Genomic DNA, 121,769 nt, shown 5'->3' with positions numbered 1-121,769 from the left:
AAATCGGTCGCGGGGAATTGGGAATACCCATTGAACGATAACGATTTTATTTATATATATAAGCTACTTCAGTAGTATATAGAGTACAGTTGTAACTTGTAGACTTGTAGTTACCACTTAAATATCAACTAAATGATAATGCTTTAAATAGTCATGTTTGGTGTTGTTATTCACAAATTCACAATATTGCGGTACTCGGGTACTGAGTATCTTAGTANAAAATAAAATAAAAAAACACACATCATTGTAAAACCAATACATTCATCGCTCCGCTCAGAATCTAAAATTATAAAATATTTCGAATGATCGATACGTCAAATAATACAAATAGTTAATGAATGTAGCTGGTACCAAATCTTTTAAATGAACCATTAACATAATGTTGTTTCAAATCTTGATATCTTTACTATTGAATCATCAATCTCCCGCTAGTAGAATTCTCAAATATGAATAGGCTATAGAGTACTGAGCATGACTAAATAGATCTATTTAGTCATTGTACTGAGTACCTATTGAGTTTGTAGGGTAAGTGGAGTTATAGTGATCCACGTTTTCGCGTAGGTACATACGGTATATAATATGAAAACAATGGTTTCAATAAAAATATTTTTATATAAAATTTACCTTTTGATTTGTAATTAAATATTTTTGTGTTGACACCCGGCACACCACGTACCTCTATTTACGTAAGGGTGCTGAATTTTTATTAGCCCCGCGTGCGTCAAATTTCTGAAATATAGCACTGGGTAAACAGCGAATGATAATTTTATCACATTTAGCATAGACAATAATATAAAATAGTTATAAAGTTTAAATAAAAATTAAATAATTACATTTTAAAAAAAAAATTAGAAATAGAGTTGAATTTTTAAAGATTTATTTATATTTTAGGAAACAATTGAATAATATTTTTATTTTTTATTTTTTGGCGGGGGGGCTATTACAAATTGCGCTTATGCCCCCCCCCCACCAATGGGCGCCCATGTCTACCTATCTATTTTTTAATGGTTTTATTTGGAAATTTTTACATAAAATGCCTATTTCTAGCCCCTTAATAACTATTTTATTCCTGTAACGTATTTTTCCCATGTTATATTTTCCTATGAGAAACTTTCCTGTATAATATTTTCCTGTGTAATAATTTCCTGGGTCTTAAATTCTTTGTTATTATTTTTCCGAAATATTAATTCCCTGTTAAATATTATTCTTGGGTAATATTTTCCCATTAAATATATTCCTAAGTATAACATTCCTGTATAATACTTTCCTGGATAATGTTTTCCTAATTTTATTTTTCCTGTGTTAAACTTTCCCGATAGCACTTTGTCTGTGTAATATTTTCCTAATTTTTTTTTTCCTATGATATACTTTCCCGACTACACTATTCCAATTTAATATTTTCTCCAACAATGCTTTCCTGTGATAAAAATATTCCTAGTAAATATTTTCCTGAATATTATTCTTCCTCAGCAATAATTTCCCGTGTTGTGTGCGCCCCCACTGTTAATGAACCACTATAATAGAGAATATGGTGCACACGAACACATAGGTTGCATTAAAAACATAAGAAATGTTAGGAACAACAGAAAAAAATAAAATAACTGCTATGCAATTAACACATTTGTGATATTTATTGACAGAGTAATAATTTAGACAATTAATAAACACACCGGGAGCGAATACGTGCGCGCCGAATGACACAGTGATAATAACCACAGATTTCTATATAATCACCGCGGACTAAGATGTACCTTAATATTAATATAATTAATTAATACCTATCTAAATTCGTGGATAACACATAAGCACCTGTAGTTATCGTTTGCTTGTTTATTGCATTTGAATTAAAATGTAAAGACCGTTTGCAGTAAGGTTTCAACAATATAAAACCTTAGTAAATCTATTTATTATCGCAAGTATGGGTAGAGGCAGTTGTTGTTAGCAGTTAAATTACACTGGTTGCAGTGGCGTGGTGAAGTGAAATATTTTATTGGGCAATTCATTTTTTGATTATCCAGGGGAGCCACAGGGACAGGGGCCATGTCTCCCTCCCCCCTCATTGGCCGTATTTGCTATTTTCTGCAGTATTTTATATTTTTGCTATTTTTAAATTTTAAACAGAGTGTGACCCCTCCCTCCCTATAAAAAATCGGTCGCGGGGAATTGGGAATACCCATTGAACGATAACGATTTTATTTATATATATAAGCTACTTCAGTAGTATATAGAGTACAGTTGTAACTTGTAGACTTGTAGTTACCACTTAAATATCAACTAAATGATAATGCTTTAAATAGTCATGTTTGGTGTTGTTATTCACAAATTCACAATATTGCGGTACTCGGGTACTGAGTATCTTAGTATAGTTATTAATGATGTTATTAATTCTTATTCTTATTCTTATGTCATATTCAAATGTAGTTAGTTTTGTACAACAATATTTCTCACTAAATCCAGTACTCACCACCCACCCACCCAAAACTATCGGGCACCTGCCCTTCAAAATCACGGTCAACACGCCACTGACTGGTTGTGTGTGCAATTTAATTTTACTATAGATGGAAATAACAATCTTCACAAAAATAGTAAGTACACTCTGGGGCAAGTTAACAAACTAGTCAACTTGCCCCTATATCTTATTCTCTTGTCTAAAGGTTTGTATTTGAGATTATTAAAAATTGTAAAGTGTAGTAGTTCATCTAACATTTCTTGTAGGAAATTATGGTTTGAAATTATAAGAGGAAGACCAATAGAGGTTAAACAAATATGGGAAATGTATTAGATCTTTGTGTCAACGAGAAAAAGTCATGTGCAACTGTGCAAGTAATGATAAACATGAATATACCTGGCCAACTTAGCGCCGACAAATTTAAAAAAAAATACAAGATGTGAGCATGTATATTATTAATAGAAGTAATAAGTACCAATATAACTATTTTAATTATTCATCAGTTTTTAATCAATTTTATAATGAAAATAATTTGAATTATAATAGAAGATAAACAAACCTAATTTTATTCAATTTTAACTTGTTCTATCATACACACTAATATTTATATTGAAACGTTGTATGCATGAGAATAGAATAGAATATTATTATGATATATTATTATTCGTCTCACCTATCAACATTTATTTTTTATTTTGTGTAATTATTTATTTTCTATTATTACTATGTAGGATTTACCTGTTAATGGTGGTAGATTGAAAGTAGTATTTGCAAATGAACAATTAAAGCAGTTGAAAACATAGGGGATATTGAAATTCGAGCATTTGGATTGACTAAAGTACAGTATCAAAAAATTGTGTATGATTATGCAGAAAAGAGTGGCATTCCACATTGTTTTAATAATGTTACAAAAATGGCTGGAGAAGATTGGCTTTCCAAGTTTATGAGCATCAACAAATTAAGTTTTAGAACTCCCGAGGCCACTCCAGTTGGGCGACTGATGTGCTTCAACAAAACAAATGTTGAAAGAAATTCGCTCACAACATAACTATCAGGCGCATAAAATTTATAATGTTGATGAGTCTGGATTTTCTACAGTCCCAACAAAGCAATCTAAAGTAATCTCTCCTACAGGAAGAAAGCAAGTGGACAAATTAGTGACCACCATTTTTAATTTTTTCTTGTAAAAGCATGAACGTGGTTGGATGACAAATTAAAATTTTCTTCATTTTTTGAATAATTTTTTTAAGTATGCAAAACACAGTGAAAATTATTTAATACTTATTATTTTAGACAACCATGCCTCACACTGTTCTTAAGAAGCTATAACTTTTTGTAGAGAACACATTATAACTATGTTGGGGTTTCTATCCCACTTTACCCATTGACTACAACCATTAGACATATTTATGGACCAATAAAAACTTTTTATACCTATTCAAATGTGTGAAAATTGTATGATGAATCATCCTGGCCCAGTAATTTTGGAAGCTCATAATATGATATATTATACTATCACTATATGAATAAGCCTATTTTAAAGGTGCAAATTTGCAAAATGCAATTAGTGGCTTCAAATCTTGTAGAATTGAACCTTTCGATCCACTAGTTTCCAAGAACATGATTTTGCTGCGTCTGCCACTACTGATAGACCACTAGTAATTGAAAATGTTTCAAGTCTTAAACAAAGCACAGTAGATTATGCTGTCATCTGCCAACCTGGTCCTAGTACTTCAGACAGCTTTAAAGTAAATCATGTGACTTTGCCTCCTACAACAAATAATAATATACTTCCAGAACTCTCAAAAACCAATAGGAAAATTACAAGGAAACCAAAAGCTAAAATGTCAATTGTATTAACATTTACTCCTGTTAAAACGTATCTTGAACAAAAATTACTAGTAAAAAATGATCTAGTCAAAGAAAAGGAAGAAAGAAAACGCAAGAGAATGGAAAAGAAAAATGTATAAAAAAAAGAAATGGTAAATCAGTTAAAAAGAAATTATTTGTTAAAGAATCTTCCTCAACTAACAACTAAGAACCTCAGTATGTTATGACAGATAACGAAGATTCAGCAGACGAGGTATGTTTGTATTGCGATACGCCGTTTAAAAATGATGCTCAGGGGGGAACATGAGTGTATATGAGCTGCATAGAGTATAAGAGATAGGCACTTTAAATGTGTAGAGGGTTGGAAAACTTGACAGAATTTAAGTGTGAGATATGTAAATAGGTAACTTAAATATCAATGGCATAGTGCACGCATGTTGTGACATTTTCGTAATTACTCAGGAGAATGATTTTAATGTTTTACTGTTATAATAATTCAAAAATGGAACTACCTAACTATGATGAACATTTTGTGTTATATTTTCCTTAACTTATTATAAGTAATGAAGATTAAAAATAATTGTTCTACTATAATAGACTAATCTTTAAAAAAAAAGATATACTTAACACATTTGTACACATAAAAACTAATGCTTAAATACATCACATTTTGCTTCTAATTTCAATAAAGAACAACAATTACTTGAATAATGTTATAATTATTATAACTGATTTATTTTGTACACCAAATTAAATTGAACATTTTTAAAAAAATATATAAAAATCATAAAAAAAACCATCACAACTTTTTTTATTCTGTATATTTTACAATGAAATGAAACTTGTTCAAATAAAAACTATAATATAAAATAGTCATTTTTCTTTAATAATATTATTATTATTATTTAGTAAAATAATAATAGTAATAATGTAATTGAAAACAAAATAAAACTCAACATTTTTAATTTTTAAATAGGTATATTTAAAAAAATATAAAAATACCCAACTTATTTTATGATAGCGGTAATTTCTTGTTAACTTATCAAAATATAATAATATAATTTAATAATAAAATAGATAGTAGGAACTTCAGTCAGTCAGTCAGTATCCTCATTATCTGAGAAAACTTGTGGTTGACATTGTTTGGTGGTTGGTAACTCATCATAGAAATATTTATAATCATTAGGAATGATATTCTATGTCTTTTTTGCTTTGCTTATTGGTATTTTTTCTGCATATTTAGAACTTAAAATAATAGTATCCCATTGTTTTTTTCTACCCCTGCTTCTTTGTTTGAATGTGTCCAATTTTTTTAACTTTGTTGTATCTAGGTCATATTTATATTGTATATGTAAGGTTCAATCTTTTGGAATCTGATCCATTTTGTTTTCAGCCAGTTCACTTTATCATTTTCAGTGTTCATTGTTGTTTTTTTTTAGCATATCTTTAACTAACTTTTCTCAGTCATAAAATTCATCTTAATGGATATTTGTCACTTTATATGGACTTGGTTTAATTCTGGCTGTTGAGAATTTTATTATTGCCCATTCTTGTGATACATAATTTTTTTATGTTTCCTAGATCTTTCAATTGTAGCATGCATGAAGTCAGCTTTAAGGCAAGAATGCCCAGCTCCATGTACTTGACATCAATTGTTTCCTAATTTTGTAGATGATTTAATAATGTTTGCAACAATGTTTTTATTTCGGTTTTGGCTCCCACATGTGTCAGAATATGTTGTAACACGTGACACGATTCTTTTAACTGTGTTTAATATTTAATCAAACATGATCCTACTTCTGCACTACTCTTCTTTCCATTATACTCATCCCAAACATAGCAGTAGTCAGTATTTTCAAAAGAATCGAAAATTGTAAAGTTATAAATATTTAACTTCCTTCTGTAATACTATTGATTATCTCCAGCAAAAGGCAGGCTCAATATGGCTTGAAGATCAAAACTTATTGTTCTAAATGTAAGTCTCCATTGTCTAAAGCCAATTTTAAGTTATCATTAGATTTCATATCCATTGCAACTTTTCCCCTAGGCTTGTGCTGGTCCCAATTAGTTTTAATTTCAGTTTTATCAGTGGCAGTGTTGAGTCGTTGCATTAATATGAATGCAATGATTAAACGTAAATTTATATAATCACAGTTTACAGATATCAATTGTAATAACGTGTTTATTGTAGATACGGTACAAGTAAAACCATAGATAAAGGAATGGTATACGGTGCCATATGTACAGAGGGGATGTCTACCAAAAATTCCCGTTTGTATAGTTAAATTATTAAATTAACAAATTTTGTTTATTTTATTTTGTATGCGCTGTCTTGGCGCGTTGTATAGGCAATTTTGGTACATCAGCATGTGGTGGCCTTCGGACGGCATTCCGCGCCGTTATTTGTAGTTATATAATAGTGGGCATCATTAAAGATACTGTAAACAAATTATATGGCTTAATAAATAACAAGTAAACAATATACCGATGATATTAGTATATTTACGAATTCAGTCGTGAAGCTACCTATATAAAACATATTTATTATTTTCGTTTCGCTCATAAATAGCTGTCGTCAAAGCAAAAAATATTTGAAGTTTTTCGAAATATTTAAAGTTTTCTTTATACGATTGCTATGATTAGAAACGGTTTGCAACTGATCTCCTCAGAATTGAGTAGTGTGAAAACAACACTTGAAAACTTGTCATCGGTGACACATAGCACATTTTCCCGGAAAGGCAAATGCGTGCGACTGTTTGCTAGCCGTACCAACGTAAGTCATACCACGTCGGTCGACCTATATTCGGCTGGCTGGCCAACGTCTGTTCTTCGTAAACTGATTAAAATCCTCTTCCATAGCTTCTTCGTCAACTGCCGGTGGACAAAGTCAACGATTCGGGTATTAAGTTACCGGGAGCCCCCATCAAAGAACAGTGCACCAGTCTTCCGCCTGTCGCTATTAACGGTTTCGGCCGGATAGGTAAATGCGTGCTCCGGTTGGCCATTCAAAAAAACGTGAATGTAAGCGATACCATATGTCGGCGGAGGTCTTTCAACTTGTATTCGTCTAGCCGTCGAACGTTTGTTCTTCGTACATTTTTATAAATCCTAATCCCTCGTCGCCCGCAGGTGGTCGCCATCAATGAGCCGAGTGCCAACGCAGAGGCGATTGCCCACTCGTTCAAATATGACTCTATGCATGGAATGTTTCCTGGAGTCGTCAGCGTAAAGGGAGACTGTCTGAACATCAACGGTAATAACAACAATAATAATAATTATAAGGATAAGATTTGTGTATTCACTCTAGAAATCATATTGTAAGGTACGTTCGTGAAAGCCACATTTATAAAACAAAACTTTCCGGACAGAACTATAATATATGTCAGCCGTAACTGCAGTTATCTTGAATTCAGGGAAGAAATCCCAGTTTAAACTTTCTTATTTTTCGAAATTTCTAAATTACAAAAACTGTAGGTATTGCGTTCGAGATTTCTACTTTCCACGTTCTGTTCTGCGTTCATTCAAAGCTGAGTATTTTTAAATTTGAAAATGAAGTATAAAAAATAATCAACGTTGATAGTTTTTACTATATTTTTACTATAAATATATTGTGATATAATTGTATCGAGCAAAATCTTTGTATGATTTTGCTATAAATCGAAATTGAACTTAATTTGTTAAGCATAATACATTTTAACAGTAACATTGTAAAATATTGTCTCGATTATAAATCAAATGTGGATATTATGGTTTCCGATATGTTTTTTTGATAATGATGGCCGCTACAGGCAAAATCGTTCATGTATATAAGGAAGAGAACCCAGAAAACATCAAATGGAAAGAGTTGCCTGTTGATTATGTGATAGAGTCGACCGGAAGATTCACAGAAGTCAAAGCTGCCAAGGTAAGTGCTATTTCTTATACCTTCCATTAAAAAAATATTGTATTGTTTTTGTAGTTGTTGCCTGCTAAAGGGTACGTATCACAATAATATTAATAATAATAATATATGATTTATAACCGAGCTTTCTCAATAGATTATGACTTGAATGTAATGTAGTGACGATATAACTAAACTTTATTAGAAACACATGGCGACGGGTGTCAAAAAAGTTATCATCAGTGCTCCGAGCAAAGACGCCCCGATGTTTGTAAAGGGCGTGAACTTCGACAAGTATAAGAATAAAATGACTGTGGTGTCGAACGCCTCGTGCACAACCAATTGCGCTGCGCCTTTGATGCACATCATCAACAATCAATTTGGAGTGGAATACTGTCTACTGACGACGGTTCACGCAATGACCTCCTCTCAGCAGATCCTGGACGGAGTGAATCAAGTAAGAAGCCATTTTTTCAGGAGACGATAAGTTATCACTTATCATATGTATTTTTGTGGGTTTTTATAATATTCGAATGTAGTGGTGTACCTATATATTTCGTATTTAAAGCCCGTTTTGTCGTCACGCTTGAATTATACAAAACAAAAATGTATTACACACGTTTAGTAAAAATGATAAACGCCCTGCACCGCTACCGACCATGGTTTATTGGTCATGGTTATGATTTCGTTTTTCAGAGGTCAGCCCCCGGAAATATCGTACACAGCACGACAGGCGCTGCGAAAGCCGTGGGCATTGTCATTCCAGAATTAAAAGGAAAAGTAACCGGCGATTCTATAAGAGTGCCTACGCTGGACGTGTCACTGCTAAAACTCTACATAATGTAACGTATTTCTATATAAAATATATATTTTTATACAGCCAACTCGCGATTTAACGAAATTCGATATAACGAAAATCTCGATATAACGAATAAAACTACCGGTCCCTTGAAAATATCGCGGTATAAAATAAAAATAAAAATAAAAAAGAGTTAAGCATTTTCTGCATACTTATGTAACTATTGTAATTGCCATAGTGCATCGCAAATTATTGAAATAAATAAATTCTTAACGGCTTACTGAGGGTTAGGACGGTTAGGTGTAAATTTTGTTGTTTATTTAAAAAATTTTATATTAACAGTGTTAAAAATCCGGCGACACTAGAGAATATCAAGTGTGCAATTTGGAAAAATGCAGCTACAGTTGAAAATAGCGTTGTATCCTACATCGAAGATACAGAAAATCTCGTAAGCTCCGATTTCGTAGGTAGTCAATATTCAGCCATAGTTGATTTTAACCAAGTGTCGGTCATCGGTGACAAATTTGTGACAATAGGCGCATGGTATGATAACGAAATGGGATATTCGAGTAGGCTGTTAGACCTCTACACTCACATGGTAAAAATGGACAAGGTAAGTAATAGGAAAAAAAAATATGTATATATTTATTCATAATCAGTAATTAAAAGTTAGATTAAAAGATTTAAAAATCTTAAACATTTTTATTTGATGATGCCTTCAAATCATTATTTATTTATAATTAAATTAAAAGCTTAAATATTCTAAATATTTTTTTTTTTTGCTGCTGTTATAAAAATATATTAAACCTTACATTATTTTAATTTAAATTAAAAACATTAAAATTCGTAAAAATACCATTCCTAGCTGGTGAAACGTGCATATTAATATATAATTGATAACATATAGTAAATTACTCTACATGCACTTCAATTAAAATAGGTAACAAGTAAGTTCCAAGACTTTTTTAATTCTTAAAAAAATTATGAGTTGTTAATTTCCTAAAATAACGAATCAATTACTAGTTAACTAATGGCCTCAACATTTTTGTAGCGGCTTTACTGAATTATTATTATATTGTAATTAAATTACGAGCTAATTTTTTGAAGGCTTTTAGTTAGGTTAGGTTAGGTTAGGTTAGGTTTTTCTAGTTAGATTTTAAAGGTTAAAAAAAAAATGTTTTTAAAAATATGATTTGTGCACACATACCAAATTATAATTTATAATTGATATCCAGCCTGTTTATTCACTTACAAATTGTTAATGTTTAATGTGTACTGGTTAAAAACGTATAATATACATATAAATAAATAAATGCTATTGATTAAGCGTTAATATTCATACATATTGCATTTTTTTTCTTAAAATTTTTTAATATTTTAACCGTTAGCATATCATATCCCGCAGCAATGTCATCTCTACAGTTGTTTATAATTAATATAGATCAACTTTTACATAAACTTTTTTTAAGAAAAATTCATCGAAATATTGCAAATCAAATTTTTTATTTACTTTTAAATTATTGGTTATGTTTCTCGAGAATTTATCAGCCTGAATTTTATCGACGTTTATGAAATAATTATTTAATATATTTGACGCCCCTAATGGATCTGATGTGTGTAATGTACTGTCATTAACTTTTAATACTTCGATTTTATCTTCATTTTTGTAGATAGTACCTGTCATAGTTCATTGATTAATTTCCAGGTTAACTGAAAAGATTATAGGACACTGCCTAAATTTTTTTTTCATAAAATTTGATTTTGGTAAGCCTTAATAATTATTTCGTAAAATTATTCTTATACTTTTTATAGTAAGTTGCAAGTTTAGTATTATTTTGATGATTTTTTCATTTCAGAGAATTAAATTGTTGATGACGTGCAGAACATACAAGCCCTTGACACATCCATTCTTTTAACCTTATATTTTTTGAGTTAATAGTTTTAGAAGTAGAAGAAGCACTTAGGGCGCTTATAATAATATTTTGAAACAGAAATACATTTATTTACCGAACTAAATTCATATAATTTTATCCATTTTTCTTTACTCAGTAAAGACTTAATTTTAACATGATTTATAACATTGACTATATTTTCAGAATTAATTAATCGTACAAAATTGGTATGAACACAACGACTGAGCAGTGATCAGTGATATCAGTTAATAAATCACCAGCATTTAAGTATTTTATTGAAAGTATTGTAATGAAAACTCGATCTAAGCACGAGTGTTGTTGACCCATTGGTAATCTCGCCAAGACATTTATAAAAGAAGAAAACCCGTTAGCCGATAAGAAATCTTGATAGTCATTATATTATTTGTATGTGTACCAATTATGTCTGTATTCATGTATTCAGTTATAATAATTAAATATGTATCAAAATTTGAACCAGTAAAGGCTTCTTTTCATGAGTTAGTAAGACTTTTATTATCAATTGAAGGTGACCTATATATACGAATTACAATTATTGGCATATTATTGATTATAAACGAGAGTTTTACCATGTTATTTTCAAGATAGCTGGAAACATAAAAACTAGTATTGATATGTGTTGTAACATCACTCCTTCATTCTGGTTTCTCTTTATAGGGAAAAATAGATTATAGCTATATTACTGTATTATTTATGATCTTTATATGGTTTCAAAACTTTAATTATTAATTTTTTGAACATATATTTTTTGATAATTGCATGGGTACTTAATACATAGTGAAAAATTCTTAGTGCGCGTAGATGGACGAGATATTTTTTAGATCCGTTGGTTGTGAAGTCCGATCCTCATCCCCCTAAAGCCCGAGACTGGTGGACGGCGCTGGAAAACTTGAGACTGACGGACACGGCCGTGGTCTTCCTGAACACCAGAATTGAAATTTCGTCGAAGGTGGTGCGCCGTCTATGGAACGAATCCTGGTTTCGGGCGACGGTGGATGGTTGGACGAACCATTGGCACAGTTCTATTAGACAAAATTCATTTAATGACTTAAAATTCCTAGAACTTGTTACCGGTGATTTAGATTCGGCCAATCCCGCTATCGTCGAGCAGTTTGTGTCGATGGGTTCAAAAATAATTCCCACACCCAACCAGGATGAAAACGACTTCACCAAAGCTCTTATTGAGATTTAAAAATACTTAACAAAGAATTGTAAACCAATAGATACTATTATTGTCATGGTAAACATGAGCCATAGGATCGATAATGTCTTGTCAAATTTAAACACTTTGACGAAGATATATAGAGGTTAGGTTAGGTAAGACATATATGGAAGAAATTCATTGACCTGGTTACTTCAGGCTGTTACACACTGTATTCAAGTTCCTCGGTCCTTCAGGTTGCATCCAGAAAACAATAATGTAGGTATTTTTCCAATGAATTCAGCATGCAACGAATATGTACAACTACAGGACTCAAATGGAATTTAAGTGGAAAACTGATGGAAATGGGAGGACTTACTAGTAGTAGTAATACATTTAATGGAGAATCAATTGTCACAATTATCAACAGTTCTCCGCTATTTTGGACAGTGACTATAAGTCATGATTAAAGTTTCTAAACAAAGAAGAACACTGTTAGATTGATGTATTTTATTCTAAATTAAAATTCTCCCCTTCCTACTTCCTTAACCTACAGGTATATGGTAATTATTTATTATATAGACCTAAAATTGGCCAGTACACTTCATATTCGACAGTAACAGCTGGTCGCGCATCCGATGACCTGCCACGGCCTTCCTACGTCTTGAGAAGAAACTTTATTATATAGGTAAGCTGTAAAGAAGTCGTGGTCTGCTCTGGTTAACTAACTCTTACCCGCCGGCAGTTGACAATCCTATTTACTTGGCGAATGGTAAAGCTGGAAATGTGAAAGTGATAGGATAGGCCTCGCGGATCCACCAGTAATTTAAATTTGAAATTAATTATAAATCGTGAAGATTAGAAACGCGTCTTGGCTCATTATTTGATATCATTTATATATGACGTTTTTAACGTTTTTAAGTTGCTTTTCACTTAGAGTAATAAAGTGTTCAAGATTTATCCACATAATATATGTTTTTATATGAATAAAATATTATGGTTATGTACATAATATGTAATTTTGTTCCCACTTTATTCATCAAGGTTCAAGACCTGAAGCTGATTTTACACGAAGTTGAATAAGATTATTAATGCGGTATAGGTACCTACAAAATATGGTCTATGAATAATTAGAAAAAAAAATCCTTACAGAAACATCGTTAAGTCAACAATAATCAAACATAGAAACGAAATGAATGTTTATAGCGAACGATTTATCATTATTTTGGTAAGCATGTCAACGAGCTTATCGTGAGGACCGTGGAAGAACGGTTGAAAGAAAATAACGACGTAGTGGCCAAAAATAATAATACGTACATTTAATTCCTTAAATACATTTTTCCTATATTTTATTAACAAATCAAATGTTATATTACCGATGGCAATGGTTTTTAATTGACGAAAAGTACTATAAAATTGAATGTGAATTGTTTAAAGAAAGTGTTCTAGTTGTTATGGTTTTTGATATTTAAAATAAAAATTATAAGCTAAAACATGACAAAAAGATTAGATTAGGTTAGGTACTCAGGTATTTAAGTTCTACATTAAATCTACATATACGTAACCATGGTGTATTCAATATTACTTATGTAGTTATGTTTATTATAACACTTTGTACCTACCGACTTCATAATCAACGCTTACTGTTTTTCGTACAAGCACCTATTATTGTCGTCTTCACGGTTTCGCTGAAAATTCATTACAACCAATAAGTTAAAAGCATACCAGTAGGTACACGATTCTAATGTCTAACTCGACGTCGAATAGTTTTTTGATCTTCGAGAAGAAATGGCTTCAAGAAAACCAAGAGATTCTTTCCTCCGACGGTTCAGTTCGTATTGTTCTTGAGACCTATATCTACTTTGTAAAATATTATTGTTTTAGTATATGACAATTTTATTGATCTTCCCAGCGTCTATCCGTACCAAATTATAAATTTTGAATTTATAAATTTGACATGATAATCTTCTTATTTTTATCATAAGTCATGTATCATTTCGTTATTAATACTACCCACATATAAATATTGATTTCACTTGTAAATTGTAAACTGTCCATATAAAAATAATTTTATATTTTTACCGTATCACACGGATAATATAAATCCTGTATATTACTACTAGTATATCCACTATATTATTGCATTAAATTATTATTATTTCATATTTGATATTATTATATACTTACCTTAAATGAAAAATCTAAATTAATGTAAACATCTTATATCGTTTAGGTAGAAACAATTTTTCTTTGATATGACAATTTTTGTCAAACGGTAATTTATCATTAGAAATTGTTAATGCCATTTTAGATTCCAACTTATATTATAAGTAAATAACATCAAATACTTGATTTATTTTAATCTGTACTCTACTTTTGCATAATTGTTGAGCTGTATTAGTTGTACTATTATTATTATTATTATTATTAGCTAGTACTAAAAAAAAAAAAACATCAAATAGCAAATGGTTTAGTGTAGTTATATCATAATACTATATTATATTCTACATTGAATAATTTTAATTTTGATATTATCACATAGCTCAATCATATAACAATATCAAATATACCGTCATACTATGATGGACCACCACAGAAAAGGAGAAGACACTTTGAAAACTTAAAAACTCCTCAGAAAGTCCAAGGGGTATAACAATTATTATTTTATTGTTTACTATATAATTATAGAGGTGTAAGTATAGTAGGTATATTTAATTATTGAAGTTTGATATTCTTGTATAGAACAAACGCAAAATTGTATGGGACTCATTCTCCGACTATGAACCACGGCCTAAAAAGATGAAAACCGATGATCAAATAACTTCTGATTTAAAAGTTCAAGTAAAAAAATTATTTTTTTATTATTTACTTTACTATTGTAGAAGTATATTTAGTAAATATAATCTTGAGCCCTTTGGATCAATATCGGTTGCTGATGACGTACGTATGTAAGATTTTTACTATAGGCGATCCTTTGTCAAATCGAATGGACTGAATTATTATTATTGCATAATATATATAAATATATTATTGTATTACAAAGAAGTTGACAATTACGCTTTTCGAGTTTAAAATATGTATGTAACACACAATTTAGGCTTGTTATGTAGTGATGACCCATATAAGGGAGTTATGATATAAATACATGGCTGTTCTTACGTAAATCTGGCTATTAAATTTAATTAGATTAATAGAAAAAATTAAAAAACAACCTTGCCAAAGCTGATAGGAAAAAAATATGTTCCACTTTCTTTAGTGTAAAATAAATAATATAATATATATCTTTTTCAATAATCACGACTTTGTAAAAATAGGGGTTGTATACAACATAAAAATAATGTTGAAAACATATTATTAAAAAAAAATTAGTACTAATAATAATGTGGTTTTTGAGGAAATGGTAATGATAATTTATTCAAGAGAATCCATATTTTCGGAGAGTATACACATTTTTATCAGCCACTTACTCCACGAATAATGCCTATGAGGCTCTGACTAAAACACAAATATATTGCATTCTTATATTTTGGTTTGTATGTTACTCGCTGTACTTGAATAATATATTTATAATTGTGTATTTAAAAATAAACGAACCATCATTATAGTATTAGAAGTATTTCGTGTGTTAAGAATTGTGATCATAATATGAAAATGATTTTTTAAAATGAAATATCTAAATGTACCTATTCAGTAGATACAATATATTATTATTATTATGTAGTTACCTGTACCAATATGAAATATTGTATGTGTGTCACGGTTATTTAACATTTTTTGAAACTGATTGTTTTTCCATCGTAAATAGGCCGATGTACCTAAGGCACCGAAGTGTAAGAACTGTACTACTGTTCTTCGAGCAAAATACATGCAAGTGAGGGCCGGTCAACCCCGTATAGGCCAAATGCTAAAGCGTCGTAGCCAAAAAAACCAAAGTACCAAGAGTCCAAGATTCGAGCCATATGTAACATGTAAAATGTAAGTATTTTATATTATTATTTAGCAATAATTTGTATACATATTTTTGTCGACTATGGGTTAATAATATACCTACTAATAATTTGGTAATAATGTGGTTGGAATAATTCAAGTTGAATGCGAAATCAGACATTTTCATTAAATCAGGCCAAAATAAATGTAATGCATCGAAAGTATTGCATTCTAATTATTATCACTTAATGTTTTATACAAACGTTTTTAAGTAAATTAACCTATAGGTTGAATACACCTTGTATTGTCAACTGTTATTATTATTATTGGAAATAAATAAATGGTAACTATGTGCGTTTGTGGGTAAACAAGTCTAAAAACTGTGAGAAAATAATAGTTGATATTTAGGTAAGCGTGGGAAAAATGGTGTTGTAGACGGTTCAGAATTGTACTAATTTGTGGTCCAGTTCCTACTTTTTTTTAAAAATATAAATGTTTTTTTTTCAGCAGTCGTGGGCGTTAAGACCAACGTGTGATGGCAGGAAGACTTAATTATTATAGACTTAATTATTATAAATTTCTGACCTAACTATAAGTTAACATGATTTCATTATGAATATCAGAATATTGTTTGTATTAATTAACAATGAGTTATCGAACTATCCAAACCCCCATATAGTTGGTTTGTGTTGAAATTATATACGCTTTCGAAATTTGGTTTTTGAATGGAGCGATGAATATAGCAAGAAACATGAAAAACCGCTGCGACCTATTCATCGCTCCACTCTAAAACCAAATTTCATAGGCGTATAATTTCAACACAAACCAAATTTTTGGAAGTTGATAGAGTTCGATAATTCGTCCTTTAAATATAAACAATTTCCTTTATGACATCATGTTAGCTTAGTTAGGTCAAAAATGTCACATTATAATTAATTTGTTTTTTTTTCATTATAATTTACAAACATAATATTATACTACGTATACAAATAAAATCAAAATGTTTACATCATTGTTTCTGTTATTGCCACCTCCCGCCGCTGATAATATAATAATAATTGCATCAATATAACTCGTTAAAAGAGTCGTATAGGTACAAGTTGTATTTGAATAAATACATTTCAATTGTTCATTCGAAGAGTGACTTTTGCAGGAGGCTACGGGTCTGCGTTTAAGCCCGGAAAGTAAAAACCTGGACGGTATAATTCTGGAATTTATGCATTTATAGTTGGCCACAACATCGTTTAGTCGGCAACAGCGCCGCATGGTTGGCCGCAGCATTATTAGTTGAATATGGTTTCACTGCGCTGTCATCGATATCTTGTTATTTTCTCGGAATAGTTGACTGCATCGCGTTATCAACGCTATCGTCAATAATTCGCGTGGAAGTTAAAATGCACAAAACCAGGGGCGAGTCCATTTAGACATGGTTGGGGGTTGGGCCTAAGTCATAGTTTTCAGAAAACTTTCGATAATTGCATACTAGGTTTTTTTGAAATTTGTTTTGAACAGTATACAATTTTTAGAAATAGGGGTTTTGGATGGGCCTCGGCCTCTAGGGCTTCGCCTGGAGCCGCCCCTGCACGAAACAGTAAATACCAATGTAAACTTTGATGATTCGAAAAGCTCACAACTCTGCTACAGCAATATTCCTTTAGCCATCCAACTATTGCCCATTATAGGGTAAATGCTGTCGTATTAGTCATAGACCATAGTGTCGTTTCATTTTTTTTTAAACGTTGTTCGAGTTAGATTACTTTTTTTGAATATGCTCATGTTTCCGGCCCACTTAACGACTATTTCTTAACCGCGATTAAAGATATCTCTAATCGTGGTCGTAACTAAACCCAAACCATATCTACTTTATCCGACCATCGATATACTCTCATAAAATTTTCTTCTCCACAAAACTCATCTTTCTGCTACCGATTCTCCCTCTCTTATTTCACTTGTTCATTTTGAAGTGCTTTCACGTCTTAAGCTTGCCATAAAACTGCTTTTCATAATCTTTTCTTCCCAACCAATATATTGCATCCAATTGGTTCATTAATCGATTAATAAGGACACCTCGTTCCTTAATATATAAATTCCTTTAGATTAAACTTGTTATTTAAATATTGTTATATTGTATAATACTTTTTACTATATTATATTATATATTATATGTATCATATTTATTTGAGAGCAAGCCCGTTTTATATAAAATAAGTAAATATCATGTACGTTATTGAATTATATCTTATATACTTGGTGTTTTCTGTTGATACTATTATTAAATCATTTTACTATTCAAAAATAGGAATATGGTCATAGACGTAGCAGCGTCCGTAACTGAACAGATAACGTCGTATTATTCAAATAGATATTATCTAAAACGTGCAATAAAAATTTCAAACGATACACAAAACTAATCGCGATTGACCGCTGAGTGTTCATCTGAAGATTAAATGTCAACAGAAATACTGAAAATATATCATTACAAAGAAATAGTAGCCAGTGTTGGATAGCTAATTAAAAATAATTATCGACCTGTATAACAAAAAACAATATAACAAAACAAAAACAAACGATAAAAATAAAGGCGACTGAACTAAATTGCGAACAACTATAATATACACATTTTTATGTGAAGTGATAAAAATCCATCAAATTATTTTTAAGTTTTTGGAATCCTGGCATAATATTACGCTATATCGATTTATATAATGAACTATAGTTGATATGTGTAACTAAGCACCTACTACCATACTACATAACTATTTTGTGTACAAATAGATTTAATATTATATAAATATTAAAATTTATATAATATCTAATTTCTGACATATTGGCTGCAGATAGTGCATTAACTCACACAAATTCCCCTCATTGCCAAAAACAAGGCTAATACCCCAACGTGATATTATTTTTTGTATAGTTTTAGTTTGGAGAATGCTTAGGCGTATTAAAAAGTTGTCTACAGTGAAAGATACAATGTTTTCTTGAAATAATGAAATAATAATTGGTATAAATGAAAAAACAAAAAAAATAGTATAAAAATAATAATTGTTATTCTATTTTTACTTAAACAATAGTCATATTTACATGAAAAAATATATTATATTCACAAAAAAATATAATTTAACAGTTAAAAATAGTACATATTTATTTATTATGTATTCTTCATAAATAAAATTTGGACAACAACATACAATAAACAATGTGAATTATGTACAATATTATAAATTTTGGGTACTCAACATGAGTTATATAATACTTATATTTATATAATATATATATATATTATAAGTATATTATGATAATATATTATGTGTTTAACACGTTTTGTTCACATAGTTTTTACACTTATGAGTTACAACATTAATAATAAAAAAAAAATTATTCAGTCATTAATATTTCATGGTTAATCAAAATAATAGATTAATCATGAATATAATTGGCACAAAGCGTACTTGTTCAGTATAAAAGTACAAAATAATAACCTATTTATCCATTTTATTTACAGTGCTTTATAAATTATTTTTATTACCGATTTTATCTTAGATATTAATGGTGTTTTTTTTTAATATTGTTAGCAACAAAAACATAGTATAATTCATCAGTGTTTTGAAAATCGTTAATTTATAAATTATAATGTACCTACCTCTATGAAATTAAAAAAAAACTATTATTCGGCACAGGTGGGTGCTCAAGGAGGGTTCATATCTTCTCCCTTTGACTTATTTTTGTCATATAAAATATATGATAGGGCAATGAGAGTATATTTACCGCTATATAACGTGGTCTGAGAATAATCGAAAATGAATAAACCTCCCCCCATTACAAAAATCTGATCACACAACTGATTCGACACGTCTTGAAGTAGACACACATTATTTTTAAGTAGGTAGGTTTACACTGTACAATAATATAAAATAGATTTCATACGACATAATATAATAATATGAATGGTTAAAAAACGATTCTAATCCACCATTCTGCGCACTTACGTAACAACTTAAACTTACACTTCAAATTATTAAAAAAATATATAAATATACAATACTGAATAATATATTTCATGTGATATTTTTTTCTTTTCAAGTCCAATATAATTTATAATTAACAGAGTAAGGCAATAATGGATGTAACATACGACAACAGGCTATGCGTCGCGGTTTTACGCAGTCTTCGGTTGTATATAAAAAAAAAACGAGTGAACCGTTTGTATAATTTGTATACAATAGTTAGAAAATTTTTTGATTTAATAACAAAAATTATGATCATTATAATATATTAATATATTATATTATTGAAATCAAACGCAGACTGAAGATAGTGTGATGCACATTGATCGTTAGTCAATACGAAATAATAATATAGAAATAGATTTTTATCAATTATTTTAGAAATATAATATTAAGTCAATAATTGTATCGGTTACCAATATCACGTGTTAAATTAGTTACGTCCGCAAGGAAGTCGTCGAAAGTAAAAAATTGTAATGACTAGCAATAACGAGCACCAGTAGCCGATATCAGCACTGGTTTAATATTATTATCAGGACATTCGAAAATCCGAACAATCGGATGACATTAAAAAAAAAAATAATAAATCCGGAAACACGGACGATTTCCGGAGAGGGTTGAACTAACACTGAATTCTTCCGCGCATAAATGCAATGAACGCGTCACGGAATTCTGTGGCGTTGCGGTTTAAACAGTCAGCCCGCGATAGGGAAGTTGATGATCGATACAATAATAATCGTAATTATGGCGATTGGCGATGTTCGCGTCTAATAATATTATGATAATTCAACGGTGCAGCTGGTTAGAAAAACTTTTCCTGTTCCAAATCGGGGCGGTTGCGCATCGCGTGCCCGTTGACCAGGCTGTGGCTGTTCCGCTTGATGGTGGCCGTCTCGTAGTCGGCTGGCTTGTTGAACAGCCTGGGCAGCGTACCGGTGGCCGCGGTACCGTTGCCGTGGTGTTGCGCGCCGACTGTGGTCGGCTTGGTGAACGACGGCGTCCGCTTGGCCGGCGCGCGGTACTCTTTCATCGGCACCGTCACGTACGGGTTCTGCTTGGTGGTGATGTAGTGCGGACTGCTGGGCAACTTCGGCTTCCTGCGCCTCTGCCACGCGCAGAACGCGGCGCCGGCCACCAGGGCGCCCGCCAAAAAGGACAGCAGGCACACCAGCAGAGTGGAGCCACTCGAACTCACTACACCGGAACAAAGCAAAACGTGTAAACAACTATGTACGATCGCCCCGCAATATTAATTTCTATTTGTTTGGTCGGGTTGTTGAAAGGGTGGCCACGTGCGATGTGCATACACCGAGTTAAGGGTGGATATTATGGCCTATGGGTGCAAAATTGAATGTGAGAAGTGGGGGGCGAAAGTGCAGTTTTCGCATGTGGCGAGTGTGCGAGGAAATGAATATTATTCGAACGAATTCGAGCAAAAATCTTTTTTTTATTTTATCGCGAAAAGTCTTATTTTTTTATGTAATTAAACTATTAAATACCGTTTTTTATTTCAATAGTTTTCTTAATAGGTAGTTAATGAAATAATATGCTAGACAATTTGAAAATTTAAAAATTAAATTATTTATTTTTGTCAAATTGTTTTCCATTTTTTTTTCTAATCATTGTCTATTTTATAAGTCCATATAAATAAGTTGTATTGATAAGAAAACAGTTCGAGTCGTCTATTAAGTAATTAAATTTAAAGGGTCTGTTTTGTATTTACTCAGTAGATATTATTATATAGTATCTATACTAGGTATAAAAAAACCTACAGATAATAACAGCGAAATATTTAATAAACTAAAAAAATCTCAAAAAGAGTGGTTTTTTTCATTAAGTGTTCAGGTAGTTCGTTTATTTGGTTTTTAGTAGAGCTTTTTTATTATTGTCTAAGATTTTTTATTGCAACTGTAATTTAATCCTTTGTTTTTTTTGTTCAATTTATATTTTAACAACTTCCTTATCACATCTCACAAGTGACATCTTAGTGTTACACAGGTACATATTCATTTTATGCTTACCGATCTCGTTTGTCTCAAAACAAGGAATAGATTCGATGTCAGGTCCCAAACAACGGTCAGAAATACATTTTCGTGTGCGATGTTTCTGGTTGTCCTTATCGCAAACTGACCACTCGGACCAGTCTTCCCAGCCCATATCTATGTCATGACAAGGCGCGTAACACGGTTCTTGGCTTACGTAAGGGCCATCGCATCCATCAGTGGACATACCCTTCAGCAGACAATTGCGCTTGCGAGTTCTGACGCCTTCACCACAGGTCACAGAACATTCACTGAAGTCTGTCCAACAACTCCATTCTCCTAAGACAATATCAACTTGCATAATTACAATGAAAAATAATGATATTATATTATTATTATCCACTAGGAACTGGTCTAAATTTTAAAAATAATACTGCAAAGTCAGAAGTATAGTAATACAAGTAGATATAGGTGTATAGCATAAATACTACAGAATATATTTAATTACCTTTGCATGGTTGTGTATTACAAGCCCTGGTAAATGTGGTTTGCCCCTCACAATTATCCAATGGGCCTTCACAGGTTCGAGTCCTCACTTGTACACCACCACCACAATCAGCAGAACACGGTGACCAGGGTGACCATTCTGACCACGAGTCTTCTAAATCCGACGGTTGATCTAATAACAAAAAAAAAAAACACAAATTAACGTATTGGTATTATTATAAAAAAGACCATAGTTTGTAATTGAAGTTTAAACATTTTAAAACGTGGAATACACCTCATATATCAAATTAATGGATAGGCACATCGTCCATATTATAGGTAGTAATAGACAACTCACCGAGTCTGTGACACGACCCATCTTGGCACAATCTATTTTCTTCTTTGTCCTGCATAATGCTTAAAGCCGAAATGTCCGGCTGCGTTCTGCACGAGAATCTGTATCTTTTATGAGTACCATTGCCAGCCGACACCCACGGCGACCACGCCGAAATCTTTTTTATGCTATCCGTGCACGGTTTCTGGTTACACAGTTCGTACTCCTCGGAACACCCGATGCAATCCTGCCCTTCCTGTGGCGGTGGGTTGTTACAGTAACGCGACCTTTGTCGAATGCCTCCACCGCACTTGGCCGAGCATTTGCTCCACGAGCCCCAGGTGCTCCATCCCGGTTCTTTAACGACTGGTGGTGAAACTGTGATGGACGGAGAAGGAAAAAGATAAAAGTTAATAACGATAGGTAATATCGTACGACGGCACCAAACGCCCGCCGAGTGGTGCACTGCGGGTTACCCTTACCTGGGCAAGGTGGGTTCGAATGGCAAAACATTTCATCGGTGTCCCGTCCTACACACACCCGACCGCCAAATGCCGGCGCCGGATTTCCACAAGTCCTCTTTCTGACTTTCACGGCGGAACCGCAACTTTGCGTACACGCAGACCAGTCCGACCAAGCCGACCATTGTCCGTGTACGGTGCAATTAGTCACCTAAGGGAAAAAAATGAAAGTTAATTTATGTGCGTCAATGACGTTGTTAGTTAACGTGTAATCATGTTTATACGCGTATAAATATGTACCTACATATTATAATATATATTATACATAATAAATGTGAGCGTAGGATATTATAATTTCCCGGTAGTACAACTAATTTATCTATATGATCTCAAATGTAGGTATTCACGTACCACACATACATACAGGCATAACTACTCTAATAATAAACGTTCGATATAAGTTTTTTCTTATTACATGGGTGTGTAACATTTTTTACTCGAGTTTAAGGAGGAATACAAAGGACTATATAGTATCTTTATGATAACTGCACGTTGTACTAAAAAATTAGCATATAAAACCAATTTAGTGGAATATTGCTTGAGTAAAAAAAAAAACCAAAACACACAATTGTGATTCACAAATGCGTATTATTTGCGGAAAACGGAAAATGTGCGTGATGAACAAGATATATAGAAGTAAAGCGATAAAAATTATTTACGACATCTGCTGCGGTCGCGGGTAAAGCACCTCGGTAAAAAAAAAAATAAAAAAATAGTCCATTGCCATTCCCACAGTTGGTTTAATTAGTATACCTAGGTAATGTAATACAAACTGGTTGCATGTCACACCTGTATGGTGGGACCTTGGCAATCGGCCCCGTGGTACTTGGGTTCGGGGTTCGTGCACGTTCTGCTCGAGCACAAGCATTGGTCGGCGGACTCTTTGCCGTTAACGTTTTGCGTACACGCAGCCCATGTCGACCAGCTGGACCAACCACCGTCGATCGGCCTCGACCGGTCCGGACACTTGGTAACGTCTTGTCGCCAATTGTGTTCCATGATGTTACCGTTTGTCGGTGGTTGGCACTTGTCGACGTGCTCGTTCCATCCGCAATAGGGGTCCATCGCGTTCATGCACGCTTCCTTGCTCCGGTGACGACCGCAGTGCTGGGCCGGTATTTTCAACACCCGATCACGAGTGCCCACGTATATCGAGTCCTGCGAAACCATACACACGTGATAACGAAAGAGCACATAATTCCGTCATCGGCTGCATAAAAACGTTAGGTATTACGTACAGTGACTTTCAGATAATGCAACGCCATGATCTGGGAACCGGAGTCCTCGGGGAATATGTTCCATTCCTCCAGTGTGCATGTGACCGAAGACTTCGGTAGAATAGTAATCTTTTTCACTGTCCCTTGGGTCGTAGCCACGTACAAGACTTTCAAAGATCCGTGTGGTTTAGTTGGTACGACGTCGACAGCAATGTGTGTTAGAATCTCCAAGGGCTTGTAATATAGTGGATCCATCGTGGTCGGCTGTACTGCGTTGTCCATCAGTTGGTATCTATTAATGTACAAAGCATAGCACTTGAGTATACAACGCATACGGTTTACCCACTAATAATGACTGACATATTATTATTGTATCAGACAACCACCTGTCCGAAACATATTATATTACACAGGAAAATGAACGTAAATCAAAAATTGATGTGTAGTTTAAGTGAATTATACTTATAATATTTAACGCAGTCAAACCACTATTATTTCTCAGTTATGTCTATTACGAAAAAATAATACCTAGTAATAACGTTCAACTTAGTATAATATAGGTGCATCTAAAATTATAAAAAAAAACTCTTTTGGATGAATGAAATGCAATTATAGCCCTTGTATGACACCTAACTCGATCATAAATAACTCACATAATTTATTATGTATGGTTTTTAAGGTTTTTAAATCGTTATATCATGTATGTTAGCCGTTAGGTTTAGATATGAATAAGAATTTTGTAAATAGTCTGCAGCATTGTTCTTCAATAGAATTACGTTCAAAGAAAATGAATCTAAAAATTGAAAGAATAAAGGAATAATTTCAATAATTTCATATGAATTAGCAGATTTACATAAAAAAAAAAAAAAATGATTGGTAAACAACGACCGACCACCATCGGAGTTATATATTACTATATTACTACGTATTTAAACTATAGAATTATAATATGGGTATTGTATAAACTCAGAAACTTTAGTACAATAGGTACTTATATATACTATACTAATAATAACAATGATAATAAATTAAATACCTCGACGAGTCAAGTATCTGATTTGGATCCTGTCGTTGGCAATGTCCGTGGTTGAGTTGATGTGGTGGGTTATATCGTACCCATTCCGAACCGACGCTGGCTTGGTGTTTGAACGGTCCATTAAATGCTGCGTTAATAGCGGTAAGGTTAAAACTACATACTGCCGATCCAGCTATACCATTGCTGTAAAAAATAATATCACACTTTAACTTAGACTGCAGGTATACGTGCTCTAGTGTCTCAATTCATATATGCAGTAATAGAAAATAATAATAATAATGATACCTAGTCGAAAAGGTAGAAACTATTTATGATGAAAAAATTCATTTTAAAATAAAAGGCTATAGCTACCAGTCACGTAAGGTTCGCTCTAAAAGTCTAAAGGACGGGGCAAAAAAGATTTGTATGGGAATCATCAGCAGTCATGTAAGTATTCGAATGCTATTGTACATCGTACATGGCATATGAATACTTTAGGTAACAAATATTTTAACTACAAATTGATATTAATTCGTACTTGAGTACCTGTGTTTAAAATATTTTTTAAAAGTATTCTTTACTAAGCTGATGGTCACAACGATAAGATTGAAAGAAACGACAGGCAAAAAGAGATATTTAAAGCTAGACAATATGTCCGCAGAAACCAGAAAACTTAGTAACGAAATTCACAATAATATATTGGTTTAATAACATACCTTGGTGTAGTAAATGTAGCATACACCAATCCTTCATCCGGTAGATAAGTCATACCTTGAATCTCGTCAAAGTAAAACGGATAGTCACCCGGTAAAGAACAGTTTAAACGGGCCTTAATGAACGTGGTCCAATTGTCTCGTAGCATAGTTTGTCCACCAACATCGTTTTTGCACATCCTAGCAATTCTCGAGTACACCTTCTATAACATAATACATATTTTGTTTGTCAATATTGTGTGTATGATAAGATACTACTCAAATATTAAATATTATTTATTACTTCGTAATTTATTATCAAAATGAGGTAAAAAACTTATATTCATAGTAATAAAATACATTGAGGTATACAATAATATATACTTCCTAAAAAATAGTTTATTTTCCATTTATAAACGACAACCAAATACAAACCTTTCCACAGTTTATGTACTCCACTGCACTTTCTCTGAACAAAAAGTAGACATAGGCGTCGGTCTCAAACGATCCGACAAACTGTGGTTCGTTCAGCCACTTGGCATCATAGTTCTTCGTCCGCAGGTACGAAGCTCCCAGGTCCCGGACAATGGCCGAGTCTGCGCCCGAAAAGTCCATCGGACTACCGGCAAAGTACTGGCCGTTGAGCGTGATCATGGCTGTAATATTGGACAGCGGACTGTACGGACACTTGCCTACCCCACGCACTGTGTCGGTCACGCTGTTGGCATTTTCCATCTATCGAAACACAGAAATGTTGCACAATTAGTCCGCGTATAAAGATTAAAGAGACTTCTCCTCAGTCGCATTCCCCGCCCGAGAACGACGACACACTTTCGCCGTGCTCGCTGACATTGATGTATTATAATTGGCCAAATGAGCTCTAGGATGGGAATTTATAATAATAGCTAGTATAATATTATTGTAAGCTAGCTAGTCATCATAGATCCAGTCTGGACGGGTGGCCAAGGGCGGTTTTAATATTACATAAATAAGCGTTGTTAATTTTAATAACGACCGACTGATGAAAAGTATAAACTATAAATTACTGCATTTAATAAGTATGTTTTATTCTCTTCAAATTTTATTGGAATGTATGTATAAGTACATACGCGTTTATGTATGCGTTTGTTAAAAAATCAATGCAATCATCAACAAAGTAGGACGTACATTATAAATCGATAGCGACCATATACACAACATACAACACAATAGTCTATGAGTCGTAATTTGAAACTATTATTTGGATTGGCGAGATGCTTCGCGATAATTATACTTTGGATGTACGCTATAAGCAGCCAGCCTAAAGCTCGGAATACCAAAATGTTTTATTAATATCTCACCTCTCTCCACGTGCACTGTGGTGAAAAAGCTCCGGTGCCGCATGCGAACAGCCGTTTTCCAGTGGACAGTAGTACTTTGACGTAATTGTGACAGTCGTCGACACTTTGGCCTTTCACCAGACATAGCTGCACCTTTTCTTCAGCGGCTGGCCATCGTGCGGCCTCGATCTTTTTCAAATCGTCCAGGTCCAGACGGTATATGTTGTCTCTGTTGGTAAAAAAAAAAAAAATAATGTTAAAAAATTAAAATAAAGTCTTGACCTCTTTGCTGTTGATGTTTTTTTTCTAACGATTAAACGACGAGACACCGTATGGGCACGGCTGTAGTGCGTATAAGGACGCGACCCGAGCCCCGAACACATGTTCGCCAAACTTCAGCAAAACACCTCGTTTTTTGGGGTGGCGACTCCGAACCCGGTGCCCCGGGATTGGGTTCGTGGCAAAAAGGAGGACCAATCGAAAATTTCGACTCTTGATGACACGACGTACTCGAAATTGGGGAAATTCCTAGAGGCGCCAGTGCGAATTACGACCGACGCACCAGGCGCCGCGTGGGCGCATTTCAGTAAGAAAAAAAAGAAGGAAACTGGTTTACAATATTATATGCATATAGGTGTATTATCGATAAACAATTTAATTTATCATTATTACATGAAAAAAAAATCCAACTGGCGCGTTATAATTTTTCGTATAAATTTATTCCTTCTCCCCTCTTCCTTCTACAATTTAGCAATAGATTCTCCACCTTTCGACGGCTCATAATTCTCCGTCGTTATGATCCAGATGCGTACGACAGGGACGATATAAAAGCGTCGCCACCGTAGCCTCGTCGGCCATACGGTAATTGCTACGTAGGCAGGATTTTTTTTTCATCGCGTTGTTTATTAATGAATTCGAAATTGGACCTAATAACAGGCGTGGGTATCAAGCCTCACCTGTTCGGACCACGGACATTATAATGCTAATACTTACAGGAGAAAAATTATTTTGCGACGTTGTTATTGTGATGATAATAACATACGAAGTTAAAAACTATATTTTGTTTAAACGACACCGAATAATACATACGAAGTAAAAATAACGCTGATCAAAAAATTATATTTCACTTTTTGAACACATTAATAGATAGTCAAATAAGAGTTACGTAACACGAAAATACAAACAACTTCAAATCAATATTTTATAGTTAACACGTTTTTTTAAATTTAATTTAAAGTACTTGAATATTCGTATATTAAATCATATTCGTCACTTTGTTTGAATGCGAGTTTTAAATATGTACTAAAATAAGTCCCATCAAACGAACTACGGAAATATGGAAATATATTTTAGAAATTATAACATATAATATCTACGTTTAAATAGCGCAATAAAATAATAAATTCTATAATGGCGTTTCCGTAAAGACTATAAAAACGGAATACTTGCAAGACAAACACCTATAGAATTTTATGTAGGTTTTTTAACCTACACAGTTCCCTTGTATACAATATACGAGTCTGCATTTAAACGGTTTAAAAGTGAACGGAAAATATACCTATAGTTAAATTTATACGAAATATTTAAACAGTCGGCTGAGTGTTAATAATTATGACGACACGAAATGTCGTGATGATCGTTTTCGCTGAGGCTTCTGATTTATATTTTATAGACCTATGAATACGACTACTTGTAGTTCAGTATAATACACGATCTAATATAGATAGTTTTCAATGTTTCACACTTCGAATTTCACCCAGTATGACGTCTATATTAATATAATAATAATATGTGAACTATAATTTCCGTTTACAATACAAATAAATTCGTTTCACGATTCTTGTCAGCAGTTATTGGTATAAGTCTATAAAGACTGCAATATTATACAGATCATCGTCTATCACAGAGACGAATCATTGGGACCATCCATGATCAGTCCGATTAACAAGCACGAGTCATCATAATATTTTTATAATTATATTCATTACACATCATTGAATCAATGATGATTTGTTGATATATTATTGAATGTAATCGGAAGTTGTAAAAACGATATTTATTTAAATCTTGACTGATATAATATTATAGGTACATCGAAAACAATCAACGTGTTTTTAAATCGAACTGAACCTGTACAGCGTGCGTGTGAATTATTCAAACATTTCATAATAATAATAATACACCACTAAGTATTGTTATATTTAGTACCTACCTATATTATTATAACGCCGAGAGGAACAAATAACATTAAGACAATGAGAAATTAAGTTTATATTCTGCAGGAACAATAATATAACGCCCAACCAGATGTTCAATAATTAAGCACTCACTCTATAAACGTTGAGACGTGTTTTTATTTGTGTTGGACGACCAACGCTGTTTTCTTTTTCGAATTTACAACATTATAAAATCAATGGTATTACCTACCAAACGTATAAGAAATAAATAACGATTTTATTGATACGATAAATTTGATGGTCTTGCAATAATTACGGAAAACTGGTTTCGAAAACACATAAGTCACACAATAAATCGATGTTCGATGGTGTAAAATAACCGGTCTTCAAAAAATTTTAAACGGCCAAAGTGTGTCGGAAAACCGACGATAATTCAGTTTCGACCTGATCCAGGGTCCACGCCAACAGCCGCGCGGCGGATCATCCGTGTCTTTTAAATTTTTCCGCAATTACAACTTGATATATATATTATATTACATACATATAATAATACACACGTAGTATAATAATATTATAGTAATTGACATTTACGACGCCAAAGATCATATATCATCGTGTATCTATGTGCCCGTGACCGCACCGCTGTTGTGCCGACGGTATATACGAAGAATAAAATATACACACACGTACTGCCTATATATAGATACCTGCCTACTATATACCACTGCAGATGGCATCTATTATTACTGTAGTTGTTTTACGTCTGCGTCGTGCCATTGTTTCCAGCCTGTATAATATAATATAATTGTGCCTTTTTTTCTCTTTTAATTTAATTTTACATTTGGAAGGCGACATTTGTTTTGTATAATAACTTTTCTCTCTCTTTCTCTCATTCTGTTCGGCTTCAAACATAATGACATATTAATATATCAACGACTGTTTGTAAAATGTACATCACTTTATTATTATGTTGTATGTGACGATGCGTGCCGATGAGCATAGTATTTTCTTCGACTTGTAAATGTAGGAACCAACCAGTACCAAGATAGTGGCGATGACGCGATGACGCTCTGTTCTCATCGACATATTTCTGTCACCATCAGCCGAAAACTGTACACTAGACAAGTAACCAAGAAACTCGAGAAAAATGTATCTATAATGTAACACACTGCACTGCTTTCCACGAGCCCTATTAATAGTTTATATAAATTATAATACTATTAGATTTACCACGTAGGCTGGATGAAACTAAACGGTTCATACAATTATAAGTCACGAGGAGGAACTTACTTTCGGAGAAACTTATTGCCCAGTTTAATATTCTTAAGATATTTTCATCAGGTGTTGATCGATCGTTATGTATCGATATATGTTGTTGTTGTAGTAAATAATAATTAATAAATATTTAAGACTGTTATTCAAATAAACATATATTATGTAAGCTAGTGTAAGATTAAGATAGGTATAATATAGTGAATCACATATTATATTAGATAAATATTGTTTTAGTCGAAAACTTTACTTTTTTCATACGAACGACCTGTTCATAATCCAGAAAAGCATAAATCTATGATCACTCCACTAGCCGGCTGTATATAAATACGAGTAACCAAGCTCAAAGAATCGACTCAATCAGACATAGTCTAGCATTTCAATTGTAAGATTTCTGTAAGTCGTTAGCCCACGTGGTTACATCACTGATTTTATAAGCCTTTTTTATAAGCCAAGTACTTAGAAACTAGTCTCAGCCTTCAGGCGAAATAATTCACTTATTCTCTCTTTAAATTTATAACAAACTTTATTCCATATTCAAAGTGTAAATTAAATATATATGTGTGTGTTATAAAAAAAGGGTTGATTTTTATAAGGTAATATAATAAAATATTACCTTATACTTGACCTGACGTCCAATACGTGCTACGTTGTTAAATAGTTGTATGTACCTGCATGGCGTAATACAAAATATTAACAAAAGTCGTTACCCAGGATTTTAAGTAGGCACATACTATGGGCCAGGCTACATATCCTAAATCCTTGTATGACTTTTTAGCTTAATATTGCGAAACATTTTAGTATAAGCATGTAGGTACTTTGGCCTCTTCGCATTGCATAATCGAAAATCTATCCACGATAGGTATCATATGTATCAGTTGAAATACGTAAACAAACAAACAATTAAAACAATTAATTAATAATTGTTTACTCATACGTAAAATCAGTCCTTGGAAAGCACGAGTTCAAACTTCAAACCGCAACATGTTCGTATTATGTTGTTTCTTTTTATTTACATTATATAATTCTACGACACTCACAATAGTATGTTAACTATACTACAAGATTATACGAAGCCAATAATGTTCACTGTCCATACACTAAATGTTTGAAAAAAAGAGCTGCACGAGTCGACAAAAACGACGCTCTAAACTGGCGCCAACTGCATTTACGACGACGATACGTGAAATCCGATAATCCGTACAAATGACAAAATATATAATCCAAAACGTATACCATAAAGGCATAAAACTATAATAATCTCTTGTCCGGCGCAGCGTGTCGGCCTGGATGAATCGTCATTATATAAAATAAAATACGTCCGGGACCCGCCGCGACGTAATGACCTGCTCCAGTATGGGTACTTTATAACATGGTCTATACTATATGCAGTATTCACTATACATAGTATACTCTCGTAAAACGTAAACATCTGGAAATAATTGGTACGCACCAGATTGTGTACGAAATGACAATATAATGATATAATAATATTATAAAGTATATTACTCGATCGTCGATCGTTTGTGATCGGCGATTGCCCACACGAAATGCATATTATATACGTTAGCTACGTGACACGTATGTACGACAGGTCAAAAAAAAAAACAATACAATGGACATCGTTGTCGAACGCGTACCTATTATTTATACTGTATAGATATATTATTCTTGGTAGGACTTCCTACATGCACTTGCATTTATAATTTCGAATTTCGTCTTCGGGTGTACATGATGTTTAATTATAATAATAATATTCGGCTTTCGAGCGTCTCCCCGTCGGTGCATTTTAATTTTTTTCCATAGGCATATAATATTAACCACTATAGGTACCTATTATTTAATAATTTTTCAACGTGAAACATATTTTATAGGAGTACGCACCGCGGGTACAATAATAACTACTATATAATGCATATTATTATCTACAAACAATATACACTAGACGCGCATCGTAAAATAATACTATACCTACATCCATAATTCAAACAATATCGTCGAGTCGGCAGAAGACTGACGGTACCCACCATGAAAACGACCATTGGAAATAGGCCTCACGAAAAAATTGTGGAACTCTACAGCGAGGTGATGTTGTATATATTCATATAAGTATCTATTTTAAAAGTTATAAGCTATAGCCTATAATACTTTTATTTAATATAAACATATGCCCTTAGTGAGGTTGTGGCATTCAATATCCGTACTCTTCGGCAACCGATAGGAATTATCAAAAAAAAAATAAAAACAATAATAATATTACATATATTGTGCAAATAGGCGTAGGAATAGGGTATTGTTTAATCGATCGCTTTCCCCAGATGAACAATAATATTGAGTTTATGCGCACGCGGGACAATGATAAATATCGCGAGTGTCGTCTTCGCATTATATATTAGGTATGTGTTTATATCCACACAATATAATATATATGTATATATTATAATATATTTCATACATACAGGTAGGTAGTGTTATGTTATATTGAGCAAGTGGTCGATCGATCACGAGGAGTAAAATAAAAATAAAAATAATAATCGTTTTCAATGTACGGTCGGCCGCGCCGAGTGGGAGTCGTCGCCGTCGTACATTATGTATGTACCTATGTGTAGGGTTTTCGGCCCACCCGATCGCCAGCACTTGTCCGCTGAGAGACTGTGCATATAATATTATATGTTCTACAACAATAGGCATCACCGAATACGCAGCATCAGATAACCGACGAGTGAAGAAAAAAAAACATTGAAATTCCATTACAAACGCATGCGTTTATCTCTATCTATCTCTGTCTCTTCGTGCGCGTGTGTGTGTGTGTGTCTCGTCGATCTAAACAAGGATTTTGATTTTTTTAACACCTATTCGATATAGCTGCTCACACGCTGTGCCGCGATGGGACGTCGTCGGATTCGTAGTCGATCGCCGCGGTAGACTCGATAAACACCCTGTATACACGATAATATTAATAATAATAATATATTATTATTATATTCAATTGTAGCACGTACAATAAAATACTGCATGATATAATACACCGCGTATGTGTGCTCACACGCCGTGAGTTTCGAGTATAATAATAAACGTCAAGTGAAAATACGTAATTGCATGATCGATTCTGCTGCGGGAGAACATCGTATCGTAGTTAGTATATTATCATGCGTTGTAGAGCACAGATCGGAAGGAATAGAGGTTTTCAGGGTCATCGCCGCTGTGTTGTGGCTGCTTGGCTGCACATAATATTGTAAACACACCGACACCGACACTTGATGTAGTTGTATTTATAATATTATAGACATGACTCTAATAGTGTAATGTATACGGATACGGAAGTTTAGCGGTGCTATAAGACAAACACGAATTAATTAAGCACTTGATGGTACCGGACGAGCCGAATATTTTACATTACACGCGCCACAGACCGTCATTTTGTTATTGTACACGCGTGCTGCAGGTGGATCGATAAAATCGTGTCATTTTACACGGCGGCAGATTTAACGTAATAGTATAATAACGACTCTGCAGATAATATTATGAATCTTAAAATCTTTACAATATTAAATACAGGTATTTTATTCAAAATGAGTTATTTTTTTTTTACCCATTTACTTATAATGATTTTACACTACCTAATTATACACTACTAGAATGAATGTAAATTATACCATATTATGCCTAATAGATAATTAATGTTAAAATAATTATTGTTGACTCGATGGAATGCTTGTAATTTTTTTGGTGTTTACCACGACTCACAAGTTAAGGTTTATATTCATTTTAATGGTTTTGTGTCTTTTTCCTCTATGTGTTGATATAATATAAAATGTACATACAGAAAGAAATTGAATGATCGAGTATGTTTATTTGACGATGTCAAGAGCCTCCGGTTGATTTTAAACCCAGCTCAGTCAGCTGAGTCATTTAAACGAGAAAACCGTGACGAAATTGATAAAAAACATAATAATAAATAAATATTTATAATATAACATTCTTACGTATTTATATATATAGTATAAAAGTAACGGGTAAAAATTACATACCTACTATACGGGCAGATATTGCAGTTGATTGGAAAAAAAATATTCGTGGCGATAATAAATATCGGTCTGTTTCACGATGTTATTCAATTAATCAAACGACCATATGATATAGGTACGATAAAGTATTGTAAATGCATATTATAATATTTTTTACCTTAAAATAGTTTCAAAAAATATTTACGTAGGCCGAGACATAATAACAATAATTATTATACGTCTTGGCTGCTCGCTGCAAACGAGTAGCACGCACCACATGTGTGCCATATTTTATGTATTCACTGCTGAAATATATTATATCATTATTCATTATAGCGCACTCACCGACAAAATAAAAAACAAATATACACATAATATACCATTATATCATTATAATAATATGATACATTATATGGTAAGATATTGTATCTATACAATAATAATATTACGTATACTATAATAATTTGCTAATATTATTTAATATGTACTCGTATAATACATGTATTATAAATTGATAATTTCAGCGAATTTATAGTAAATGGCGTTTTTTTTATAATACGAACAGACAGCTGAAATCCGACACCAATCGTCTAAAGTTTCCGAAAACCGTAAACGTATCCTGCAAGAGACGCATTATTATGTTTGCAGCTGAACACTTTTCGAACCGCTCATTTCTGAGCCGCCGACGGCACCTACTGCGCAGGATAAACGTCGCCGTATATTATTAACACTGCAGGACGAAGAGAAACGCGTTCACGTATACTTGATGGCGTTCTCGTACGGCCGACCACGCGAAAAAAAATTGTGTTGCTAAAAAAAATATAACGACAGCCAAACCTCGGACGCGTATTTATGTATTATAGGAACGTGGTCGAGACGAATTGTGACAGCCGCGCGATCGATGTCCTCTACTGCAACAGCGCAGTAAAGCATTGTCCACACGCATATAGACATAGAGGTACAAACAGTATATTTATGTTTAACTGCATAACGATAGGGTACCTATAATAGGCGATTTACGAACAGTTTTTTGTCGATTTCTCGTCGAAACTTCTGTTGTTTAAAAGGAAAAAAATACTCGGTTTGGTGGCAACTCGTGCCTCGTAAACCGATCTGTACATAGGATCGTATAATACCATCTACCTCCTGTCTTATATTATAATATCGCTGTGATAACCACATAATAATAACAACAACAATATACCGCATATTATCGAAATAACAAATTCTTTTTTTCACCGCGGTCAATAATACATTGAACTGCGCAAAAAGAAGGATATTTTTAATGTCTTATCTCATCCGATAACACTTGGGCATGTATAATAGGCACAATAATAAAAAGTACAGTCTGGGTACAACAAGTAAGCAACGTCCGTTTTCTTTCCGAGAAGCTTACAGCGCGCAATGACCTCGCATATATAGGATCTCTGTCGCGGAATACGGTTCTCGTCAAACGCTCGGAACACACCGGATACGTCGTATATTACTGTACATAGCCTATACCTATATATAATATATAATAATATATCGATTCCATATACGTGATTTTATTTTTATTATATATATTTTTCTCAGTCTTATTTCGCGCATACCTGTACCCCAAGCCTAACCTAACCTACACGCGTCGTCCAGACAACTCGAAAAGTATAATATATATAAGACCCGGTCTCACTTGTACGTGCGGGATCGACGTCGGCGGCTTGGTAAGGAGGTCGCTGGGTACGACGACCGTTTTGTACGCGACTTCGACGAACGGCTCGCGGCAGTAGCGACGACGACGACAACGACGACGACCACGACGACGATCCCCGTAAAAGGCATTGGCCATATATGTGCAGAGCAACACACACAAACACACACACATAAACACCACTAAACCGGTACACTCGCGTATAATATATATAATAATATGAAACTATCAAAACGATAGAGGTTATTATTTTCTTATCCTTTGCTCGTATTCGTTTCACGCGGGGAGCTGCATCGGCCGTTGTTCACCGCCGGACGACGTGTTACGAGAGCGTCCCCCGGGCCCGGCGACTGTCTATACTTGTATGAAATATACAAATATATTATATTATATATAGGTATAACTGTATAAGTCTTCTCTAGGTTCTCTTTGCACGTCGACGTCTTCGTCCGATCCAGTGGCCGCGACCAGATGTCAAAATATTACCCGCGGCGAAAAAATTCAGAACTCCTCACCCCTTGCCGTCTCAGGTGTACAAATTTATCGATCGAGATGATAGTATGCAGATACCAGGCGGTATGTGTATAAATAGATGATGTTATATCAGCGTGTATCGATCCTGTAGCAACACAACCGTATAACGATAACACGATTAACACGGAAAAAAAACAATTACTGTATTTTAAAATACTCGTTTACATAATAACATTGTGTTGATATCAAAGAACTCGGAAGTCGAATATAATAAATAAAATAGGTATATAAAAGCACCTTACTTAAGTTGTTCGTAATACCTGAACAAAAAATTTATGGTAGAAAAAACGTATTTTGATAGACCCGCGTGCTGCGTGCGTGACACAAGAGTGTCCCTTGTTCACTATAAGAGTTATAATATATTGACTTGACTGGTCCAACTATCTCGTGTTTCGTATAATATATTATAACGGACGCTATGGGAAAAGTGGCGTGTATATTATAAACCAATGCACAGAAAACCCGCTGCTTTTGTCATACCCATATAAAACTAAATAGTTATGTATATAATGTACGTTCGATAATAATATGATCGAAACATTTTTAAAGTATATAGAATAGAAAACGGCGGGTGCGCCATAACTGCAGTTCGGTTTGTTGAATAACTTTTTTCTTTTTTTTAAGTGTTCACATATTAAAAAGAAAAAAACCAGCTGGACTAGATGTTATACATTATATATATTGTATTAATACACACATGCTGTTCAAGTGGGCTGTAGACTGGATTTGTAAATTATTTCTACCGTACAAAACAAATTCATCGGGCAGTGACATTTTTATGATTTTTTTTTTTTATATACGAGTTTTAATATAATATTGTGTTCATGCAAAAAAAAAATACTTAATATATTATAAAGATATTACACTTTGCTTGGAATTTAATTTTTTGAATCGAATTGCTCTACATGACTTTATTTATGTATTTATAATATTATATTATACAGGTCATTAAAATATTTATTAGTGCTAATTTTCATTTTTTTTTTTATTATTGCAGATTAAATATGTTAATGAATAATTATAATTTATAACTATAGTAACTACGTATTAGTACGTGTTAATGTAGAATTAATAAAATACAGTTAAATAATTTAATCACCAAGACATAATTTCATTATTTTTAAATTTAGCTGTATTTTTATTTAAATTTGATTTGATCCAATACAATATGTTTACTATTCTTGTTAAATACTCACTAGACATACGAATTCTCTTTTTATAACTAAACGAATTTTAAATCCCATTTAAATAAAATCAATTAAAAGTTAAAACACAAAAGTGTGCATTTGAAATTAAAAACAATCGGTCACGATATACTATAATAGGTATTAGGTGGGTATACAAGTATTTGGTACCAGTACCATCCATAAGACAATAAAGATTTACCAACAAATAACAATATAAAACCTTGAAATGTTTTGACCATAGCTATATACCTATATTATAATATTATGTACTGTGCAACGGTATATGGTGTAGAGTTGGTATAGCAGGTTGTCAGATGTAAATTTAATGAATTTTTATCGTTACCCGAGATACTACTATAATATTGTAACGACGAAACAAGTAAAATATTTAAATATAATCTATTCGACGATAAACAATCGAGTTTGTTGAATAGATAGGCAGGTACCGGCGTTTTGAACTGATTTCTTTTCGTTGCGGTATTACAACATCACATGTCTGTGCGTTTGTGAGTATAAAACAACGACGTTGGATGCCGCGCTGTCCACCACAAAGTGACAGGAAAAGTATGAACCGAACATTTTTTTTTTTAATTAGCCTCGGGCATACGACGACACTCGTGTCAACACCACTATCGCCGTAACTCTCTCACACACACGCGCGCGCGCGCGCGCACACACACACACACACACACACATACACACACACATATACATATTATATGTATACAATTTATGCGACGAATGCACGAATGATGATTATCTATCGTTCCGTGTTGACCGCGTGCCTCAGTCAGCACGGTCAGGTGTTGGACTGTCGTGGACGGCGTTACGGTGAAGTTTAAATAGGTTTATTATCGTATTTTAAAAAAAAATTATAAGTATAAGTAGAAATTTAATAAAATAAGCGATTATAGTAGATTGCACGCATACATAATTTAAGTATTATCATGGAATATAGGTGTTATTGTGGAATCGAGAGAGTAGAAAAAACATCCTACGAAAAACTGAAAGGAAATCGATTTTTCTAGTCTTGATACCCTCTTTGACCACAGGTACTATAATAGAGTAGTATTAAAACTAAAACTTCGTATGAGAAAACAAAGAGAAAAATAATTAAATAGTTAAAATAAGAGACCAAATGATTATTTTTTGAAATAACTATAATTTTAATTTACAACAAACCACAAGTTATACCTATGTACAGTAGGAAATTAAAATAATATAATAATAATTATGACACTAGTAAATATGTAAAACGGTAAGCTTTTCAACTTAAAACTTACTATAGATAATAATCAACAGTTTTCAAATGTTAGTGCAAAATAGTATCAGAAACAAATATTTTATTTAGAAATTCTTAAACTAAAAAATTATTTTTAAAACATATCATCTGAACAATGTTAAGTGTAGTTTTTATGTTTATTTTTAGCTTTTTAGTTAAAATGCATAGAGGGACTTTCATTAACAGACAACTATAACGTCAGAACACAAGGATTTAGCTTACGGATATCCCTGATGATTAATTTGTGTTACAAAGTTATTTGAATAGTTTATACGGTATAAAAAGACGGAACGTATAATATCGTGGTACTCGTAGTTAATTAAAAATACTCGACGCAACATGGAATGTAGTTATGCAGCGTTGACAAGGTTATTATTATTTTATTTCTTAAGAAGATCCAAAAATATCCAAAAATGTTTGTAACTAAAAATATTGACGAGGCTCATGACAAGACATCGACTTGGATACTGAAACTTAGGGTCGTTCAAGCTAAGGAACCGGAAATCAGAGTCAAGAATCTATTTTAAAATGTGTAGTTTATCAAGTACAGCAGCTAATAATAATAAATAATAATTAAGTATTATTACGCATATTATGGAACCATATGTGATGTGGGTGACTATTTTACTTATTATACTCAGCTGTAGAATATTAATTAAATAATATTATTATGGTGGACGCGAAGTTATACTCGACGAATAAAGATAAGTAGAAGCAATCATAAATGCAGTGAAATTATAAAATTATCATATATAAGTACCTGGGTGTAAGATATATTTAGTGAATATAGACATTAAAACAATAATCTAACTATTTTCATAATCACTTTAAGTTCATCAAATATTGCAGTGATGTATTGTCATATTAAACACAAACTGCAGTATACCAACAATCAATAATTACCTCATGTCTCAACATTTATATTTGTTGAATACATGATGCATAGAAATTCAAGAAGTAATATAAAATTATGGTATTACAAATTATTACTGTTTGCAAACAGTATGAAAAGGATATTATGATAAAATATGTACACTAAAAATACAATACATTTAAAATAATTTCTAACGTTATCAAATTCAAATTATGGATTTTAATAATTTAAATGATTACTAAATCAGTATTAATATGTCGTGTATAATTAACAATCGTTCGATGGAAGTAAAAGTAATGCGATGTCTTGAATACTTTTTTAACGAGTTCAGAGCAACAAGATTCTTCAATCGAGCAATTATACTCATGATCAATGATCATAATATTATTAAAAATGTGGATAATTATAATAATTGCTCATATTAAAAACAGAAAATGCGGGTTTTCTTTAATTTGAGAGTAATATTCATTCAATAAAAATGTCAAATACTATACCTAAATAGGTAAATTAACTTTGTATACGTTATATACCTACCTACTTACATCGCTTTTATCTATAATATACGTATAACTAAATAAGTATTGTGTGCTCGTATAACAACAGAGAAAGTTCAAATAAAATATGCATACCCACTTCTACTACTGTTAAACGGTTTATGGCTATTAACTTAATGGTAGTTATTTTATTGACGAAAAAACTATACTTCTAAAAATCATTAACAATATACGAAAACTGACTAAACTAGTATTAACAAAATATAAATCGATTTCAATTACCGTGGGAATGTGGGATACTAGAATTTACCATGAAAAAATATTTATAGTTTCTTCTTTATAATACGAGTAGTTTAGTATAATGCTCACAGCGTTTCGATAAAATCAAGTAACAACAGGTCAAAGTATTATATTTAATTAAAAATGACAATATGTCACTATTAAACTACCTACTAATAACATATAAATATTTAATGTTTTTTTAATTCTGTGTAAATATCAATATGTATAACAATCGCTTTAGTTAGAACATAGTTGGGTAATTTAATGGTCGATAAAACAATGTTTTTAAATTCTTATTAAACATACCCGTATACATGTATACATTTAATTATATATGTAATTTAAAACAGATAATTTAAGATTTTTATTTAAAATTGTATTCATAGAAGGTAGACGATTTTTTTTCCATGATTAAAAATGTAATATTTAATAATAAGTATTATTAATTATCGGTCTTGATTGCCAACCCGAAGACGTCATCTCATTTCTGAGGAGTACCGAAATAAAAAAATTAATTTAATACAAACAAATACTTACCTATAAGTTTTTTTGTATTATTACCTATCGAATTCTATTCGTATGATTGTGTAAAATAACATATGAAAAACTAATGACTCGCGCTGCCTATGCGTATGATGATAATAAGCAATTTTAATAAAATTAAAAAAAATTCGATATCCAAAAAAAAATAATTTTATCATTATAAAAATATAAAATAATTATTCATTAAAAAAACTATTATTATTATCATTTATAACCGTCAATGTAAAAAAGTTACTTCTATTTCATGGAAGTTTTATGGTTGTATTATACTATTATATCTGAAATATAACAATTGAAACAAAATCAATTTTGGTGTAAGATAAAAAGTAAAAACCTATGGTTACCATCTACATCATTATTTTGTGATTGACGCTATCTAGTACGTATAATTTTTATTTTAGCCTGCTAAATTAGTCTTCCACTCTTATCTATACTTACTAAATACATTATTATTTATTACACTGTCGAAGGTCAACAGAACCGATTGTTTATTTTGTTCTCATTATACAATCAAACTGTTGTCTGTGTTTAAGAATATTAATAAATATTAAATAGTATACATTTTACATTTATACGTGGTGACAAATGAAAAATAAATATACATTAATGTCCTCGTGGCCCATACCATAGTATTTGTATTGTATAAATTGTTTTCTATTTAAGATACTCCAAAAAAGGAAATGAATACGTGAGGGCTGCTACACTCAAGTTATCAAATAAATAAACGTCATTATCAATTGTAAAACTAATAAATAGGGTTATCATCATGATTCTGTCAAAAGTTTTTACGAAATCATTGAAGTGTTCGAGTGCATAACTAATTTATGAACTTTATGATTATGACATTACATTTTAGTGAATGATTAAACGAGAAAAGTAGATAAAACGTGTGAGCAGAACAAGTGTAATATTTTGGTAAATTTAATCATCAACATTAGACTATTGAGTATTGACAATATATCTTGACAAATATGTGTATTGAAAGAATAAAAAAAAGTATTTTGTTTGTATTTATGTAAAATACATTTTACTAATTTTACGATTAATAAAACATTGAATATAACATGATTTACTTGAAAAGATGTGTCGTGAACTTATTTTATACCTATGTATTTTATTTACTGAAGATAACAACCGTACCTAATTAATGTTTTATTATTTAAAACCGTCCATTATAATATACTTTTGTATAAACATAACATTTGTGACATTATTTAATGTGCTAGTATGATAAAGTTATACATATTAATTATATACAAGAATAGAATTGCTGATATATCGGTACACTTGTAATGATTTTGTAAAAGCCAAGAAACCTTAGTAACTACCCAAGCAGGTACCAATAGCCAATAGGCAATAATACGTGTAACCTTATGAACCTTCGTTGAATCAAAACGAAAGTGACGTATGTTCAATCGCAGCTCTACGACTATTGTGTATTTGTGTTAATGTTTATTTCATTAATAGGGAATAGGCTGAATATATTGTGGAATTCGAGAAAATGTGAAAGCTTCCAAAAATCTACAAGAATATATTATTTAATTTAAACGTTTAATTCCAGTATTTGAATAACGCATGGATATATTTTATAGAATTTTTTTTTTTGTTTAACGTTATTACAAAATAATTAATGTATGCTATAAATTATTAAGAATTTATAGCTTGGTAAAATAAACAACCTAATACCTAGGTACTAAACACAATATATATATATATATTATGATGTTACTGTAAGTATGTTTGGAAGTATATTATTCCTGTAAAATATATCTTTACATAAAAGGTAATAAGGCATATTTTGTTCTATTAAAGCGCATCCAAATTTCAATATTATATTAATTTATTGTATACCTACATGAGATATGACTATACATAGTGGATGCTCCTACATCCTACATTATAGGTTTTTGACTGACTGAACCCAACTAGTGGTGCTCGAGGGGAACATGCAATAATTGTTTATTTTACTAGGAGTATGTATATTACGAAAACAATGATATAGTTGTACAATTTTATATAATAATAAATAATAATGTATACTTTGAAATAATTTACGGATAATAGACTTTTACAATATACATATATGCTTGAGTGGTGGGCCTAATGTTAATATATTGTTCGATATTGAACCTTCATACATCAAAAGGAAAACGTAGGTGGGTGTATAAATCACGATTCTAAACATTCATATGAATACAGTTAATACTTCAAATACTTAAAGTATAACAATCACAATATTCATTTAATTTAAGCCTACATCTAAGAACTAAGAAATATTAACTTCATAATATTAAAAATAAATAAATAAAACAATTACTACATTAATGATTATTACTAAAAGAGAGAGTTTCAATAAGAAGATGTCAAATCATTTTACATTATGAGGTACTATATTCTTGTTCGTGCAACATAGTGTTTTTATTATTTTAAACAAAGTAGATACTATTTGAACTTGCGATGTATCGTAAAGTGAGCGATAACCATCTAAATAGACTCTGTTAATGTTTTATGTATACAATATCCAAACTAAACATAGAGAACTATCCAAATAATAATAATTTAGTAATTCAGAATAAATTTTAGTTTAATTCGATTTTACTATTTTGAATTCAAGTCGAACAAATTTAACATAAGTATACATCCATGCAGGGACATTTAGATTCTTGATACTAAGAACATTAAGAAAACACCCATAAAAAACGTGTTTGAATTCGAGATAATGTTGTATTGATTAAAAAATAATAATAAATATAGAACACACACATACGTTTTAATAACATATAATTTGAATTAATTTAAGATAGTTTTTGGGAGTGTGTTTCTCTAACATGAATTCGTTAAATACTAAATGATTGTATAAGCAATAAATTTAAAAAGCAAATAGTAAATATTTTTGTAGAGTCGTTTTTGATATTTAGCCGTAGGCCAATAATTCGAACGTTCAATAATAATATTTCTAAGCCAACAAAACATTATCTCCCATAGTAATATGGAAACTTATGACTTATAGGAAAGAGACGTGCTGTTGAGTTGTTATTATTATCACCATCGATGTTTATTGAATATTTGTGAGATAAAATAAATGAAAAAATAACAACAAAACAACAAAATTGTTTTCAGCAAACCAATGGTCGAACAGGGGAAATATATATTGATTTTAAAAGTTTTAGGTTCTGGACTACTCACTCCACGACGTTAGCGCGTTATACGACACCGGGTTGTGTTATTCGATACCTATATAACAACGTTATTATACTGTCAAATTCACACGTCACTTGAACAAAATACATTATACGCACCGGGCAGTGGTATATATATATATATTATTAGCTTCTGGGACAATATAATACTATAGAGAATAAGTATAGGTACCTAATACTTATAAATATCCATATATTGTATAAAGTAAATGATACACATACCTCGCACCGACTACCACTTGTTTTCTGGCGATGTCGAACAACAGCTGCGAATACGATGTCACTCCGTCTTCCGAAAACGTGTCGGCCGTCGACATCACATCTGCGAAAAACCAAATAATCAAAATTATACACACATCAAAAATATATAACCCGTGGCCGACGTGTCTATTATCGACGAAAATTTTTTATACGTTTTTGAACGATTTCGTTTAGTTTTTAGTTTTATTAACCTGTTCTGTTTATACATTTTTTCCATACAGAATACGTTATCCCGCCTCCGGGCATCGATGCCGTTCTCTCGTAGTATTATTGTTATTCGGTTAGTATTTTTATTATACATATTATAATAATCTTTTTTTGTTGTTGGCGAACGAGTAACGACCATATGGACGCATTCAAAAAGGTAAGGGAAAAGGTGATTTAATTTATTGAGACGCGCGTATATGCTATATAACATCCAACCGGTCCTAAACTCAAGTATTTCCCGCGAGTAGTCGGCTGTAAAGAAACAAATGCGAAAAAAAAAATGATAACCGACCTCAAAGTGATTATTAAACATAAAATGATTATTTTTATTTTATTACATACGTATTATACAAGTATTTTATTTTTTCGAAAACGTTACAATTATTATTGTAGTTCATGATTTGAATGCACTCGAGTCCATTTCGGTCAAGTGTCAATCGATTGTCGTTTGTCATGAAATCATTTCTCATGGTACGCGTGTATAATGTATAACCGTTGTTCAAGACGCAACGTTATTTATACATATTCATTAAGCATCACATAGAAGATCACGATTTTTTCAACATATATTATTATAATTTATATTGCTACAGATTGTTATTGGGAAAACTTGTCAAAGATTATTACTTTTTACATACTTAAGTAGTATTCATTTTTAAAAAAATATTGCAATCATTAATAATATCTAGTCACATAATATTTTCAAATATATTGTATTTAAAGTATTCTGTATAGATTTAGAGTATTAACACTATAGGTACATTAAAAAAATTATAATTCCTCAGTAGTGAAAATTAATAATAATTGAGGACACTACTATAGATTATTTTCATGTCTATAGCAAAATATAAAGGTTTCTTTTAAATTTAAATGTGCATTGGATATTGGATTAGACTCATAAATAAATTTAAATATAAGTAAATACATATTCAGTGTTTTTTATACCTATAAAGCTTACTATAAAAATGGTATATGTACTAACCCACAAATACCACCCAGACTATTATCTTATGTTTTCTTTCAATTCTTATATTAACGATTTAGCGTGTATTTTAAGATAATTCACATACGATATTGTTATAACTAGGTACCAATTATTGTTCATGTATTTTCAAAGGTTTAATAACTCAATTTGTTAATAATTAAGTATGTACCTATAGTTAGCTATTGAATGTGTTAAAAAAACGGTTATTATCATTTATATGTGTATTTGTGGTTTAATTAGTTGACTTACCTAAAATGTATTTTGAATTCACACTGTATGATTATCCAAAATCGATATGCTATTATATATATGCTACTTCAAGTCACTACTATTAAGTAATAGTTACTACGAATAAAAACCCGAAGAGTAGCTAATAAATAATAATAGTAGTATCTAATAATTAATAAATCTACGAAAAACGGTGTTACAAATCCATAAAAAAAATATGAGAACGTCAATCCTCAAATATTTAAATAATTTAATTGACTGTATGGCTATACTATAATATCAATTATCAATTATCAATATATAATTTTCTACAAAATATATTATAATGTAAAGAAAAGAAAAAAAATGACATTTATATTTTATAGTAATATGGTAAAAATGCAATATTTACAATGAAAGCATATAGAATAATTAACAACAATTTTCAAAAAAACTCAATTTTTCAATTGAAATGAAACATTATTCCTTGTATTATATTATTGAAGAATCTTTTCAGTGTACTGTTTACTATATTATGTAGTATCATTCAATCGTGATAAAAAAAGAAATTATAACCATACTGTACAGTTGGTGTATGATTAATGCAAGACAGATAGTAATCGAATCAAAGTCATGGTAGGTACCATATAACTATACGAATATAATATCTAAAGAATATAATGGCATCATGATGGAAATTACAGCTTTAGCACCATTTATTACCGTTACATTCACGAATAAGCAGATTATAATATTATTACATTTTATTATTTCATAAGTTATTCATATTATATTGATTTATGTTAATGTCAATTATTTTAATGCATTTTTTTAATAAATTGTACATCTCCTACTTGTGCGAGATTCGAAGATATTCGTGACTTCTGTCTTCAGAAAGGGAAAATTCTGTTTAAAGTTACTCACTAATGGATATAACTTAGTAAATTATATTGAACATTTGACATTTTGATGATCTTAGAAAACATTTGTATAATAATAATTTTACAAAAAAAATTAAGTCGCTTATTATTTGGTAGCTACGCGTTTACATTACCATTATTTGAGTGTTTAGTACATAGTAGTACATAATATACCTATTAATGTATTAAATAGTTTGTCCTAATTTATTATCTCAATTCGGAAATAAAACCTGATCTTGTGTAAATTGGCAAAACAGGTTTATGATGCTAAATTCGACTAATTATGACTAACGATCACCTTTCAAGTATTTTTATCGGCATAAAACATTTTTAACCATGCTTAATGCATATTCGGCGGACGAAATCGCTACATCACGGATTTTTTTGTTCGATACATTTTTGGATTCATCACGACAGCGAAGAGATACTTATCATTATAGAAACTCATAATATTATCTAATTCTAATAATTTAAAAATAATAAATTATATAGGTATCAGGACCAAAATCGACCTCAAATAGATATTCATAGACCATAATTATTACGAGACAAGAACACATAATACGAGAAATATTTATTAATCTGTATTATTTCTTGTTTAATGCTTATAAAAGGTAAGTATAACATAATTTTACATGTAAAATTGTATTATACACACACCAAGTAGCGGGAAATGCAAATATAAACTTAAGACATATGATTTGACACACGTCATAAAGTTTAAGATGATCTTTAAAAATATTAATGATGGTTTAAGATACAGTGTTGAACGTACCTAGAGTTAAAATAAATGCTTGATTATTATAATAACTTTATAAAGTATACATATTTAAACTGGAATCCTTATCACCATAATATTATACTGTCAACGTTTTGCAGAGCCTAGAGTCATTATTCTGAAAAACAGTCTGATATCCCGCGTTGTACTACGTGTAAACATTATATATATATTATACATATTATAATCTTTCGCGAAATCCGAAACGCTGTAACGAAGGAGAACGTAAAACTGGTGTGTTGGGACCAAACTCGTTGCTCATATTATTATATATTATAATATCCGTACATGGAAAACGTTTGGGTTTTATGTGACGACTTCCTACGGTTGCCGTAAAGTAAAAAGGCAATTTTCTACCTGAACGTCGGGGTTTTCGATATCGGGGTGACCAGATGTGCGCGGAAGAAGAATAAAACAAAGTCTCCGTGGTCGTCGCCTACATCCTCATATGTGCGACCATATGTTTATATTGGACATAACAGCAGAAAAACTGCTGGGAGGCCATGTGCGACGCGAATGAACCTTGTCTGCTCATAATATATATATTATATATATTATTATTTATATTTTATACTCACATACATACATACATATATATATGTATATATATGTATAGTATAAATACAGACGGGGGTGTGTGTCACGCTTAAAGATATCGGGAGACGACACCCACTAGCAAGTCTGGATAACAGCTCTAGACGACGTGAGTACACGCAAATCGTATGCACTTCTCCCTCTCCCTCACACTCTCTCTCATTCTCTCTTATTCTATCTCTCTCACTATCTCTATATCCGTCTCCGTCTCTCTTAACTGGTGCGTGTGCCCGCGGTCATAACCGTTCCGTGCGTCTATGCGGTCTGCTCAATAGTTAGGTATATTATTATAAGTATAATAATTATGACGGCGGCCGCCCGCTATGTCCAAATGCCTTCTCGTTGTCGAAACGAACCGTATAAAAAAACTATATGTATAATAATAATATTATCATCTACCGACGTCAAGGTCGTTCAGACCAGGCGATCTCCTGTTGTAGTGGTTTGCCATTCGATAGACGGCACCGATCGTTCTTAGTCCATAAAGGACTAAGTAGAAGACTCGGCGCCCGTGGAACGTTTTTGGGGTCTAATAAGTTGGGTTCATTGCCATAAGATATTTTCCAAGACAAAAATAAACTAAATTTTTATAAAACTCTAAGTATCACTATGATATAAAAGTATACATGTTCATGTAGAAATAAAGTAAAATATAGTTAAACTTTAATAGGTATTTATTAGACAGCAAAAATATATCTAACACCTATTATGTGTTAGGATTAATTTTAATACATTTTATAACTAAACATATTAAAGTCTTTTCAAGGTTGTTAATATTTTTTTGGTGTAATAACAAGTTTTCAAAATGTTTAACACTACGTTATAACAGTTCAACTAAATTTCTTAGTTATAGTCAAGAAGTATCGTCGCCTCTTAAACCAATTATTAATTCAAGTTTGTACAGAACACCAGACCAAAATGTTACGATATCTTATACGAGACTCTCGTATTTCATATTTTATAGGTAAGCATACAATTACAAGTATTTCATGTTTCAATATTATCATCATAAATAAAGTTTTCCAATAATAATGATAAAAGAATCTCTTTCGGTACGTTACACATCATTTAATAGTCTAATTAAACTAATTGGCTAAAGCGATAAAATATTATTTAACATTTTCAAATAATTTGAAATAATTCCTTTGTAAGCAAAATAACAATTTTATAAGTTCATAACGCACAACATTTAATGCTTTCTAGTTTTTTTTTCAATATTTTAAAATTTAAATGTATTGTATTATTAATATTGTACCCTTTCCTTTACTTCAGTACTTTTCCCACATTTATTACTAAAAAAAATCCATAAATTAATAATTACCTATACATGGTCGCTTTTTCATGTGTACAAAATGAGGTTAGGTACAACTCGAGAGCTCTAAAATTTTACTATTGCACGTCATATAAAATAAAGCAATAACCTAATCTGAATACTCCGAACAAATTATTTACTTGGTGGTTTTAATTTGATCCCGCGGGTTGGTTTATATTTTTTCTTTGAAATGAGTTGTTACTTCAGGCATATCAGAACTATCACGTATACTACAACTCTGTATAATGAGTTTATGGCAACACCTAGAACGATAGGTATTTTATTCGATGAAGATTAACACGTTCGATGAACTACTCTTAATAATTTAAATATTGGTGAGATAAGAGTAGGTACATTAGGTGTAATTATTAATTTCATTTAGAATTAAGATTCATGGACGATTATTACTTATTTTTTTTACTTTCGAAAACATGACAAAAGTACGATTTACGATATCTCCCCCAATCTGATCAGAATTTCATATCAAATGTAAAAAAAATTCAATGTAAAAACAAATGAAAAGTTAACTAGTAACAAAAGAGTAAAACTGATCCATCTTTAGTTGTTTAATAGAATAAAGAGAAAGTTCAGAATTATTAACTGCATATAACACACATAGTCGAACAAGTGAAGTTTCTCAAATAATCCACAGATTTATAATAGGGTTATTAATATATTATACAAAATTAAAATCATAAATTTACTAAAAAACATCGCGTTTTACTTACAGAAGAAATTAATTTTTATTGAAATATTTATTATTTGTTTCTTTTTTGTAATTTATGTCTTTTCAATAATTTATTGAACGTGTGTAAAGGTAACTATACTATAATAAATTAGTGTGCTATACAATTTCACTAATAACATATTATTGTGCTTATTAACGAAAACTACACAAGTAATAATAATATATGGTTGGTGAATACACAAAACATCGTGTAATCGTCCCACTATATTATAGAATAAAAGGAAAACATGATTTATCAAAATTATTTGCATTTACAAATGATCTTAAATTTCCAAGAAAATATTATTCATGAAACACTCGATTATAAACGAGACGTTCGATTGCAACCATCGCGATTTTGTGCGATTCGGTACACCACGCAACAACGACTTTATTATGATATAGGTACCAGGTACCTACTACTGTATACTATTATATACGATATACCACTACTATGCTAATTGCTAAAGCACCGATCGACAAGTTTGCCCACGAGTTTTCCAGCAGATCTTTTGACCTCTGTTATTCGTAATAATAATAATTATTATTTATTATTAACAAGAAAGAATGTTAGATATTATATTTGTTATATTTATACTTAAAGATGATCGCGTGGGAATCCACGTCGTTCCGTCAAGTCACTGTTGACATTATGCAAACTTCGGTATTGTTTCGCAACCAGCGCCCCAAACACACGCCTCGGGTTCCTACAGTATGCGCTATCACGGCGGCCAATTAAAAAAAAATCAGCCCTGTTATCGTCATGTGTTGATTTTTAAAATTTAGGCCATGGATGTGAAATCTCAGAGGCAACGGAGTGGTAACAAAAAAAAGAAGAAAAAACTCCACTCGGGTCCGGTACTGTATAAGGACAATACGGCATTCTTTTCTGTATACCGGCCCGAGCTTCTGGTCTATAACGGATGATTTGTACAGCCTAAACGGGCACGTCTTCATTAACGAGAAAACTTCCTCTCCGCCCGCTGTGTTCGTCTCTAGATCCGGACGTCCGCAACGAAGGTCACGAGTGCGAAAATATAAAAACCCCAACGGCAAGGACCTCCATACACGTATCCGTCCTGCGTCTGCAAAGAAAAATAGCTCGGATAACAGTATCGTAAGGACTGCATGAGCTGTTTTCTAAGAGCATAATAATATAATGTAGCTTATTATCAGCGCAGGTTATTAAACTACTCCGGACGGTATATACACACTACACAGTCAACAAATGTTTTTGTTAAAAACAATATACGTATACACATCTATTAATTTATTTCTATTGTTCTAGATATTATATAGGCACTATATATATATACAATCAGACGCATTCGTGGTACGTAGTCTTAAGTATATTACATAATATAATATTAAATACGTTGTCATACAATAACGGCAGAAGCGTTGTGTGTACCTTCCTCGTACCTGTAATCTGTACAATTATAATATTATAGTATCGCTCTAATATTATATATATATATTTTCGTTTAAATTTCTTCAAACGGGCTAGATAATATAAAACATAAATTTGTATTGTATTATCAACTATTATTAATGATAATTTATAGCTTTTATCTTTTATTAAAAAGTGTCGATTATGTTATAGTACCTAGATTACTAATTAAAATTATTTACGTTAAAACATTTTTAATGGCATATCATATTAAATAATATGCTCCTAGGTCAAACAATAACTATGTATAGGTATACCTATATTAGAATGAGTATAATAAATAATTCAATTAATTTGGTGTTATTATGAATGAGGTATTATAAATATATGCAATCAGAATATTACAAATAAATGTAATTTATATTTGTACAATTTGTGATAGATAATACTACTATAAAAGTATAAATTAGAAAAATTGACATACATGCTATCTCTACGTAAATGATATAGTAACGTAAATATCTAGTAATGAGTAATATAATATGTTTTGTATTGAAAAAATTGTATTTTATTATATTGGTTAATCGTTATAACAGAGATTGTAATTTTATCTTTGTACTCGAAATCTAGAATATCAAACTAATTTTTCTAAAATATAATTTGAATGGACGAAAGGTAATACAGATAAATCTGTCAAGTCGGAGTCGATTTATTATACAACTAACAATGTGTTCATACTTTTAACAATAAACTTCCTCATGCAATCATAATTCCCTTTACCTGAAAATATAACTATCTAAGCATTGGAATAAGTCTCGTCGTTAGGATACTTTAAGTTGTGGTGTCACATCACATGATTTAGTAGTACTTTCTACCAGTATTATTATAAACTTCATGACAGTTCAAGGCAGTTTTGTGCACCGTAGACGATTTTCCAGTTAATTTCGTTCATGACATTTTTCGAAAAAAAATTGTTCTACTCCTTACCAATTAATAATAATAAAAATTCAATAATTTTAACGCAATATTTACCTTTATACGGTATAACATGGTGTCCTGGTTCGGTTTGGTGACCATTGACGCATGCGACCACCAAAAATATAAGGAACAGCATAATTTTGTTTTGTCTTTTTGTAAGTCCTGAAAATGAAAACCAAACAATCAAACAATGTAGGCATAATCAACTATTTAGTTGGGTGTACGAAATAATAAACGTGACAAGTTTGTTGTTTTAAGGTTTCCAAATATTACCAATAGTAATCACTTTTTTGACGCTCAGACTCCAGACTTACGACTAACAATCGTTCAGTGTCATTAAAGAGACATATGAAACGGATCGTGTGCAACGGTTGACCTAACCTTACGCAAATCAATATTGTTTATTATGCTTACTTTAAACCCTATTAGGGACAAGTGATGGAGAATGGTAGGTCAGTATAAGGTACCCAATACAAGAGTACATAGAATATTATATTACACTATCTACTTTTATGCTTGTTCAGCGTGATAGATTACCCGTTGTGTATCAACTGTCCTTTGTTGGAACCGTGGAGCCATTTAGTCCTGTAGACCAGTCTTCTTCTAAGGAAAACAATCAGACGTTCAGTCCAGTTTAACACAAAACATAATGTAATGACTCAGAAAATGTTTACTGTTTCAGAAGTATGGCCAAATAATATAATTATGATGTATCTGCATATTTTATTGGCTTTGGACGATTTTTTACTAACAAATTACATTGAGTGTTTCAACGAATGACGATTTAAAAGAAATTTATCTTATTAACCAACATAGTAAATGTACAATATGAATATAAAATTAGACTACGGTTCACAATCATAAAAATTGATGTTTTATATTTTCACTCAAATTTAAAATACATTTATTATTTTACATTGATATATAAATGTGACAATATAGGTAAATTAAAGGTAAAAATATGCATTTCGTCAATGATATATAAGTACATATTAATTGTCATGTTTAGAATAATATAAATTTAAGCTTATTTAATGGAACTATAAAGAGAACAATGCAAAATAGAAAATCGTTTGTTTGAAACTATAATTTTAGTACGTTTTTATTGTAGGTACCCCATAAGTAATTATGTTTTGTAGAAAGTTCAATTAGGTATATATTTTTTATTAAATAATACATGATTTTTAAATAGGCTACCAAATATTCTAAATGGTCAATGTGCTTAAGATCAATAAAAAATATATATAATAATAAACAGTAGTCACTTCAGGCAAATTAACCTAATTTAAACTATAATTATATTTTTAACAAGAAGCTTTATATGTGTACATGTTTACTTTCATAAATTATACACCGGTTAATGAGTGTCCCTCAATATTTTACTACAGTAAATGGATTATTATGGTGAATTTATCATATAATTATATATTATATTGAATATTGCGAACCAGTAGATGCAATTTATAGAACTTATAATTTTATCTAAAATAATAAAATATCTGTACGATTATACCATAATAATCACAAGCAAATCAATTATATGTTATTAAATATATTTTTAAGTGTAGGTATCTAAAAAGTTAAAAGATTTTGTAATAATTTACAAATATTTTGATAATAGTTCCTCGCTGACACAGTGGTCAGGAATCTACGAACAAAAGTCCGGTAAAAAATGTCCGATGTCGTAAAAGTCCACGAACAAAAGTCCGATTTATTTATTTTGTATATATATATATAAGTAAGTATTTTTCAACTCAAAACAATATTATTGGTACAATAAAAATAAAAATATGACATTATAATTTTTTGGTCAGATTGATAAAATATTATATTACCAGTATAATAATAAATTAAATTCCAATGTACTGTATGCGACTAAAGGAGTTAAAATATGATCTATCAAACTTAAAAATGAAATGTTTTATCATACGCCCTATATCTTTTTTTACTTAATCATAAAAGTATAATATTGTGTACATAAACATATAATTAACTTATAAATAAATGTATATCATAATAAATAAACCGGACTTTTGTTCGTGGACATTTATGACATTGGACTTCTTTTACCGAACTTTTAGGTAGAATCCCAGTGGTCAGTGGCACACTAGCACGCCACACATATTATATACTATATAGGTACCTAAATAAAAGTAGATACTATACAAAATATGGGTACTTTTTTAGTTTGTTACTCAGTTTCTACAAGTTTTAATGCTACTGGATAATATTATTACTCTACTAATTATGTATACTTGACCTTTATCGGAAAACAAATACGGAATAGATACCAATATCAAGTCCATATCATGTTTGATAAAGTAGTTATAATGTTTTAATATCATAATATATAGTATAAGTCGTGCTATCAGTTTATTAGTAAAATAAATTGCGAGTCAAATGTCCGACCAGATAAAAGTTATAGATTACATACAAAAAACAAAAAATAAATAGGTAACTGTTTTCTTTTAATTTAATTGCGAATCAGAGTTATTACTTAATATCTACTTATTACGATATAGTAATAGACATAGTACCTTATACTTGTATTGTTTCTTTATTAAATATTGGTTTATTAGTTAATTATTATTTGGAGCGTCGTCATTATTCAAAATATTATGATAGGTATTCGATGTATATTTCAATTGGTTTATAAAAATATCTTCAAACGAATATGTTATTCAAATTCTAGCAAAAGTTGGAGTTCACGGTGGATGGTTTAAAATATATACATATATTTTTTTTGTTGACCACAGTAATTGTTTAGAGGGGAAATATGGTTCTAACCGAGCACAAAAACGAACAGTAGGTAGGTACCTAGTCATTCCAAGCCCAGTACGGTTTCTCTTGAACTTAGCTGAATACGTTATAATAAGTATGAAAGAGGAAAAAATGATTTCGATACTAGTTTTTACTTTAAACCTACCGCGTCTTGAGCAGACACGTACACGCGCACGCATCCGGTTGGTGTATAATACCTCCTTGTGTGGCTACCGTTTTATTTTTAACAAAAAAAAGTACTCTTACAAACATATCCGCAGTGAATACAAAACTCAACAAAACGGTCAGTGGATACAATAACGTTTTAGTGTTCTTAGTTCTCAGAACTAAAATGTCGTATTGTATATGTAGTTATAATTTTTAATGAAATAATGTAACATCTATTAAAATATTATACTATTTGTTTTAATTTAGCCCCACATATATTATTATATTTATCGTAATAATATGTATGATATGATGAATTTAATACACACGAACATTGTCGACAAAACTCAAAATTAATTTTGAGAAAAAAATCCTCGTACGAGCATAAAACAATAACAAAGAATTAACACAAACATCAAACTATACGACTGAATTGTGGTACTATATTTTAATGTTTTAGTATCTAGGTAAAATGAATTTATAATAGTAAGAATATAAAAACAAGAATATTTAATTTTTCGCTGACACACTATACTCCACAGTCTGCACTACAGTCCTATACGTTTATACAGTAGATAAAAAGATCAAAGAATATTGAATAGCTAATGCTACTGTCGGCAAATGTTAAAACCCTGTGTAATTAATTTATTGGTAATAATGTATTATGGCCGTTACTTAATATAAGCTTACTAACGAATAATATACAGAAATTAATAAAATCTATTTTAAAAAATGCATGGTTAAAATAATTTAGATTAATTAGTCACAAATATGTTTACTAAGATAAAACCAATTTCATAAAAATAAGAATCACTAATTCACAATCATAATAATAATTTTAAACTACAAAAACCATTTTTTAGAAGATAATTATTCACAATAAATTAACAAACCCTATTTTTTCTGTATAGGTACATACAAATACAATATATAAACGAAATACTTATAAATACAAATTACAGTTAATTTTGTCAACTAAATAAAGAATATAAATTTACGAGCCTGAAAAAAGGTACTTATCGTATGTAAGAATACTATTTATGTGATAACATGAATTCTGAAGTTGTCTTCTTTTTTTATGTAATAATGAAATCATAATAATATAAAGAATTTAAGTATACTTCTTTGAATTTTAAAATAAAATACTTTAAAAATATGAAATAAACAATATTGAAGATACCATATATTATGGTTTAATCTTGTTCAAACTATAATATTAAAATGTTTACAATACGACTTTTAAGCTGCTAACTGAGCGCAATTCTACCATGATTCTAAGACAAATATTATATACATAAACCCAATTGGAGCAAGTGGAGTTTAACTTTTTTGCTAAAATACATCACACGCGTAATGTTGTAAAACCAGTATATTCCTCTCTCAGTTCAGAATCTAAGATAATAATTCTTTATTCTAGATAGTCATAAATTGTAAGTGATTGTTATTTTGGTATTTAATGTTTTATTCAATATAAGTAACTTCAATTTTAATTTTAATAACTTATGTTGTAATATTTGACGATTAGAATAAAATGTTATAATTAAAACAATTTCAAATACAATTTTTTTTAAATAAATAGAAAATTTCCCATTTATTTACAAATAAGTAATAAACATCATACTACTACGCTTTATACCATATATTAAAGCACGTTAAATATTGTTGATCAGCTACCTACAACTGTTATAGTACGCATTTTATCACATCGTTGTGATTTGAATGGTTTTCAACAACGGGCGGTGTCCATTGACATGGGCCATTAATTTCATTGAATGATAAAATACGTTAATTAACACACTCACATTTCAATACCACTATACGGTTTCAAAAAGAATAGGCTTTTGTAATTTACCCAAAAAATCAATCCAGACTAATAAAAAATATAAAAAATTGCAATACGATATAGTATGTACCATTGTACCTACTTAGCTTATGTATAATATATTATACTCGATACATAATATTATCCATCATTTAAAACTTATAAGTATTGTGTTAAAATGCTAAGCAGGCTAAAATGCAATTGATTGAAGTGTGATAAAAGAAACAGGAACTAGCTAGTGTCATTGAAAAATTACCTTTTTTCACTATAAAGAGTTATCAACAATTTTTATTGAAAAGTCATCAAAAATTAAAAAATAACCATTATTAGCATTGGAATAAAATACAATTATGAATAAATGTAATAATAAAAAAAGAAGGCATACATACAATTAGTTATTGCTTATGTAAATAATATTATACTGCTTATAATAATTTGAATTCAACATTTTAAAACGTATGCAGAAAATGAATTAATTTAATTTAAAAAATAATACATTTACTGTTTAAATATTACATAAGTTGAAATTCAGATAAATATGTGACATGTGTATTTTCTAAAACTGTTAAATACCCAAACACATTATAAGCTATTAAGTATTAACCACTGTTGTTAAGGGTTTAAATAAAATACAATATTCGTCACTCACGCACAGTCATTCTATTACAGTTTTACATAATTTGACCATCATTTCCATTTTTTTTACAGCGGCCATCTACCTAGGTATTCGATTCTAGCCGTACTGCGCATTATAACTTTCGATTTTATCTCCATAATATAATCGGGTTACTTTTTCATATAAGAAGACATTAGGAGTTTGATTATATGAAACACATTTGTACAAACCAAAAACTGGTTTGTACAATCATTGTATGTATAAAAAAAATATTCCAAAACTACCAGAACAGAATTAAATAAAAGAACAATCAATAAAATCGTTTTAAAATACAATTTATCTTAATAACATCATCATCACCATTATTCAAAGAAAAATCTATTTATTTTTAAGTAAATTATTCTAAATGCGATTAGTTAGCATTAACTTATACAATAACGTAATGGAAATTTAGATGATTGTATTTTTTAACCAACCTGAGAAATTTAATAAAAAAAAGCATAAGGTAATAAATTATTCTACTTAAATACCTATATTATGTACGATCACATAAAGAATTAATATTTTTAACATTTACCGGAAACCGTTTGTGATATTTGATATCACAATCATTATGTTATAACGATTCAAGGGAAAATCATAATACCATATTAAATTATATTTTACAATGACTAATGCTTTATCAGAAATAATTTTTTTCATTATTTTCGGAACCATATTTTTAATTTTAAGCAAATATAAGTATAGAAGTAGGTGCAATACAAACGAATAAATTAGCTTAAAATAACCTATTATATTATGTTAATATCGATTATCAATTAATTGGTTTGCTGATAATTCAACAGCAAATCTTGCCGTCAATTATACATTGTTCACCAATTTATTATTGTTATTTTATAATCAAGTGATATTATAGCATACAATTTTGAATTTTTTAAGTAAATATCATAACATAAAAACCAAATCATAATTATGTATGCATAAAATAACACTTGTGAAAAAAAAATAAACAGGTATACATATTAAGCAGGAACCTAGGTATATAATATTATGTATTGTGTATTATTGCGTTATTCCTTGCTGAAAGAAATATAATAAGATTTAGTGAATATAATATTGATGACGAAAACATTAATTTTGGCTTACACAACTCGAACATAATAATTTTATATGGATTTGCTACAGGTACCACACCTGTACAGCACTGATGCCGCCAAGAAGGGTATACCCGGCGAAAGATGGCAGCAGCGACTCGTAGGTACGCCCGCTAGCAGATTACCATAATAATGTAAAACGAAAAGAAAACCTCGGCGGCGGCGTCTGATGAATAATGCGCCCTAAAATGTTGACACAAGATAATATCCAACATGGCGGGTGCATTTAAATATTACATTATATAGGTACACATTACACAACATACACATACACACATATATTTAAAAATATATAATAGACTATAATGTGGAAGAAGGCTCGTAATTAAAATTGACCATAGAAGGCGCACATGCTTTACGGATAATCCATTGTATGCCGTCGGGTCCTATGCCGGCCGTATAGCAGAAGATGCACGCCACTGTCCCCGAAGCCGCCACAGATGGTACCGGTTTTTATGTGTAGTATTATTATTATATTATACATAGGTATAAAGTATATTATATATTTATATATATCTATCTTTTTTTTCAAGCAATGGGTCTAATTTTTTTCATCTACTTTTCCCAAAACCCGCGTAGCACGTGCTATGTACACGGGACGACGACGCGGTTCATCTGTCATTGTCAGCAGGCATTGTGTTGTAAAAGAAAATATACACTGCGTACAGCCAGAAGAGAAACGATTTCCATTATTATTACAACGTGTACACGGCAACTATTGTGTTAAACGCTAAGTGTATCGATAATGAAGATTATAATATTATATTTTCTAAAACCTAAAAGCGTACAGGTGTATATAATAGTGTAGTAGTGTACCTATACTTATTATAATATAGTTGTATGCACGTGAGTGCACTGCACACACTTATGATCAGTGAAATCGGGGATAATAGCCAATGCTGTAGTATTTAACCACACAATGACCGCAAGACTAGAGATTGGATTTCTTACCGTGCAGGTCAACAATTATTTACGAGAAGGGATTCAAAAACCTTATAAGTACGCGAATTTTGGTATTATTTACGCCACTGCCATAATTGCAGTTCTAAAGAGGATATAAAATCAAAAAACAAAGAAAAGTAAATATAACTTATTTGACGTTAATTAAAAAATGATATCACATAATATTATCATGAAAATACCATTTTCCAAATAAATTAAAAATGATGATCGTGTGGCTGTAATACAATTCAATATATTTTTATATTTCTCAGTTTCTGACTCTATAACTTTAGAACGGACTAGATGTTTTTAATAAAAATTGATTTCCAATAAATATATTGAGTACAGTACCTGAAAAAGATCCCGATCTATAGGTTATCAAAATAATATGCTAATATTGTATTGATCAATACAAAACATTATTATTAATATTTTTTTTTACGTTAAAATACGTAGGTAGGTATAATAATATACTGTACAACTACCAGATTTAACCAATTTAAAATATTGTTAGTCTGTTTTTGTGAAATCAACTGTAATATTATAATAGTAGGTAATCTCTATATATAATACCCATAAAATATCACACTAGTTTATTTGACAGATTTTAAAACGCCAAGTTATGACTTTTAATGAATGACAAAATAATTTGATCATAATAAATATCTGAATGCATTTAAAATTAAATATATAAAACAATTTCAGTTTCTTGTGTTATTAGAACATTTTACTATCAAAATAATTAAATATTTAAATACATTTTTTCAATGCCTATTTAATCGGTATTTTTATTAATACAGACAAATATACTAAACAACATAGTTCATGGTATTAAATTGAGTATATGTAATGACGGCCACCCATAAATATATTTTGAATAGGTTTGGATACACCATCATTATATAACGATTTAAGTGTCTTTAATAAATACAATTTAAAAATATTCCTCCACAAATCCTTTTTTTACGATTTAAGGAAGTGGGTAACATATGGTTTTTTCAAGTGTTGGTATCCCTAATTAATATTTGAATTTTGAATTACATATTAAACGGCTATAATATAATGGCCTACAAAACCGTGATAAGATATAGGCCATGATTATTAAACATTATAACTATTTAGTCGATTATGATAAGGAGGTGAAAAATGAAACGTGGTCATCGATTAACAATTGTTTCCTGTTTTTTTTTTAAGATTTAGGAGTGAGTGGGTTTTTATTATACATATACGCATAGCTTTGTTTAATTTTTGATACTATATAGGTATAAACAATAAATGTATTTACTTTTTGCTGTGCACACAATATAATATATAATTTAGTATTTACAAGTGTCTTTACGCTGATTATAATTCGATAATATGATATTTTAGATTTGTTTAACCGTCATATATTATATTGATTGTTCGAGATAAAATTCAAATTAGAAAAACGTACTATATAGAATTGGTTGTACAAATTATTGGGGCAAAGCACGTTTATACCAGTTGGAAAAAATCGTATTAAAAAATTTCAACCTGTTTTTCCAATGTTATATTTTCTTCTTAGAAAAACTATTGTTTTTATAAAATTATTTGTATTTATAATATTTTTAAATTATGATGTCAACTATAGTACAAAACTTGATATTGCTTAATTTATTTTGATATTGTCTATGGTATAGAAACCCGTTTTCTATGTAAATAAATAAATAATATTTTCATTAATTATAATTTTTTTTGTGTAGCTACCGAATAATGATCATATGAATTATACGTTTTATTATTGTTACGCAATGTCAAGTGCTGTAGAATTAAAAACGCCGAATTATTTTATCACAGTTAATAAAAAAAAAACCCATGCCCATAACTATCGATGTTACACATTCGGAGTATACTTTATTTGAGGGCATATATACATAATATTTTGTATACATGCACGATGCACCGTTATTAAAAAACTAAAACGTCCTATATTCGGGGCGCTTTTGTCTTTCGTCTTGCCAAATTCGCAACCTACACATTTATACCGTTGCAGTCAGCCACGGCCCACAATAATAGAATAATGCTGCAGATCTGGTATTATATACGTGATCTAAGTAATCATATAATATTATAAACGATACGAAGCAACTTTATCGTACAATAAACTTGTACGTCACGCGACTATTTTATCGAGGTTTCGCTTGGATTTTTCAACCGTTTACAAATTATAAAATAGACTGCACAGTGCTCACGTATAATAATATAGTATGTATACCTAATAGATTCTAAACAAGTGTCGCAGAGTTGTATTCAATTTACTGAGAACGAGTGGATAGTATTATTTATATAATTTATGTGACTGATGTAGTGATGTGCATCCTACCTTAACGAGCTGTCCGTGAATCCTCGAGAAAAAGGCGAGCGACACCGTTTGGTCGGACCGGAGGTGATATGGAGACTCGTTGAAGACTCATTTCATCAAAATTATTTCGCCGCGTTTCGCAGCACTATAATATGCATTTGCTGATGGCGACGAGAAAACGATTCGAACGAAATCCCCGTAAGTACATCGAACGGCGTACGGAGAGACTGATTCGAAGAATATACGGATGACACAACGGCAGCACCCGGTTGTTGCAAGAATGATGACCAACGGAAAATGTCACGGTTACCAACTCACCTCGAATATACAGCACGGCTAAGCGACAGCTAACCATATATACCTATTATTATGGTATTATAGGTAATTTATTACCTATAGTAGGTATATGGTATATGGTATATGGTATATGGTATACTCGCGGAAGGCGGAAACAAAGACATTTTCCGTTGGCTGTTCGTTAGCCTTCGTGGCCCTGTTCACTACCACTGCACAGTATTCGATTTATATTTTTTACTTTTTGCGTTCGCGAGTGCGTGTGTGTACATTAGTTCATGCAATTCGATTTCTAACCAACCGTTTAGTGTTTACGCGTCACTGAGTGCATATTATTTATAGAAACAAGTCTTGATCACCTCCGATGACAAGTGCCACTTGTTTCCTGAGGATTACACGCCGATCGGCCTCTGTCAAGGCAGGATGCACAAAGTCTATGGCTCTATCATGTTCACAATATGTACCTTGTAGGAATAGGCGGTTTCACGCACGCAAGTATACGATCGTTATTTAGAAGTTATAGAATTTATTGTAAGTGTTAAAATATTATAAATAGGTTTGGAAAATCCAAGCTGTATAAGTAGTGGGTAGTACCTACCGGCGGCTACCTAAAGCTATTATGCAAATAATATTTTAAGTTGAATAATTATGAATTAAAAATAACAAAATAAGACAATTCACAATTAAAAATTCCAAAATAGTATACTTATGTCATATATGCATAACTGTATAAGTAATTCAATTATATTATAACATTGGTGGGTCAATATTGTATCATTTTTGTGTCAATATATTTGATTATAATAGAATGTCTCGAAATAGTGTTTGGTCAAAACGCGGGGACTCAAAATTCATCTAAATAGCTTTTATTTTTATTTTTAATTATTCCAAACGGATTCTGCCCGAATTATTTGTGTCAGTTATCCATCATGCAAAATAAAATAATATAATATATTTTAAAATGGTGAAAAATCATCGGACAGATTTACACACAATTATTCCAAACCAAGTGGATCAAAAAGGCGGGAAAATATCACGTCACATGGACGCCGCGGCGCGAAAATGGTAAAATAATATAATGTCCTGCTGCAGTCCAGGAGAACATAAAAAACTAAATATAAAAAACCCACGCTATTAACACGTAACAAACCATAAACGAATACGCAGCATACTATGTATAACATATAATATAGTAATATAGTGGTGAAGTCTCCGAACTAACACGATTCGGACATACCCATAACGTACTAAGCGAACTCGCTTTTCGTTTAGTTTGACGTCGCCGTCATGAGTATAAGACGTCTGTAGAGTTTTGTGGTTCACACCAATCGTCGTCGTACATATCGTAATAAATAATAATAATAATACAACGAACGAGCAGCAAACCACTGCTGTATGATGGCGTTGTTACCATGATGGCAGCGGACACCCCTCGAACTCGGGAGCTGAGACGATCCAACACTATATATGTATATATTATTATATTGTATACACAATATCGTGTGTGGGGTGCTTTAATTCCAACAGTTTTCTCCGAGAAAAAACGTACAGATACACTGTACCGGTCCTAGGGTCAACCAAGGTCATCAGAACAATCGCTTGCGCGCTCACATTATACTATTATAGGTGCACACCGCATTATAAAATACATATTATTATTGTCACGGGTGTATCTATATGCGAGCGGGTTATTGTTCTGGATGTCGCAGGGTGCAACCGGTTTTTAAGATTTTTTTTCGGACAATATTATTCCATTTCGTATGAAAATAAAATAAGCCGGCTTCCAAGTTTAATAGTAGGTAATATTATCTATGTATATATAATATACTATATAGGTATACATATATTTAGGCGGTACCTCCTTCAAAGTTGAACGTATTGCATAAATCCGCACCCGAGCAATGGTGTTTAGGTTAAGATCGCACCGTCTACTCGATCCCACTGCGATATAAGTATATACATATGTATCCTACTCTTTGAAAGAACGGAAAAAAATCGACCCGTGGACGTGCGAGCATATAGACATGGAGGTAGGTGCAAATGCAAATATCGTGCACGACAATCGCACACGACTGCAGTTATAATGTACAATAGTGATAACATTAATATATACCTACGACATTACTCTATAGACGCTAAAAGCTATACGTCGGGGCTACTACCACCTACACCCTACCCCTTTCCTCACACCACGGTCGTGATTGTCGTGACCCGCATGGCGCCATGGACCAGGTAAGCGGTGACCGTCGGACGTTCACGGACCGTCGCGTCTGTGCAGGCGCCGGACGGCCGCGTAGGGCATTATATAGCATGTCCCTGTGGTGGTGCCACCCGTTGGTGACTAACCCGAAGACGACGACGGGACACGAAATATAATTGAGTGTTCCAGCAAAACGTGCTGCGAGGCCCATCGGGATGATTTTTTCCCCTTTTTTTGTTTACCTTTAAGATTTTATATAGGTATATACACCTACACACAATAGAGATTACGTAGGTAGGTGGTATCTATACAAACAGTGGCCATTTTCGTCTGCATCGACCCCCACACCCTCGGTAACAAAAAAAACAACCCCTATGACAACAATAATTTTTGAACAACCACGACGGCGACAATCGTCGCGACTTCGGTCACCAGGCGTGGTACGTCGACCGGAAACAATCGGTGACAGGATAGATAATTAATGGTGGACGCTTCGTATAATATTATTACATATGGGCGTAGGTGGTTTATCCGACCACTTAGTAAGACACTTTCGAACCCTCTCGACCGAAGACCTACGACAAAGACGCTGTGATAATAGACGTATCGATTACGTGCGAAATCAAACCAAATTTGTTCGATTGCGAATCGTGTTACGACCTGGTCCAGAGGCGGCACAAAAATGCATTATTGTTTATGTCCGACAGCACCACTCCGCAGTGCCGTTGGCCGGAGTGTGGAGCATAGATGTATAGGCGCTGTTTGGGAGGCTCTGGAGTCCTAGCACCCCCCGTTTTAAAATCGGTGTTATCGCAATTCATGCCATTCACGGCCGGCTGACGACTATAGTTCTTATATTTTATGTCACAAAATGTATAAACTATTATACGCGTGCAAAGCTGTAATTAAATAAAATGTAATTGTTGAAAAAGGAAGGGGGCGAAATTACTAGTTGTGTAGTGCAGGGTAACATTAGACTAGCTGAAAAAATGCTTAGACTTCAGCACCTCCCCAGTTTTTTACCACCTGGCAGAGGCGTCAACTACAAGCTCCGAGTACGAGCGATAGTATAGTGGCAATCTTAATTACTATTAATAACTGTTATTGAAATAATTTCAAGAAAACTCACCTGCGTTACTACCGGCTTGCGGACATTATTCAGTAATCCGGAAAACTAGATACGTGCAGCACTGGAGAATATTCACGACGGCAAAACGAAATGCGAAAACAAAATGCACTCGCGACGCGCACACCAGCAGCAGCAGCAGCAGCAGCAACAGACAGAGGCTGTATCACACGGCACGAAGAACGAGCGGTCGGCGCGGACGTCGGTACGAGACTGGGGCCACGTTATTGTCGTCGCCGCCGCCGCTGCCGCCGCCCGCGTACCGCGGTACGCACGCGCTTGCACGCACGAACGATGCGTACGGCCGCCGCGTACAATGGGTAAAACACCTGCGACCACTCCCCTGCGACAAAGCGGCGGCGATACCCCCGCGCCGAGGTTGTACGAACAACCGCGCGCGTACAACACCCGGCCGTCGAAATCTCTGAAACCGGTCTAGGGGACGCGCCGCCCGAACGCGATCCGTATACGATTAGAATCGCGCGTGTCGGGACGTACGAGTACGATAATACTACGATTACTACGACGACGACGACGACGACTACTACAACAATGGTATAATACACGACTGCAGTGGCGACCGGCCGGCGCGGGCTTTGGTGCGGCGATCCGTACGATATTATTGTTTTGCTGGACGGAACTCAAAAATTCGACTGAAAGTCTTCAGCAACCCGTTTACCCGACGAGCAATCGCACAATTATTTACAGTCTGCGACCGACGATGAAAAGCACTGTACCGTAAGGGCGGCCGGTCGAGTAAATTTTGGCCCGGCTTAGTAATATTATGTGACCGAAAATATTGGTCCGAACGCCGAACAATAAATTATGAATAATAATATTACACAAAAATGATTATGTATCAATAGGCCGTTACCTTTTATTCAGGGTCGGTTAAAATCCCATAAAACTCGGTGGACCGATACTTTGCGTCTTTGCCCATCCAGCTCTGTATGTTATTACTTATAATTGTTATACTAGACTTGAGAACATAATATGAGTGACGGTGTGTGTGTATACCACCGTGGTACACGATGATGATGATATTATACCGCTAATCGTATTCATATATTATATAACCTCGAGTTGAAAACACTATTATTTTTGCACTCGATTTTGCTATATGTTTTTACAATATTATACTACTATTGCTACAGGTGAATTGCCTGAAAAACATTCGACCCACTGCAATAATATATATAGCGAGGACATAATACGTAATAGAATCGCCTAACAAGTATAACAACGGGCAAAAATAATTAAATACGTAACAACGTTATGTATATAATTTTACATATGTTTATAATACTATGATATTATTATTATATGTACTTATATTTAATTATTTTATCTGCGTAAACCTAAGTAACGTCAACACTGTAAAAAAATAAATATAGACTAAAATGTTTTATCCGAGTTTTCAAATTTGATAGTTTTGAAAATATGCTTGTATTCGTCTTATAAGGAATCGTATTTACTCATATAGGCATAATGCAGTATTCATATTTAAATCAATTAGATAAAAAAATTTAAAAGCCGATATAAATATAATATAATATGATACCTAATCAACAATTATTGTTTTATAATATAGTTACCATTAAAACTTTACTTACTATATATAAATATGTGTATATTTGTATACCATATAGTACGGACAAAGTCCTAAACTGTGGACTTTATACGATATGTGAAAATGTTTCATCATATTTTTACTACACAAAAGAATAACTTTTTTTTATTTATAACAATTAGTTACTTGATCTTTCTTCAACATAATATGTTTTATACATCCCAAAAGTTTACATTCCGGATTTTGCGTGTAACATAATGCAAATATACGAATATAACACTATACATTTATCAACATCGAACATAGTCAGTCAATCAAGATTGGAAACATGAGAAAGTAATTTTGTTTCGTCGTTTATAAATTGCTAAAAATATTAATTCTGACTCAGATTCGGTAAACTGATATAGTGATAACTAACTTATAGACGATTCTACACCAAAAGACTGATATTCTAACACATAGGTCTCTTCTATTTATTTAAAGAAACACAAAAAGCATTGTCATAATAAACTCGAGCCTGCAGTATACGTTTAGACATTAAAATATTAACTTACTTATTTTATTGTTAAAATAATTACAGAAGACGATAATAATCTTATACACATCGGAGGAGATATAAGTACCGATGTTTTGGGTATTTTTTATATTAGATCTTTGAGTTCAGATTAAATCTATTGGTACTTTAGTCTTTAAGTTGTAGACCAGTCATGTTGTAGCAGAACCATCTAAGTTATTTTTATCCACCATCCTCTCTCCCAAAAAAATATAACTGGACATCACACTAATTTAAAAATCATATTTAATAATAGTCATACAGTAATTCATAAAACGTTATAATATAATTTTTAAATTTTAACAGTATGAACTCGTATCCCCGCCCCTCCCAAATCTCGCCGAGGCTATGATTATAATATCAATATAAATAAAGCGATAACAGTGTTATACATTATGGTTATTAGTTATATGTGTTAGAATATCGTATTTGTGAGCAGCGCAACATATGTTTGTTTAAACGTCGAGCACGTACGCAAGCAATAACACATTCGACGAGGAGAGATCGCTTTGAAAAATTACGACCAAAAAAAAAAAAAAACTAAAAACGCCAAGTCACTACGGCGTGAGAAACAAAGGAAACTATTATTATTTGCCGTTTAAATAAACGAGGTCCACGAGATTAAGCGCGTCGACTGCTACTCCCGCTTCTGTAGCTGCGTGTGCTAAATTATTTGTATTATTATTATTTATTATTATTATGTGTGTGTGCACTTTTATATTATACTATGAGCGAAACTGTGCCTGTAGAACAATGTTCGCTACCAATCGTTTTTTTTGATCGACTAAGATGTTGATAAGTCAACGCAAAAGTTTTTTAGTTGTTTTTAAATTATAATTCGTCAATACGGCTTATGAAATAACCGATATAAGTAAAATATGTGTTTGAAAATACTGCAAAGTGGAAACAATTACCTGCACCGGGCTAAACAACATAATTATTGTATATAAGAGGTCACCATCCAAACAATCTCTAAAACAATTATTGTGTAAAACATACAATATTATACTGTCGATCGGTGCCGCATTTATTTACCATAATGTATCATTAAACCGTCCAAGATGTTAAAACGAGTTTGTGAAGGCTTATTAAATACGCGTACAAGTACAAAAATGGTTGTTGAATTCTGTAAATTATTATCATTAGACACTTTATTTAGTTTTTCCCACAACAATTAAATGTTATTAAAACTGCTCTACAATTTATTAATCGTGTCTTACTGTATTATATATTATAATGTTATACACTTGTTCATTTGTATTCCGATTTACAATAGAATTAAACAAAATTACGTAGATGAAAATACGGAACATGTGTTTGTCAGTGACGTATTTATCTGGTAATCGGAAAAATTGACAGCCTGCTCTTTTAGCCAAATCTATACAAACTATCTATACTTTAAATGTCTTTAATTTAATAAGAAAATTTTTTATCATCGTCATTATCAGTTCTCCCGTTGTGAAAAATCCTGTTTATGTTACAATATTTTGTCATTTTTTTCAAGATGCATATTAAGTTACTGTATGTAAACATCGAAAAAATTACCCTCCTTTGAAATTCAATAAGTATACGTCAAAATAGAAAATAATATTTACATCATATTATTGTGTTATAATCGTGGTTATAATTAATATAACCGACTAAAGTATTAATCTATTACCGACTCTTCGTAAAATGGTGTGATGAATAGGTTCGTGATAAAAATAGGCAATACCTCAAAATATGTAATCTTAAGGTTTGGAAAATATCATTGCGTACCTGTATAAAATACAATAATAACGTTCAAGTTTCAAATCCCCATGAATAATAGTTTTGAATAATTACAACAAAAAAACTAAAATCGTTATAGGTATAGGTGTATCGTATAACTATCTAATTTTGTTACATTTATATTCATTAATTTTAAATAATTGTATTTTAATAAATTTATTATAGAATAATGATTTCAATAAAGTTCATTATCGAGGGCACATTCTTGAGTATCAGAAGGTCAAAGTACAGATGAAAATTTTAATTTTAATAAATGTTTTTTTCTGAGGTAAGTATCACAAGAAAACCATTTAAATCATCATGCAAAGTACGTAAGATAATAGTCTTATAATTGTGGAAGGGCTAAATATAACTTAATAAATTATAATGATTTAGGGTATAAGCTTTGGGTGCTTTAGATTTTATAAACAAAATACATAAAATTATATCCCGTGGGCCATAATTGTTTTTGTTTGACGTATGACGTATATACGCATTTAATAAACGTAATAATGTTTTTCTTAAAATATATTATACTTAAATATATAAAAACTCATTTTTCCAGTTTTCTGTTGAACATCAAACATTTTAAAACTTATGAATTATGATGTATTATCCAACCTTTTCTTACCCCACTGTTTAAAATACATGATTTTTCAACCGGTTTCATTGAATCATAAAATAAGTAGGTACCTACATCAGATATTTAAAAAGTATGGATGCACGAAACGTTATTTTTACATGGTAGGTTGAGATCCATTATATATTATACATTTTTTTTAAATTTAAATTAAATAAACCTACGTTGAAGAAAACACAATACATAATATTATACCTTATATATAGCATATACCTCTTCGTGTTAACTGGTCCTGGGGTGAGACCTGTTACATTAATCCATTTAAAAGAATAATAATTGATCGTTCTCAACTAGATATCATTTTTTATTTTATTTTTAAAATATATATAGGCGTTACATATTTCTTGTGTGTTCTCGTTAGGACATTATTCCTTTCTTTTTACATGATATTATTAGACCGATAAAAGGAAATACACGTAAACGCGCGAGAAAAAACACATCGCTTTATTGCAACGAATACATCAGTTGTTCAAGGTGGGACTAATTTTTTGTCTCCTAGTAGGTACCGAGACTGACTATAGGTACCCGAGGTACAAACTACTATAACACTCGACATTTGCGAGCCCGGCCTACACGATCTAGTTTGAAGCTGTCATTATTATATTACTATTGGCCAACATAATAATATATACCCGCAGTCTTGGTCGGTGCCACATTCATGCCTCCCCGACTGTGTCCCGCACTGCAATATAAGTAGGTAGTAGCTATAGTCGATAAAACATATTATTATTATTATAAAATCTGCTGCTGCAGTTAGCACTAAGTGCTCATAATATAGTAATTGATAGCTGCGGTGATGAATTCGCATACGGTTTCTCCGGGGCCCGCTGCAAGATACACAGCGTTGCCATATGGTCAGGACCTCCCATATGTGTGCTCGCGTATGAGTTGATTTATATAAATATGAGTCGTCTGGACTCCGGGCAGCAACAACACAGGTTTGCGAGTCGATATTTCACTGAATGTTTGTATACAGTTTATATACATTTAATATATTATAGAAATGTATATGCGATATTGTATGCTGCAAGTGGCGACCATACAATATCGAAACCCCCCGGGAGATTTCAATCTGGACACTGATGTTTTGTCCCCTGTAGTTCACTGCAATTTGAAACGCACAATATATAAAAGTAAATATTATTATTGACACCTCTTTTTTTCTTTTGTCGTTTATTAAAATCATGATATCAAAGTAAACACGAGATAATAAAATATTTTACGCGTGTTGACTATGAAAATACTAAATAGGTACTTGTGTTCTATAATACTGTCACTTATTATATTTGTTGATTTGTCGGCGAGAGGAAGGTAGGATATTATTTTAATTAAAAATCAATATGATCGAATAATGTTATCAATATAAAAATTGTCGTAATAAATATTTTATGATGAATAGTGTTTTGAATAATTTATACAGAGTTCATTATAGGTATACCTATGAACAAAAACACTTTGTAATGTATAATACAGTAAGAGTTAGATATTTAAAGTTAAATTTAGCTTAACGATATTATACACCGTTAAATAATATTATGTTGATATAATTGGCTATCAGTACTCGTAATCTATAGAGTAATATTCATTATTCACTAAAAATCTAAAAAGCTTGACATCATTGTTAGTATATGAAACTCGAATTCCATGATATACATTTAGAGCTAAACTCAATTATTCAGTATAGGTAGGTGCCATGGTTCAGATTTATAAAGAACTGCGTATGATTATGTGTTTATAAAATGTAAAATATGTATATCGCTAAAAGTTAATATAAAATGATTAATACCATTATTGTGAACGATTTACTGTTTTTGCAATTTCGCAATATTATAGATATTGCATATTTATGCTAAAAAAACTTATAATTATTATTATTTACTTATTAATATTGTATTTAAGTTTATAAATAATAATCTTTTAACTATCGTATTTATAAGTTTTATTGATGAACTTGCATTTTAATATGTAGGTTTATTGCAAATACTGTGTTGGTTGTATTGGAAGTTAGACTTAGAAGTATACCTACAAAATATAATTACAATTAATGTCAGCAAAAAATATAGTAGATTTATATTTTTTTTATAATAATCAACTTAAAGTTTTAATTTATTATTCAAATTAACGTGTTTAGATTTAATTAAAATTATTATTAGGTAGGTATTTGTTTCCGGCATGTGTTACAAAAACTATAGATTGTTATAAAATCCTGAAAATTACGTAGCAAGATGTTTTCTTAATATATTGGAGTTATATTTGGATTTTTTTTTGTATATTATCTTTACAGAAATTTAAAAAAAAACATCATCTGTATCTATATAAATTGAATACGTAGTATAAACGTGTATTTTCTTTTAACCATTTTTTTTGCAATTTGTGGTTCAGATATTTGAAATAATATTACTATAATTCTAAATTATGTATAGACAAAACCCGCAAAACTGTTGAAAATTGAATTGAGATAAGATTATGGTTTCAGTAATCATCAAGAAGTTCAAATCAATTAATAATTTATTAAATATTGTAACTTTGATATATAATCTGCAGAATCGTAACATTAGGTAGGTATATCGGGAAATCGTTTGTAGTCATAAATGATGTGTATAATATTATAACTATTAATAATAATAATTTAAGTGTATTTTATACATAGTGCAATATATCATATATTTTCTATTTTTTCTAGAATTGCACTTTAAAGGGACTTTAACTCAATGAAGACTGATTTCATCGATTTCAAAAGCGTTTAACGTTATCTCTCCTAGCTGTGGCGGCACGAACAACGAAGTATCAAGACATCCACCCGACAACGCCACTCAAGATGCCATCAATTTCGCCACGCTGAGCAGCTACACTCAACTCCTAGTGGATAGCTCCATCTCCTCGGATATGAGGGGGATATGTACGTGCAGTTTGTTGAGAGTACGGTCTAAGGAAGTCATATAGGCAATGTTATTGAGTTTAATGCAAATGTCTAGTTGCCACTCGTGTCTCGTTCAGACGACAAACACTCCACGCTAAGCCAACTGTATATACGTAAATATTTATAAAAAAAATGTAGTCATATGATTGTATAAGAGGAAAATTCAGCTAGCGTTGTTGTAACTCTGTACATAACTATTTGCTGAAGCAAAGTCCCAACACTTGAGCGTAAAGAATTAAAGGTTTTTTTCATGCGTTTTCCAGTCCAACGCACACCCCCTTTAAAAAGTTACACTAAATATTAATTAAAACTTGGTATACCGACAAAAATAAAATAAAAACAAAATCTAATGTATAGAAAGAATAATGATGTTTATGATTAATAAAGCGTAAAAATATCGGCAAATTAAAAAATGTTCATGATTAAATAGTATTAATTAAAACTATTATCATTGTCTACGATGAACTTCACTCGTGTGAAACGCGGTAAACGTGAAATGTGATGTAATTTGGTTTTTGTCAAATAATAATATCCACTATAATTTATAGTCAATAATATACATAATATAAAAATATGCAGGTTATATTCTACAATATGTAGGTTTGGTTTTTCTTTAATGATTAAAAATCTATAAAATAAAATTTAAAAAAATACATGTTTTTAAGTCTAAATGAAAAATATCGTTATTTGAAAAAATTCAGATCTAAGTACCTACGCAATTGTGCCAAACGCAAAAACATTATTTTTTTTTTTTAAATACCTCTCTTGACAAGTGACAATTATTTTTTGATGGCTCCTATAGTTATTTTTTTCTGAAAAAGTTATGGTCGAATCATCAATTTTGGTTACCTAACTAATTTATTAATTCTCTAAGGAGGGGTAAACTTGTTAATAATTTTAATCATTTGTTTTTTGTTTGTAAAATTAATGTTGATTCAAAAAAATTATTCTATGTATGTCCCTGTTGGTAGGTATTCATCACAAAATTGAATTATATGTTTTTTTTTCTTTTATGCTTCCTTAGATTTTTAATTTTAGTTTATAAGAATATATGAAATTGTATTCAAAGAAAATTAAAACAGATATAATATTATTTAACTTTTATAAATTCTGTATATTCCGATTATTTTAAATAAAACCATTACGAGTATGCCACACCCGCTTTTATCTCTGTCTTACTAGTGTAGTAGCGCGTAACTTATAGCAAATTTAGGTTCAAGCAGTTCAAGTTTAGGTTTGTTGGCTTTAAATTAGAGTGAATTGACCTATTATAAGCTGAAAGATTACAACTGTTGTCTGTTAAGTGTTTTTTTCGATGTTTAATTTTTAAGTGTGTTATAACTTATAACAATGAAAATATTACAATTTATAAATGCTCATAACTAGCTTCGAAATTAAAAACCACGGACTATATATGTTACGTAGTTATAGTAGGTACTTGTTTGTAATAGGACAATTCATTCGAATATTAAAACAAATTACAAGCTAAACCCGAACTGCTGGACCTTAATTTGCTGTATTGCCCATTTGTACGGCAGAAATAATACGATTTTGCAGTTCTCCTTAAGGAATTTACTTAAAGGTACTACTTTAAAGGGTCATAATTATTCATGTAGTGAGCTAAAATTAATATTCAACCATAATAATTTAAAAAAAAAAACCATTACTTTAATCGATTGAAAAAACAATAGCTGTCAATATTAAAAATATATTTTTTTTTTGAAAATGCCATTCTAAATTCTTTATCTATATCCGTAAATTGTAATTATTATTTTTAAAAAAACCATCACTATACGTCAGTTGGTAAAGTTCAAGTACGAAAAACTAACATTTGCAAAGATTGTTTTGCATTGTCTTCAACACTTCGTGAGGTTTAAAAAATAAATGTTAAATGTCACTCGTGAGATATTTTAACTATTGATTATTTACATCAAATAAAATATTCTAGTTTAACTCGTTTACAATGAACATAGAAGGTCATAAAATATCAGAATAGGGTACAACGTAATTCGACGTTAGGTTGTATATTCGACCATATTACTATGCGATATAAGATGAAATTGATAGATGAAATATGAAATTTTCCTAGTTCACGGTTCAGCTGGAAAAATAGTTATGGTTATAATATACCTAACTAGTTATTTATATTTAGAAAAATGAACTTTATTATTTTGATACTATTTATGTCGGGGAAAAATTGAAATAAGTAATAATCAACCAAATCAACCATTATCAATTAAGTACAAATTTAATGTCATTTTTTGTTCTGCAGTTTTGAAACTAAACCCAATAAATATTATTAAAAAAAAAAAAAAACGATTTCTGCCAGTGTAATTTTAATATTTTATCTAAATCAATCTGATTTAAAATCATATATTTTACCATTTTAATAAATATAAAACTATGTAAATTATGTACATTTAAATGTAGTTGGGGGAGCGTTCCACATTTTTAATTTAATATTTGGAGGACTTAAGTTAGCCTAAAAAATGTTGACTGTATTAGCCACCGACTAGTCTAATTACAATGTAAAGTTTTTCATACTAATGACCTCATTACTAAATTAATTAGTATTATGTAGTTCAATAAGTATTTACAGGTGTAAACTATTTTTTTAATATTATAGTTACCAGTGTGGTTTTGTTTACAATCGTTTTTACAGTTCACTTACCTACTAGCTTATCTTTGTGGGCAATTTGTATCACCTCAGAAAAAACGTATAATGATTTTTTTGTATGTACCTATTCAATTCATACCATGTATTTACATTTTTAAATTTTACTTGACTTGTAACTATAGGCACAAGTAAATGCATGCAAAATAATAAATTAAGTAAGTAAAGTTTTAAAACCAGCATAACAAAAAATATAAATTGGTAAAAAAACAACCATTTTACTTTAATTTTAAATATAATATAGGTAAACTAACATATAATACTTGTTTATTAATGAATTGATATTATTATAAAAAATTATAAACTACTGTTCACAAATATCATACTAAGTTTACCATGTTTCTACAACAACGTTAGTAAAAATACATAGTATAGCAACATGGAATATTATTATTATGCCAACATATGCAGATAATTGCACTACGAAATTATCTACAAAAACTAGTCCTAGCTTAAAACCCACTACAAATTGATCGTATCAATGAATTGGAGCGTTTAATCAAAACACGCAAATCCAACCACGTCCTTAAAGCCGTCTTCTATAATATATACCTACCAATAGTATAAGGCAGTTAACAATAAATAGGTTTCAGAATGGCAACTATACCTACCTATATAATTATGATGTTCAATTAATTTATAAATTGACAACGAATAATGAATATCAATAGTTTTCTTAAAAATGTAAGAGCATATTTTATTGTGTTTAAAATATATAAGATCATATTATTTTAATATTAAATATACAATTTATATACATATAACATATTATTATAATAAATATTACAACAAGACCAGTAATGAACACGTTTTTCAGCCACGATTTACGTAACTGCAAAATATTTACAAACGGTACTCCTAATCTGTGTACCTATAACACGATAAAGCATTCACCTTTGATCTACTTGTAACATTCGACGGCCAATCACTGAAAAAACACGAACTTTAACGGATTACCACGATGCATTAATTACGCACGAGCCTTCGATTGTACGTAGCTATATATAGGCGCAAGAATATAATGCGACATTCGACTCGCTGCAAAAGAATTACGGTTACTCATTATAATTTGAAACGTCGTCATTTGGTGCAGTATTATTATTATTGATTTCATTACGGCAAAAAGTTCTTACGTCGAGGTCTCAAAAGCCCATATATATATAATATAATAATATAATTTAGATACTGTTTATAAAATGTTGCCCAATGTGATCAGTGGTTTTGTTGTAACTTACCGATTAGCCTAAAATTAAATTTTTATGTACAAATGTACCTATGCAGTGATTCACGTGAGTTATTTAGACGATTGATGCTTTTATGGTTTTCCTTGTAAGAACTGCATTGTTTTTTTGTAACAAAAAACAAAACCTTTTTAAAACTATGAAAGTCTGCAATTTGTTTTATACACAAATAAGTTTTGTTGGGAGTGCGCACCTGTTTTGGATTTCTAACCTTTCGTGTTATAATTTACAAGTGTTCAATCGTCTCTCGGGAGTTTACCGATTTCGCTCAAAATGAACTTTTTAGAACTGAGATTTAGTCGTCTCTATTTTGTACCACTCGTCAATGATTTTCAAAGATAATTGGAAGAAATTTTGTTTTGCGAACCGACAAGTGTACCCACAACATATTTTATTATAAAGCTAATCGAATTAGTTTGAGCAGACATGTGCGCAACTATTATAAATTATTTTTTAGGATTACTATTAAATATAAATATAATTTAACTGTCAATTGAGATTGTCGGAATATTTTTACGGTGGAATCGATTTCATTATTTTAAAATATAATCGTTTGTAAAAAAAAGAAATAACATAACAAAATTAATGCTAATACGAAAAAATGAAATATAAAATATTTCATTAATTCCATATGCAAATGGCTTAAGGAGTTGTATTTTTTTTAAATTATCTTTTTTCTAGTGAGTAGTGGTTCTATATAGATTTAGAACTCTGCGCATATACCTATACATGTTAGTGTTATTGGACATAAGATAAATTACAAAATGCATAATTTAATTATGATTGTTGTAATATTATTATCTTTTTAATGAGCCGCCTATTTTTATTGAAACGGTATGAATTATTATTTTTCACTACTAGTAATGGTTTTTTTTTTCAAATTGTAAACGTTGATAATAATACCATAGTTAAATGTATAGGTACATTATTTGATATTTTTGACTATCGCTTGTTTAGTATGAGTAGTCGAAAATGGTACCAATGCATAGATTATAGATATTAGATACAAACATCATAAGTCGTAAATAAATAACAACACACTAACAAATCCTCAAGGAAAGATAAAGATGTTTATGACAATAGATATACACAAAGGGGAGAGACAACTTTACAGTCACGCCGTATTAGTATTTCCTTATTGTTATTGTATCCTTGACGACCAAATATGATTATGACTGACTTATGGGGGGGTTAAATGTGTTACAAAAGATTTAGATAACTTGGTAACAAATATGACATTTAATGAATATGAATGGGTTCAACAATAATCCAAGTATATTTTCATATAATATTATACATTTATATAATACCCATCTAATATTTGTAATATTACTCGTTTTTTTATTTTATAACATTCATTCTAAAAAATATACGAAATTTAATTATAATTTATTAGTGACATTGTTGTGAAACTTTGAACTGAAAAATATAATGTCACATTTAAATCTCTTGAATAAATCCACATGGTGGTGACATTTTATATAAATACATATTATAACTAAAAGAAGCGAATTTTAATATAGGTAACCCAGAAAAAAAAACGAAAGTATAATAATTATACAACCCATAAATTATAATTCTTTATAATTTAATTTACATTAAAAAATTGTCTAGTCGATGTACTACTAATCATTCTAATCACAATGATAAGCATGACATAATAACTTATGTATAATAAATAACAATTGTTGGTACGTACCTATATTATAAGACCTATACTCTTACTCGATTGCTTTAAGTGGAGAGTGATTGAATTGAACAAATTAATCACACCTATTGTACATTTTTGTGTTACGTGTATTTTATAATATACCTACTTTATAAAAGAGAAAAGATTCATAATAAAACTTAATATAATTACACTATAGGCATGTCAAAGTTAATCGGTACGGCCAATGTGATATGTAAGATCGTATTTTTGAATTCTCATTCAACTTGTCTATTGTTTCTGTGCCGACGATATGGTTTCAAAGGTATAATTTGTGACAGGTACAAAGGGTTTTCATGCATAATGCAACATATTATTTAAATAAAATGTTATACAGATAATAATCATTAATTTACAGATGAAATCCGATTATTGTTATTGCCGACATCGTATAATAATCAAATTTGAGTAAGTATAATACAGACATTTTTATTTTTTATAGTTGGTGCACCAAATAAATTTGTAACTATAAATTGTAAGAAAAGAAAGAAAATTGATACGATTGTTATGAAATCTTTCAGCTAAATGTCTATAAACTAGTTGAGTTAACCAAATACTCACAACGGTTGTTGTTTAAAATGATGTAGGTACCTAAAAATGAATTACAAAAGTATTTAACCACTGTAAGTATCTATTTACTAACAGTGCAACAGTTATTTATCTGAACATACTTATTTCTTTTAGAATAAGGGGAGAAAGAGGATTCAAATCTAGAAACTTATAATTATTTATATTGGGTGACATTAACCGACGAAAAAAATGCATTTCACGTTATTCAGACGACTAACATTTCACAATTATTGCTACGTTTGAAAAAAAAAATGTTGTAGAGTAGGCTCATACCGAAATACTGAATATTTAAAGTATAACGATATTGTCGGTACCTTCCTATTTTTTGTATTTTAAACGATAGCACAATCGTAAATATTTTTACCTTGCCGTCTACAATCATTATTTGATATTTCACATCAACAACATAAACACACGAATTATTAAACCGTAATTATTGATCAACTCGTGTAAATATTCGAAAAAATCAATTCATTAAAGAATAAAATATTAAAAAAGGGCAGCTCCATTTTTATTTTTAAATACAGTTCTACAATCGTTGTTGTTGCTGTTGTTCGGTCAATAAGCATTCCGAGTCCGTCACATTTTTTTATTCGATTAGTACCTACGCACCGTTTTATGCAACGCACAATTTCGTACGGGCTTCAATTTAGTACAATACGAATTACGATGTAAGGACGGAGGCTATAATACTCTCGTCAGCAACCGCCAACCGCACATACCTGACACACCTCATCGTGTTTGCGCACCACATGTCACAATATTGTAGGTAACGTGCTTAATACTATTATTATTATTATTATCATTATTATGTGCTACCTACCAAGATGTCGCACACCGCGCCGACAGAACTGCACGCCGTTAAACAGCGCAATATCCGTATTAATATGCATATTTAAATGTTCTTATTTTATTATTGTATAGATTTTCAAATTTCTGTAAATCCCAATGAACTAAACACCAATATTATTATCTTATTGTAATGTAATAATATTATACATTTAAATACGGTGTACACGTCTTGTATCAGTTGAATTGCGTAAAAAGTACGACAACGACGACCCGAGAATTCCATTCTGGGAATTCGTAAAAACATTGCTGGGCTTAATGTATTATAATATTATTATATTATCATGATGCTGATCGGCCCACACAACCCATTATAGTGTATCGTGTATGGCGTGGTAGTAACAAATAACAATAAAATATTCATTATTTGAGTTGTCTATTCGATCGCCATAATAATAATAATGTGGAATTGAATATTGGGACTTTAGAATAATTGTTTCTAAAAATATATTTCCAAAATGTTATAAATATTATAATATAAATATTTAATATGTTCGGTATAAATCGCTAAGGTGAAGTTTTATACTGTTTAATATTTTAATATATTCTGGAATTATCTTGATTTATTTTTTTCGTATTTTAATTGTAAAATAAAATATTTTATCTTAAACCGCTGAATACTATAACTATTCAGTGATAACATCACAGTAAGAACCATTATTTTAATATTTTAAATAAATAAATACTATGGTAAGTAATCATTTTATGAGAACATGATCATTTAGAAATGCTGTTAGAGACTTAATTAGTAATCTCTATATTTTTTCCCTTAACAGATAGCCACCATTTTCCGGCACCCTTAAAATAGTGTGCAAACTATAATTCAACTACTACAATGTCGTCTAAATCATAAGATTTAAATATTAGATGGTTCTTGTTTTTGCTTTTTTTGATGAATTCTGAATAGTGATTATTGATAAGTGATAACTAGTCTATACCAACCATATTTTCCAATTATATTATGCATGTTGTATTTAATTAAAATGTAAAATATTAGTTTTTACTTTGACGAAGTACCTAGGTATATCTATTATATTTTACAAGATATAGCATATTACATATAAGTATATAATAATAAAAAAACACATTTCAATCCGAAATTATAGTTTTATCAGTTTGAAAAAAACTGTGATGATATCAACGGACAATACTAAAAATACAAATCTAGAGGGGATCGGTACCTAGGCGGAATTGTTTGGGATCGTATATAGGGAAAATGAAAGTAGCAAACCTTAATAATAACCTCATCATAGCCTATATTAAGTGTAGCTAGAATCTTAAATCTTAATTATTTGTCCCCGTAGGAACTCCTATCTTCATATATAAGTCGCTGTTCCATATATCTAGACATAAGGTTTGAGGTTAACCTCGTTGCGTGCTGTTTAAAAGCGAAGAAAAAGTCTGTTTTGATTCGCGTAACGGCGCCACTGGGACAAAGCGTGTTGGGGTGTGGTTTTCATGTAAGTATCCCCAAGTGGCGGCGATTGCAGAATTTTAATCTCTGTTTTTATCAAAAACAACATTTTTTTTTTATTGTGTTGCTACTGTTTTATGTATTATAATATTTTATTCATGAAAGCATAAGTATGACGCTTTGGAAATACAAAAGGTAATGGTATTTTGTTGCCAAAACGTTTTGATAATTTCAACTAAATCAAAGGAATGATAATATATGTTCTATCAAAGCATTGATATACCTAATATTATATACCTAAAGGTTTATACTATTGTATTAATACATAATATAAACATAAATTAATTTGATCATATTAAGGTTAATCATTCTAAGTATAAGAGTTTCTAGTAAACTGATTTTTCAATAAATTCAAATCTATAATAATTATATACCACCAAATTGAGCGAATAAAACTCTGTATTCTTTCTTGGTTTTTTCAAATGATGACGTTTTTCGCCCAGTATCATAAAGCATAAGTCTCATTGACGCGAAAGACAAGATACGATTGAATTTCAAATTTTTCACTCAGAATATTAAAATATTATATCTTGAAACAATAGTTTATCAGAAAAAAAAATATTCTCTTTATAAATCACCAGTATTCTGGGAGAGCGAACGGGTGTATATGACCACTGGATGGAAAAATCTAAAAATAATTATATATTTCAGTCTCATAGTGTCATAGACGCATTGTCAGCTGCTGCGCGGGTTGTGAGCGCTCACAGAATACCCATATAATTATAAATTGTAGCCCGTATTTCTGAAGTAGGGCACGAGAATCTTGTGATTTCATCGTAACTTCTGTTCCTGCATGTATTATAACGAGTACATTATGTGTGTTATTGATCAACTCTTAACAACTCACACTTAACAGGTATTATGTCACAGTTTAATGCTTTTGAACTGTATAACTGGATAACGTCTTCGTGTGTTATTCAGTGATAACTCGACAAGACATCGTATCATTATTAATTATGTAAATACGAACACCGTCAATTATTATTTTCAGTGGCTACCGTCAAAAAAATTGTGTTTTTTTTACTATTATTTTAATTCATATAGTTGTTTTGAATTAATTGAACCAAATGCAATATTAATTATTAACGGAACCTACCTTATAATATAGTGATAGATAGTTGTATAGTTCGTGTTATCAATAGGTACGACGTACAATATATTATTATACACTGCATTAATATTATGTCATTTCAAAGAAATATGAGTATAAAATATGAATTATCATTACAATAACTATAGCCCATTTGACTCGCGTTTGGGAATTTCAGTACTCATGAAACATTTTTCGGCGGGAGCCGTTTGTGTTCAACCGATTATAATAATAGTATGTGAAACAGCGGCGTCGTCGTATTCATTAAATATTCCGTAATGGTTGGTGTAAAATGCTATCCAATTTGTATTCTTCATACAATCATAACTCTTATCAATAATTAAGTTCAAAGATTATCACGAATATAGTAACATATCATATTATTGTACACACAAATGTAATGTTTGACTCTCATGAAAATATATTCACTATGCGTCATAAATGATGGCGTATAATTTATGTGTTAAACACTCAAACATTCGTATTGTTTGTGATTACAAAAATATATTTTACCACAATCATTGAACATGATAAATCTAACAAAATAATTGTATTGAGTTACCCGACAAAACTAATATAATAGTACCTAAATGTATAAAAATACAATAATGTAGAAATCAAAATCAGAAAACAACTATTCAAGAACGCCTACAATTTTATAAAGTTATAAATTATTATGTTCTTTTAGACCGTATCCTCATACTTTGTAATCAATATATATAATTATAATTGTTAATAAATTGAACTTAATATTTTTGTAACATCTTATTTTAACGTAGGTATAAGCAAAACGCATGGTGAAGACGGTCGAAACAATTGAAGGGCATTAAATATTATATTTTGTATTGATATATAAGTAAATACTTACAACTATACAGTAAATGGATTTATAAGACATATTTTCCATTAAATTAAGTTATGAGAAGTACCTACCTAATAGATTATGAAAATACTTTATATATTTTAACCCAGGAATTAACCAAATAATTGTGGTTAAACAATGTTCTTGTAGTTGATTATTTTAATAAATTAAAACTTTAAGGTCTCAGGAAATGATCAAAGCAAAAATGTATGTATTAAGCCCAGACGGAACAATCGCGTGCTTAATACGGATAAATTAATGTTAGACAGCACATCGATCATAAATCATAATAAATGTGTGCAAACGATAATATGCTTTCCTCACAAACGTAAAATATGTATCCCGTAAAGTGACTTAGCATAAAAATATTCAATAAACCTTTTATATTATTTATCGGGTGTATTCCTAGAACCTCCTCGTCACTTTATTATTTTTATTCAAACTGTTGAATTAATGTAATGACAGTCTATAATTAAACTGCAATTTTTTATGTATCTCAATAATTTGGTTAAGGTGTAAAAAAAATGTGTGACTACCCAAAAATCATATAATAAATAATAGTATAACCCAAACTGTGTAACGTCATAAACAATCATTTCGACGTCCAAGTTCAATACCTACTGCAACAACTCGAAATATTACCAAAATGAAGTATTAGTGTATAAGGGTACTGGATTCATCTTTTAAAATAATCGTTAGAACAATAACTCGATAAAATATCAAGTTGATGATATGTGTGTTTTAAAAAAATTATTTTTGTGTCTGTCCACGCTTTTAGTGTCAGAGCAGTCAAAGCGCTTCAATTTTTAACTTCAGTTTGCTCTATTCTTTCCTGGTAGGAAAGTGAATCTCAACGTAAAAATCGAACAGTAAGTTAGTAATACAGACGTAAGTATTATTTAGTTGATTTAACAATAACATTTTTTTTCTTATCGAAACAAGTATTTGTTTCTTGAAGATGGTTTAAAAAAAAAAACATTTAAGGAGGTAGGTTTTAAAGATTTAATTCACAAATTTCAATAATATTTAATTAATATGTATTTAAGACAGTCTTCATGTGGTAGTTAAGATTTACAGTTGGTAAACAAGTTATTTCGTATTTATTTTTATCATTAAATATAAAATATATAATATATGATTAAATGTTATTCATAGTTGTAATAGTTGTATGATAAAAAAAATGTATACTCATGATGGGGTTTATCCTGTTTACAGTATCAAACTAACTTTTTTGATATTATATTAAATTAACCGTTCCTAAACTCCTATAAATCCACTGGATTGGTTGATGAATTTAGGACATTGATGATTTTAACATTGATATAATTGTATATTTCCATACAATGCAACCATAATATTTGTATGTATCGAAATAAATTATTGTTTTATTTTTGAAAAGCTTTATAATATCATTAATTGGCTACATGTAAAAAATCATCGAATCTCGAAATCGGCCTGAAATAGGATGGCGTAGTCCTGCAACTAAATCAGAGTCAAATGCAGTTTTGTTAGTTAACTAACTATCTAGTAAACAGTGCAGTGTATGCTACTGCTCTAAGGTCATTATTGCATTTTTTGTCATAAAATAACATACCTACAGTTTTCATGACTAGAGAATTTTGAAATGCAGACGCATACACATATATCTTTGGTTTATTAGGCAAAAAAATGAAATTAATTGTTTCACCTAAAAGAGACCGCCCAAATCCGCAGGTACAATTATTAATAAAAACAGAAATATCAACCGACGTTTAATTGCAGTTTAATTAGCGGTATCTCAAGTGCTGTTGCCGACCACCATGAAAGGAATCCCATTAAACATCTCTCCGGCATGTCGCGAAAATGATTGCCACCGGCTGTTCAATTGCCTTTCCTTTTCGTCCGATCGTTTAGCCTCCAAAGCTGTACACACCAAAACAGTAGCGCCGCGCAGACAACCTATTAATGGCGTATTTGATACGACAATTTATTGTTTGGCGCACAATGACGTGTCCAAGTGAAATCGCACTGGTTTCCCTACGACGACGCGGTCGCTCCACCAATATGATCGTTATTATTGTCAATTGTCATCAACAAATCGCCGAGGGCTGATGCTCGTGATACCTGTTAGATTGTAAACAGGCCATCGAATGCAACCGCAATGTTTACAATAATATATGATAATATGTTTTCAACCGACATCATGGTTCGCGATTGTATAACCGTGTACTGTTCGCGGCACCTTGTGAATATACGCGTGACTATATCCTTGGTGTTATTGAATTAGAATAAAATATGTGTTATAATATTATGTGATATCGATTAATGCTCAACCGTACCGTACACTGTAGTGACATTATTAGAAGAATATTAGAGAACGGGTTAGGTGCCTACGCAATATTGTGCCGCGTATTATGCGACTGCAGCTGTGACTTTGAATTTTCAAAACACTATACTACAATATGCCAATCGAATCGGTGACGCATTATTGTCAAAATATATTTTAAAAGCCCAGGGGTCCAACCTATTTTCTAAATGTTCCGTCTTGGTCCCCGATCGATATTATACAATAGACGATTATGTAAATAAAAAGTTAAGCTAGATTATTATAGTATGGTAGAACTTTTACAATGAAATTTCACATGGTCTTAATATATTATAATAATATGATCACGATTGCTGCGGTATTTCGTTAAAATATTTAATACTCTATATTACGGCTTATAATTTTTGACTGTAGCATTTAGGATTTATCAAAACAGTAAGAACAGTTACTTAGGTTCTGTTAATATATTTAGTTTTATCAATATTAATACATGTTTTGTCTTATTTATTATATAGGTAACGATTGTTCACTACTTATTGCTATAATAATGACTAGGTACCATTAGTACAATTTAATGTGAAAAAAAATCAGTACGACGACAAACATTTTCATAGAGTAGATGCATACCAATTACCATGTCTCTAATGCAATAAAAAAATTATTCAAACAATCAAATGTAATGAGCAAATACATTCTAAGCACTTAGTGCACAATATGTTTTATATTACATATATACCAGTACCAGCAGTACATTAAATAAAAATGCATAAATAGGTCACGTAATTACCAACAGCAATGAGGTATGTTCATTTTGATTTGATGAAATAGTGTAATAATATTGTGTTTTGTGATTTCTGTAAAAAAATACTTTTATACATAGTAGGTAAGGCGGATAAATAGTTATTTTGTAATTAAAAATGAATAAATAATTAAAAAAGATATTTGAAAGATAAATCCCTTGTAAAATTGAACTAAGGAAGAAATTTAATTTAAAATGTTTAAAAATTTAAAGATAAAACTAAATTATATTGCTAAAATAATAATTGAATTATGAGGGATGGACGTACCTACAGTATTCTTATACTACGAATAATAACAGATACAAATGTGTCAATACATATAAATATATGTTGGCGAGAGTAATCTATACTAAAAATGTTTGTTGAAAATATTCAGAAATTTTTTTTTTTTTTTTTTTTTTATTGATCTTAAGCTTCGGCAACTGAGGCCATTAGCTGTAGTAGGATTTGTATTGTAGGTTTGTTTGTATTGTATATTTTGGGACGGTAGGGGGGAACACGTGTGTGTTTGTTTTTGGCAGAATTTCGAANTTTTTGGCAGAATTTCGAATGGGGCACCCGTAGGTTTCTGCCATGCCCCGGGGGTGGGGGATGGCAGCACTTGTTCTCCGGTCACCGCGACTTGTCCGGAGAAAAATGCCGCCCGGTAGCCGAGGATCGAACCGCGACCGGCTGCGTCGCAGCGGACGCGTCAGACCACTCGGTCACCTCATCCCCCAAATATTCAGAAATTAATAACCGCGGGGACATGCAATTTTCACTTTACATTAAAATAAGAATCTTCTAATGTTTAATGTATATATATAAGACATTTAAAAATATTTTTGGTCTCTTTTTATCTACTTATTAACAGTTGAAATTTTCGAAATGGGCTGATAACATTTTAATTTTTAATAACTTCCCAAGACTTGATCATTTAATACTATGTTCTGAATATGCCTTGGTTCTGCATAATTTATTCTTAGAGGAAATTTAAAATATCGGAATAATAAATAATAATAATGAGCACAATTTTTTTTATATGCTTTTTAGGTTTAAACTTGACGAAATATGATATTCAAACCAAAAAATAACGAGGTTTTCCTGTAACCATTTTAGTTATTTTTTTGTAGCTGATAAACTATGAACCGTTGAGGCTTCGCACTTTTCACCATTATGCATATTTTTATTTTCAATACACAATGAAATTTTCAAAATATTTGAATTAATTTATACCATCACACATCTGTTCACACGGTACGTCATCAGTATGACGGTATATACTTATACGTAAGTTAATAACAATAATAATACATGATATATTGATAATATAATATTACCTATAATAATATAATAGGTACAATACATTATTGTGTGATGTTTTTGCAAAAATTAGTTCAACCTAAAAATAAAATATCCTTAGAAATATAGTATGACACCAGACACACTGTCTCCGCTCAAAATCGTTTTTCGTAATCAATAATTCATCATTGAATTCAAATTTAACACATCCACTACAGATGACTACTTTACTCGACGGAAAGATACACCCGAAACCAGTGTTCCCTAATTTTTTTTTTTTTTGCCACCCTACCTAATTTTATCTGAGCATTATGTTTAGTATAAAAAATTTAATTATTTAACTGTTTTGCTAGTTACTATAGTTGCATTTATTCTACGTGTCAAATCTCATCAAGTACAGCGAATTCCCCGGTTTTCTTTAAATAATTTATAGTGTGTAGGTTACTTTGTATTGAACAATATAACATACAACATACTTTAATGAAATAATAGTTTTTGATGTTATGTGAATCTAGTCATACACGTAGTATTAAGACATCGAACATACGATACTTATCGATTATGAGATGATATCCCGATTCGACGGATAAGTTTAAGAAACTATGAGAAATTCTTAAAACGATATCTGATTAAAAAAACGAAAAATACAGTAATCAATTAGACAAATGGGTAAATAGGCGGTATGTCAAAAATAGTGGTCGAAAATATGGATTCATCAATAAGTAATCACCATGTATTTTGTATTTAAACATACAGTCTGCAACGAACGAAAAACTGAAAAAATGTTAAAAATTAAATGACTTAATGAGTTATGAATAAACATGATCGTATATTATATTATGCTTATTATCGTGTAATGCGGTTTTAAAGCCTTCTGTCGCAAATATCATAAATTACATTGCAAACAATAAATTACAAACATTGTATAATCATACTACTCTTTTCAAACCTATGCAGCACGTGTTTTTCTCTTGCTTTATTTTTTTCGAAATATTTATTGCATTGACATTTGTTTATGTTTTCATTAATACGACTAGATGTTTGTCTAGTTATATTCTAATTTATGATAGTATATGAAGTTTTAAACGGGCGAATTAACTTGATTTAAAGAAATAAACTTGTAAGTTTCGAACAGAACTTGTTTCCGGCGCATAAAAATGCATATTTATTTCCAGTTACATGGATATTTTTTATTCGTACAATTATTTCAAACGATACCCAGGGATAATAATAAAAATAAAAATAAACTGTGCCGGAGAATAAAGTTTCTCATTCAATTAGTTTCAGATATTACGATAATCTCATTTAATAATAATATAAATTATACGATATACGTTTATTGAAATTCATTGCGTCGAAATCTTGTTTCATATACATAACGCGGACGAGTTTTCTATATTTTTCTCGTTAAGAGGACGTCGTGCTCTCGCATATGTTGTGTCCTTCTCGCTAATGCAGATCATAGCAAATTTTACTTTTAGAAGAACCCATTTTACTCTGTAATTTTTAACATTAGAGCAAATTGACGTATTTTTAAATTGACGAATAAAAATATTATCTTACAGGGCTCCACGGGCTCCACAAAGGGGCTTTTGGTGATATTTTAATATCTTAATAATCGTAACTTGAAAATTAAAATATCATAGAAAAACTAGGTACCCATGTAGCCTTGGGTAATACATTTTTACGTTTAAATTGGATAATAAGTTAATTCTCTCTATGATCGAAAATAATATAGAGTTCAATGAATTCTCTGAACGTAACATTATTTTCTATTCTATATACGTTAGTAAGGCGAATAAGACAACACGCGCGGGTCTAATAGATACACGATCCACGGTGGATAAACGAAAACTTTCAAGGTCATTGATCGATTTCTCTCATCACCAAAATATTGTCAGTGTATAACTTCTAGCTAGAATTTTAACCAACTACTTTGGAACTGCTGCAACACTGCAACACTGCAACAGGTACCTGTTGTACATATTTTTTAATTGTTTTATTTTTGTATTATCCTTCTTACGTATACGTCTCAGTGTTATATATTGTTATTACTATTTATTATTATTATTATTATTAATAATAATACGAAGTACGCCGAGACCTGACGCAGAGAAAGTTTATAAACGGGGATGTTATAAGGACAATTAGTACTTATACCGCACGGAGTGTTCAGTAGCAGTAGGATCGACTGAGATCCGGTATCTGCTTACGTCAATATTATATATTATACAGGGTACAATTATTAATTCGAGATTTAATTACGATGTTTAATGCTTGAATAAAAATATATATAATTATACACGTACCTATACATATTATAGTTTATTTATATATATATAAATCTAAGTGGGCTGTAAATTTTGAAACGCCGCTAATAAAACATATTATTATTGTACAGCTATGCGACATATTAATGATGCAGTGTGTAAATAAAATATAATTTGTAGAACGAAGATGAGATAACATTTTGAATTCATACAAGTTAAGACAAAGTAAAAACGGTTTTTATGTCGGTTGATGATTTATTGTTTTGACCATAAAACATGACGTGTATTTCGATTAGATATCGGTAAACTATGTAAATCGTATTTTATTTCATCGCAACACATTTTTGTTTTTAAAAAGGCACAAAATATGCTGCGGTTGAGATCGCGCGTCGGCCACTAGTCTTCCTCCTCGCATCTTGGCGCCAGAATACCGTGTAACAATTATTATTATACGTTTGAAAGTAACAATTAACAATAAGTCATGGCATTAAAAAAAAAAGAAGATTTTTATCGGAGCTCGTGGCCAGTATATATAGTATGCAGTGTATGTACAATGTATACAGTATACAAAGTAGGTATGTATATGACATATACGTTACATATAATATAGTATACAGCGTCCAGCCATGATTTCTTTGATATATTTGTTGACTGCTATCTGTTTATTTTTTCCCAAGACGTAATAAAAGTAAACGACATCTTTGAACTATACCTGCAGCTGTAATTGAAGATTTTCCGCTGACCAATGCAGTGTAAGTAACAGGAAAAATTAATTAAAATTGGAAAACCCTACAGATTTAGTCCAAGCGATGTTTAAATTTTCAGGAGGTTAGGAAAAAATCGTTCAGTATCTATTCGGTTCATCGTTAAATATTTACTTTTATCCAAATACCTTTAAATATTGTCGTAAGATTAGTGTCATCATATTATGATGTACATAGGTAGTTATGTTATCATTGATTCACTTACTGTTGAGTTATTATAGTTATTAGTTACTATCATCAATATTTGTCGTGGCTAAATTTTCCTCTTGTGTTTATATTAACTCTGCAACTCAACTGCAATAATTGCAGCTGCAGTGCGCCTGTGACGGTTATTATAAATTTGCTTACGCAGAATGCTGATAGCAGAAAAGTAAAACCTTAACATTCCTACAATCCTACTCAGTTCCTTTGATCGGGACCTAAAACTGTAATAACAAAAATGTAAATTAATTTTATATTTCAAACAAATCGCTGTACAGATATGACTGTCGGCCCACTCAATCTAGTTGTATATAATATTGTTATTATTAATCCGGGTAAAAGTATTTATTATTTTTTTTTTTTTTTTAGGAACACTCATTAAAAAAGTGTTCCCGACTACGCGATAAAAATATCATTATATACATCGCAAATTACAGTTATTATTATTACTATACTACACACACGCATATGATATTACGTCAACACTACAATCATATTGGCGATACGCGCATGGTATATTATTCAATGTTGCTTATAATTCTCTATATATAGGTATAGGTACTCGTTGCGAACGCCAGCCATTATCGCTCGTCGGTCAACAATAATTTCAACAACGATACAGCAACCAGCAGGTAAACTTTTTTCCAATATTTTTCGTGCCAAAATAAACGATTTATAATAATGTCGTTACGATGATTAAAAAAAAAAAAAAAACGACTTTGCACCGAGCAATCGAATAATAACATATCGCGCCCAATATAGCGCTCGACACGATCACTGCAGACAATATAACATTATGTAATTAAATATCCAAATACGGATTTTCACAATACCTTTCGCGCGTCATCATGTGATACGATTTTTTCATCATCCCCGTACCCCGCATTACACTCCTACTCGTGGGCGCACCCGTCGAGACTAGTCTAGGTATATATAACATGAAATATATAATAATCACCGAAGGGGCTTTTTTCACGTCTGTTTTTAATTTTGTTCGTTCGTAGTCTGTATTTTTTGGGAACGGTTAGTAGTCACTAATTATATATGTTTTAGGTGTGTGTGTGTGTGTGTGTGTGTGCGTGAGTGTGTGAGTATTAATGTGTACATGTATAGTATAATCGTCTGGTGAATAAAGACATAATTTGTCCGGCACGCACGCGATGCTATGCGCCGACTGCGGTTGTCGCGCAATTAATTGCGCTGTTCTCATCTGTCTCGCGCCTTGATATCGCAAAGAATTCCGTCTGAAAGAAGCGCCACCGTCATCGCGCACTATAGTCTTGTGACCGAGGCAGAGCAATGTTTGTGCGTGCGCGTGTGTGTGTGTGTGTGTGTGTGTCTGCAGGGCACTTCGTCGTTTTTGACCCTGCAAATAAATTGTGTTCTTCAAATTCGGACTCAAAGTTATGAATGGCCAAAAGTCTTCACCCGAAAAAAAAATTGTGGTTAAGTGTCGATTCTTAACCTAAAAGTTCCTTAACCTCCAAATTTCTTTACAAGTATAACAATAATGAGAAATAAATAGACTCGTACATTTTTTTAGACGAACTTGGGACGTTCGATGACATCTCTATAGTATTGTGAATTTTAGCGTAAAGTAAATTATTTGTGGGGAGGATCGCGACAAGACATCCTGTATTTTATGTATAGTAAATTATTACCAATGTACAAGGGGGGAAAGTCGAACTGGTCGGCGGACGGATTCGACTGAGAACAAAAAAAAGAGAAAAAACCAGTCGCCACACATTGCCCCGACTTCTGAGAACGTATATATTATTATATTATTGAGTATAGTTCTACGGCATTATTATTATTGCCTACCATTTGCGAGCGTTGCATACAAATGGAGTTTATTCATCCGGTCGGCTGATGGTCGCATCGATCACAGGCCGCGTGTGTGTGAAGACTTGAACGCACGCGGCGATAAACATACCCCGGCAAAGACGAGAAGCGACGACGTGACGGGTGACCACTCGAAAAACTTACCTAATTATCAATATCCACGAAGCCTTATTAATTCAAAAACAATACTTATTTCATATTTACATCATACTATATACATAATTACCAATTTAGTATTTACCACTATACCAACATTTAAATATGTTTTTATAATTTATTATTTGGGGTGGAAATATCCCATTTTTGGAGGCGAGATAATGTCCGAGTGTCGTGGATAAAAGTTGTAGGAAGAGAGGTACGTAAAAAATATTTTTTAATGCTCCTTGAAAGATACATACATATTAGACGTTCATATACATATATATATACATATAATATGAGTGTTCGACTTAATGTCTTCGAGTGTTTAATGATGAGTGTCTTAAACGCTTAAGTTAAATCAATATATATGTGTATATATATAAAGGTCCTCCTTCCCAATTGGGAATTTTCGGTAGAATTTAAAGAACCTACAGTTTCAATGTTGTCGAATCATTTAATATTCGATGTTATGCATATTGAAACGACGAAACAATAAATGTAAATGCTTGAGCTTTTAACTTTTAAGTAAAAAATTATAATATTCCTGATTTAACAATGTATTCATAAGTACATATATACAAAAAACTACGCTTAATAAGCACTCAAACTTTGATATTATAATAATATATGTCCAATTGAATTTTTATGTTACAAGTTACAACAATACCAAAATGTATCATGGTATTGTATAACATTATTGTTCCATTCGATAAAGGTATCTAGCTAAACCAATACTTTTTCAAGAATAAAAATAACATAAAAATATATTTTATATTTAAATAACGGTAATTCTCAAATAAAATGTAACTATGTTTAATAATATTCATTCACTAAATCAATATGAACCACATTATACTATTATATTCATAATTTACGTTATTTACGTCTCTATTTTTTTTTATTATTTAATTGATTTGTAAAATTAACTAACATTACTTAAAACCAAAAATAAATTTCTGAACTATTATAAACATGTAAATTGCAATTCATAAATTCATGTAACATCAAAATTAAATTGATAACAATGTGCATATATTATTTTAGTATTAAATCAAATCAATTTCAAATGTGCGGTACTCTATTGAATGCACTTTTCATTACCTTTGTACACAGTTTATTTGATCAATATTAGTTTATATAAAATACTATGCTTATATTATTACAACATGCTATCAATATACCAAAACATAAAATAATTTGCCTATACGAATATTGTTCAGGGCGCTCGGCCTTCGTTTATTGAAGCAATATTTCGATTTCTTGCACTTTTTATTTTTTCCAGAAGATAAAATGATTCTTACCAAGGTCTTAGATAACAATCCTTACTGATAATGTTCGTGCATTATACATAAGTATCCTGAAGTATTTCAAGCACTTTTTTTGTATTGTGCAGTCAAAATAGTTTCAAAACTAAAATATAAAATAAAACGTCACAATATTATATAATTTCAATGTGTTAACCTATTGAGAAGCTTATTAGAGTTTCATATATCGTTTTTATTTGATATTATTAAGGGTTTACAGCTTTTTATTTGCTAACTGTATGCAAAGTACCTAATTATATAAAATAAAATTGCATTATTCGTAATACACGCCCCCGTCACATTCTATCGAATATAACAACATTGAAACATAAATCACGGAGAACACTTGAAAAATATAATTGATTATATAATAATTTTAATATTATCATTGTACGATCTGCAGCATTGTAAGGAGTGCTGATATAGGCAATAGGCACACTATTCACTATTGTCACATCAGTCGGCTTTCTAATGCGTATACCTGTTACAATATTCAGCAGTCTGTAGAGCGGGGTGCCTAGTCCACCTCACCGCCACTCTTATTAGGTTTAGATTTTTTTAATTAGACGAACATCAAAATTGCGTATTGCCTATTTAAAACTCCTTACAATGCTGCAGGTCGTACGATGATAATATTAAAATTATTATATAATCAATTATATTTTTCAAGTGTTCTCCGTGATTAATGTTTCAATGTTGTTATATTCGTTAGAATGTGTCGGGTACGTGTATTATGAATAATGCAATTTTATTTTATTTTATTAGGTGCTTTGCATACAGTTAGAAAATAAAAAACAATTTAGGCAATTTTAATGTTCGTTTTATTAAATAATCTAAATCTAAGAAGAGTGACAGTGTGTAAGTAGACTAGGCACCTCCGCTCTACTGACTACTGGATATTGTAATAGGTATACGCATTCGAAATCCGACTGATGTGACAATAGTGAATAGTGTGCTTATTCACTATTGTCATATCATTGTCTTATTATATCAGCGCGACATTACGTAAACGGTTTTTACATTTATTCGCGAAAACGCTATGTTTTCACTTACATATGTACCTACTCTACATAACATTATTATAAATTATATTAATATAATGATGTTATCGAGTGACTTCGTGAGTCAGTGTCATCAAACAAAACTAACATAATAGATAATAATAAGTAGGTATATTATATTGGTACAATGATACATGTACAATGTATCACAATACACCTGCCAGAGAGTCAGAAGCAGCGTGGAGGGATTTCCTAAGGCGCCAATCGCCAATGGACGTCAAAACGTATATTTAAAATGTTATTTTTGAATAACATTGAAAATCTAAAAGAATATTTTTAAATGATGTTCAATAACATAATTTCTATAGTTAGTAGTAAGAAAATACTGTATTTATTATGAAAGAAAATATGTAAAATAATTTACTTTTATTTTGATTTGCATCGAGACCACAAATTTTAGTAATCTTTTAAAAAATATATTATACTTTTTCATTATTATAATACAACATAGAATATATTTTATATATTATAAATATTTTGCAATAAATAGTAGATTAGGTATAAGTATATGAAAAGGCGCTCACATTACGGTTGGCCTAGAGCATAAGGTCATTTGAGGGAGGTGGTCAAAATTAAACTAGATTCCAAAACCTATTACTTTGTACGATTAATTATTATACCGGACGCCTGGCCCCGACTGCTGTGACTGTTCACATTTTAGCACATGCTAAGGTTAGATTCTATTATTTTATTATTTTTCACAAGCCTATCGATGTCGTCGTCGCTGAGTTGCATCGATTCGACACTGCAGCACGTGCGTCAAGTGCAGCATTCTTTTGTCAACGTTATAAAAAACATACTAAACTAACGTAGCAAAAGCACTACACAGCCTCAGCTGGACACTTACCTACCACGGTTTATTATGGTAACATGTGTTATTATTACGTATTGTACCTACCGTACGGCAGGTGCATATAATTATAATAGAATCTTGAAAATGCATATTACGACAACATTTGTTTTGTTTCCCTTCTTTCGATGAAATAACATGAACAATTTTCCCTCGCCTTGGCTATATAACGACGACGATGCGGTACAACAGAACATTGTGGTGTCCACGTAAATACATTATTGTCGTTTATTGAATATACTCGTGCGGCGACGACCTGTTCCGTTTTCGCGCATTTCGTTCGATCGTCGAAACTATCGTTGGTACGCGGAAATACGGAATTACATTATATGTACCGCGCAGACCGCAAAACCTACCTGTTCGATTCCGTCCGCGTGGTTGCCAAACAGTTCGCGACTTACGACCAGTTTTATTAACTCGTTGATAAATTATTTCGCGTTCTTATAATAATATTATACCGTTCCGTTTTTCGTTTTTACGATCTGCCAAACACATTAGCACGCTATTCTATATTATAATATAATATATTATATATGATCTTCACTGCAGTACAATTTTCATCGTTTCATGGTCATGTAGTAAGTACAGCAAGTTTATGTTTATTCAAATACTGTCGGTTTGTACGTTTATACAATTATAACACGTCATCTGTCGGTGGTACACTCATTTCTGTATCATAACATAATAACCGTAAACATAACCCGTTATTTCGAACAGAGCGCCACGGTCATGTTTTCCTAAAATATTGTTGTGTACGGAAATATCACTATTTGATAGTGTCCAACTCCAAAGTGAGCACCTCTTATTGGTCGTATTATAATTGATCTCGACGGTTGTACTTTGAATGTCTATCTATTCGACAACTGAACGAGACGTCGCCGCCGAGCAATCGATGCAGGCATCTGTCGCCGAGACTGCATCATACTTTTTAAGTAAAAAACAATGTTTTGAATATACCTGAGTGCACTGCGGTCCGTGAAATGTCGAATTAATTACTATAGTACGATATAATACAAATATAATAATATACAGAGTGCGTGTATTCGTTTCACTTGTTATGGTTTTAATCTCTTCAATCGATCATTCCGATGACTATTTTTGTTTACGTGGGTAAATATTGAATTTAAAAAATAATAATACATAGCTGTAGATTACAGGAAAACAAAATATATTTAGATAGGTACATGGCGTAGTTCGGTATTTCTCTATTCTAACGATGAATCTATACAGTATCGAACTTATATCACAGAAATATATGATAAATCCACTCAAATTTTAGATAATATACCCACAATATAATACGATTCCGTTATTCCAATATAATATATTATGACTTATTGCTTAACATTACAGTATTATTGATATTAAAGTATAGGTATTGAATTCAGTGCCGTTATTATGTTTACGCAATTTAAAACAATTTAAAATGTATCTTAATTTTATTAATTAAATAACAATTCTTGGCATGATTTAAACGATTGTACATGAGTATTTATGGCTTTATAGTTAGAACGTATATCGTACGATTACATAGGTACTTGACTCTACGTACAATTATTGAAGTATTTGGAGATGCAGTTAATTGTTTTAATATGTTCGGCTAATTAATTATACATACTTATATTCGCTCAAATTAAAAACAATGAATACTGCTATGTGTGTATAATATGATATATATGTGCAATTTATTTTATTTATTTATTTCTCGAGATATCCATTACCGGTCTATAAACATTAAAAAAGTTTATTAGTGATTAATGATTATACACTCTGGAATAATTATTCAGGTAATTAGTAGCCTATCTAAAATGTCAGCAATTGTAAATTTTTAACAGATAGCTATAAACTCTTAAAAGCGTGACAGTTATTATATTATATAATATATAATTAAAGCCACTTATTGCACCTGAACTAATACAAAAGTGAATTGTTCCGATAATAGCACATACTATTTGCCAAATCACTTATACCATGTTTTTATGTATTGGTTGATTAGATTGAAAACGTATACTTCTTAAATTATACATTACTTAATTTCAGTAGGCAAAAGTACCTATAAATTCACAGCAAATTGTGTTCACTCGTTGTCTGCAGCAGAGTGAGCTGTTCCAGGTGACTGCTGGAGATGAGATAGGTACGGATATCACCGAGCAGAAGACTACCCATATATACAAGGAGCAAACCCGAGGACTTTGTTCAGTCGTGTTAAATCATAAGACCCAATAATGTATTCAATGTATTCAATTGCATTCACAGCAGTATGTTTAATCATTTGTTCGTGTCTGCGTCCGACCATTTATGCCAAGGAAATCAATCGACCGGGTAAAGTATATTGTGTGCACATCATATTAAAATTATTTATAACACATCCGATCGGTACCGCATTAACGTACTTAATCAGGTAATTTCCTAGAGTGCCAAACCTTATAAATTTAATGTTGGATTAATCTTTAATGTATACTTTATGTATCTTTTGTAAGGTACCTACTTGATAATTATTTGTAAAAATAAATGATCTGCAGTATTCATTCGTACGCGCTTATACATCTTATTTGAAATGCATATATAGGTAGTTACTATACACTCCTCTTCTTGGTAGGTAAATTAAACTGTAAGTATAATATGTCATATTAATGTACTAGTATAAATTATAATATTCTAATGTGTTTGTAATATTGTTGATGTAGGTAATATTATATTATAATAAGTGGTTTTCAGAAGCTCTGGTTTTACCATAACACAGTCATGAAATTCCGAATAATAGGTGATTTTTAAATTTAATTCACATTAAATGATACTTTCTACTTTCTATACTGTATTCTTACTTGAATACGACTTTGTTCTTTGGTCCACTCATCAACTATCAAAATATCCTTTCAACATTTACGTTATGACCAGAAATAATATAAACAACATAAACACTGAGTCACATAAAAATTAAATTACTTTTTCTTTTTAAAACGTGTACTTCAGTAGGTATTCCAGTACTTCGGGACCAAATCCCACACCCAAAAATCAATTAAAGAGAAAACATTTAAAAATATATTGAAATGTATACAGAAATAAGTATAATCATGTAGATAATAATTAATTGTTACACAAAAGACAATATTGGTGTTGGCTACGCGCACTGATGTACAGAATAATAATATATAAGGTACCTTTACTATACAGGCATATTAATATGTAAAATACATGTATAATATATGTGTTTAATGAATAATACCAGTTCCAATCGGTCGTATACGCGGTGAAAATTCGAAAGGTTAGGTTCAAAGAATTCTATGTTATAATAACACCTAATTGTGACGACCGTGACATTGAATGAGTGAGAATAAAAATGATTGTAAAGTTTTTAGCCTTTTGTCCATTATTTACAAATAAATACCATTGTATAAAATATGAATGCATGATTTTCTGTTTCAAATTTATAATACCTATACCTACACTTGCAGCATGTTAGTGTATCTACTTACAAGTCTTACGCACAGATTTCACATCGATTTACAACAATATGAACATTAAACGCGTTACCTTTCTAGCACCTGCTAGTCGACTATACACAAGATGACCTTAAATAATATATAACACAGCATTGCATCATATTATAAATAGGTAACGGCGGTTTCCGACAAAGGCTCGACAATTGAACCAAGCCCAGCGGGTTAGGTTAGGTTAGTGATTAAAAACTTTATTAACCCGTTTACAAATAGTGCCGCCGCAGCGCAGGTACGAATATAATATATGCAATATTAATATATATTTATTGTTGTTGTACTTACTGTTTTCTAAAATGTTATAATGATTCATCCGATACGCTTATATATACCTAGAAATACATTTTAATTCGATATGAGTAATTTAAACCGTAACTCGATAATCGCATATTATATGTAGGTATATATCTATAGCTATAATATCATAAATTCGTAACATAATTATTATATATGTACGTATAATATAAATACCGTGAATTGATGTATGGATCGAAGGGAATAAGTTTCTGTTTGCACTTAAGATAAAACGACTTTCTGGAATTGTTTTACGCATAAAAAAACCACGCGGTTATTAAATATGCATTCTAAACATGAAAAACATTGATATAGGTACCTTTGAAATATAATCACTGAGGAGCTAGTTTGATCATTATCCCGTTTATACGTCAAAATATAATATAATAACAATGGACATTATACTGAAAACCGTGTAGTTACTAGTTTACACGTATACGATAAATATAGAACATTAAGTGACGTCAAAATTGTGGCCAATTACTGGGCATACCTACCAGTAATCGGTATAGTGCGACAATCACCGATAAGTTTTTCGAAACAACAAAAATATTATCACCAACTCAGCGGAACTACTGTGTAAAAATAAATAAATTATTTTTTAAATATTAATTCGTGCTACGCTTTTTTTATGATACAAGGGCGTGTAGTTACCGCTTTCTCATGCCACTTCCAAATCGCATTAGGTATAATCAGAAAAAATTTTCTAAGATTTTTAAGTAAAACATTGTTTTAAATATTTTTCACCAAATTTTAGTTTGATGGTTGTTTATTCTATTTTTACATACCTGAAAAATATACTCATGAAATACACAACAATTAATAGCTAAATATTATATTTTTTGTATCTAATAAAAAAAACATATTGATCCTTCAAAGGCTCGATTTTTCGTTATCCTTCTTGCTTACACATGCTAATTTAGAGCCGTTATTAGGATGTGTGATAGCCAACACATCACCACTAACTTAAAAGTAAGTATTGATAATTTCCTTTTCATTAATGCTCGAACATCCCATCATTATTAACTTATATATTATGTGTTTACATAGGTACCTATAAATTATAACATACATTTAATTAAACATTTATTTTTATTTTTTGTAAGTTACAATATACTCGTATATGAATACTTTTACTGCAAGACTGGACGTAATACTGACGAACAAATAACAATGGTAAGAGATTTTCTCGGTCTCTAAGGGAGGGGATATTTTATGACATAAAATACAATATAATTAAGTGTAGCGTGTAGGTTAAATAGAAAATTTTATTTTCCAATGATCCCTATTTTCTGTGGATTATGGCATTTCCCCCCTCGTATTTATTTAAAAATTGATTTGAATATGAAAATATAATTTATTTTTTTACGTTTAATTGGGAATAAATCTTTATGTGCTTTTTAATGTCTATTTATTATTGTCTTTTAGATACAATAAAAATAACTGTAACTAATAATAATGAAAATAAATATACAAATAATATTTTTTTAAAAATGGACTTCAACACATTAACTAGTATTTACAACATTTACATGATAATAATTTATAATTTCATAATATTAGTCATGTGTGTAACAGTATATGCTAAATATTGATAACGATGATAAAAATTAATATAATATTATTTTATTCCAAACGTGAAACATTTAATTTCAATTTTCAATACATAGTTTAACATCAAAACATTCTCTATCTGTGTCCTTAATAAAATGAGAGCCTCCAAAATGTTGTGAAGAAACGAATGAGCCGTGAAATTGAAAACGTCTGAATAGGTACCTCTCGTATAAACAGTATTATTTATTCGATAGGTATACATATTGTTATATTATTATATTTTTTAGAAGAATACGATTGCGAGAGTACCCTTTTGGTTTACGATTGCACGCGTTAAATACGATTACACGATTTCACAATGTTGCCAAATTTAACAACAGGATAATATAAACTCTAAGACAAATGCCGTATTTATACTATTATTTTTTTTATCGTCATGATGAATTTCACACGTCTGCAGTATTCAAATTACCTACTGATATCACTACATCAGTAATAATTTAATTTATCATCATAGATTTAATAAACGAAATACGGTCTACTTTGACAGAAAAAACATTACATATGTTACAAGTTAATCATTTTAAATATCTGTTAATTAATAAAAGAAAATATACATTTTTATGGAATGGAGGTGTTCTAGAGAAATGTGTTCTGCTCAGGACAGATTCAGTCCAGTACCAGTACGCGTAATCTGGCAACAATGCAATTATTTTTGACATAAGTCTTACCCAAATTGTCCCTTTGAAACGTGCGCAATCGAATTACGAAAAGGGTAAAATGCTCGTAATCACAAAGGTGCATCAATCATAAACATTACCGATATTATTATAGTTAAAAACGACGACGACTGTTCGCTATGGGTGGCCGAAAAAAACCAGTCCAAAATGCCCATACCGTTCACGAGCAACGGCAAACAGTACGCGATCATCTATCCGGATGAAAAGGGCAGGCTGCACGCGGAGAAAGGGCGCAGTTTCAAGCTGTCGTGCGCCACTGCCAAGTTCGCGTCGAGCGAACTGCGGCGGGACGATTCCTCCGACGCGTTGGTCACGTGCGTCGGCGGCGACGTGCTCGCGTACCGAGGCCAGACGTACCGGTACGCCGCCTTCCAGTGCGACGGCATGCCCAAGTCGGAGCTCCGCGTCACCGACGAAGTGTGCCAGCCGGCCAACTACACCGTGGCCGTGGTCGGTTTCCGGACGGATCGCGCGTTCCTCCGGCTGTACGGCATGTGCTTCGACAAGTCGACCAAGAACAGCCTGTACACTTGGTACGACGCCCGGTCGCCGTACTACGACAACCACCAGAAGTATAGCAAGCGACCGTCGTTCAACAAAACCAAAGAGCTGTACGGCAACACGGACGTGAACAAGAAATACACTTTCAAAGAACAGGTGAGAACTGCTGCAGCTGCAGGATTTCGGGACGTCCAGCTTCTTAGAATCTTAGTTGTAGCTCTTTAAAATCTGAAACAATCAACGATCGAAATCAGGCTTTTCTACGAGATACCTATGCGTGATCGTTTTCCCTGTAAATTCGTTTTTAATTGCTGAAATATAGACGTAGGTCTATATTGTACCCATTGTATATGGCCGCCGCGCTACGTTCGTGAATACAAATGTCCATAATTTTTTTCCCATTTTTAAAACATCCGGTTCCGACACCATAAAGCGATTTTCAGCCTAAAATAAACGATTACCACCGGAAAGGTAAATTATTTATCACGTAGATTATATTGTATACAATAGGTGATAAATATTTTATAATTTACTTTTAATGCGTTTCAATTGTTTTATATCACATCAATACAATTATTATAAAAACATTTTATTAGTTGGTAGGTACTTATTATTTTGATTTCTTTTATACAATTTCGATACATATTCTATTACTAGTTTTTTTAGACTTTATATGCATAAATATTTGCATAATTTGCATATGAGCTTTGAATATTACTTTAAAGTCACAAAGAATAATCCTAATCAATGCTTATTATTATTCACACAAATATTTAAAAAACATTATATTGTAACACGATACTATAATTGTAAACATTAAAACAATGTTGGCTTAGAGAAACACGGTGGCGACAATACTCAGATCGGACGAACTTGCGGATAAGTACATAAGGAATGATAATAAACACTTCCTGTCCCGGGGCCATTACGCAGCCAAAGTTGACTTTTTCTTTGCTTATGAACAAACAGCAACGTAAGTGATACATCGCAATTACTATAATAGAAGCGATTCTATAATATACTTAACCTACCCTAACCTAACCTTTTTACTTCGACGGGCCTAAATCTCAATCTTAATCTAATGATATAATTTTTTTTATAGATAGTGGATATACAATATGCATGTAGGTACATATTGGATTTATTTTCTTATCTTTTTATTATTGAAAACGTTACAAATTCAGATTAGGTAATAATTTTAATTTTTTTTTTATAAACGCTTTTATTTAAAAAATGTGTAACAGGCCACATAGAATACCTTCGAGGGTTTAACACCACTGATATTTGGCATAAAGATAAGCTTGGATAATTAGTAATTACAAAGTTACAGTCAGTGGTGCATACAAGAATTTTTATAGCATAAACAGTTAACAAAAGTACCCACTATAAGCACCCACCCTCTTTTAAAATATTATGTGTATAAACAAATTCCATAACAATTCTAGTACAACAATTTACAATATTCAGTGGTGTTCTTATTGTACCTTAGGCAAAATTAAATCATGACTCAAAGTGCCAAAAATACAAGCGTGCAAGAAGCTAAGAAAGGATTTTTCATTATGTGATTATTGAATGGATAGAGCAAAATTGCTCTAACTTAACCTCTCAATTACTCAACATTCACGAGATTAGCTGAAAAAAAAATAATGAACCCAGTCGAAAAACATAAAGTATATTATGTTAAATTATTAAAATATAAATAAAGATTATAGTAATTAGCGCTGACGTGGACTGTGGGGACGGATAGGCCCAGGACAAATTCGTATATTTAAGAACCAATTTATGAAATGACCTTAGTCTCATAAAATGTTTAAAAACAGTGAACCAATGACTGAACCCTTTCAGTTTTTTTTTCTGCAGAAATGGTGAAATTTTTTAATCAGTTAGAGACACCCAATTTCTTACCTACTTACAAACATATCGTACGCAATATATATCTAATATACATGAATTTTGAACACATTTAAAGGTTTTACTATGCGAACGTTGCCCCGCAGTGGCAGATCTTCAACGGTGACATGTGGGCCGATCTGGAATCGACTACCCGGTCAAAGTTGAGCAAGGAAAACGGCACCAGACACGTGATCGTCACCGGCACGTACGAAGTGTGCACGCTGCCCGACGTGGACGACATCCAACAACCACTGTACCTTGACCTGCCCCGTAGCATACCCGTGCCGCTGCTCTACTGGAAGCTGTACTACGATGTGGACACGGAGGACGGCATCGTGTATATCGGTCTCAACAACCCCTACAAGGAGATCGACGACAGCGTGTACATATGTCCTAACACATGTCCGGACGGTTACCATGGTCGCGGTTACCAGGGCCGCGATCCCCAAAATCATCCATCAGAGACCGAACCAGACCGCGGTCACCGGAACGACCCCGAACCGGACGCCAACGACGGGCTCATCTACTGCTGTACCAAAGAGTCATTCGAAGATGCTTACGGCAAGCTGGACCCAATCGTATACCGACAGCTCATGTGAACACAAAAAAAAACATTAAATCCTAACTACAGCACCACGTGCTATATAGTTACTTACCTATAGGTAGCTACATTTTCCATTGGTTATGATGAACGACGTAATCCCAGATTCCTAGCTACATTCATTATCCGTTGGCACATTTAGAATGCGTTACATCATAAATAGGTAGTTACCATTCGGTACCTAATAAATAATAATGGCAATTATATTGCATACTTATAAATAATAAATTAATAAAATATATATTATATTATATACCTATATGTATTTGTATTTTGTATTATTAAAAATGATTGTGCGTTTATTAGAATCCGCATGGAAAAAAAATTACTAAAATATTAAAATATAATTATTTTCTAGGTAAAATAACAAAAATGGTTTAATTATTATGACTTCATAAATATAACTGTTTGTTACGGTAAACTATATTTTATGGTTACTGCAATTTCTTATGTTTGAATTAACTTTAACTAAAAAATATAGTTAAAACTTTTACTAATATTAATAGAAAAATTAATATAAAATTGAGTACCTATAAACTATAAAATACTAATATTAATAGTTAAAAGGACTACAACTAAGTATAATATATTAATATATATTATGTTTTATGTTATGATATTATTCAGGAAAAAGCGATTTTCCTATATTATAAAATTCAAAATTCAATTAATATAAACCCGTTAAAAAGTAAAAACTGTTAAGTCGTTGAATGGTCTGTATTCGGCATTTAAGTGGTCTGAAGAGTGTGGTACAGTTTTGACAATTCAAACGAACTAATTTAACGGATTAGAGGTATTACCTATAATACTTATTAATCTTCAAATCTTCGAAAATTTTTTTTGTAAACGTAGATTTAGCTAACGCTTTTTTGGATTTGACACGAGTAAATGCTACGAAAGTTTTTAAGAACTATTCGATACTATAATATGCACGTATGTGTTATGCAGAATATGAAAGTACTACGAATTTAAATTTCACAAAGTACAGCAGTTCAGAAACTGGCAAGCATGCACACCGCGTTATAGGTTAAGTACCTACTTAGAATTTTAACTATTGCAACTAACAAATTAACTATATACCCATTACCTACATAAAGTTACATTTTACATAAATATATTTTCTGTACCTTAACAAAGTAAAGTATTTATTAGCAAAGAAAAGTTCTTTATGTACACCACACCATCCCCGAAACGACGAGAGTACGAATATTTATATTGCGCGTACAACTACGTGCAAATAGAGCGCAAATGATTGGTAAAAAGAAAATTTCAAATTACCACCGTTAGTGGCCGGTAAGACGTCGACCCCCCCACCCCACCACTTAAGAGGGTTTTTTTGATGAATCTGAGCCCTTTCGGTCATACAAATTCATACAAACAACGTACTAAAGGGTAATAAATTGCAATAATTTGAAAATGATGGGAGGGGGGCACTGGTGCGACTGACGTAAGTTCTTACCTTACACATTAGAGTTCAAAATGATTTGGCAACAGTAGATAGCGCTGCTGTAATCGAATTAATTTAAATCTAAATACCTAATAATGCCGACTACGTATCGGTGTAGGTTAGATTAAAAACGTCACTAAATCCACTATTGGTAGTAAGTAGTAACGTAATGCAAATTACAAATTACTTTTGCAGCAACGCTGTAGTAATTTTATTATACTTTATTTAAATTAACACAATTGTATCAAAATTACTTTTTAAAATAAATAGTGTAATTTTTAGTGAAAGTCAAGTTTTAGGTGCAAGGTTCATCAGCAAGCTATAAAATAATAATTACAGTAGTATTTAGTACTTGAACTAGACTTAAATATAAATATCTAATAATATTCAATATTGTCCAATATTCTGAACACAAATACCTAATGACTAATGAGTAAAGGAAAAAATCACAATATTGCATTACCTATAGGTGTAAGCAATTACTAAGTGTTGTTTTTTAAAATTCAAAAATGAAATAACTTAAAATATTGTAAAAAAGTTAATAATACTTAGAAGTACTCATACTTGAAATGTACAACTAATAATAATTTATATCTCCTTTATAGAACCTAACAAAAACTTGAAAAAAAAATGATTACACAATATACTACAAGTCTTACTATGGAAAATGTTTTTACAGATTTTCATTAAATATTAAACAATATAAATTTATAAGCTATTTAATATTCCTTTAACAATGTTTTAAAATATTCGAGTCGACAAAAACGATCTTAAGTCAGACAAAATAATTTCTTAAATCATATATAATAATATTATCAATGAACAAAAAAAAAAGCCATCCATAAATGGAAAAGTCATTAAATAGTAAATAATTCATAGTACATAGGATGTAGGTACTCAAATATTTTTTTGAGTTCATGTTATTTTCATAGAATCTCAATTTTTGCAGTTTGTATCAAGATTATGACAAATAAAGAAAGCTATTACAGCTCCATCAACTGTGATGCACAGCACTCTAGATATGATTCAACAAGATTTCACAGAAAGAGTCGATGTTTACGTAAGTTAATATTCATATTCATTTGGGATATACATACTTTATAGTCTTAAAAAAATTAATTATTGCCCTAACAAATTGTTAACTGGGGGACGTAGATGAATTTAGTAAATATTTCATTAAGTTTGATAAATAGTGTGTATATAATAAAGACAGGTGAAATACTGTCAATCGAAATTGAACAATTATTCTTATTTGTGTTAATATTTTATGTACATAAATGTTAGTGCCATCAAACTCATTAATTATTTGTGGAAGCCGAAACAAATATGTTCAGACTGTTCAGAGGTAGGTACACCATCTAACATTGTTGGTTAATCATTATCCTAAGTATAAAAATATATTCTACAAACATACAAATACAAGAAAAATAGTGTAGGGACGTACGGTACCTACAGCGTGCAGTGTATGATTACGTTAGAAAAAGGAGAAAACTTAATTTGATTCATAATTTTATCAAATAACGACATTTTAAATCAAATGAACTTTCTTGTTCACTCAAGTTTTTATGTTGAATTAAGATTAAAAATTAACAAAAACAAAAACAATTCAAGTATTTAATATCTGAATTGAATAAAAAGCCTCGATAAATTAAAATTCTAAATTATTAAAAACAAAGAATGTGAACTCAAAAATGTAGGTAAGTGAAAAATCAAAATCCTATTTTATCTTTTTTTAATTTAATTTTCATTAACTTTATTTAAGTCTTCACTGATTTTTATCAATATTAAATTATAAATTGAAGAGTAACATTCTGAAAATATTCACTGTTAGAATTCATGTAGTTTTTTTTCAGTTTCTTATGTTTGAAACACTTCAACTTGTGCATCTAATTTTCAAGTTCTCCAATAGATTGTATATTCGAAAAAATTCTTTGGAATTACGTTCTGACAAAGTGGTCGGCTATACTGGTACTACGAAATCAGCTCGTAAATGGTTAAGTTCCAGTGACTTCTGAGTTCCACATTTCGAGCATCAGGACACCGCATATTTTTTTTGTTTTTTAAGTTCTGCCTGTTGAAACAAAAAATATTGTATTATATCAAGAATGTATGATCCAAAACTGAATTTTAAGTTAAGAAAGTAATTTGCAAGGGTAAAAATATTATTAAAACTGAAACAAAAAAATTTAAAAAAAGTGTATGACAAAAATTCCAAAATGGATTCATTTTTAAGATGTAACATCATAGCTCCGTCTGAATTTCGGTTAGGTCAATTAAAAAAAAGTGCAAGACAATACAAAGAAACAGAAAAGTTATTTGTGCTGGGTCTATATTACCACTCGCAGTAGGGTATAAATTTGTGAGATCATGTCTTTATGTACCTTCTGTTAGATCACTGAGGAAATGGTTGGAATGCTTATATGTATGCGGTATAAATGAAATCTTTCTGGGTATCTTAAGTTTAAATGTTAAAACTGCTCTAAAATAAAGATGAAATATTGAAACATTTGAAACTAATGCAGTAATAACTAGTAAGTATAAACCTTTTTTTTTATATTTATTTATTTATATGTGAGGTGATAATGTAATTTAGTTTTATAAAATAGTAATTTTTTGTACATCAACTGTCAAAAGTAGCTGAAGTTAATTTCTATTTATGAGAAGAATACAAATATTTTCAAAAAATTAAAACCAATAACGTTTCTATACTTGGTTTAAAAAAAATGTAACAAAACCAAAACTTTATGGTAGCATATATTTTATCAATAACAGCTACTGACTGTAATGTAAATTTATGTTGATAAGTAATAATTATCGACATAGTTAAAATTTCTATAAATATTATTAATATTACTTGTTTGAAACAGAATAAAATAATTTATGTATACATTTTTACATGTGTGTGTGTGTGTGTGACTGTAAGGTGGTGGCCAGTGGGGTGTTAAAATGTACACCCTGAATATATAGTTCTGAATATTGTACTTTATAGTGAATCATCCAATTGAACAAGTTTGTTAATAAACGACACATCTTTATTGAGTAGTCCATGTTAGTCAGTTATTCTAGGTTATCTAGAAGCTCTCTTTTGCAGACTCTAACCAAAAACCAAAAATCACATAAAAATCATTAACATAAGCATACATCTTATTTATATAAATGTACAATTATCATCACCAATGTAGTATTATTTATTCATTAATTATGGTAACACTTTAAAAAGCAAACCAATACAATTATAGAAAATACTATACATTTTAAAATATAGTTAAACATGTGGAACTAAAAACCTAGGTAAGAGTGTACAATGTAGTATTTTAAAATACATTTCACTTTAGATTATATATTACATAATTTATTGGTTTTTGAAATGGTTATACTATCGAGGTGAAAATGAAACATAGGGAAAAAGTAAAGAAATAGTAGCAGAATAGTTAATTAGATAGCAATAAATAATAAACTCCATTATTTAAAATAAAATCTACAGAATACGTGGGTAGTAGGTTTTAGCCAATAACATATAAAATGTATGACTTACAAAAAAACAAAGCCAAAAAAATTCAAAAAAATTTAAAATAATGAATACAAAAAATAAAAAATATAAGAAAAATGTACAAGAATAATTAAATAAATTCATAAATTCAATTACTAATTTTCTCGCAATACATTTATTTATTAAACTAAATATTAAAAGTAACAATATCGGGTTGGTTTTGTTAATGATACATTTAGTTTGTTACGCCTGGATCAAAGAGAGAAAACAGAGAGTGCTCTGATATCCTACCGACCTTTTTATTCTATCCCATAAGTCAAGTTGTAAACCCATCAACTTGGTAGTTTCAACCAAAGGGTCGAGTGGCCTGAGTACTGAAATTATACTTTAGACTTTGACTTAACTTTTAGTTAGCTAAACATGTAAACAACCAATAAATAAAATATTTTTACATTTTAGCTATTGGTAAGTTTAAAAGGACCAGTGCTTAGATTTTTTTACTTAGCTGTATTGGATTATCTATCAAATGCATTCACTTTAACACCATTATGAAACAGCATACATTTGTATGCCATAGATACATTATATTCTTTCTAATGATATTTCAGAAAAATCTTCAGCTTAACACTTGGCAATTTTAATGTTCTGAAATAATCAAAGAATATTTTACTGTTTTTATTCGTACAAATATTATCAATAATTTTACTCGGAAGTCCTCTTCTAAAACTAAATCCGAAAGATTGTTGATCATTTTGATGTGAATGTGATGAGATTGAGGCAGAATAAACTTGGATGAAAAACCAAGACAAAAAAAAATTATCAAAACAAACAAAAATTTCTAAATTAGTAGTAACATTTTGCGATTTCTACAATATACAAAATAAAGTACTCACTAAAATCAGTATAACACTTTTTGTAAGACCTCAAACGCTGAACTTTTTACGTTGCAATGAAATACCGAGATTAGACAACATTTTACTAAAATAAAAAAACACCAAGACGTGCAAACTATAAAACTCGAGTACAAGATAAATACAATTTAAATAGTAATATTGTGTGTAGAATTTTGTTTTGTGAAAAAAAATACAAGAATCGAAGAATAATTAAAAAACAGGATAATATGTAAATATAGCATATGGATATTAACGAGCGTAAATGTAAAACAGTCTCCACGTTATCACTTATCACTCTTTATTATGGTCACGTGGTTTTGCAAGTACATTTTTAGCGGCCAAGTTTATAGATGACTAGATGAGGTTTATAGACTAATCATTCGTCTTTCGATTTGGACAATTTAAGGGAGGATTTGATAATATTTATTCTACCAAACCCTCGAAACTCCCGGGGTGCATGTAAGCATTCCTTACATAGTTACATTAGGTGGGCACTAGTAAAATACGACTGGTTTATGTGAAAATACCGTTAATTTGATTAAATAATCAAAATCAATAATATTATTATCATAATAAATATTACATTAACAATCAAAGTTATTTATTTCGTGTCAATTAGTTGAATGACAAAAACAAAAACAATTTTAAAGTTAAATGCTCATGTTATAATATATATTATAATATGTACATGCTTGTACATGTATATAAATGTATAAGATAACTAAGAAGGTAGTTAACTAAAGCGAGTACTTAATAAACATAAATAATAAATAATACCTATATGAATAAAAACTTAAACGTAGATACAGTAAAATCCGCTCATGACGATTTTCAAGGGACCTATAGAGAATCAGATCGTTATATCCGAATTTTGGTGTAACCGGAAGACAAAAGAAAGATTTTTAATTGTTTGAAAAATCGATTTATAAAAACAAAATGTTGCGCCGAAGCCCCTATTACGAAAATGCAACAATCCTACAAGAGCGAATACGGAATAAGGTCCCGAAGCGTTGCGTCGTTTATTGTCTTCATCAAGTAGAAACAAACGTCTAAATATTCTGCAATGCCAAAGCATTTCTATTGATCCAAAAAAAGTAGCACAATCAACAAAATAAGAAACTGAATAAAGCAGTAAGAAAATGTATTCAGAAAGTATTACAGATACTAATACTATATTGTGAGTGGTTTGGGAAACAAAGAAACTGGTCCTGTAAAGCTGATTTTAGATGTAAGTTATAATAATTTACAAACATTATATTAATTAAGACCTAGTCCATAATATTTGTAATTATAAAATATATAGGTATTTAATAGGTACCAAAGTAAAATATTTTAAGTTACTGTACTGCTTTTTTTACATTACCTACCTATACAAAATGTTTTTTTTTAAAACACCAAATTACGAACTAAAACGTATTATTTTGTATGTAGGTTTTTCTATAATTTAATGTAATAATAGAATAACTTTTAAATTTATATAAGTTACTTATATATTATTTTTACAAATTATTTATGATTATCTAGACTTATCCTATGACAGTAGCTGGAAAAGATCTTTTAGAGCAAAATATTTAAAAGAATATTCTTGGCTTGAGTACAGCTTAGAAAAAAATGCTGCATTTTGTTTTTGCTGTCGACATTTTGGTTGTGGTGATGTTGATAAAATATTTATGAAAACTGGCTTTACAAATTGGAAAAATGTATTTAACAAATTAAATTTGATTAGTATATTAGAATATTATAGTTCTAAAAATATATGACCCATTCACCCTTCAGAACTTTTTACCGGACTTAGTTTTATTTAATCTGTGGTAGTACCACACGTCCACACATGACCGTTCAGCAATGTTTTACTGTAGCGTTTCCCAAACTCTTGTTTGGGCTGGCCCGGTAATTTATATTTTTCACCTTCGTGACCCACCAAAATATTTTACATTTATCATTGTGTAATAAAAGGCAAAATAAAACACATTTGAATTGTCTCTCCCGTCTCTTTGACTTCATCTTCATACTTAATAGTTTAAATTATCAAATGAAAATGATGAATTTTATCTATTTGAGAAACAATGCTGTAGATAATATGTGTAAAAGGCGAGGCAAATTTAAATTTATGTGTACCATAATTTAATTGCAGTATTAATTAGTTTTTAAATTATCAACAATTCTTATTTTTAATATCATAATTAATTTTATTTTGCAAACACAAGTACGTAGTTACAGGTGATTTTTTGAAGACTAGCCTACAACTTTTAGGAAATTATTTTTCATACCATTAGCCATATGCCCATATTTAGTTATTTATGGACTGTGACACACCACATATGCATTTCAAATTCAGAGTTTCTGATCCAATATAAAAGTATGATCTAAAATATAAGTAATATAACCAATTAATTCTTATAATAACGTAGGTATAGATTTCCACAATCCATATGGATATTTACCTTGTATATGCACCCATAAATTTGGCAAAGTTGCTTAGAAGTACAAATAATATATAGTCCAACTCTGATCCACGTCTAGCCAGTGAGTATTTACTATTTACTTAATATGTATTACCAAATATAGATACTGTACACAACAAAAAATATAATATTTATAAATTGTACATTATAATAAATTAGTAGAATATGAGTTTATTTTATACAAAAATAAAATATCATATTCATACAATTGATAGGTTATGTTTACTATATAGGTATAGTTTCGTGCTTTCAATGTAATGTTCTCAAACCTTAATTCATAAAAGTAAATTTATTTTCTTTATCGTTGTACGTTGTTTGGTGACTTTATAATATTTACTTCGCTATTAGTTGCTCTAAATGGAAACTAAAAGAATTAAAGGAAGGGTGGTTAGGTTAGGTTAGTCTTTCTTAAAACCAGAGAGATAAAAAGAAATATCTTAGAAATATTTAGTTAGGTTAATTCAAATATCGCTCAATGTTTTCCATCCATTGTGACTCAGTTATCCAGTAATAGAAAATAAGTAATACATTAAACCTACCCTGATCTAAGATAAATTATCAAACACTTGAATCTTAAGTTTTTTCCTAAGAAAACTGAAGGAGGGTAGAGGATGCAACCGTCACTTATCAAAACTTTTGTACCTATATTTAAGTTTTTACATTTGGTGTGTGATGACAAAATTTCCAAGGACCGGTCAAAACTCAAAATATAAATTTCCTGGGCCCAATAGTTGTCTCAGCCCACCCCTGTCTATGGACTTAGGTACTAAGTAACAACCTGCTATACCTGTCTAACCCAATTTATTAAAAAATATGTTATTTTTTCTTTCGTTGTTAAGTTGTTATAAGATCTTATGATTAAATAATGATACCTTGTTACATAATAGGTTATTAAATTTTAAATTAATGTTTTTTACATTTCAAACTTTTCCTTCTTCACCCGACCCAATGTACTTTAAAGTTAAAACTTAGGATTTAAACATTTTAAATCATTATATTTGAGTAAAAATATATATGATAAATAAAACACTATATTTTATTTCTTATAAACAGAATATAACAATTATTGGCTAAATTTCAATAGATTTGTAACCATTAGTTAAATACAATTTAAAAAAAAAAAATGATAGAATTAATAATTACTAGATGATTAAGTACTGAATTTTCTTAAAAATATATCTCCTACTACTTATTTTAATTAGTTATTGATAATTCTACATTCAACATTTATAGGCATAAATATGAAGATTATATTGGTTACTGGTTATAATATTTAGCCTTGAATGTGTAATCTAGGTTTGGTGATTTCCTATCAAGACTAATTTATTGAAAGACTTAATAATATATAATATTTCCATTATTATATTTAATTTTAACCATGACTGTAGTTGCTTTGTATCAGCTGTATAATTTTTGAACACATTTTACGGGTTTGATGAAGGTTGGCCTTTAAACCAATTTTTTAACTTCATTAAATGACATACCTATATGTTAGGGTAATGTGGAATACCGGGCAATGTATTCATTGAGCGGTCAATGTGGTTCTGCCCAAAAAATGTAAACCACAAATTTTTTTTTAACCAACTAATATTATTTTTTATTATTATTACCCATTTATAGTATTGATTTTTTTTTCAGAACAATCATTATTAATTTTTTTATGTATCATAATACAATAAACTATGAATTTTTTGAAACACTGCGTATAAATTTATTTTTGTTACTTATCGTACTGCCTATTTAAAAACCAAATGTAGAGAAGCAGATAGGCTATGTAATTCCAAGTGCCGTGCTCCTAAATCTTGTTCAAATAAATTGGTGATGAAAAAATTATAATTTATTATAAAAATAATATGATGATACTTGTCAATTTTTTTTTATTCCATAAAAATATTCGTAATATTATGGTACACGAATAAAATTAATGATTGTTTTTAAAAAAAATCAATTCTATAAATAAGTAATGATTATAATTTATAATAATAAAAAATAATATTAGTTACTAAAAAAAAAAATTTGTGGTTTACATTGCCCATAACATATATATGAAGAGTTATGTGACACATTATGTAAGGTTCAAAAGTTAAATCTGTTTGACTTATTTACAAACTTGGGTACCTACCTAATACCTTTACCTTACTGCAGGGAAAATGAGAAAGAAAAAACAAGGTAATTTGCCAATAAAATATATTCAGATTGTGTACTGTGTAGATACTAATCCACTAGTTAATAGCTATTTGTGTTTAAGGACATAATAATTAAATTAAATAAATCGTAGGTATCTTGAATTTTCAAAGTAGCCAGTAGATACCTATAAAATTATACAAGAATACAGCATAAACATATAAGAATAAATTCAAAATTACTGTAAAAATTGTCTCTCCGAAAAATTGTAAAGAACAGAAGAGCTGCTTTTTATTTTTAAAAATTGAACCTCAATAATTATTCTTTCCAACTGTACAGAATGTCATATAATTATTAGGTATCATGGATTTTAAAATATATTTTATTTGCAATAGGTAACTAGGTAAGTATGCAATAGGTAACTAGGTAAGTATGCAATAGGTAACTAGGTAAGTATAGTATTGATAATAATACATAGGTAGTAACAGATTACCATAATGAATACGTTTAGGTAAATAGTGTACCATGTAAAAAAAAAAAAAAATACTTTTAGGGTAAATTTTAACATTTTTTTTTCTTTGATTATGATGTTAGATAACTAGATAATTGCCTACCGGTTGCCATTAATATTATGTATACCAATGAGTTAAGGAATTCTCCTAAAACCATAACCAATTAATACTTAATACTTTAAGTTATAACATTTAACTTTTTTAATTAAATGAAGCAATTAATTGACATATGATCGTAAGCTCTTCTTAGATCTATGAATGTAATTAAGTATTTAATAAAATGTTTGTTTTTACCTTATCATCCTATCTTACTTCCTTCTTAAGCGGCTTAAACCCAAAAAGTTGTCTAGGTAAATAATTGTGATAAGTGCCCAATTCTAAATAGAAAAAAGTTTTAAACATTAAGAAAACAATAGGGATTATATCTGAAAGTAAAATATATTGACAAATTCAGCTACTTAAATTATAGTTTTAATTAATGACATTAAGCCTCAAGGTTAAATTTTAATAGTTGATTTATAAGAACACATATTATTAGTATTTGAATGGTATATATTATGTATGTTTGATTAATAATGAATGGTGATTATGTTAAGGTCGTGTGCTTAGTTATAAATGTAGTTCTTTGTACTTTAAACCTATTTATTTGATATGACTTTCAGATTATTTTACATGTGATTCTCTATTTCAATTAGAATAAACAAATTATAAATTTTACCATGGATTTAAAATACATTCATAAGAACTTAACAAAACTAAAATGATGACCATTCAGTTTTCTTTAACTAATTAAATTATTTTATTATTAAAATATTATTGAAACTTAAAACTTAAAAGTGATTTAAATAGGTTTGTTATTTAAAAAATATATATATTTTTAATTGTACTGACATTAAGGTCGTCTAAATTTAAATCAATGAACTACATAGAGTAATATGTGAAAATACATTTTTCTTATTGCAAATTAAATACTTTTTTAATGTGTTGTTTACAAAAATATTATTTGTTATGTGTAATACACATAAATCTATTAAATTGATTATGAAATTAAAATGTGCTATACTTTAAACAGTATAGTAACAAAATAAATTAAAAATTATAAGTTTTATTGCAGAAACATTTTTGATATTAATATTCATCGTGGAATGGATAATCCTTGAAATGTTTATTCCTGAAAAAAAATAAAGGTTTACGGTTGATTCAAAGTTTAAACTATAAATATTAAAAACTAGTTATATATTTTTAAACAAATATTAACTATTAACATACCAGTTAAGATGAAGAACTCTGCCATTACAATCAAAAGTATCAATTGCATCTATATCGCCTTGTTCTAATGCAAAATCCCATATATCAAAATTTGATTCAATACGACTCTTGGTCACAGATTTTGGAATGACAATGTTGCCTCTTTGTACTTGATATTTAATCAAAACTTGAGCAGTAGTTTTGCCATATTTTTTTGCAATAGCTACAATTTTTGGGTCCTCCAAGAGTGATGGATCTTCTGGCTTAGCCCAAGGTCTGTCTGGAGATCCTAAAGGACTGTATGCAGTTACAAATATGTTATTTTGTTCGCAAAATTCTTTTAATTTTTTTTGATTCAAGTATGGATGACATTCAATCTAAATATAAACAAATATAACGTATTTATGTTATGTTTTTAATTTTATATATATTTAATAAATATTCATACTTGATTAACAACTGGCTTTATAGTAGCTATACTCAGTACGTTTTCTATTTGTTTCTTATTAAAGTTTGATATACCAATTGACTTGACAAGACCTTTTTTAACCAAGTTTTCCATTGCTTTCCATGTTTCTATATAAGAACCATTTCCTTCAAGTGTGACTCCATTAGCATCCTTTGGGAACCATTCATCTTCCAGCTTACCCTCCTAATATTATAATTAATTAATTATTAGGGATATTCAGTGGTCATTAATTATTTTTATTTAATTTTGGACATACCTTAAAAGCCATAGGCCAGTGTATTAAGTATAGGTCCAAATATTCGATTTGCAAATCAGATAAAGTTTTTTTCAATACTGTTTCGACATAATCAGGTTGATGAAAAGTGTTCCACAACTAAAAATGTAGTGTTTTTAAGTATTTTAATTCATAAAAATTAGTAAATATTCTTACTTTACTAGTAATGAATAAATCTTCACGTTTAACAACACCTTCATCAATTTTTTGCTTAATAGCTTTTCCTATTTCGCTTTCATTTTCATAAACCATAGCACAGTCAATATGTCTATATCCTGTATCTATAGCAGCTTTGACTGCTTCTTCAACTTCGCCAGGCTTTGACTGTAAATATAAAATACAATTAATTATTTATATAATATCTTTAAAAATCATTTAAGTGTTTTATTATTTAGTTGATACAACCTGACCTATCAAAATTATAGATTGACAAGTATAACGGTATGTTAGTTTTAGGTAGGTACCTATATCAGATTATAATATATAAAGGTTTAAAATGTTAATCATATAATTTATTATTTAGCAGCTACATAGGCGTCTAGACTTCTTGTGCAGGTCTTATAAGCTATATAATATGAATGTGAAACTGGATAAGTTTGTAAGTTAGTACGATCCCCCAAATTTTGAAAAAGAATATTATTATATTATCTTATTGGAGTACTGAAAATAATATCTAATAAAAATATAAAATGATTAATTGTAAACTACAAAATTTCAATAAAAAAAAATATATATATAAAATGAGAACAAATTTAATGGGTTATATAAAAAAGTAACAGCAATTATTCATATCACATTTACACGCTTCGTAAAATGTGTTGGTTATACCTCTGTATTATAGAGACGAGTCGTGGACATGCCTATGCTTACATAATTATATTTTTAATAGTATATTTGTAAAAGTAATTAAATCATTAATCTCAATTGTTTATCAGGCAATATGTTGTTTCTATTTTCGGTAACAGCAATAATATACCTATACAAGCAGGTAAATCGTAAATGTTATCATAATAAGATCAAACATGTAGGTAACTAATACTACTATTATATTAGTAAAGTGCACTTTAACTTAAGTTGCATAGTTTAAAACGTAGAAAGGCTGCAGTTTTAAACATTATAGTTTTTAGCTATACATGTTAAAATGTTAAAATAGGAACTATATCTATTACTTTATGTAGTATACAATAATTAGCTACCTACTTCCTAGTTATAGATAAAATTTAAATGTACATTTGCTAAAATATTTGAAAAATTCAAATACCTACCACTTAATTTAAAGTACCAGGTATTTACGGTTAATTTAAAATAATTAAAATTAAATCAATCAAAATTAAAATGTATTTAAATACTACCTATCCTCAATTAATTTAATATTTACCTTCCAAGTGCCAAACCCTACAATCGGATACTTCTGACCATTATTAAACGTGATGAACTGATTTTTTGATGCCATTGTATCTGAGATGTATTTACTTTTAGTTTCTATAAACAAATTTTAAAATGATTAAGTGAATCGACAACGAAAACTTAGTAAGTTGATCGTTGTAGCACAAAATAAAATATGAAGTGGCAGTAAACCGCTGTTGCACTGTACTATATAGTATACAGTATACACTATACAGTTAGTGTACTAGTGTTGACGTGTTGTGTAACAATCACTGAGGTCTGAGTTAAATATTTAGATAAGATTATATTATTTTAAGAATATTGGTATTTAATACGTCTTTACACAGTAGTTAATCTGTACTCGGTAGTGCCACAAAGTATATATTTTAATCAACTATGGACGACTATGCCACTATGGTCGTGCGGTCTGGATAACAATAATCAGCCGGTTTACCCCCACTCCTGTTCCTGTTTGGTATAGACTATAATATTATACACACCGTATAATTGCCAGTTGGTGTACTCGTACTGTAATTTACTCATCGTAATGTTATATTATAGTATTATATATATGGTAGTTTTATTTTCATAATTAATTTGGGCCCTTGGTATTTAGTAATTACATATTATTATTTATTTATTTAATTAATATTTGCCTTTTAGTTTTTACCATGGCAACGAACAAAGAAACAAAGTTATGTTTTTTCGTGTTATTTACATTTCGTTCATCGACCACCGTTATAGTACCTATTATATATACATTCATGCAATTTATTGTATGGTTAATATTAGTTATACTAGTTCAACTAGTAGGTAGGTACCTAGT

At 30.7% G+C, this 121,769-nt stretch overlaps 4 protein-coding genes, 2 long non-coding RNA genes and 1 pseudogene across 7 annotated transcripts; 3 read left to right on the top strand and 4 right to left on the bottom strand.

The window, feature by feature from the left end:
- The first annotated feature begins 7,372 nt into the window (after positions 1-7,372).
- LOC111042675 (glyceraldehyde-3-phosphate dehydrogenase-like) lies at positions 7,373-11,339 on the top strand. The gene is made up of 6 exons (XM_022327360.1): positions 7,373-7,532; positions 8,068-8,183; positions 8,365-8,616; positions 8,856-9,001; positions 9,301-9,571; positions 11,055-11,339. Exons 1-6 carry the CDS (start codon positions 7,475-7,477, stop codon positions 11,058-11,060), a joined length of 849 nt encoding a protein of 282 aa, XP_022183052.1. The 5' UTR covers positions 7,373-7,474; the 3' UTR covers positions 11,061-11,339.
- Positions 11,292-12,509, top strand: LOC111042665 (annotated as a pseudogene).
- A 7,016-nt stretch (positions 12,510-19,525) lies between these two features.
- LOC111042656 (semaphorin-5A) lies at positions 19,526-67,062 on the bottom strand. The gene is made up of 14 exons (XM_022327341.1): positions 66,840-67,062; positions 53,486-53,593; positions 45,295-45,394; positions 27,552-27,759; positions 26,647-26,946; positions 26,236-26,435; positions 25,541-25,723; positions 24,526-24,796; positions 24,077-24,445; positions 23,249-23,438; positions 22,791-23,144; positions 22,455-22,625; positions 21,986-22,285; positions 19,526-21,158 (listed from the first exon to the last, which is right to left on the bottom strand). Exons 2-14 carry the CDS (start codon positions 53,565-53,567, stop codon positions 20,767-20,769), a joined length of 3,120 nt encoding a protein of 1,039 aa, XP_022183033.1. The 5' UTR covers positions 53,568-53,593; positions 66,840-67,062; the 3' UTR covers positions 19,526-20,766.
- Positions 67,063-92,859: 25,797 nt separating this feature from the next.
- On the top strand, positions 92,860-106,701 carry LOC111042657. Of its 2 annotated transcripts, XM_022327342.1 has the most exons (5): positions 92,860-92,989; positions 99,650-99,877; positions 103,735-104,297; positions 104,978-105,114; positions 106,111-106,701. In XM_022327342.1, exons 2-5 carry the CDS (start codon positions 99,781-99,783, stop codon positions 106,631-106,633), a joined length of 1,320 nt encoding a protein of 439 aa, XP_022183034.1. In that variant the 5' UTR covers positions 92,860-92,989; positions 99,650-99,780; the 3' UTR covers positions 106,634-106,701. The 2 variants fall into 2 exon arrangements, with proteins under 2 accessions (XP_022183034.1, XP_022183035.1); XM_022327343.1 differs by lacking the exon at positions 92,860-92,989 and having other exon boundaries at positions 99,596-99,877.
- LOC111042658 lies at positions 102,455-103,838 on the bottom strand. Its single transcript, XR_002605491.1, has 2 exons — positions 103,721-103,838; positions 102,455-103,124 (listed from the first exon to the last, which is right to left on the bottom strand). It is a non-coding gene; the product is annotated as an uncharacterized LOC111042658 (long non-coding RNA).
- Positions 106,702-109,785: 3,084 nt separating the features above from the next.
- LOC111042664 lies at positions 109,786-113,070 on the bottom strand. The gene is made up of 3 exons (XR_002605493.1): positions 112,466-113,070; positions 110,979-111,176; positions 109,786-110,153 (listed from the first exon to the last, which is right to left on the bottom strand). It is a non-coding gene; the product is annotated as an uncharacterized LOC111042664 (long non-coding RNA).
- Positions 113,071-118,497: 5,427 nt separating this feature from the next.
- Positions 118,498-121,349, bottom strand: LOC111042663 (alcohol dehydrogenase [NADP(+)]-like). Its single transcript, XM_022327349.1, has 6 exons — positions 120,936-121,349; positions 119,714-119,881; positions 119,540-119,656; positions 119,263-119,466; positions 118,836-119,191; positions 118,498-118,737 (listed from the first exon to the last, which is right to left on the bottom strand). Exons 1-6 carry the CDS (start codon positions 121,008-121,010, stop codon positions 118,695-118,697), a joined length of 963 nt encoding a protein of 320 aa, XP_022183041.1. The 5' UTR covers positions 121,011-121,349; the 3' UTR covers positions 118,498-118,694.
- Positions 121,350-121,769: the final 420 nt, after the last annotated feature.

This window comes from Myzus persicae, unplaced genomic scaffold (genome assembly GCF_001856785.1).
Source record: "Myzus persicae strain clone G006 unplaced genomic scaffold, MPER_G0061.0, whole genome shotgun sequence".
Taxonomy (NCBI): domain Eukaryota; kingdom Metazoa; phylum Arthropoda; class Insecta; order Hemiptera; family Aphididae; genus Myzus; species Myzus persicae.
This window is presented reverse-complemented; position numbering and strand designations above follow the sequence as displayed.

Excerpts from the sequence above, each read along its gene's own strand:
- LOC111042675 (XM_022327360.1), top strand. The coding sequence starts at position 7,475 with ATGCATGGAATGTTTCCTGGAGTCGTCAGCGTAAAGGGAGACTGTCTG. Across the intron at positions 7,533-8,067 it reads AGACTGTCTGAACATCAACG|GCAAAATCGTTCATGTATAT; the intron begins GTAATAACAACA and ends TGGCCGCTACAG. Across the intron at positions 8,184-8,364 it reads CAGAAGTCAAAGCTGCCAAG|AAACACATGGCGACGGGTGT; the intron begins GTAAGTGCTATT and ends AAACTTTATTAG.
- LOC111042656 (XM_022327341.1), bottom strand. The coding sequence starts at position 53,567 with ATGCTGTTCCTTATATTTTTGGTGGTCGCATGCGTCAATGGTCACCAA. Across the intron at positions 24,446-24,525 it reads TGCATTATCTGAAAGTCACT|GACTCGATATACGTGGGCAC; the intron begins GTACGTAATACC and ends ATGGTTTCGCAG. Across the intron at positions 23,145-23,248 it reads TTCGAACCCACCTTGCCCAG|TTTCACCACCAGTCGTTAAA; the intron begins GTAAGGGTAACC and ends CGTCCATCACAG.
- LOC111042657 (XM_022327342.1), top strand. The coding sequence starts at position 99,781 with ATGTATTCAATGTATTCAATTGCATTCACAGCAGTATGTTTAATCATT. Across the intron at positions 99,878-103,734 it reads CAAGGAAATCAATCGACCGG|TTAAAAACGACGACGACTGT; the intron begins GTAAAGTATATT and ends ATATTATTATAG. Across the intron at positions 104,298-104,977 it reads AATACACTTTCAAAGAACAG|AGAAACACGGTGGCGACAAT; the intron begins GTGAGAACTGCT and ends ATGTTGGCTTAG.
- LOC111042663 (XM_022327349.1), bottom strand. The coding sequence starts at position 121,010 with ATGGCATCAAAAAATCAGTTCATCACGTTTAATAATGGTCAGAAGTAT. Across the intron at positions 119,882-120,935 it reads TAGGGTTTGGCACTTGGAAG|TCAAAGCCTGGCGAAGTTGA; the intron begins GTAAATATTAAA and ends TTATATTTACAG. Across the intron at positions 118,738-118,835 it reads AGAGTTCTTCATCTTAACTG|GAATAAACATTTCAAGGATT; the intron begins GTATGTTAATAG and ends ATTTTTTTTCAG.